This window comes from Schistocerca gregaria, chromosome 1 (genome assembly GCF_023897955.1).
Source record: "Schistocerca gregaria isolate iqSchGreg1 chromosome 1, iqSchGreg1.2, whole genome shotgun sequence".
In the NCBI taxonomy this organism is placed as follows: domain Eukaryota; kingdom Metazoa; phylum Arthropoda; class Insecta; order Orthoptera; family Acrididae; genus Schistocerca; species Schistocerca gregaria.
Genome location: NC_064920.1, coordinates 1,107,991,760 through 1,108,135,938, shown reverse-complemented (window position 1 = coordinate 1,108,135,938; position 144,179 = coordinate 1,107,991,760). Strand labels below are relative to the sequence as shown.

At 43.6% G+C, this 144,179-nt stretch overlaps 1 protein-coding gene across 2 annotated transcripts; it reads left to right on the top strand.

The window, feature by feature from the left end:
- The first annotated feature begins 58,900 nt into the window (after window positions 1-58,900).
- Window positions 58,901-142,706, top strand: LOC126283226 (uncharacterized). Of its 2 annotated transcripts, none has more exons than XM_049982256.1 (10): window positions 58,901-58,937; window positions 97,587-97,994; window positions 104,039-104,587; window positions 111,182-111,397; window positions 116,785-116,979; window positions 119,222-119,482; window positions 125,541-125,909; window positions 132,274-132,531; window positions 135,631-135,890; window positions 142,520-142,706. In XM_049982256.1, exons 1-10 carry the CDS (start codon window positions 58,908-58,910, stop codon window positions 142,557-142,559), a joined length of 2,586 nt encoding a protein of 861 aa, XP_049838213.1. In that variant the 5' UTR covers window positions 58,901-58,907; the 3' UTR covers window positions 142,560-142,706. The 2 variants fall into 2 exon arrangements, with proteins under 2 accessions (XP_049838213.1, XP_049838212.1); XM_049982255.1 differs by having other exon boundaries at window positions 58,906-58,937; window positions 140,437-142,706.
- Window positions 142,707-144,179: the final 1,473 nt, after the last annotated feature.

The window sequence follows — 144,179 nt, the reverse complement described above, 5'->3', positions numbered from 1 at the left end:
CTATTTATCGAGTAATCGAATTCCAACGGATTTCTTTTGGAACTCATGTGGATCATCCCACACTTTTCATTATTTAGCGTCAACTGCCACCTGACACACCATACAGCAATCTTTTCTAAATCGCTTTGCAGCTGATACTGGTCTTCGGATGACCTTACTAGACGGTGAATTACAGCACTATCTGCGAACAATCTAAGAGAACTGCTCAGTTTGTCACCCAGGTCATTTATATAGATCAGGAACAGCAGAGGTCCCAGGACGATTTCCTGGGGAACACCTGATATCACTTCAGTTTTACTCGATGATTTTCCGTCTATTACTACGAACTGCGACCTTCCTGACAGGAAATCACGAATCCAGTCGCACAACTGAGACGATACCCCATAGCTCTGCAGCTTGATTAGAAGTCGCTTGTGAGGAACGGTGTCAAAAGCTTTCCGGAAATCTAGAAATACGGAATCAACTTGAGATCCCCTGTCGATAGCGGCCATTACTTCGTGCGAATAAAGAGCTAGCTGTGTTGCACAAAAGCGATGTTTTCTGAAGCCATGTTGATTACGTGTCAATAGATCGTTCCCTTTGAGGTGATTCATAATGTTTGAATACAGTATATGCTCCAAAACCCTACTGCAAACCGACGTCAATGATATAGGTCTGTAGTTAAATGGATTACTCCTACTACCCTTCTTGAACACTGGTGCGACCTGCGCAATTTTCCAATCTGTAGGTACAGATCTATCGGTGAGCGAGCGGTTGTATATGAGTGCTAAGTAGGGAGCTATTCGGAGGAGAAAGTTAGTGATTGGAATTTCTTGAGAAGATTCCGTCCCAACGAAAAACGCCTTTCTTTTAATGATGTCCAGCCCAAATCCTGTATCATTTCTGTGACACTATCTCCCATATTTCGCGATAATACAAAACGTTCTAACCTTCTTTGAACTTCTTCGATGTTCTCCGTCAGTCCCATCTGGTAAGAATCCCACACCGCGCAACAGTATTCTAAAAGAGGACGTACAAACGTAGTGTAGGGAGTCTCCTTAGTAGGTCTGTTATATTTTCTAAGTGTCCTGAGAATAGAACGCAGACTTTGGTTAGCCTTCCCCACAACATTTTCTATGTGTTCCTTCCAGTTTAAGTTGTTCGTAATTGTGATACCTAGGTATTTAGTTGAATTTACAGCTTTTAGCTTAGACTGAAGTTTAACGAGTTCCTTTTAGAACTCATATGGATGACCTCACACTATTCGTTATTTATGATCAACTGCCGCTCTTCGCACCATTCAGATATTTCTTTCTAAATCGTTTTGCAGTTTTTTTCATCTTCTGATGATTTTATTATTCGATAAACGACAGCTTCAGGTGCAAACAACTGAGAAGGCTGCTCAGATTGTCTCCAAAATCGTTTATATAGATAAGAAACAGCACGGTGGCCTATAACGCTACCTTGGGGAACGCCAGAAATCACTTCTGTTTTATTCGAAGACTTTCCGTCAATTAATACGAACTGTGACATCTCTGACAGGAAATCACAAATCCAGTCACGTAACTGAGAAGATATTCCATAAGTACGCAATTTCACTACGAGCCGCTTGTGTGATACCATGCCAAAAGCCTTCCGGAAATCCAGAAATACGGAAACGTTCTGAAATCCCTTGTGAATAGCACTCAACACTTGATGTGAATAAAGAGCTAGTTGTGTTTCACCCATGTTAACTGTGTGTCAGAAGACCGTTTTCTTCCAGGTAATTCATAATGTTCGAACACAATATATGTTCCATAATCCTCCTGCATATCGACGTTAACGATATGGGCCTGTAATTTAGTGGATTACTCCTTTTCTTGAATGTTTGTGTGACCTATGCAACTTTCCAGTCTTTGGGTATGGATCTCTCGTCGAGCGAACGGTTGTATATGATTGTTATGTATGGAGTTAATGCATCTGCATACCCCGAAAGGAACCTACCAGTATAAACAAAGATCACAGTCACAACAGCAGCTACAAACCTCTCTGGACAGGTCACAAACTCAACTTGTAGAGTATTTGCAGATTACGTTTTCCACATTTACATTTTATGTCGCGTCTGCAGATTTCAGCAGCATTCAGCAAGCTTGGCAGCACTGTAGAACTCATAGCAGGGAGTAAAATTTCAGTTCCCACGCCAGCGGTTAGACCCTTTGGCGTTGCCGTTAGACGCTGAGGAGAGGTGCTGTGGCTGGCTGTAAGAAAGACAGTTACGTCAGCGCACAGTGTTTAGAGAAACCGCAGCCATTCTGGCGTGAAGCAGAGATTTTGTTTAATAAATATTTCCTAATAAAAGCCACTTTTCCACTACAGATTTTAGGAGAATCATACTGGTCATGGCGCAGGAAATCAGTCATTTCAATAAACAAATGAATAATGTTTAAGATAACGAAACTCTACGAACAACTACGATTTTCCACGATTGTAAGAGGTCCAGACTGCGTGTCACAGTTGCCGGTCCACGAATGAATGCTTTTCATTCTAGTTCTGTCGTAAGACCCTACTGTCAAGCAATTAGTAGGTTTGACTTAATAAATGACATATTGTTTCGTTTATTGTCAGATTACGATGTTTTCATAAATAAACACAGTTTAAGAGAGTCCACGAACATTAAATAATATAGCTTCCAATTACATCATTTAGAAATTACAGGATGTATAGGGTGTTTCCGTAACAGCGTGCAAAAATGTAAGAGGACATAGAGGATGCTTCACTGAACAATTTGTAATAGGCAACCTGGGGTCGGAGAGTTCAGCTTAAGAAGGTAATAAGAATAAAATCACAATACTGTGTACTTTTTTACTTTTATTAGTTAACTGCAAATACCATCACTGACACAATGAATATACCATTTTTACTGTATCTTACCAAATGTGCTGAACCTTACGGCCATCAACCTCAATGCAGGCATGACATCGGCGAACAAGATTCTGATGCACCCTGACAAATATCGCTGGTGAGTTTTGAATCACATCACATGCACCTACAATTCCGGCAACTAATTCCATCTCCGTATCCACTGGAGTCTCATACACAATTGACTTCAGATATCACCATAGGAAATAATCAACAGGATCCATGTCAGATGAGCTCGCAGGCCATGGAATAGGAACTCCCCCTCCAATCCAGTGACCAGGAAATACCGTACGAGTACTGCTCCATCGTATTGTACTGCGCGTCTCTGAATAGCACTGAGTAACGAATGGGTCTGTCGTTGATTCGTAGCATGTTCTGTCACGGGACAATTTAAATACAGTACAGCAGAGCCGCCTTTTGGACAAGTAAAGCAAACAAAACGTATATCATGATTTCGTGGTAACTAGGCTCGTCCTCCTTGTTTTCTTGCCGTAAATAAAGAATGCACATGTAAGTAAACAGCACAGTCCGTGTAAACTTGTACGCACGATAGTTGTAAACAAGTCGGAAAACAGTAGCGATAGAGAAAGCGGTAGAGCAGTTTACTTCCATATCTCCTTAAGCTGGCTTCTCCGACCCCAGGTCCTCTATCTCAAATAATTCAGTTAAGCGTTTTCTATGTCCTGTTACATTTTTGCAAGGTCTTACGGAAATCCGGCCACGGTGGTCTCGCCGTTCTAGGCGCGCAGTCCGGAACCGTGCGAGTGCTACGGTCGCAGGTTCGAATCATGCCTCGGGCATGGATGTGTGTGATGTCCTTAGGTTAGTTAGGTTTAAGTAGTTCTAAGTTCTAGGGGACTAATGACCACAGCAGTTGAGTCCCATAGTGCTCAGAGCCATTTGAACCATTTTTTTTTCTTACGGAAACATCCAGTAGAGTTGCACTTCGCAGGGATTCCAATGGCGCTAATACTGTTCCACCGAGGAACAGTAACTGCGAGATCTCTGCGGCAAAACAGGTAGGAAGAAATCCTACGCGATGACTCACAAAGATAATTCAAAGACGGACTCTCTTAATCTGTGCAAATCTCGGATAAAAAAGTGCGGCCAGTCATATCGTATGCCTCTTCCGCGACCTTCTACGGACTCCCTAACTGAGACACTTGTGGAGTTTTGGTAAGAAAGGGAGGGGGAAATGTTACAAACTGAATGGTACGGAAACAAAACCTGTAGCGGGCATGACACATCAGGTGATCAGTTGACAACGTACGTAATAACCTATTCAGCGGCGCCGCAAGTGCGGGAGATTTGAACGTGTGTTGTGGTAGTTTGCGTGCAGCGGGAAAACGGTACCTTTCCTGATATCAGTACCTACCCTAAACTTAACCGTCTTGGTCCCCACTATATGTCCTCTACGTCTGTTAAGGAGATTCAGTTACCCCCTGTATTTGTGGCACTGTAGACAGAATTTTGAAGAGTATCACGTGGAAATGAATTAAAACTAAATTTTGTAAAACTGCGTTAGTTACTGAGTTCCTTATGCAAGGCAAACCTGGAGACTTACCAAACCACAGATACATAAAATTCAATCTACATCTACGTCTACATAGATACTCCGCAAGCGTCCGTACGGTGCGTAGTGGAAGGTACCCTGTACCACCATTAATCACTTCCTTTCCCATTCCACTCGCAAACAGAGCGAGAGGAAAACGTCAGTCTATATGGATACGTATAAGCCCCAATTTCTCGTATCTTTGTGGTAATATATATGTTGGAGGCAGTAGACTCGTTCCACAGTGAGCTTCAAATGCCAAATCTCTAAATTTCCTCAGTATCGTTTCTCGAAAAGAACGTCACCTTCCCTCTAGGGATTCCCATTTGAGTTCCTGAAGCATCTCCACAACACTTACGTGTTGATCGAATCTACCGGTGACAAATCTAGCTGTCGTACTCTGAATTGCTTCGATGTCTTCCTTCAGTACGACCTGATATGGATCCCAAGCACTTCAGCAGTACTCAAGAATAGGTCGCACCAGCGTCCTATATACGGGGTCCTTTACAGGTGAACCACTCTTTCCTAAAATTGTCCAAGTAAACCGAAGTCTATCATTCGCTTTCCCTACCACAGTTCTTACATGCTCGTTCCACCTCACATCGCTTGGGAACATCAAGCCCAGATATTTAAACGACTTGACTGTGTCAAATGGTTAAAATGGCTCTGACCACTATGGGACTAAACTTCTGAGGTCATCAGTCCCCTAGAACTTACAGCTACTTAAACCTAACTAACCTAAGGACATCACACACATCCATGCCCGAGGCAGGATTCGAACCTGCGACCGTAGAAGTAGCGCGATTCCTGACTGAAGCGCCTAGAACCGCTCGGCCACCACGACCGGCTTTGTGTCAAACTGGACACTGGTGATAGTGTATACGAGCATAGCAGGCTTTATCTTCTTACTCATCCGCATTAACTTACATTTTTCCACATTTAGAGCCAGGTACCATTCATCACACCAACTGGAAATTTTGTCTAAGTCGTGTTGTATCTTCCTACAGTCACTCAACGTCGTCGTTTTACCGAGCACCGCGGCATCATTAGCAAACAACCGTAGACTGCTGCCCACCCTATCGACCAAAGTGTTTATATGTATATGTGTGTGTCTAAAATGAGGGTCTTAAAAGCTATGAATGGATGAACAACAAATGAAGATATTGCAAATGAGTTTAAAACTGAACCAATATTCGATATAAAGAATAAATATTAAACTATATGTATGTATTGCGGGGAAGAACGTCATGAGGCGTAGCACCGCATAACGATCCTGCCTTGGAGGCGGTTAAGTGGGAGGTGTGCCTCAGAGCTTAATAGTGACAGATGGTGATGCGAGACTGGACGCGCACGCAGTTTATGTATCAGCCGATAGAGGACAATATTGGATAGGGGGACCGTGATTGTAGTTTCCATCGAGCCCTCTAGAGTGCACTAAAGTAACAGAATGTTTTTCATAAACTGTTCTATTATTTTCATAAAGTGTTATTATGTCTTTTTGTGTATGTAAAATGTTATACACGTGTTTTATCCGTATGGATGATGCGTGACTGTAGTTTAAGGTTAATATGAAGATAATTGTTTAACGAGTTATGTAGTAGGATATGGACAAAGGGGATTTTTGTAGAATAGATTTGTAAAGTAAGTTTATGGTAAAGGGAAAGTTAATTCATGTATAAATAACAATAGTAAATAACTTTATGCATAAGCAAACTTCAGCATATTAGATAATTACATTCGTAAAATGTGCAGTCGTTAGGTTTACTATTTTGCGATTGGTTATTGATGAAAAGCGCGGATTGACATGGGAGAATGTTGTTTTGCTATTGGCTGTTGAGTGAACTGACCAACGGTAAAGCAATATTCTTCGCGCGCCTTTCTCTGCTGGTAGAGAAGACTGAGAATATTCTAGAGAAGAGTGGAAGCCTAGACATGAAACAGTTCGGACGTGTGAAGTAGTAGTACTTCCGATGGAAACGATAAGTTGCCAGATCTAGCAGTGTTTCTTAGATCAAAAGTGTTGTAAAGTGACGGCATAATTATTCCGATGGGCGTGTAGAAAATTCGGAATTTTTAAGTGAATTTTGTGATGGGAAAAGACATACATTCCGCGTGGCGTATAGAGAAGGTCGGTGGCTAAAAACTGTGACTGCATTTGGTACCGACATACTTAATATTTGGCGAGCATTCTTAATAAAAGACAATCAGTATTTTTGTAGGTATTACGTTTTCGAGAAACGCAACAGAATAAACTTGCTGACGTGAGTGAAAGGGATTATGAGTGACTGTGTTAAGACTAGCACGGGCTTGGCGGTGATATTTGTTCATCTAAGTTTCAGAATATATTAATTGAGGACAAAATTTCAAACCTTTCATTTGTATGAAATCTTTCTCCCGAAACGTAGATAAGTGACTTAAATTGCAGCCTGGTTTACGTCGAAGTACAGTAGGTTTCACTCAGCTTTCCTACTGACGATTTGCTGAGACAATGTTCACAGGTAGGTACAGGCTCGTCGTTAAGGTACGGAAAGAACCGCGCCGCTGCAGTCAGAGTGGCCGTTACCATTACAAGCCACGAAATATGTGTCACATGAAAAAAGACTAATCGGAAGACCGAAGAAGAGACGGCACTAGTAAGGCTGACCACCAATACAGGCACTGAGAGCCGTGTCTAATCTCTGAAAGTGAACGTGATGATGAGTTATCGTTTCCTCCTTTGTGCAGGCGCATTCCGGCTCCTTTCAAACGTTTACAATGTCAACAACCAGGCCGCGCTCCGCTAGCGCGCTGGTGGCGGCCCGTCCCCCTCTGCACCGTGTTTTGTTTTTGCGGCAGGTAGGCGCGTTCCCCGCGCGCCTCAACGCCCCTGCCTGTACCGCAGGAAAGTCTGCCGGCAGCAGAGGATCGGCGCTGCGCAGCGCCTCGCGTTTTTCACGGCTGCGGAGAGGAGAGAGCGTCCCGGAACACCGCTCCGGGACCCGACTCGCTTCCGACACTTTCGCCGCCGCCATTGTGGGCTCCGGTGTGCTGCGCTGTTCTGTAGGCGCCGGCGCCGGCGCGGTGGGGTGGTTGTCGCCAGCGGCGGCATTGTGAACTGAGGTTCGTTACCCAAGCAGTCCGGAGCTCCTGGCGCAGCCGGGTAGCTCTGACGAACACGAAAGTCAATACTACTTCATTACAAATATAAACGTTGTGGTGTACGGGAAGGTGTCGTCGTTCAGTGACTGTAGGATGATACAAGACGACTTGCACAGGATTTGTGATTGGTGTAAAGCATGGCAGCTAACTCTAAATGTAGATAAATGTAAATTAATGCAGATGAATAGGAAAAAGAATCCTGTAATGTTTGAATACTCCATTAGTAGTGTAGCGCTTGAGACAGTCACGCCGATTAAATATTTGAGCGTAACATTGCAGAGCGATATGAAGTGGGACAAGCATGTAACGGCAGTTGTGGGGAAGGCGGATAGTCGTCTTCGGTTCATTGGTGGAATTTTGGGAAGATGTGGTTCATCTGTGAAGGAGGCCCCTTATAAAACACTAATACGACCTTTTCTTGAGTACTGCTCGAGCGTTTGGGATCCCTAGCAGGTCCGATTGAGGGAGGACATAGAAGCAACTCAGAGGCGGGCTGCTAGATTTGTTACTGGTAGGTTTGATCATCACGCGAGTGTTACGGAAATGCTTTATGAACTCGGGTGGGAGTCTCTAGAGGAAAGGATGCTTTCTTTTCGTGGATCGCTACTGAGGAAATTTAAAGATCCAGCCTTTGAGGCTGACTGCAGTACAATTTTACTGCCACCAACTTACATTTCGCTGAAAGACCACAAAGATAAGATAAGAGAGATTAGCGCTCTTACAGAGGCATATAGGCGGTAATTTTTCCCTCGTTCTGTTTGGGAGTGGAACAGGGAGAGAAGATGCTAGTTGTGGTACGAGGTACCCTCCGCCATGCACTGTATGGTGGATTGCGGAGTATGTATGTAAATGTAGATAAAACGTAGGCAAAGCCTCAGAGACAGGCAAAAGCCACAATTAGTTATAGGAGAACCATGCGTGAGGCTTTGAAAGCATTCGAAAGCGACTCAACAGAAAGTCCTAAAAAATTCAGTAAATGGTCGAAGTCATCTGTTCAGACATTACGTGACGAGAATGGCGCTGAGACAGAGGAAGACACTAAAAGGCCGAAATACTAAACATCTTTTCCCAAAAATGTTTAGCAGTAGAAGGTTGCTTGGTTGGATATTCGGGGGAGGGGACCAAACAGCGACGTTCAAAAAATGGTTCAAATGGCTCTGAGCACTGTGGGACTTAACTTCTGAGGTCATCAGTCCCCTAAAACTTAGAACCGGCCGTAGTGGCCGAGCGGTTCTAGGCGCTACAGTCTGGAGCTGCGCGACTGCTACGGTCTCAGGTTCGAATCCTCCTCGGGAATGGATGTGTATGATGTCCTTAGGTTAGTTAGGTTTAAGTAGCTCTAGGTTCTAGGGGACTGATGACCTCGGAAGTTAAGTCCCATAGTGCACAGAGCCATTTGAACCATTTTTAGAACTTAAAGCTAACTAACCTAAGGACATCACACACATCCATGCCCGAGGCAGGATTCGAACCTGCGACCGTAGCGGACGCGGGGTTCCAAACTGTAGCGCCACGGCAGGCAGACAGCGAGGTCATCAGTCCCATTGGGTTGTGGAAGGATGGGGAAGGAAGTCGGCAGTGCCCTTCCACAGGAGCCATGCCGGCATTTGCCTCAATCAATTTAGGGAAATCATGGAAAACCTTAAACAGCATAGCCGGACGCGAGTTTGAACCGTCGTCCTCATGAATACAAGTCCAGTTTGCTAACCGCTGCGCCACCTTGCTCGGTCAGAAGAAGATCGGACTGCTATACCTCACTTAGCTCCTCGCACGAACGGCAAAAAAGGCAGACATCGAAATAAGTGAATTTGGGATAGAAAAGCAACTGGAAGCGCTCATTAGAGGGATACCAATACGATTGTGCATTAAGACGACGAAAGTCCTGGGGTACATCCTAATATCATGTCGGACCTCCCTTTTGACCGGCGTAGTGCAGCAAATCGACGTGGCATGGACTCAACAAATCGTTGGAAGTCTCCTGCAGAAATATTGAGCCCTGCTGGCACTAAAGCCGTTCATAATTCTGTGCTCGAAATAACGTCTCGCTTACGTCCCTTAAATCTACGATGGGATGGGCGCCCTGGGTGGCCAAATATTCGCTCGAGTTGTCCAGAATGTTTTTCAAACCAGTAGCGAGCTGTGACCCGGTGACATGGCGCATTGTCATCTGCAAAAATTCCAACGTTGTTTGGGAACATGAAGTCAAGGAATAGCTGCAAATGTTCTCCAAGTAGCCGAACATAACCATTTCCACTCAATGATTGGACCATGGTGTCCAGGGCAGCCACCACCATCTTCCACAGTGCCTTGTTGGCAGCATGGATCCATGACTTCAAGGGGTCTGTCCCACTCTCAACTGTACCATCAGTTCTTACCAGCTAACATCCGGTCTCATGTCACTCGACTATTACCCAGTCATCTAGGGTCCAACATATATGGTCACGAACCCACAAAAGCCGCTGCACGAGATATCGCGCTGTTAGCAAAGGCACTCGCGTCGCTCGTCTGCTGCCATAGAACGTAAACGCCAAATACCGCGGCGCTGTCCTAACGGATACTTGCGCGTAGGTGCCACATTGATTTCTGCGGTCATTTCGCGCAGTGTCGCTTGTTTTTTAGCACTGACAACTCTACACAAACACCGTTGCTCTCTGCGTTAAGTGAAGGCCGTGGGCCACTACGTTATCCGTGGTGAGAGGTAATGCCTGAAATTTGGTATTGTCGGCACGCTCTTGACACTGTGGATCTCAGAACACTGAATTCCCTAACGATTTCCAAAACGGAGTGTCCTATGCGTCTAGGTCCTAGTACAATTCCGCGTTTAAAGTATGTTAATTTCCAATGTGCGAATGTAATCACGTCGCCAACGTTTTTACAAGAATCACATAAGTACAAATGAGAGCTCCGCTAATGTACTACCGCCAGCTGTATATGAGCATATCGCTACTCCATGACTTTTTGTCAGCTCAGAGTAGTTGTAGGAAACGCTGTGTTAAAATAATAAATACACACATCAAAATAATTTTTCATCACCTCGGTTCCGAGAGTTCCGGAACCTGTACAGAAAATTGGAATAGAGATCAACATAAACATCATTTCCGCCCTTTTTATTGCTCATGAAAACTGCACATTGAATTTGTACCTTCAGAGGTGTTGGTCCAGATTGCTGTACACACCGGTACCTATAATACCCAGTAGCACGTCCTCTTGCGTTGATGCATGCCTGTATTCGTCGTGGCATACTATCCACAAGTTCATCAAGGCACTGTTGGTCCAGATTGTCCCACTCCTCAACGGCTATTCGGCGTAGATCCCTCAGCGCGGTTGTTGCGTCATGTCGTCCATAAACAGCCCTTTTCAGTCCGTCCCAGGCATGTTCGATAGGGTTCAAGTCTGGAGAACATGCTGGCGACTCTAGTCGAGCGATGTCGTTGTCCTGAAGGAAGTCATTCACAAGATGCGCACGATGGGGGCGCGAATTGTCGTCCATGAAGACGAATGCCTCGCCAATATGCTGACGATATGGTTGCACTATCGGTCTGAGGATGGCATTCACGTATCGTACAGACGTTACGGCGCCTTCCATGACCACCAGCGGCGTATGTCGTCTCCACATAATGCCACCCCAAAACAGCAGGGGACCACCTAACTGCACTCGCTGGACAGAGTATCTAAGGCATTCCGTCTGATCGGGTTGCCTCCAATCACGCATCCGACGATTGTCTGGCTGAGGACATATGCGGCACTCATCGGTGAAGAGAACGTTATACCAATCCTGAGCGGTCCATACGGCATGTTGTTGGAACCATCTGTACCGCCCTGCATGGTGTCGTGGTTGCAAGATAGACCTCGTCATGGAATCACCTTATAGTGCACAGTTTGTGTCGTAACATGACGTCCTGTGGATGCACGAAAGGCATTATTCAACATGGCGGCGTTGGTGTCAGGGCTCCTCGTTGGTGTCAGGGCTCCTCCGAGCCATAATCCGTAGGTAGCGGTCATCCACTGCAGTAGTAGCCCTAGGGGCGGCCTGAGCGAGGCATGTCATCAACAGTTCCTGTGTCTCTGTATCTCCTCCACGCCCGAATAACATCTCTTTCGTTCACTCCGGGACGCCTGGACACTTCCCTTGTTAAGAGTCCTTCCTGGCACAAAGTAAAAATACGGACGCGATTTAACAGCGGAATTGACAGTGGTTGAACTACAGGCAACACGAACCGTGTACCTCCTTCCTGAATGACTGGAACTGATAGGATGTTGGACCCCTCCGTCTAATAGGCGTTGCTCATGCATAGTTGTTTACATCTTTGGGCGGGTTTAGTGACATCTCTGAACAGTCAAAGTGACTGTGTCTTTGCTACAATATCGACAGTCAACGTCTATCTTCAGGAGTTCTGGGAACCGGGGTGATGCAAAACTTTTTTTGATCTGTGTATCAGTTGCGGTACCCAGCTTCGCTCAAGGAGTGTTCTTTGTACTATCCAGTCACAAGTTCGGCTTCGATGATGTTATTGGATAGGTGTTTGACGATCATCCTTGAACATTTGAATCAGTTCATTGTATTGGTCTAAGAACCTCTGTAGATCTTGGAGTACTTCTCGTCTCAGTGCATCGTTGATCCATTTCAGTTTCTTCATTTCCGATGAAATGTACTTGCAGAAATGTATGGTTCAAATGGCTCTGAGCACTATGGGACTTAACTTCTGAGGTCATTAGTCCCCTAGAACTTAGAACTACTTAAACCTAACTAATGTAAGGATATCACACACATCCAGGCCCGAAGCAGGATTCGAACCTGCGACCGTAGCGGTCGCACGTTTCCAGACTGTACCGGCTTGAGCCGCTCGGCCACTTCGGCCGGCCGAAATTTATGGCCTTCCTTGGGTAATGGTAGTAATGAACCCATGTTGTGACAGATTTGTCCTTGTGTGGAAAAAACATAATCGAGTTTATATCTCTAAGTGTTGATTCAAGTGACACCGAAAGTCGTCATTTGAAAGTAGTCGCTGTACACTTTTATACTTTGAAGAAAGTTTCAGAAAGTTTTCTTGAGTTTCCTCAGTGATGGAACGTAAAAACTCGGGCGGATGTGCTTTCAGTGATGGTAATCGAATTGTTCGTTTCATGCAACAGAATCATGGTGTTTCTCTACTGAATTTTTTTCACACTGCTAAATTGGCAGATGTTATTCCTTTTTCCGATTACGACGTATGTGTGTTTCTTATATTCTTTCGTCGGGTCGTAGTATAGTGGAATGCTTCATTTGTTAGGTTGTAGTGTTTACTCGTCCTCGTCCGCGCTTCAAGTGGGGTGACATTTTCGTGGCTGGATTGAGTTCACAATCTTTTATTATAATATTGTGTCATAATTACTGATTCTTCAATCGGTTCAGTTTGTTGCTCTTCGGTCGCTCTGCTTCTCACGGTGCTCAGTGTCCAACGTCGTTCGTTGGGGACTTAAGCGTGCTTTGCGTTTTTCGTCTGTTTCGTTTTTCCGCTGTTCTTTATGTTTTCGTCGTTTTGCTTCAGAACTGGCAAGATCTCCTCGTCTTTAACGTTTGAGCATGGTCTAAAAAATAAATCAAATGAACTTTTTACTAACAAATACACTAAGTACACTTTACAGACTTTTCACGCCTTATTTTCGATTTATATTCAGTCAATGTATCACTTCCCTGTTCCCTTCGTCACTGATATGAAACTGACGTTCGAGCCCACGACTGGTCTTGCTTTATGTACAAGTGGATAGCCCCACCAGTGGAGAATTCCAGAATGTAACAAAAAAACTTCTAATGGTCCATAATGTCCTAGAACATTCCACAACTTCGAAAGTGTTCTGGAATTATTCACAGTGATCGGAGACGTTCCGGAATGTTCCCGAAAGTTCCAGAACATCCAGGATCATTGTGGAATCTTATGGAACATTCTGGAATATTGTGGAATGCTCTCGAATACTATCGAATATTCTGGAATGTTCTCCAATACTCTCGAATATTCTGGAATGATTAGAAATTTCCAGAGGGTGAAACTTCCCAGCCCATGTATCTTCAAAAGCTCCGCCTTCAGGTAAAAACGGGAACCTTCTTCATGGATGGAGGATAGAGGGCTAACTCTTTTGATAGTACCTGGATCCGTTTCTGAGATTTAGCAGCACATACGTTGTGTACTTAACTTTTTAATATATATATTGATTAGTAATTTAAAAGAAAATAATAGAAGGAGAGGTAAGGGATGATTTGCAAATTCACTTTTGGTATTAACACTTGGCACTCTAAGACCCACGCGCTTCAAATGTGCTGAGTACGGGCCTTGGCCGGTCAAAACATGGAACATGCAGCGGCTTGGATCCGCATGCTTAATCTTCAGCCGTTTCCGTGCATTGGGGAAGGAAGGAGAAAACGCGGCGGCCTTTGTCGGTCGCTCCCCACTCCCGTGGCCGTGTGTCAAGGCGCCGGCCGTTTAATTGACGCTTGTGTACAGTGTTTTCCTCCGTCGTTTCTCGAATCTTGTCGTGACTGCCGCTCTTTAGGCTGCATTCCGCCGCTCTGTGTGGGTTAGTGACATCGATGGCGCAAGTCCCCAGAACAATATACATGGCTTCTATTGGCGTGATGCCAAAACCAGGACACCCCCCCCCCCTAGGATCTCATGGAAGTGCAGGTTAATATCCTAGTAACATAATACACTACTGGCCATTAAAATTGCTACACCAAGAAGAAATGCGGATGATAAACGAGTATTCATTGGAAAAATATATTATACTAGAACTGACATGTGATTACATTTTCACGCAATTTGGGTGCATAGATCCTGAGAAATCAGTACCCAGAACAATCACCTCTGGCCGTATTAACAGCCTTGATACGCCTGGGCATTGAGTCAAACAGAGCTTGGATGGCGTGTACAGGTACACTGCCCATCAACACGATACCACAGTTCATCAAGAGTAGTGACTGGCGTATTGTGACGAGCCAGTTGCTCGGCCACCATTGACAAGACGTTTTCAGTTGGTGAGAGATGTGGAGAATGTGCTGGCCAGGGCAGCAGTCGAACATTTTCTGTATCCAGATATGCCCGTACAGGACCTGCAACGTGCTGTCGGGCATTATCCTGCTGAAATGTAGGGTTTCGCAGGGATCGAATGAAGGGTAGAGCCACGATTCGTAACACATCTGAAACGTAACGTCCAGTGTTCAAAGTGCCGTCAATGCGAATAAGAGGTGACCGAGACGTGTTACCAGTGGCACCCCATACCATCACGCCGGGTGATACGCCAGTACGGCGATGACGAATACACCCTTCCAATGTGCGTTCACTGCGATGTCGCCTAACACGGATGCGACCATCATGATGCTGTAAACAGAACTTCGTTCACCGCCACTACCCACAACCATGGTATGAGGTCTGAAGGTGTTCTAAAACAGACCGAAACCATTAACCGCGATAAAAAAAGAAAAAAAATGTTTTGCTGTCGTGACTATTCATGTTCATTTTAAAGTAATAAAAAACCGCTTTTCTGCAAGAGGAATGTTCCCAGAAATTACTGGTACGTATTACTTTTCCACAAATTCACTATGGTTGTTAAATTGTTCCTCCATCGAGAAACCAGTCAGTGGAAACCGGCACAAATATCATCAGAGCCCAGTCAAGCCAGGGCCAGACCGAGAACATTTTTCTCACAATATCGACTTATAATTTGGCGCCTCCGTCCCCCTCTACCCACCTACAATTTCGCTCAGTTTTCGCTACTCCCTCGAATACTCACTGTTCACGCCATGCTACACCTGAGCGTCCCTGGCTCCCCTTCCAGCTTGGCTCCCCGAGTAGCTAATTGTGTCGCTTGGACCTTTAACCGCCCCTCGGTCAAAGAGCCACTTACCAAATGCCTTATCTCAATCTACATATACTCATACGTACTCCTCAAGCCACCTTGCGTTGTGTGGCGGAGGGTACTGTTAGTCCCACTGTTATTTTCCCCTTCCCCCTCCCTTCTTTCTTGCTCCAATTGCCAACAGTGCGCAGAAAGATCGATTGGTCTCAAGTTTTCGTGTGAGCTCGGATTTCGCGAGATATACGAACGAAGTAGCAGTATATTGGCTGAGTCATCAAGGATAGTAGGCTGACAGAATTTCAACAGGATACTTCTCCGTGAAGCACAGTACTTCGCTTGTAATGAATGTCACTGATGCTAACAACTACCGCCCAAGCTCACTTCTGACAGTTTTTCCAAAATGCTTAAAAAAAGTAATGTATTCAACAGTAGCATCACATATTTGCGAAAATGAAGCACTAAGAAAATGTAAATTTGGCTTTCAGAAAGGTTTCTCAACAAACAATGCTGTATATGCTTTACCTGATCAAATATTAAATGCTTTGAATAACCGAACATCATCCAATGGGTTACTGTGTGATCTCTCAAAGGCTTTTGACTGTGTGAATCTTGAAATTCTTTTAGATAAGCTTAAGTGTTGTGGTATAACTGGGACAGAGCACAAATTGCTGGTGACACAATTATAGTAATGACACCCGACAAACAAGAATCAGCTGAGGAAATTGTAAATAATGTCTTTCAGAAAGTTGTTAAGTGGTTCTCTGCAAATGGACTCTCACTCAATTTTGAAAAAAAAGTAACATATAGAATTCTCTACAGTAAATGGCTTAACACAAGTGATTAATATAGACTTTCAACAGAAGTCTGTTGTTAAGGCAGAATATTCAAAATTTCTGGGTGTGTGCATTGATGAGAAATTGAATTGGAAGAAACACATTGATGATCTGCTAAAATTGTCAGGTTCAGCTACTTATGCTATTAGGGTTATTGCAGATTTTGGTGGCAAATATATCACTAAATTAGCCTAGTAGGCCTATTTGCATTCACTTCTTTCATATGGCATCATATTTTGGGCGAATTAATCATTAAGAAAGTATTAATTGCACTAAAGCACATATATTCACTTATGAAATTTGTTATTAACAACATGGGTTGTTTACAAATGATAGCGACGTCCATAGCTACAATACTAGAAGAAATGATGATCTTCGTTATTTTAGGTTAAATCTGACTTTTCCAGAAAGGTGTAAATTATGCTGCCACAAAAATCTTCCGTCATTTGCCACATAGCATTACTCTGACTGATAGCCAACCAACATATAAAACTAATTAAAAGAATTTCTGAATTACAGCACCTTTTACTCTACAGATGAATTTTTATATATGAAGTAGCAACTGTAAAAAAAAAAAGAAATTAGTTAAACCGCGTAACTGAGTAAAGAAAACTTACGTTAAACTGACACGTTCCATATCACTACGAAATGTCGTATTTCATGATCTATGGAACAAGTATTAATATACATAAAGTAATGTAAAGTAATGGATGAATATCTATGTGCCGCTTTGGCGCTTATTTACCTAATCTATGATGAAACTCTCTGCTCTACTTTGGAACTCCTCTCTACTTCGTCTACGAGTCCTTTCTGGTAGGGCTCCAAGGCTGCCAAGTAATATTCAAGTATATAACAACGGGTCTTTCTTTTTGACAACACGTTATATTTGTTGAACGTCAGCTGCCAATTCCTGCAGCAAGTGTCTATCCTTTACAGGTTTCTTACGTTTTGCTATCCGTACGCAACATCATAGAACTTCCGAGCCACCCAAATGGAGTTCAACAATGAGGCGCCTTTCAAGCTCTTTCAGGCGTTAATAACGCTGTCCTGAACGGGTAGCGACATCTACTCGTAGTTAACAGAGACCACTCAACATTTGACACTGTTCACGCCTCTCATTTAGCCTACGAAGCCTCGTAACAATATTAAACATGGATATCACTAATGCCCTGTGGTGGCTGGTGTACTAGTCAGTCTCCTTGTCTACGTAAATAAAAAAGCTTAATATTCGTTTCTGAGTATTAGTTCATTATTCCGAAGAACCCAAATTAATTCTTCTATAACTGCAATCCACATTGACTGTTGTTTGTCCGTGACTGTGACGTTATTGTAAAACTATACGAGGATCAGCCGTAAAGTCTTAATTCTCGCCTCAAAAAAGGTAATTAATTTTCTCTTTTTTTTCTTGCAGGTAGCCCTGGTACACGCTGAAATCTCGGTGTCCCACAAGGAAGCCTCCCCATGGCACCCCATCAGTTTTAATGGTAAGGTGGCCCAGTGGAAAGCCCGTTCAAAATTGAACAGTGGTCAAGTATGAAAACAGGGAAGAAGGTGTGCTGAACTATGAAAAAAATAGAAATAGTGAACGGTTCAGGCTAAACGGCAAGAGTGGCTACAGTATTACATCCGTGGTTAAGTGGTCACGACTTTGGACTGTGAAGCTGGAGAGCTGTGTTCTAAGCCTCCTCATAGCATTTTTTTTTTCACGACTTTATGAACTGTCCGTCCGGTTATTGAAGTGTTAGTTCTCTTTCTGTAGTCTTGACAGTCATATTATACATTGGCTATAGAATATAAGTCATGTGGTAAGAATACATTACTGTCACCAGTAAATGTGATGAATAGTGAGAGCAGACGAGATACCATATAAACGTCTCACAGAAATGAGAACAACAAACAAACGGATGTGAAGTCCGTTCCAACAAAGGAACTCAAGAGTCACAACGGAGGAATTTCCAAAACGGATCGCAACTTCAGAACGTTAAAATCATATGCTTTGACAGAGTACAGAGAAACTGTGTGATTGTGAAACTGCTGTGTTCAGTTGTTACAGCTTACGTGATAAACTATTGTGTCTTCATCATTTTGTTGAGAGTGGCCACCTTCAAATTCTTACGAACTCCTAAATCGGGCAAGGAGGCATATCTCACTCACTCACGAGGCGTACAAATTAGGTCCTATAATGTGACACACCTGATGTGTTTTCCGGTGCAGGATTCGGTTAACTTGTTGCCTTGTTATCAATGGTTTGCGGTTCCCATTCGAAATCCACCACCTGTAGGCTGCTTATAGAGTAGTTGTGCAGAATAAACTTTCAGTATAGGTCCCTTCCTTACACCTCGTTATGCAAACGGACGTTACACCACGACACAGAAACAAATTTGAACGGAGCGAACAGCGAAAAAAATAATAATAAAAAAAGAAAAGAACGTGGGTCGTCCGCTCTGCAGCCCGACACCGTCGCCACTTAACCACGACGCCGTAACTTCTTTTCGTCGCTCAGTGCTGCACTTGCTAAGCTTGGACCATTCACTGTTGCTATTTTGCTTTTTTCCACAGTTCAGTACACCTTCTTCCTGTTTTCATGCTTCATTTGTGCTCAGTTTTTGACAGGCTTTCCACTAAATCTGAGAGGGTTTCGATGGGGAGTTTTCCCTGTCGGTACCGTATCACGCCGCTAGAGTAGTCAAATCGAGGTGGCTCAGTTCGTTGACAAAGTGCAGGTGAGTCGTACCGTTTCGTTTCGACTGGTCTAGCGGCGAGCGAGGTACGTTAACACAGTGCCGTCCGGCGACACGACAGTGGTATATTGCGCGAAATAGCGGTCAACGGCCGGCGACACCACAGTGGTGTCGTGTGCGTAGTATTGCTCAGTGACCGGCGACGGCACGTTAGTATATTTTGCATTCTGTTGGTGTTTTGTTTAGGTATCTATAAGTTACACGTTAAAGAAGGCTGTATGGATGGAAGAAGCCTGGAGATACTGACAGGTTTCAGATAGATTATGTAATGGTAACACAAAGATTTAGGAACCAGGTTTTAAATTGTAAGACATTTCCAGGGGCAGATGTGGACTCTGACCACAATCTATTGGTTATGAACTGTAGATTATAGCTGAAGAAACTGCAAAAAGGTGGGAATGTAAGGAGATGGGACCTGGATAAACTGAAAGAACCAGAGGTTGTACAGGGTTTCAGGGAGAGAATAAGGGAACATTTGACAGGAATTGGGGAAAGAAATACAGCAGAAGAAGAATGGGTAGCTTTGAGGGATGAAGTAGTGAAGGCAGCAGAGGATGAAGTAGGTAAAAAGACGAGGGCTAGTAGAAATCCTTGGATAACAGGAAAAATATTGAATTTAATTGATGGAAGGAGAAAAAATAAAAATGCAGTAAATGAAGCAGGCAAAAAGGAATACAAACGTCTCAAAAATGAGATTGACAGGAAGGGCAAAATGGCTAAGCAAGGATGGCTAGAGGACAAATGTAAGGATGTAGAGGCTTATCTCACTAGGGGTAGGATAGATATTACCTGCAGGAAAATTAAAGAGACCTTTGGAGAAAAGAGAACCTTTTGTATGAATATCAAGAGCTGAGATGGAAACCCAGTTCTAAGCAAAGAAGGGAAAGCAGAAAGGTGGAAGGAGTATATAAAGGGTCAATACAAGGGTGATGTACTTGAGGACAATATTATCGAAATGGAAGAGGATGTAGATGAAGATGACATGGGAGATACAATACTGCGTGAAGAGTTTGATAGAGCACTGAAAGACCTAAGTCGAAACTAGGCCCCAGGAGTAGACAACATTCTATCAGAACTACTGACAGCCTTGGAAGAGCCAGTCCTGACAAAACTCTACCATCTGGTGAGCAAGATGTATGAGACAGGCGAAATACCCTCAGACTTCAGGAAGAATATAATAATTCCAATTCCAAGGAAAGCAGGTGCTGACAGATGTGAAAATTACCGAACAATCAGTTTAGTAAGTCACGGATGCAAAATACTAACGCGAATTCTTTACAGATGAATGGAAAAACTGGTAGAAGCCGACCTCGGGGAAGATCAGTTTGGATTTCGTAGAAATATTGGTACACGTGAGGCAATACTGATCCTACGGTTATCTTAGAAGCTAGATTAAGGATAGACAAACCTACGTTTCTATCATTTGTAGACTTAGAGAAAGCTTTTGACAATGTTGACTGGAATACTCTCTTCCGAATTCTGAAGGTGGCAGGGGTAAAACAGAGGGAGCGAAAGGCATTTTACAATTTGTACAAAAAGCAGATGGCAGTTATAAGAGTCGAGGGACATGAAAGGGAAGCAGTGGTTGGTAAGGGAGTGAGGCAGGATTGTAGCCTCTCCCCGATGTTATTCAATCTGGATATCGAGCAAGCAGTGAAGGAAACAAAAGAAAAATTCGTTGTAGGCATTAAAATCCATGGAGAAGAAATAAAAACTTTGAGGCTCGCCGATGACATTGTAATTCTGTCAGAGATAGCAAAGAACTTAGAGTAGCAGTTGAATGGAATGGATAGTGTCTTGAAAGGAGGATATAAGATGAACATCAACAAAAGCAAAACTACGATAATAGAATGTAGTCGATTTAAGTCGGGTGATGCTGATGGAATTAGATTAGGAACTGAGAGACAGTAGTAAAGGAGTTTTGCTATTTGGGGAGCAAAATAACTGATGATGGTCGAAGTAGAGAGGATACAAAATGTAGACTGGCAATGGCAAGGAAAGCGTTTCTGAAGAAGAGAAATTTGTTAACATCGAGTATAGATTTAAGTGTCGGGCAGTCGTTTCTGTAAGTATTAGTATGGAGTGTAGCCATGTATGGAAGTGAAACATGGACTATAACTAGTTTGGACAAGAAGAGAATAGAAGCTTTCGAAATGTGGTGTTACAGAAGAATGCTGAAGATTAGGTGGGTAGATCATATAACTAATGAGGAACTTGACTAGAAGAAGGATCGGTTGATAGGACATGTTCTGAGGCATCAAGGGATCTCCAATTTGGTATTGGAGGGCAGCGTGGAGGGTAAAAATCGTAGAGGGAGACCAAGAGATGAATACACTAAACATATACAGAAGGATGTAGGTTGCAGTAGGTACTGGGAGATGAAGAAGTTTGCACAGGATAGAGTAGCATGGAGAGCTGCATCAAAGAGCTGCATAAAACCAGTCTCAGGACTGAAGACCACCACCACAACAACAACAAGAGACAATAGGATTAAATACCATGAATGCGTGGACGTCTTGTCTGACGTTCCGGACGACTTGGCCGGTTGGGAAGAAGACATTGGATATCAAAAAAATGAAAGTGAAGCAGAATCGTAGGAAGATAGTGAAATACGTCCAAGGAGAATTCGGCGAACGCTAGTGTAGCCAACTGATTCGGCTGAATCAGACGAAAAAGGCAGTGCACAGTGGTCAGACTTTGATTTACCGAGGACCAATAACAAAACTGAAGGGCCCGGGTCTAAACATATTTCCCAGAGATACACAGAGCGTCGAGGATATCGTACTTTTATATATTGGGAACGATCTATTTGAATATATTACCAACGAAACCAAAAAGTACTACAGTCAAAATTGCAATAGAAGGAAACTGGATTTAAAAAATGCCAAATTTGTCAATGTAACTGGACCCTAACTTAAAAAATGGTTTGGGCTTGCTATCCTTATGGGAATTGTAAGAAAAGCAAGCATCAATGATTGTTGGTCAACGAATCCGTTCATAGACACACCGATATTTCGCAAAACGATGTCCCGCAACCGATTCAGACAAATATTATCATTTTCACATTTTTCCGACAGCAACAATAAACTGGATAATGCCGAACGGCTTGTCAAAGTGCAATTCGTAATTGATTATTTTTCCAAAAAGTTTAAAGGAACGTTTAATCCAAGTCAAAGTCTGAATTGATGAAGGAATGATAGCCGGCCGCGGTGGTCTCGCGGTTCTAGGCGCGCAGTCCGGAACCGTGCGACTGCTACGGTCGCAGATTCGAATCCTGCCTCGGGCATGGATGTGTGTGATGTCCTTAGGTTAGTTAGGTTTAAGTAGTTATAAGTTCTAGGGGACTAATGACCACAGCAGTTGAGTCCCATAGTGCTCAGAGCCATTTGAACCATTTCTTTTGAAGGAATGATACCGTGGCGTGGACGGTTAAATTTTAAAGTTTACAATCCGTCGAAAATTACGAAATACGGCATACTCATTCGGATGCTGTGTGATTCGAGTACGGGATACATTTCCTCATTCAGGATATATTCCAGCGCTGGACAGTGATGGAACTACTGACACCTTGTGATGGAAAGTGGCATCACCTCTGCATGGGTAATTATTATAACAGGTTAGAACTTGTAGATAAGTTACTTGAAAAGAAAATTCGAGTTTGTGGAACGATCCGGCAAAATAGAGGATTTTCGGAAAGTTAAAGCGTGCAAATGCCAATGTGTTTGATGCCTATCTTCAACGGAAAGGTGACAAGCGGCCGGCGACAGGCCAAGTAATCCGACTTAGCGCTGCCGGCGCCAAGCGAATATATTTGTACGAGCCAAAGTGTTAATGCTGTGAGCCCAGTGTGAACCAACTGTAAATATGTAGCTACAAAGAAACAAAAAGATTAATTACACAGTTTTATTTTTTCGAAGTTATCATTAAAACGTCACGAGTAACTACGGGATGTTCGTGGTCGCAGCTACACACAGAACATTATTACCTCACCTGTTTTTATTACCTATATGGGAATACCACTATGTATTTTGGTCTTTCGTCCATCACATGTTGCCTTATTGCTTAAGTCCAACATCAACCACATTTCTCTTGTTGCAGTTATTGTGGTTTTCAGTCAGAAGACTAATTTCATGTGGTGCTCTACGGAAGTCTCCTCTCTACAACCCTCTTTTTCGGTGCACAAGTACTGCGATCTACATCCATTATAATCTGTTTACTGTATTTGTTTATCGATTTCTTTGTACCATTTTTACTCTCTCTCCTACTCTTCCCTCCATTACTAGACTGACGACTCCTCGGTACCTCAGAATTTGTCCTATCAACAGATCTACTTTTTAGTCAAGTTCTGCCACATTTTTTTCCTCAGTTCGATTCAGTACTTCCTGATTAGTAATTCGACCCACACATTTCAATCTTTAAAATTCTTCTGTTGCACTATCTTTAAAAATCTTCTGTTCTGTTCGTGTCTGAACTGCTTATCGTCCACTTTTCATTTCTGTACAACACATTTTCTATCTCTGCCAATTTCGGTTGAGTATACGCGGAATTTATTGTGAGGCATCGCGAAATGTCCCACCGCAGCCCCTATACCTTCATGAAGTTCAGATGGTTGGCGGCGCTGAACGTAGCCTTCAAAATAGCGTCGGTAAAGGAGGTGTGTTCCAAGGAGAGCTGCCACTGGGTTTTGTGTGGCGGAAAAGTAGAGCACCGCGGATATTCATTGGTCATAGCAGAATGTCTAGGGAGACCTGGTAGTGAGCAAAAGCACGAGGAGTCGTTGGGCGTGGCGTCTTCATCATTGCAACGACATCGCTCAAACGCGTCCGATGTCCCGAGTGCCGGCCGGCCGCAAGCAGGAGGGAGTCCTGCAATTTTGGAACGTGCGGACACTCTCATTCGAGCTCATCGATAGATCACAACCAAACATCACGCTGTACATCTCTGTTGGCAGTGCTGACAAACGCGTCCACCATTTGGGGTACTCAGAGCCGTGTATCCGTTGGCTTCCTCGCCGCCCCACAGAAAACCATAAAGAGCAACAAAGAACAATTTTTGTTGCATATCGTCGTAGGTGAGACGTTTGCTCCGGCGTCCATCAGTAGAGTAATACCGTGTGGGCATACAGTCCATCCCCCAGTAAGGTGGGCACATTACGTTGAAAAGTAAGGTTATGTAGCCAGAAGAGTATGGAATAGTATAGTGAATTTGAATCCTAAATAAAATCAACCAACTTTCAGAACAAAAAATGTGTTGCAGAACTTACTGAAAGGCTCTCGTATTTTTAAGAAATGTTTCTCCGTTGTTTCCAGAACGCATCTACATGTAATAAAATAACATTGAATGTAACGTATCCTCTTAACCTATTGCAACAACCTGTTTAATGTTGCTTACGCCAGTTCTTTGTTTAGCAGCAGTTGGGTGATTCAGCTTATATTGTAACTTCGATGCCATGACGCTGAAGCTATGTTTGACAGCTATGTCTAAAGAGACGTCGTCAGAAAACGTGCACACATCACAGATCATGACCAAGCACAGCCTCACTTCTTGTGGCGTGGCGCCATAGCATAACACACACTTTCTTGCAGCATTTACATTTTTTTTCATAGTCTTACACAACACAGCTCATGAATTTGAAGCATAAGGTACATCTACTTAGCTAATGTTAAACCAAGAATATCAGCAAAAGCAAACAGCCTGCTACAGTAGGTCACAGAAAGATAAGTTGAATTTTATTTCATTTCTCTCATTTTGTAGCATGTAGATGTGTTTTGTGTTCGACATAAGCAAATATGGCACCAGACGATGGAAGAAAGTACAAAACGAGTATAGATCTATCTGATATACATAACAGAGTCCTCTGAATTAATATTGTTTTGTTCAACGAAATTAATACAACTATAAAATTCTAAAAACAAAAGCTCTTGTGAGATTGATAATATATCAAACACAATACTGAAAAGTTGTTCCGACTTAAAAAGTTATGTCCTTAGTGATATATGCAGTGCATCACTTGGAAAGGTAACTTTGCAGACACATTAAAATATGCAGCTATTAAACCGTTTCATAAGAAATGTGACAAGACAGACTTAACCAATTATCGTCCAGTTTCCGTACTGAGATTTTTTCCAAAACATTTGAAAAGTAATATACTCAAGAGTATCTGTCCATTTGTACGGAAACAGTTTACTTGACATATCACAGTTTGCATTCCAGGAAGGTTGCTCGACTGAGAATGCTATTTATACATTCACTCACCAAATAGTACAAGACATAAATAAAAATATATCGTCAGTTGGTGGTTATTGTGATATCTCTAAGGCTTTCTGTCGTGTATATCATGATACTCTCTTAAAAAATTTCACGTTTCGTGAAACTGAAGGTTTTTCTCACAGCTGATTTCAATCGTAATTGGGAACACAATAAAAAAGGCTGTGTTGAATAATTCAGATACCGTTGGAAAGGTACATAGAAAATTTTAGTCTCTGAGGTAAAAATCACAAAGTGAGTACCACAGGGTTCAATTTTGGGTCCACTCCTATCCCTTATACCCGTGAATGACCTTCCACTCAACATTCAACAAGAAAAAATTGCTACTTTTTGCTGACGACACAAGTGTTATGATAAATCCAATTAGAGGGACAGCGACAGGGGAGTTATCAAATGATATGTACCAAAGAATTTTTAAGTGAGTCTCAGAAAATGGACTCTCTCTAAATTAAAAAAAAAAACACTCTACATTCAGTTCTGTAGAACAAATAGAGTCACACCAGCAGTCGTCAGAGCATAAGAGCAGGAGGCATCCAAATTTTTCGATGTGTGTACTGATGAAAACTTGTACTGAAAGAAGCATATTACTCAGCTTCTCAAACAATAAACTTCGGCTACATTTACTAATCGTGTAATTACTAATCTTGGAAACAAATGTATCAACCTTTCCGTATATTTTGCATATTTCCACTCAATAATGTCATACGCAACAATTTGCTGGCGTAACTGATCACTTAGAAAGTAAGTACTGACAGCACAAAAGCGAGCAATAAGACTAATATGTGATGTTCGGCCACAGGCATCATGTAGGTACTTCTTCAATGAGCTAGGCATTTTACCTGCTTCGTCACAATACGTATTTTGACTAAAGAAATTTGTCATAAATAATCAGTCACAATCTGAGAACAGTGAAGGACATGCCTGAAGCATGAAGAGTTATTGAAATATAAGTGTTATTGAAATATAAAAATAAGTCAAAGTGATTTTATTGAGTGAAATTTTTATGGAAATGTTTCATCTTTTCTGTAAAATATGTAATAAAACGTGTTTGAACTGAGAATTCAGATCAAAGATAGGAAGAAATCAGCCTTTCCATGAAATGAATCGAAGGTATGAAATATCATATGTTTATCTAAAACAGAATGTAATCGAGGAGCGTGATTCTCCTCAACAAACTGTATCTATTTTTATTTTTTTTACTTAGACGCAATGAATATCTCTCCCTGTACCTCAAAATAAGATTTTCACTTATAACCACATATGTTAAAATGGGTTATATTCATGTTTTTTAAAAGATACGTAATTCCCGCAGTTATGAAGCGGGACATTATTTATGATTTAGGACCTAGTGGCCCATGTGGTAGATGTAGCTGTCTGTGACTACGCAGCAGCTCCACCCACACTAAAAGCCGTACTTCTAGAAAAGAGTTTTCTGAAGCACCTGCAATCCAAGTATATAGTCTAAGAAGAAATTCCCACATCCAGTAATTTTTATTCGCAGTTTTAAAGGAATATTGTCTAAGATATGGAATGAAACCTCATACACGCAAGGCAAAACCTTGGTGTGGGCAGCTGCTACAATAGAAACCTTTTCAACGTTTGAAGAATTTGAACAGGCATTCTTGATTAGATATTGCTCGCCTCATATTCAGGCTCGTCTGCGGAGAGAAGTATTCAACCTTGAGGCTTATAATCCGAAACATGGGAGTCTCAGGAAATACTTTGAAAAATCTATAGGAAAAATACGCTATTAGGATAATGTCATAGGACGTAAAGATGTAATTGGAATACGAAAAAGTAAACTGGCGATCAGTATTCAAGACGAGCTCAACCAAGCACCGGAAAATACTGTAGAAAACTTTCTATTAGTTGTAGGCTCTCATGATTTAATTAAAAAAGACGCGAAACATTGAACGACAACGGTTATGGGGGTACACGGCGTTCCACAAATCAAAGCAAGAATGGACGGAATCACGCTGGTAACGTTTCTAAAATACTAGCTGCAAAATAAATGTAGTGAAACAAAACAAAGTGAATGTATACGGTAAAAGTTACTCATGTCTGCCCTGCTGCAGCAGGTAAAAACAATTATGAATTCATAAACACAGTACCCAGTGAATCGGCAGACGCTACAAACATGGACATAACTCGTAAAAGCTTCTCGCCAATGCACATGAAGAAAACCCGTGATGGATCTTCTGTGTAAATTACCGCCGACATAACCGGGCTCTGCTATGAGGACTGATTGTTACAGTGCCGCATTAAGCGTGTATTTGAATTTTAAAACACTTGTCTGTACTCGCACCATAATATATTTAGGACAAAGCGCCCGTGTGCACACAAAAATTAATTTACATTAAAGTAAAAACATTGAGTAATAAATTGCTGTAGCAGCGAAATGTACTGGATTAGCTGAACAGTGTGGTTAGTGACAACACGGACAGTAACCTACACCAACTTTGAAACTTTGTACAGCATCAGATCCTGCAGCTACAGATCGTGATCACATAAATTAGTAACAAACTCATTTTACGTGAGTAGTCAATTGGAAAGTGATACTTGTGGCAACTTAGCACTTTGCAGTCATTGTCATACAATTATTACTGGTGATTTATTTTTCGTAGTTAAACTCGTACGTAGATGGAGAGAGCTGGCAACACTATGGCAGAACGCCTGACTAGCCGCGATTGTCAGTTGTCAACGCAGACTGCGACAGCTGATCCGGTCAGGTGTGGCGTGTCCCAGTGGCAACTGCCTGACTGACGGGGTGGGAGGGGGGGGGGCGGGAGGGCGGGGGGGGGGGAGTGCGGCAACTCCCACCCCACCGCGCCACGCCCACACCGACCGTCGTCGAGCATCAAACAACAACAAACCCGCACGAAACCAAATTGTATCGCCAGTTTATTGTACACACGTCTGCTTCAATGAGTGTACAAAGCACTGTATAAATAAAATGCCATTCAAGTGTAAATTTCCATAAAGCAATCAAAATAGAGTGAATTACACTTCGTTTGTGAAGACGTCAATTGGAAAACTCTTAACGAAAAAGAAAAAAAAGAAAGATCTGTTTACTTGCCAAGCCAATGATTCTATATGTACCAAGTTATAAAATGAAACTGTATGTATGCTACGTAAATGAAATGATCGTATGGCATTTTTTGGCTGGGATATTCCTTCAGGGTTCGCCCGCCGTATTGCAAGTCTTTAGTTGACGCCACTTCGGCGACTTGTTTGTCAATGTAAATTACTATTTTCACATACTTTAAAGTGAACGTACCTGCTACAAACAATAATCAGACGTTGACATCAAAAGACATTTTAATCGACTGAACTCAATTTTATGGACATTTCGTAAAGTTTTATCGAAGCCTTGAAGGCAATGTGTATGCACAATAGCTTCAAGCCTTCGAGGGGGCGACGAAGTATTGCTTGAAGAAAGTGTCAATAGCTGTCGAAGTGTACTTGCTTCTTGACGAAAATTATCCAAGACAGTTATTATTGTGAGAATTTCTTACGTCCTATGACGAGCTTAAAAGAGCAAATTGCTTTTGTTTGGTATAAATTTCTTGTGTTTTATGCCAGTTAAGCTTAATAATGGGCATTGGCCGAAACTAGTAACGAATTGTGCAAAATAAACGACAGCTGGAGATCTCACCATTAATTTTAACAAATAATTCAAATTGATTTTCTTGGGCGAACGTGCGCTTTTTTTTAAGGAAATGTTTCATCTTGTCTGTGAAAAACATAATTAAACGTGTATGAATTGTGAATTGATATCAAAGAAACCAGAGAAATCAACCGGTGGGTGAAATGAATCAGAGATGAGATGAAAAAATGTAATCGAAGAGTGTGCCTTCTCTCAGCAAGCTGCATCCATTTTGTTTGTCTCCTTTGAACAAAGCAGATTTTATGTATTTAAGCCTCTGTGTCTTAGAATAAGCTTCTCACTTAGAATTAACTGTACATTAAAATGGGCTATATTCATGTTTTATTTTAAGAGATATGTAGTCCTCACAATTATATAGTGGTATAGGATTTTTGATTTTGTGATATTTGTTAAAGAAGTGGTACAGGATATATGATTTTTTAATATTTGTTAAGGAAAAACCAGTTGGAACCGGAAGCTCAGCTAATGATGGTAAAGAAACGCAATTTTCCGAACGCAGTTCGCTTCCTGCCTTTGAATTCATTCTCCTACAAGCAAAGCACGTCCCTGAGATTATTTGTGAATCATTTAACAGTGACTTGCGATCATTTTAAGCAAGGACAAAATACGCATAATCTGGCCATTGTCTCCGAACTGTGCCTCTGCTGCTCTCGCTTCTGTCAAATACTCGTCCCACAGAACCAATAGTGGTAGTAAATTAACACGGTTTGTAAATGATAAAGATTTTAATAGCCAATGCATGCTTTTTAGATGTGTGCCTGATGCAGTAGGAAGAATACGTGCCTCCATCAACAATGCCGTTGCTCCTTGCTGAAAAAAAGAAACTATCCTTATTTTTTAATCAATTTTTCACAGCTTGAGTCATTTTAATTTAACTGCCGGAGAAAAGTAACATTAGAGGACAACAAAGATCTTTACTGCCCACTGAAAGATGGCAGTAGGTCAGGAAGGTGTTCAATGTGCAGCAATAAAAATTTTTGATCATTTGTTCAGTAACATAAAATGTCTGACTGATAGCGGAGCAAGTTTTAAATCTAATTTAGAATCATTTCTGCTGGAAAGCTCATTCTACTGCATTGACGAATTTCTGCATAAAACTGGTAGGTAGTAAAAAAAAGTGTAGTTGCATGAGTCGGACTAAAAGTAATGTGATCATTCGCATTAACACTAATGACGTATACATACCCTGTAAACTGACTCGTTCCCCATCATTTCGATAAAAGAGTCGTTCAAATGATCTGTGCAAAGTATAATTACCTAATTAACTGAGCAAGTAACTAACTGTTTTCTACCATTAACACATACTATCCGTTCGACAGCATCGAGACACCTATTAGTAGATATTAATGTGTGGTGTGTCCATCCGCCTTTAAGACGGTTTAAATTTTGCTGAGGACGCTTACAGTGAGGTGTTTGAATGTCTGTGGAGCAACGGCTGCCCATTCTTACTCAAGAACGAAAGCAGAGAATGTAGTGATGTCGGACGAAGGGGTCTGGAGTGAAGTCAATACTATAACTCATCCCAGAGATTTTCCTTTGGGTTCAATTACGGACTCTGGACCAGTCGATTTCAGGATTGTTACTGTTTACGAACCATTGCCTGACAGATGCTGATACAATCATCGTGTACGAACTAGGACTGTTGATAGTTATACAAACAGATTTGTCTAGAATACTTCATGTCAACTTTCCTGTTTTTAATTTGTGCAAACGCCAGCGAACTAGCAGTTGTAATGCCAAAATTACATGGTGAAGTTATACCAATCTTTTCATATAGATTTTTGTTCACCATTTTCAGCACCTATTTTTGAAGATTGCTTATGTGAAGAAATAGGACACTGGTTGCGTTAAAGATTGTTCTTTAAAGCAAATGGTGTCCTATTTCTTCATATTGGAATACACCGAATTACGCAAGAGCCTGAAATGCAAAAATGGACGTAACGGGAACGATCGCAGCGGGAAAGCACTTCGCGTCCAATCGGTTATGTGAGGTCACACGGAGCGTGCGTCGGACCGTGGCTAGCCCCGCCACGTTGCTTCCGGTGCAGCCGTCAACTTCCGGGTGCGCTTTAGCCAGACCCTACTCACTGCAGAAGCGAACGGTACATGCGACCTGCCGGCGCTCAATTCGAGTACGGAGTACGCATTAGGAGTGATTTAAAATGGAATGATCATATAAAGCTGATCGTCGGTAAAGCAGATGCCAGACTGAGATTCATTGGAAGAATCCTAAGGAAATGCAATCCGACAACAAAGGAAGTAGGTTACAGTACGCTTGTTCGCCCACTGCTTGAATACTGCTCAGCAGTGTGGGATCCGCACCAGATAGGGTTGATAGAAGAGATAGAGAAGATCCAACGGAGAGCAGCGCGCTTCGTTACAGGATCATTTAGTAATCGCGAAAGCGTTACGGAGATGATAGATAAACTCCAGTGGAAGACTCTGCATGAGAGACGCTCAGTAGCTCGGTACGGGCTTTTGTTAAAGCTCCGAGAACATACCTTCACCGATGAGTCAAGCAGTATATTGCTCCCTCCTACGTATATCTCGCGAAGAGACCATGAGGATAAAGAGAGATTAGAGCCCACACAGAAGCATACCGACAATCCTTCTTTCCACGCACAATACTAGACTGGAATAGAAGGGAGAACCGATAGAGGTACTCAGGGTACCCTCCGTCACACACCGCCAGGTGGCTTGAGGAGTATGGATGTAGATGTAGATGTAGAAATACTCACAAAATCTCCTTCTTATGGACTTTCGGGCCCGTACGTGGTGTTGTCCATTGAATTTAAGTTAAATCAAGTTTCATCTGTGTAAAAACATGTAGCTGACTCGTAAACAGTGTAAACACCCACTGAAAAATTTGGAATGACAGTTTCCCGTATTCTGACAACACGGATTTCTCAACTAGTTTGAAGAACTTTGTTGTTGATCGTCACTATTCTCTTTCAATATACTGATAATACACCTATTTGTCTAAGTGTACTTCATTTTGGAGCTTACACTCACACATACTTTAACCAGTTCCTTTCATTCTGTTGTGCTTCATCTACTATCTGAACAAAGGAAACATCATCTCTACACTGACGGCAGTTCAGATGTGATTTGCTTTCACTAGAGTTGCGCTCTATCAAAGCCACGGTTCGGTAGTTTTGGTCCACTACATAAAAAAAAAAACGTGGTAAATGGTTATACCGGTATTGATAGCGGAAGAAACATAAATGAATGTGGAACAGAGAAACTAGGAGCCGACTCCTTCTTTTTGCTTTCGTGTTTGTTTAATTGTTTGTTTTGCACACAATTTGAACTTTACATCAAACCGTGTTCATTGTATGTTTTATATTCGTACAGATATAAATTGTATTTTATAAGTGCACTTCTGTGCATTTACGTAACCAAAGCTATCCACTTTTGATGTAAATACACTTTACAAGCATAAACACAAAAAATTAATAGTTGTTATTTTGTTCTCAACAGGACATTCTTCATCATGATCCAAGGCAGGGATCTCCTGTTATCATTGATGCATGCGAAAGCTGTTTATGAATAACAGAAATAGGAGTAAGTTTTATGTAAGTTCAACGAAGTACTGAAGCGTTGTTTGATATATTTTTGTTTTGCGGGTTTTTTTATGTTACCTTTTTCTTGAGGAAATCGCATTTACTAGCGCTATGTGATAAATATGCATTATTTTCTCTATTTTTACTACAACATCCCTCCATTTCATGTTACAAATCAACAACTTTGGAATAAAACCTGAGTTAAACATTAAAAATTTCAGTTTTGCTATAATACTGTTTAATTTTCAGTAACAGACGGGAGAATAACTGTATAGAACAGAGTGTGTTCGGTAGGTTACTGATTTTATAGACGCTTCACCTTCTCCGGTTTTTAGTGAAATGTAGTAAGATGCTGACTGCATGAGCTAAGAAAGCGATCGTTAAGATAGACATGTAACACACCTAATGTACAGGTAATGCAGGTAATCCCTTAACTGATCGAAGCTACTAGGAAACCTACCGTAGTCATCGCTTATTTACGATACGATAGTCTATGGTAGCCTATGGTAGTTTTACAACTCTAGTCCTCAATTAGTTTAACGATCTCCTTCAGTGGAACTTATAAACAAAACTTGCTCTCTAGTTTACATCACAGTCAGGTTGAATGACAACATTTTGTCCAAGTTACTGTAACAACAAACCACAGATGTAGTGACATGTACCATCCTTGTCTAGTTTCCTATTTGGCTGAAAATATTTCAGTTTTGTAATGTAATTCATGGTTTGTTTGTCATCAGACTTCTGAGTGGCTGGATGACCAACTCCTAACCCAACGTTGTGGGTTAAGTTCCCAACGGAAGCTACGGCGGAGAAGAAGGGCTTTGGTACGGCGTATGTTCTTCTCGGAAGGGGCTATGGATCCGGAGTACCACAGGCGACAGTAGGGTTCAGCCTGAACATGTCGGCAGTTCCTGCAACCCACTCAACTCCACACGTAGTGACCCGTCACTCTTGTGGAGGCCGGCCTCTGCGGCCGAGCGGTTCTAGGCGCTTCAGTCCGGAACCGCGTTGTTGCTACGGTCGCAGGTTCGAATACTGCCTCAGGCATGGATGTGTGTGATGTCCTTAAGTTAGTTAGGCTTAAGTAGTTCGAGGTCTAGGGGACTGATGACCTCAGATGTTAAATCCCATAGTGCTTAGAGTCATTTGAGCCATTTTGAACTCTTGTGGAAACAGTTGTTTGGGTCTAGAGAAAGCCATGAATGCTGGGAAAGTTCGTGGTTTTTAAATACGTCCCAGGCAATGCAGCAAATATGCTCTTGCCATATACCAAGACTATGAATCACTGCAAGGAATTTATACCTTTATTATCAGTAAATTAAACATAATGATGTTACTACGAAGATGCCTTAGAGGAAGCAGACACTGTAAGATTATGCCTTGCAGGAATCAGACACTGTAACATTATATTACACATGTAAATAACGCAGGAAATCAGGATAGGGACGTTTCTACAAAGAAGACTGAAAACAGCTTCCTGCACTTCAGCTGCTACCGGCACCATTGGGGATAACGTCAGAATGGTAGAAGTATTTACTTTATTTAAAACAAGCACAGAAAAAATATTATCTGTGATCAGCTCCTTCTGCGCGCAGTGCCTCAGTGCTGCCCAACCACACCGGACTGCATCACACTCCAGACTGCCCATGTCATAGTCGTCAGTACAGCGAGCGAGACGTCCCCTCCCCTCAGACAAGGTAACCGTGTTCTGCACAAACGGCAGCCACCCAGAAGGCCACGCATCCCACTGGTAACTGCATGTAGCAGCTACATCTATCTACATCTACATCTACGTGATTACGGTGCTATTCACAAGAAAGTGCCTGGCAAAGTATTCAGTGAACGACTTTCAAGCTGTCTCTCTACCGTTCCACCCTCAAACGACACGCGGGAAAAACAAGCAATTACATTTTTCTGCGTGAGCCCTGATTTCTCTTATTTCATTGTGATGATCATTTCTCCCTATTTATGTGGGAGCTAACGGAATGTTTTCCCAATCAGAGGAGAAGACTGGTGATTGAAATTTCATGAGAAGATCCCGTCCCAAAGAAAACCGCCTTTGTTTTAATGATTGCCACTCCAATTCACGTATCATGTCTGTGGACTATCTCCCCTATTGCACGATAATACAAAACGAGCTGCCGTGTTTTGGACTTTTTCGATGTCATCTGTAAGTCCCACCTGATGTGTATCCCACACCGCACATCAATACTCCAGAATATGGTGGACAAGCGTGGTGTAAGCAGTCTCTTTAGTAGACCTGTTGCACCGTCTAAGTGTTCTGCCAATGAATAGCTTTATTTGGTTAGCTCTACGCACAACATTATCTATGTGCTCGTTCCAATTTAGGTTATTTGTAATTGGAATCCCTAAGTATTTAGTTGAATTTACAGCCTTCATATTTGTGTGATTTATTGCGTAATCGAAAATTAGCGGATTTCTTTTAGTACTCATGTGAATAACTTGACACTTTTCTTTATTCAGGGTCAATTGCCACTTTTCGCACCACACAGATGTCATATCTAAATCATATTGCAATTTGTTTTGCTTTTCTTATGACTTTACAAGGCGGTAAATGACACATTCATCTGCAAACAATCTAAGACTGTAAGGGGCTGGAGCAGGGTACATATTTCAATGGATTCTCATTTCTTGCAAGAACAATTAACTAAATGGCTGGTTCGCTTCTCCACAGCTGGAGCTCAACGACGCTGCAGCTAATGTCTAGCTGAATGTCAGCTACAGTGAACGCAGTGTTCACACAAATTTCTGCTCTGAATCGTACACAGCGTTACGTGCCCTGTCCTGCACTTGACGCCAGTTCAGAGGAGAGTGACCTAAAATTTCGGTCTTCTCTTCCTCGTACCAAAGCTGTCCCCCACCTGGATCCTTTTGTGCTCCATGTTACGGCTTTTTCAGACCAATAGGAGTGTCCCTTTCATTTTGTGGAAACTCTCTCTACCAATCACATAGGCCCTACCATTAAACTGCATCGAAATCTCGGCACTTCACTCCTTCCTAGCTAGTTTCCGCCAGTCGGACATTTTGTGTCCACTCCAGGTACTTAAAAGCTACATGCGTTCGGCATGAGGATACCACGTGCTATTCACATGATCAACTGCATCACCGGTTTATTCATATCCATTCGCAAGTTCCGAAATACAGTTTTCTAAAGCTTCTTTCCATCCCACTCCAGTGGCCTACTACTTACTCTCCTGCATGAGTCTCCAGCTGCCCATTCGTTGATTCTCACTGTGGGACGCCCCCTAAAAACTTTCCGTTATACTGCCATGGTGTGCCCTTCGCGCCTTCTCATGCCTGTTTCCAAACAAAACGTTTCCTCTAGCTGCTTGTTCCATATCTTGCTCACTGACATGCAGTATATAGGATCGGTGTGTTAATACCATCGATTGAATGTCATCCCTTTGCATTACATACTTACAGGCAAAGCTGCTCGTTTCCCTCCGAAATAAGTTAGGTGTCATATTCACCTCCCGTTAAGATATATAAAAACTCTCATGTAAGATGCGAAATTGACCTTAATTTAATCTGCCACCTTACAAGACGGCTACTCAGATTGTCTCCTATGTCATTAATATAGATCAGGAACAATAGAGGGCCTATAACACTTCCTTGGGGAACGCCGGATATTACCTCTGCTTTACTCAATGACTTTCCATCTATTACTGTGACCTTTCTGACAGGAAATCACGAATCCAGTCACATGACTGAGGCGATATTCCATAGGCACTCAGTTTGGTTAAAAGACGCTTATGAGGAACAGTGATGACAGGCTTCTGGAAATCTAAAAATATGGAATTAATCTGACATCCATTGTCGATAGCACTCATTACTTCGTAAGTATAAAGAGCTGGTTGTTTTCTCACAAGAATGATATTTTTGAATCCGTGCGGACTATGTGTCAATAAACGGTTTTCTTCAAGGTACTTCATAATGTTCCAAAACCCTACTGCAATTCGACTTTAGTGATATGGGCCTGTAATTCAGCGGATTACTCGTACGTCCCTTTTTGGCTATTGGTGTGACTTGAGCAATTTTCCAGTCTTTAGGTGTGGATCGTACTGTGAGCGAGTGGTTGTATATAATTGCTAAATATGGAGCTATTTTATCAGCATACTCTTAGAGCAGCCTTCTTGGTATACAATCTCATCCTGAGGCTTTGTCTTTATTAAGTGATTTCAGCGGATTTGTTACACCGAGGATATCTGTTTCTATGTTTCTCATCTTGGCAGTTGTTCTTGATTGGAACTCAGAAATATTTACTTCATCTTCTTTAATGATGGGGTTTCGGAAAACCCTGTTTAATAACTCAGCTTTAGTGCACTGACATCAGTGACTTCACTCTTGTTATCGCGCAGTGAAGGCATTGATTGCGTCTTGCCACTGGCGTGCTTCATGTGTCACCGGAGTCTCTTTGGGTTTGCTGCCAGAGTTCTAGACAGAATTTCGTCGTGGAAATTATTAAAAGCATCTCACATTGAAGTACGCACCATATTTCGAACTTCTGCAAAACTTTGCCAGTCTTGGGAATTTTCTGTTCTTTTAAATTTGACACGCTTTTTTCGCTGCTTGTGCAACAGCGATCTGACTATTTTGTGTACCATGGGGGATCAGTACCATCACTTATTAATTTATGTGGTATATCTCTATCAATTGCTGTCGGTACTACCTCTTTGAAATCATTCCACAACTTTTCTACGCATTCATGAACGGAACGGAAGGATTGAAGACTGTCTCTTAAAAAGGCGTTAAGCGCATTTTCATCAGCTTTTTTAAATAGATATATTTTGCGTTTGTTTTTGATGGTTGTAGGTGTTACAGTATCCAGCCTAGTAGCAACTGCCTTTTGATCGCTAATCCCTGTATTCGTCACGATACTTGCTATTTGTCCAGCATTATTTGTTGCTAAGAGGTCAAGCACGTCTTTCAACCATTTACGCTTCGAGTGGGCTCATGAACTAATTGTTCAAAATAATTTTCTGAGAAAGCATTCAGTACAATTTGGGATGGCGCTTTATGCCTGCCGCCGGCTTTAAACGTGTAACTTTTCCAGTATATCGAGGGTAGATTGACGTCACCACCGACTATAATTGTATGAGTAGGGTACCAATTTAAATGAGACTCAAAGTTTCTATGAACTGTTCAGCAATAATATATTCTGAGTCGGAGGGGGTGGGGGGGTTGGTAAAACGATCGAATTAGTAGTTTCGTCCAATTGTCAGGACTAACCTCTACCGATACTATTTCTCTGGAACTATCTACTTCAATTTCACTACAAGAAGCAGATAGTGACTGCAGGTCTTATGTGATACGTTTCCAGCAATGAGACATTATTTTACAACAAAGTTGTAATTAATGGCAGAGGACCACACTTGAAGTCCTACAACAAATGCTTTATGGCAGTTAGGGTGTTAACAAATGCGTATATTATTTGATTGTAAAATACCATGCCGCTCTACCAGACAATTCTATGCTTATGCAAAGACTGTATCGAATAATTTGTTGCACAACACAGATTTTATACTTTTCATTAATACACTCCTGGAAACTGAAATAAGAACACCGTGAATTCATTGTCCCAGGAAGGGGAAACTTTATTGACACATTCCTGGGGTCAGATACATCACATGATCACATTGACAGAATCACAGGCACATAGACACAGGCAACAGAGCATGCACAATGTCGGCACTAGTACAGTGTATATCCACCTTTCGCAGCAATGCAGGCTGCTATTCTCCCATGGAGACGATCGTAGAGATGCTGGATGTAGTCCTGTGGAACGGCTTGCCATGCCATTTCCACCTGGCGCCTCAGTTGGACCAGCGTTCGTGCTGGACGTGCAGACCGCGGGAGACGACGCTTCATCCAGTCCCAAACATGTTCAATGGGGGACAGATCCGGAGATCTTGCTGGCCAGGGTAGTTGACTTACACCTTCTAGAGCACGTTGGGTGGCACGGGATACATGCGGACGTGCATTGTCCTGTTGGAACAGCAAGTTCCCTTGCCGGTCTAGGAATGGTAGAACGAAGCGTTCGATGAAGGTTTGGATGTACCGTGCACTATTCAGTGTCCCCTCGACGATCACCACAGGTGTACGGCCAGTGTAGGAGATCGCTCCCCACACAATGATGCCGGGTGTTGGCCCTGTGTGCCTCGGTCGTATGCAGTCCTGATTGTGGCGCTCACCTGCACGGCGCCAAACACGCATACGACCATCATTGGCACCAAGGCAGAAGCGACTGTCATCGCTGAAGACGACACGTCTCCATTCGTCCCTCCATTCACGCCTGTCGCGACACCACTGGAGGCGGGCTGCACGATGTTGGGGCGTGAGCGGAAGACGGCCTAACGGTGTGCGGGACCGTAGCCCAGCTTCATGGAGACGGTTGCGAATGGTCCTCGCCTATACCCCAGGAGCAACAGTGTCCCTAATTTGCTGGGAAGTGGCGGTGCGGTCCCCTACGGCACTGTGTAGGATCCTACGGTCTTGGCGTGCATCCGTGCGTCGCTGCGGTCCGGTCCCAGGTCGACGGGCACGTGCACCTTCCGCCGACCACTGGCGACAACATCGATGTACTGTGGAGACCTCACGCCCCACGTGTTGAGCAATTCGGCGGTACGTCCACCTGGCCTCCCGCAAGCCTACTATACGCCCTCGCTCAAAGTCCGTCAAATGCACATACGGTTCAGGTCCACATTGTTGCGGCATGCTACCAGTGTTAAAGACTGCGATGGAGCTCCGTATGCCACGGCAAACTGGCTGACACTGACGGCGGCGGTGCACAAATGCTGCGCAGCTAGCGCCATTCGATGGCCAACACCGCGGTTCCTGGTGTATCCGCTGTGCCGTGCGTGTGATCATTGCTTGTACAGCCCTCTCGCAGTGTCCGGAGCAAGTATGGTGGGTCTGACACACCGGTGTCAATGTGTTCTTTTTTCCATTTCCAGGAGTGTAGTATATCTCCTTGTCAGTATAGCATTTTTTGTAATAACCTACCCTGTTACAATAATATTACTCTGCTTAGGGTGTTCCACATAGCAAATGATATCTATATCTACACAGAAATACTTTCTGTACAACAGTCATGTGGAAGGGGGAGTCAGTGACAATACGTTCCCCATGACAGTTTTTTAAAATGTTACAGTCTTGGAATGCTACACCATATTTACATTTACATATGATATTACACCCCACACAAATGACTGTATCAATAAATCAGCTGTATATCAAAAATTTTATATGTTTGATTAATGGTATAACCTTTTGACAATCTTCTTGTTTTCTTTATACCTTTGTCCCAAATGACACAGGGCCAGCATAATTATGATCGGATTTTGCTTGCATAATTGAAGGGATGGCCAGATCCCCTTTCAATACTTCGTCACCCCCCCCAGGGCGGTTCGTATTCGAAATAACACATTGTATATACGCATAAAAACTGTGATTTCCCTGTACAACGGTCTTATAGAAGGTGGAGTGAAAACAATATATTTCCGATGACAGTTTTCTTCGGACATCTTTCGTCTCTACTTACAATCCGATTCGTAACATCCACATCCCACCTTACGATATGAGGAGGACAGTATTTGTATCATTTAACCCATGTTCTTAGTAATTGAGAGAGTGGGAAGAATGATTGTCGGTATGCCCCCATATTTACTATATTTTCCTCTTGCGGTCATTTTGTGAGATGTGTGGGAGGATATAATATAAAAGTTATTTATGAATAAGTCAGTTACTTACTTTTGTGGACTGAGGAAAATTTATTTCTCCAGCCTTAATATAGCAGTTATACGTAACACATATATCATCTATGTTGAAGTCTGTATTAACAAAGATCGTCTAAACTAGTCTTACAATCCCCTCTTTTAGTGGAATACTGCTGTTTGGTGTTTCCAACCTTCCCCAACTTCCATCCTCCTGATTTTAAACGTAGTTTGTTTGCGAGGAACAGCCGGTACTCTGCAGCAGAGCAATGGAAACTGATGTGTAACATATATTTCCACATAGTTAACAGGCAAATAATTAAAAGCACAGACAGGCATTTCATAGTTTATAATAGTTACTCAGCTCAAATTGCTGGAAAGTGTACTTCTACAAAGGTAATCATTTCTAGATAAATTTCTGGTCGACAGTATGTGTAGCTCTATCTATAAGAAGATATAGATAGAGGTCAATCTTTCGAGATAAATTTATGGTCAACAATAAGTGTAGCTCTAGCTATATGAAATCTTTAATAGGGAACGGTTTAAGTTGGATGGTTAAGTTTTCTTAATATCTGTTTGTAGGAACCAGTCCAAACTTGTAATTTCTATATTTGACAGTACTGTGGAGAACAACATCATGGGTTGACAGAAATATATTTTTCCAGCTTAATATGAGATTTATGTATAATAAAAGTGTCATCTTCGCTGGAGTCTGCATATAATTTGAACCACCACACGGTGAGGGTGGTGTGGCGAGATGATAGGGTATAGAGTGCACCGCGCATATTTAAAAAAAAATATTTTGTTGTTGTCATTTTATACTTTCAGACAGGCTTCCACAGAGTCAGTCACATAGTCCATTCCTTAGGTAGAAACTGTAGGTTCTGATATGGTAGTACCACGATGATGAGCCAAGGAAGGTGTAACAACTTCCCACATAGTCTTCCTCTTGCGCGCAGTAGTCGTGGTTTTATGTCAGGTAGTCACGCATCTCCATTTTGTAATAAATCCCATCAAAGCCTTGTGTTATATTCACATCCATAACGTGATAATCGTCTATTCAAAGCTGATGCTATACTCCAGGCACCTGAGCTATTACAACATGAAGTTTAACGTCTGCCAACTCCACTTTGTATGACGAACACATTGGCTTTTTATAATCCCTCAAAATGGTTTCCAATGCTTTCTTGTTATGTTTTTCCTGACATCCCTATTGCTAATGAAGTATTGCCTACACATAAGGAATCTGGTAGTTTTGTCTTGACACAATGTGCAGGGGGGCGATTCTTCTGAGAAACCTGGAATTCTCTGGGAATTCTATTATACTTGGAAAAATCGGGGAAATCACGGAGAATTTCAGGAATTTCATGAAATCTCAGGGAAGTCTGTGTTTTTAACCTAGCACTGAAGTTGGATTTTAGTGAGATTTTAAATGCCAAATTTTAAAATACTTAATAATGTTAATTATATGAAAATTAGTACACATAAATACCAGCTTTTAAATGCTGCAGGTAAACTACTGCTTACGAGTTGTATATAGCTCAGCTGAGAGGAAAGTAAAATCGTTATAGTGGTATGCTGTTCTCCTCCCTGCCCCCCCCCCCCCTCCCGTTACTGCCACTCACCACTAATTTATCAAGAGCTTCTTGACACCATCTTTCTCCTCACACTTGGAATTCTGAGAGATGTTTTTCCAGTTTTAAGTAGCCACTCTGCGTCTAGAATGTCCCATCTTTCCACTATTGATACATACAAACATGATGTTATCCTCTTGCTGTTTTTAATGCTCATTTTAATACCCTACAGCTTCTGCCATAAGTTTCGTTTCTCTCTCCTCTCTCTCTCTCTCTCTCTCTCTCCCTCTCTCCTCTCTCTGCCCACACACATCTCAGAAGGCCCAACTGTACCAACGAACCGCTGTGTCATCCTCATCTGAAGGTATCATTGGGTGCTGATATGGAGGGGCATGTGGTTAGTACACCACTCTCCCAGCTGTTGTCAGCTTTCGTAATCGAAGCCACTACTTCTCGATCAAGCAGCTCCTGAGTTGGCCTCATAAGGGCTGTAGGCATCCCGCTTGCTAACAGCGCTTAGCAGACTTGAAGAGTAACCAATCCAAGTGCTAGCCAAGCCCAACAGCACTTGACTCCCGAGATCTGATGTGAATCAGTGTTACCACTGTGACAACGCATAGCCATAAATTACGATTACTCCTTCTATATGATGCTTTCTTTCTAGATGTATATGTTGTGTCATCTCTCTCCTATATTTAGTGCTTATATTAAAATTCTATGCTTACGCCGAAAATTACGATCGCTTCCTGTGTACAGTTCTTTTCTTTTCCTAAATATTACCGTAAATCAGTGTACCTAAGAAATTATGATTGGTGTGTTACAGATGTTTCATGTGGGAACAGAATCAGATATTTCTCTATGCAGTGCATCTCAGTGCAGCATCAAGTCGTTACTAGCTCAGCAGGGTGTGACATAGAAGCTGCCTCTGCAATACTATTCCCATATCACAAAGCACTCGTTAACAGATGAGGCAGACCTAAATGTTTTACCAATAGCTCTCAGAGAGGAATAAAATGGCATCTTTTTAATCCTGCAGAAGGCTATCCATTTGACAAATGGTACTATTGTCTGTCAGTACAACGTTTTAGCATTAAAACCCCGATTCCCTAACGTTGAAAACAGTTTTTGAAGAGGTGTTGAGATTATGATGTAATCATCTTAAGAATTGATATATCTAAATATTAACAGTCTCTATACTGAATGCCAAACGTGTGGTGACTCACTTTAACAAAGTAAAGAGCCAGATTTTTTGGGTGAAAATAAAATTATAGTTCATTTTTGCTAACCGCACCAGAGAATCTTTAATGCAATGCAAACTACACAGAATATAAAAGACACCTACTTATCTTCTACATCCAAAGTATTATGTAAACTAATATGCATGCAGTAAACACCCTTGAAACCATGTTTTTCTACAAATATAGCAATGTATACCCACTCTTCCTTAATATTTGCAATAAGTATAGACGTCCTGTATTCTTATTTTGTATGTGGGGTTTTACCATGTTTTTCCTAGTTTTCCCACATTTTCCATATTTTTCCATGTTCCTATACTTTCTGTGTTTGTTCATATTTGTCCATATTCTATGTAAAACTGTATAAGAATATTTGTGCTCTTATACTTTTCCCTATGAGATGTTTTGCTCATCCAACATCCCAACAAGCCAGAGGGAATCTACAAAATGTCTGGAATACCACTTTTCCTCTTCTTCCAAATGTCAACCCAGAAATATTCCCGTCAACACAGAATAATAAACTGCCAAAGCCAGCTCTTACATACTTCAGACACAGAAGATAGTAGGTGGTTTGGATATTCTGTATTGTTTTCGTTGTCTTAGAGATCCTATTGTGGATTTAGCAAAAATGAAGGATATAGCTCTTTTTTTACTACAGTGAGACACTAAACAACTGACACTCTACATAGAGACTGATAATATCAATATAAGTCATTCCTTAATATGATTACATCATGATCGTAATATTTACTTTGAAAAAAAAACGCTCACCATAAAGGAAACAGGATTTTAGCGCTAAACCGTTGTATTTAGAGACAGTAGCACTGTTTGTGGGATGGACGGTCTTTCACAGGGCCATTTAAATCCTGTCAGAGTGATGTTGATAAAATATTCGGGTCAATATCATCTGTTAACAAGTTCTGCGCAAGGTGGGAATAGCACGTCAAAGACAGTCAAAATCAGGAGCATAGAAGTTGAGACTGTATATTCCATAGAAGATAGTAGTTTTAATGGAACATTTGTTAGTGGCGAGAGGCACTACCACACCGTAATACTCTATTAAAATAGTGGGTATAGCGAAGATAATCTTTGTTAACACAGACTTCAGCACAGACCGACATAAATATTATATTTGAGTGCTACGTTAAACTTGAGTCTTGTTTAAGTGGTATACAATGCATCAAAATTCTATATCGTAATAGATAATACGTAAAGGAACCAATGTGTCTAGCGAACATTAACCATTTCCTATTAAAGACATTGTTCTGCAGTTTGGCTATTGGCGGTAATAAGGTTACACAAAAGTTGACTGCAGTAGAATTACACGTTCCAGACAATGAAGACGTTTAAACTATATGTAGATGGTTAACACAGACTGGAACAAAAGAGATACAAGTATAACAGAGAACTATTGTTACGTATTTTTCAAATTAGCAAGTAGTGTTTACAATATACCTCCTGCTGTATGCGACTGTTGTGGTATAAACTGGTAAGCAATCATTGATTTGTTTGCTAAAGTGCTGGAAACTCTAGTTCTATGCACATAAATGTAGGGAAAAAAGGATTCTGGCATTCAGGCAAGGAGATAAATTTTCTGTCACCCGATGGTTTTAATCATTTAACGTGGAAATCGATTACACAAATTTATAAACTTGGTGTACGCTCCTAAAATGGTGTAAGCCACTATCGTATATCCAGCTTAGTTATCATAAGAGACATGCAGTCTATCATTTTTTCCACCATCAGCATGTGAAATTGGTATAGTAAAGAAAATCGATAACACTGCTGTAATGTATCCTCCACCATGCACTGCAAAGCCACTTGATGAGTATGTGTTTCGATCCAAATGTAGATGATGCTACAGGACCAACTCGACCATTAATGTAGGGATTGCCTGTAAACATATTTGACATGTTGTGTATATAAAGAGGCAGAGAGGTCCATTACTGTTCGATTGCTAGTAGGCCATTGGATCAGTAATAAAGATGTAATACCTTAATGCAGAATAATTACGCATAACAACTTGTAGGAGAATCAGATACCATGCTGAGGTTCGTTGGCATAATGTTAAGAAAATGCGATTCATCATCCACGGAATAAGTGGCTTACAACACACCTTTTACGACAAACATCTGGTAAAAGTATAGTTAATGTGATGACTCAGACTGAGGATTCCTTGCACACATCCCTCAGCCTAGTGAGTCTTCATTTTTCTTTTTTAAGGTTCGATACAAAAAATACATATACAATATTAATGTCCACTAGTGGCTTCCTAGAATCTTTTAATCATATATCGCTGTATCGCTGAATCCTACATTCTGATGTAAAATATTATTGTCCACATTGTGGCATTAGGTTTATAAACCAGTAACAGGACACTCTGCTCGCAAAAACAGCGTCCTTGAGACTAAATGAGAATGTAGTTTCCCCCTCACACATTTCGCGAAATAATAAATATTGAGGTTAATCGACAAACATTCTTCTAACTCTGTCGGACGACAAGGACTTGGGTAAAATGGTGTAAGTACTGTTCACCACATATTGTAATGTAGCATGTGGTTGTTTCGAATCTGATGTTTGATGTAAGGAAACACTGTCGCCTACTTAAAAAAAAATCCCGATATGGAATGGGAAACACTGTCAGCAATGCTTTAATGGAATATATTACACCTGTACTGCGTGACTGATTTTTCGATACAGTCATTGTATGGAACATAGAATCTTTTCGGAAAACTGTGCGGAGTTTGATAGTTCTACAACATACAAATATTTTTCAAGTTCCTAACTGCCATAAGGTATCTGTTATAGGACCTTACATGTAGTCCTGTGGTATCAATGACACCTATATTGTAAAATAATGTGTCGTTGCTGGAAAATATCACATAAGCCACTGGGGCCACTAAATACTACATGCAGTTGTCAAAGCTATGTGCGGACTCCTGGCTGGCTTGCATGTGTCATTGAAAATACTTACCTTATCTGGGGGGGGGGGGGGGGGGGGGCAGGAATAGGCCCCATATTATGTGCGCTGACGCTGACGACACGGGCAGTCTGGCATGCAGAGCTATTAGCACGGAGCATATGGAGCCAGTCACATATTTTTAGTTTGTTTTAAACAAAGTGCCTACCTGTACCACTCTGATCCTATCCCCACTGGTACTGGTAGTAGCACAAGTGAAGGACATTGTTTACAGTGTAATTTTTAATTATGCCATGTCTGTAGCAACGTTTCTACTCCCGCATGTAGGGAACGCAAAGATCAAAGGTTATCTAGAATGCCTACTCAGGTGGGATAATTTTGTCATGGCTGGTTCTCCCAAAGTAGTTAATACACCAGGTACCATGTTTCGACTTGCAAGAGGACACTCAATACTGTAAATCACGGATTTCGATGCGCTTCGGGAAGTATGTTGTAGAGGCACTTACCCTGAGTACCTGGCTATCCGTTTTTTTTTTTAGCGACGAGCCTTGGTTTTTGAGAAAAACCGATTTTGAATTTTATTACATGCTCTGTATACCCGTAACTTTACGTGTATTCCGAGCAAGTCAGCGTAGCGCTACCACGCTGGAGGTACCGTGTTCGAAATCTGCTCGTGTACTTTTCTTTTTTTTTCAAAATCGACCGAATTTTCCAATTCTATTTCAAAGAATGTCAACAAACAGTGTAAGGTGCGCGAAATTATAAAGATATATTGAGTTATTAATTCTTTCTCTCATACAATGTTACAAAATCTTATTTTTCATCGTCCACATTGCTTGACGTGCCAGAAAAATATTGTGGGTGATACTTATCACAGAAACAACCGAAGCACAAATTTTCACAGCACCACGCGCATTTTATGAAAGCAACCGTCTTGCAGGCGCACGGTTTCTTCATGAGCGAACCGGGAAACGCAGTTCTTTTGCACACAAAAAAATTTCTCTTTCATCCGCTAACTTCGATGCGAACCATGCGTATCTAATCATGCTTTCAAATTAGGCGCATTCAATTGATGTAGGATTAGCGAATGTAATTTTATCGAATCTTCCCTAGAAGAGATCTCTCTATTGCCTATCATTAAGTCGGGCGCATTCTGAATAATTTTCGTGAAGATTTTCACCTATCGGTAAAAATAAACATCTCAGGGCTGGCAGTAAGGAGTGCACTTTGGTGGGACCACTTTTAGGGAGCAGTTGCTGGCTTTCCTTTCATCAGTGAATAGATGATCGCTTAAAGCCCTCCCCACGAATCGAAAATGTACAAAAAAATTTCTGTCCCACGTACGGAAGAATTACAGAACGCAAAAATTCTTCGTACACCAATTTCGTGAACTTTCCGGATTTCGTGCAGGACACGATTACATTTCTGTATTTCCCAGTTAATTCATCTACTAGTTTTTGAATGTTAGGAGCAAATTTTCCGGACGGTTCTTGCATACATAAAAAAAATATGTGGGAACGGGATTGGAACACGGTACTTTCAGCACGGATGCCGTGAACCTGGACTGCTGCGCTACGCTGACTTGCTCGGAATATGTGAAATGTTTCTGGTATACAAAGCGCGTAATGAACATCAAAATCGATTTGCTCAAAAACCAAGGCCCGTCGCTGCAACCCGTATAGCCAGGTACTCAGGGTGAGTGCCTCTACAACATATTTGAAGAGAATCAAAATTCGTGATTTACAGTATGGAGGGTCCCCTTGTTAGATTTTTCAGGACTCTGTAAAATTCTCCTTACTCTCTTTGACTACGCATATTTGATATTACGAAAATTATAAGCTTATCGCTAACGACGTAATGGATTTCACTGGGAATTTCCTTTCGGCCTTTTTACACTATATGGCAGTTAAGGGGCCCCAGAAAGCCCTATCTTCTCAATGTTAAAGTAGCGCTTATGAATTACATGTTTTCTCAGAAAGTATTTGAGCTAGGAAATTGAAGTTCTTACAGGTTACTATTTGGAGTATTGACTACAATTTATCACAGGGATTATTTAAAATTTTGAGCTCAGTTGTTAGAGATGAATTTTTTTCTATTGTAATGAAAATTCACTACTTTTTTGTGGCATTTTTTGTTTATAAATTCAACAATGTACAGGTTTTTGGAAAAAGGCTGTGTTAAATTACGCAGAAGGGACTTTGTAACATTAGCGAAAAATTTGAAACAAATTGGTTTGGTGGACTCTGAGAAAACATATTGTTTGTATGGAAAAATAAAACTTTTGGGAATCGAGCAATAAAGTTTGGATTACCTTTTTAATGCATTCCATGGGATAGGTTGTGTTCATCTTCTGCAACCTCCTCCTCCTCCACATTCCTCTTTGTCCTTCTCCTGTTAACTCTGGCTTGTACTTCTAGGCTGTTTACAGCCCTGTCAACAGTCCGAAGATGTTCCTTGTACAAAGCAACATCGTTCGCACCATGCTGAAACTTATCTTCATTCCCGTATTTCATAATGCTTTACGCTTTAATTGAAAGTAGCAACAGCATCATACACACCACAAGGAAATGTTTCTATTCCAACAAACACAATCTTGGGGAGTTTTGATCATATAACACTATTTACACTTTCATTGGGCTTTTGAGTTTTTCCCAGAACACACTTTTCCAGGTGCCGCTACGTCTCTGAAAATAGGTTTTATCACCTCCATTAACGCATCAGGCAGACTATGTTTATGAGTGTACACTTCACAAGATAGCGATCCGTTATTGCACCTATATCAACTGTTTTCTCCTTTGGGACACAGGTAATGATGGGAACTTTCATTGGTTGAAAAATTATAAAGAAACTAGAGCCCAGTCTTCCTCACTTCATCGACACTGTGAAATATACTAGCAACACCAGCCGCTTCCAATCCACTACTGCTACTATAGTTAGCTGTGCAGTTATTTTCGTGTTTACCTTTATTTTTTGTGGACGCAATAGTTAAATACTACAGCCACATCTAAAATTTTCCCTCTACACATGCTTGGGGCACATGCTACACCATGAAGAGGCGTTTGTCCCCGTTTATGTCAGGTACCATCGAATGCTGCAGTCAAGTCTCTGTTACCACTGTTTTCTATTACTGCCTCTTCCACAGCTTTCTTCATACATTTTATACAGACATCTTCTCCTTAGGATCTTACAAATCTATTATAGTTCGTAAACTTGGTTCGGGGAATTGGAACATTCATCATGCCAAAGAAAACCGCACCTGCAGTAGCACCCTTACCAAATGTACACAAGGCGTAAGAAATTCTAATGATGCGTTTATAGATTTTGCTACTATTTTCTTCATTTAGAGTTACTGCAGAACTGTTCCAAAAGGTGGTCATGAACGAACACTTACCACATCTCAGTTCCATTTCACTGGTATTGTATACGTGATTTTTTATATAGAGTTGCAGACCGACTTCACTACACTGAATACATCTTACACGGTTGGAAAATGTTCCGTTGAAAACTGGCATATCAAGTATTTCACTCACATCTGATTCGCTCATAAGACATTCATACTTTTCACTAACTGAACCAAGCTTCTTCTGCGAAGTACTTCTTTGACTGCAATGGGCAGGAGTAGCGGGAAGAGCTTCACACACTTGGTTATCGTCTTTATTGTTTACAGTAATGACATTTACCTTCGGCTTTCCAACATTTCTCCATTTCTTAAAAGCCTTCAGACGATTTCTAGTCACTTCACTTTTAACCATGATTATCCTTCAATAAATCAGAGACTTCAATTAACAGAATTCACCACGAATATTCCCAGGGTTTCGAAAGAGAAAATAAACATGAAATACATGTCAATCGATAGAACGCTATATATCGAACAATCACACGTTAGCCACAACACCCGTTTTGTAACATATTCACTAAAATGTCCACGATCAGCAGGTAGATTCATGAGTACAACATTTGACTGCAGTTTAACAGCGCCACAGTGGGTCACGACCATGCGGAATATATTTAAAATGTATTTTAAAAATATTTGTTGTCCTCCGAAGTAAATAAATTTTGTATCAATTGAAAGAGGAAATTCTGTAGATTTTTAAAAAGCACAAATATAAAAATTGAAAAAAAATGGCTGGTTCAAATGGCTCTGAACACTATGCGACTTCACTTCTGAGGCCATCAGCCGCCTAGAACTTAGAACTAATTAGACCTAACTAACCTAAGAACATCACACGCATCCATGCTCAAGGCAGGATTCGAACCTGCGACCGTAGCGGATGCTCGGCTGCAGACTGTAGAGCCTAGAACCGCACGGCCACTCCGGCCGGCATATAAAAATTGAACATTTTATCATTTGGAACATTTCCGAAACTCCTTAACCGCGTTTAAGGTTTTCTTCAGGAGCTGGACGTTTCATTCTTATCGCTATATACAATTCATACAGTTAGTCAGTTGTCATAACGCTATTTGGAGACAAGCCTTGTAAACGAACAGTCTGTAAATGCTGTTTTTTGTCGCATTAAGAGCAGAGTCATAATACTGCTGCGTCGTAACCAGAGTAGAGTCCAAATCATAATGCAGTGTCGACAATGAAGTATGAGACATAGAACTGAAAGCACGTTAATTGCGAGCACCAGTGCAGAACCACAGCAGAACAGAACTAAATTCGTGGACGAAGAGTCCTGCTACTTATACGGACAAAGAATATTTAGGAATATACAAACATTACAAATATAAGAACTTTATAGAAGCTTCCAGAAATATTCAGTATAAAATAATTGTTGGTGGGCGGCTTTCAGTGCATCTGCAGCAAAAATTTCAGCACCTGTTACAGACTGGTTACTTCAAGGATATCTCCGAGCCAGACGTCCTGTAGCGTGCACTCCACGGGCCCCAAACCAACACCATTTGCGACTTCAGTGGTGTCAAGCGAGAACTCATTGGAGGGCAGAGTGGAAGGCTGTTGTGTTTTCTGGTGAAAACTGTCTGTGCTTCGGGAACAAGTGGCCTGCGACAAAAAGTGCCATGATGATCTCAGCAGTGGCAAAAGATTCCAGGTTAGTCTCCCATCTGAGATCCGAGAGGGGACTTCCAAGGGGGAGGTGAGAAGGACAAAGACTGGAAATGCGTCATTACATCAAACTTTCACTTGTGGCTTCGTGAGATACCATGACCAGAGTTTTAATACTCCGAATCATTCTTCTTTAAATAAAATATGACCCATAAGTGAAAAACAACAAGAAGTTTTATCTTATATGCTACAGTCACCAGGAACTTTCTCACAGGGCAACGGAAAGACGAATGGGGGATTTAACTCAAGCTAAAACAAAATAATTTGAAACCATAACCTTTGGAACAAATCTCATGTGGCTACCCCACATGTGTGTAGATTTAATTCGTGTAATGCAAATATACTTTCACGTTATATCTTACAACACCTAATGAATTGAAATGAGCTACTATAGTAGCTAAATATCAGCGTTTCCGTCACTATGAGGTTAACTCACCTTCTTAGCTGAAAATTTCATTTAAAAACAAAATATTCTCTTTGCTGAAGGTGGATATTTCTCTTCCCTATTGAAATTTAATGAAACCGAATGTAATTCTCCGCCGAACGAAGTTCTTAAGTGTGGACATGTGGGGATTTAAACAAAGACCAGAGAAAGGGCTACAAAATGAATACAAAGTCTCATGACGTACTTTGGTGTAGAAAATTAAAGCAACAGACAGGAATTTTGCAAGGTTGCGTTTATTTTGTGACAAAATAGTATAAACAGGTGATAGTAAAGTAAAAAAAGAACCTAAACAACTGCAAGATGTATAACGGTAGACAAAAATTGTCTTTGTTTTCCCAACTTAATGTAATTGCACACATTCCGACAACTGGTTAATGTTCTCACGGTGGGATGGGACCACCATGGCAGCAATACAGGCCCGACAACGACGTGGCATGCTGTGAATGATGTCACAAATCTCATGTTGAGGCAATAACGCCCATTCTTCCTGCAGAGCTCCTTGCAAGTCCTGGAAAGTGGTTGGTGGAAGATGACGTGATGCAACGACTGTTATCGTTGATCAGCTCGAAGTCTGGGCTCAGAGCACCTCCCAACAACTGCACATGAGATCCCAAGATCCCGCTACGATAACTGACAGTAGTTAAACCTTACCGATTCACTCATATAATTTCCTGGTGTTCTAGTAGTGAACATAATCCCTGCCAACACTGTTAGGATTTTCCTCGATATCGGTCTCTTTCCATAGTGTTTGGGTCCCGAAGTCGTGTTCCATGTTCACATGCGAATCCGTAGAGTATCAGTCTCCCGACTAAATCGGGACTCACCACTGAGAAGAACATTGGCCCACTGTTGGATCGTCCGAGTGGCATGTTGACGGTCTACTCAAGATGTTCTATTCTATGAAGACGCGTCAGAGATAGACATACAGGATCTCTCTGACAAGAAAGGCCACTCTGCGGAAGTCTTCTGTACAAAAAAAAAAAAAAAAAAAAAAAAAAAAAAAAAAAAAAAAAAAAAAAAAAAGTTCAAATGTGTGTGAAATCTTATGGGACTTACATGACCAGACATTTACAAAAGACAGAAAAAATCTTATATTCATACTAACGCCATAATACTATTTAATTAGTGGAAAAGTAATGGGACAGACAGCTTGCAGACGTGGATGGATAAAGAGAAAGTGGGTGTTGATTGCCACATACTCCAACCACATTGTAAAACCGAAAGAAGAAGCTAACACTGCTGCGGATAAAGGCTGCACACGCAATCATCGCCCTCACCATATATCCCGAGTGTCTAAGTAGTGGGCGAAGACGGGTTTCGGGACAATCCTCCGATCTCTTAACTAAACAAACCATCCAGTTGCCCTAGCCCCCTCATGTAGACAAACCATTCACCTAAGCACATGTCTTGTTTATTTAGGACGTAATTAATGGGCAATATGGCTCTGAGCACTATGGGACTTAACTTCTGAGGTCATCAGTCCCTTAGAACTTAAAACTACTTAAACCTAACTAACCTAAGGACATCACACACAACCATGTCCGAGGCAGGATTCGAACCTGCGACCGTAGCGGTCGCGCAGTTCCAGACTGTAGCGCCTAGAACCGCTCGGCCACTCCGTTCGGCTAATGGGCAATAACCTTAATGATAATTGCAAGTAATTGGTAGTAACTGTCGTGTTAACGACCGTAATTTATGGAGAAGATGGCGGCCGAGTAAGGCGTTTGCGTTCGTGTTTACCCAGGTGTTAGTTAAAGGTGAAATGCTTTCAGCGTAAAGTGATAACTATCATTTAACTAATGGGGATTTAACAACCAGGAAACGGCATCCACCTTCCCCAGCACTACTGTGCTCCTTTTAGTCCTTCCCCCACCAGAGCCCCCTCTGACCCTTAATGTCCCCAGCATCATCAGAGTGCCATTCTTTATCTGTACCCCGGTCGAGCAAAACCATGAAGCATCAGTGATCATCCACTTCCTCTGACGAGAGTAAAAAGAAAAAAACTGTCTCATTCTCATGTAAGTGTTATTAACTCCTCCATCTCTTTTTCTTTATTGTTACTATTATTTTGTCATTTAGTAATATTTCCCTTCTGCCACAGTACAGTCAACCAGCCTGATTTTTGTGAGCCATTCGATTTCCCACTGCACTTGTCTGATTTGGCAGAGTTCATATTTCCACCGCCTGCTTCATCCAACTCTGACTCCTTGACGCAGCAGAAAGAGTGGTGTGTTGACGACATATCATTGGACGATGCAGTGGAACTGTTCTATGAGTTACTGCTATCACCTACGTCAGCGTCACGTTTCGTGTCGTTGCAATGGCATAGCACACACATTAATGCGTTTCTGTTCACAGTTACGAACAGTCTACATGTGATAGGTAACATAGGTGAATGCCCTCACACCATGAGTTCAGGGCTCCAGTAATATTTGACAACTCTCAGTTTAACAGTGAGAGTGTTATGCTTTGATCATACAAGTGACAGTTACATGAGAGTCTCTCAAAGGTAGCTTCTGTTCAACAATCAACCTGCACATCCTGTGCTAGTGGGTTGTCACTCAGTGTGTATCACTGATCACCCGAAAACTGTTAAAAGTATCAGTGATGAGAATAGGTTGGAGTACAATCTTTTATAGGAGGTGACATTTGCCGGCCACGGTGCCCGAACGGTTCTCGGCGTTTCAGTCCGGAACCACGCGACTGCTACTGCCTCAGGTTCGAATGCTGCCTCAGGCATGCGTGTGCGTGATGTCCTTAGGTTAGTGAGGTTTGAGTAGTCTAAGTTGTGGGGGACTGATGAGATCAGATGTTAAGTCCCATAGTGCTCAGTGGCATTTGAACCATTTAGGCGACATTCAGAAACTAGGCGTGCGCCAGTTCAGCAATTTAGTGGGCAGTGAAAGACTATGCTGGCTGATGGGATTATGTTTGCGATTTTTTTCCACTGTTCGGTACGCTCTGTCAAAGCTGACCAATGAGAATACTTCTGAGGACGTATACACAAAAAATTGATATGTGTTGTAAGATGTACGGAGTATGTATGCCGTGTCCCGGCAACATGATGTAGGCAAATAAATACGCGCATGCTTGTCTTCCACACAACCTGATCCGAAATTAAAAGAGAAAATAAGTAACCTATATAATAATTCTTTGTACTTTATTCACCTAAAGATGCAGTGCCGCTATATCTCGGTCAGTAATGAGTACTGCAAAAAAGAGAAAAAGTGAGCGTGCGTCCATTAAAACTGACTCCAAGCTATCTGCATCATCATCAAACTCCGCAAGCAACCTAGCGGTGTATGACGGAGTGTACTTCTGGTACTACTAATTGATTCTCCCCTCCCCAGTTCCACTCGCAAATAGCGGGTGGGAAAAATGATTGTCCGTAAGCCTCTGTATTGGTTCTAATTTCTCGGATTTTTTCTCGTCTCGGTCATTTCGTGTGATGTATGTGGAAGAGAGTAATATGTTGTGTCCGACACTTCCTGGAAAGTGTTCTCCTGAAATTTCAATAGTATACTTCTCCGTGGTGCGCAACACCTCTCTTGTAACATGTGCCACTGCAGTTTGTTGAGCATTTCTGTAAATCTCTCTCTATGATAAACGATCCCGTGAAAACACGCTCCGCTCTTCGTTGGATCTTCGCTATCTCCTCTATCAGTGCTGCCTGGTAAGCATCCCATACAAATGAATAAACTAAAGAATCGATCGAAGAGCCGTCTTGTATGCCACTGCTCGTGGTTGAGCTACATTTCCTTAAGATTCTACCTATAAATCTCAGTCTGGCCCCTGTTTTTCCTGCTATTTACTTTATGGCGTCATTCCAGTAAGGTCGCTCTGGATAATAATTCCTAGATATTTTATATTAACACTGTTTCTAGCAATTTGTCATAAATAGTGTAGTTGTGCAGTAGTGGATCTCTTTTACTGTGTGTATGCAATATGTTACATTTATTTACGTTCAGAGTCAGCTGCCATGGATTGTAATATTCATCGCCGGCCGCGGTGGTCTCGCGGTTCTAGGCGCGCAGTCCGGAGCCGTGCGACTGCTACGGTCGCAGGTTCGAATCCTGCCTCGGGCATGGATGTGTGTGATTGTCCTTAGGTTAGTTAGGTTTAAGTAGTTCTAAGTTCTAGGGGACTGATGACCACAGCAGTTGAGTCCCATAGTGCTCAGAGCCATTTGAACCATTTTTGTAATATTCATCAACCCGTTGCAGGTCATTCTGTAAATCCATGCTTACTGGTGTTGCTAATTCCTTATCGCCAAACATATCGTCTGTGAACAGTCTTAAAGAGCTTCAGACACCTTCTACTGGACCGTTTATCCAGGGTGGTCCATTGATCATGACCGGGCCAAATATCTCAAGAAATAAGCGTAAAAAAAACTACAAAGAACGAAACTTGTCTAGCTTGAAGGGGGAAACCAGATGGCGCTATGGTTGGCCCGCTAGATGGCGCTGCCATAGGTCAAACGGATCTCATCTGCGTTTTTTTTAAACAGGAACCTCCATTTTTATTACATATTCGTATAGTACGTAAAGAAATATGAATGTTTTAGTTGGACCACTTTTTTCGCTTTATGTTAGATGGTGCTGTAATAGTCACAAACATACGGCTCACAATTTTAGACGAACATTTGGTAACAGGTAGGTTTTTTAAATTAAAATACAGAACGTAGGTACGTTTGAACATTTTATTTCGGTTGCTCCAACGTGATACATGTACCTTTGTGAACTTATCATTTCTGAGAACGCATGCTGTTACAGCCTGATTACCTGTAAATACCACATTAAAGTAATAAATGCTCAAAATGATGTCCGTCAACCTCAATGCATTTGGCAATACCTGTAACGACATTCCTCTGAACAGCGAGTATTTCGCCTTCCGTAATGTTTGCACATGCATTGACAATCCGCTGACGCATTTTGTCAGGCGGTGTCGGTGGATCACGATAGCAAATATCCTTCAACTTTCCCCACAGAAAGAAATCCGGGGACATCAGATCTGGTTAACGTGCGGGCCATGGTATGGTGCTTCGACGACCAATCCACCTACCATGAAATATGCTGTTCAATACCGCTTCAACCGCATGTGAGCTATGTGGCGGACATCCATCATGTTGGAAGTACATCGCTATTCTGTCATTCAGTGAAACACCTTGTAATAACATCGGTAGAACATTACATAGGAAATCAGCATACATTGCACCATTTAGATTGCCATAGATAAAATGGGGGCCAATTATCCTTCCTCCCATAATGCCGCACCATACATTAACACGCCAAGGTCGCTTATGTTCCACTTGTTGCAGCCATCGTGGATTTTGCGTTGCCCAATAGTGCATATTATGTCGCTTTACGTTACCGCTGTTGGTGAATGACACTTCGTCGCTAAATAGAATGCGTGCAAAAAATCTGTCATCGTCCCGTAATTTCTCTTGTGCCCAGTGGCACAACTGTATACGAAGTTCAAATTCGTCGCCATGCAATTCCTGGTTCATAGAAATATGGTACGGGTGCAATCGACGTTGATGTAGCATTTTCAAGACCGACGTTTTTGAGATTCCCGATTCTCGCGCAGCTTGTCTGCTACTGATGTGAGGATTAGCCACGACAGCAGCTAAAACACCTACTTGCGCAACATCATTTGTTGCAGGTCGTGCTTGAAGGTCGTGGTTGACGTTTCACATGTGGCTGAACACTTCCTGTTTCCTTAAATAACGTAACTATCCGGCGAACGGTCCGAACTCTTGGATAATGTGGTCCAGGATACCGAGCAGCCTACATAGCACACGCTCGTTGGGCATTTTGATCACAATAGCCATACATCAACACGATATCGACGTTTTCCGAAATTGGTCCATATTAACACGGGTAAGGTATCACGAAGCAAATTACCGTCCGCACTGGTGGAATGTTACGTGATACCACGTACTTATACGCCATCTATCACAAAGCGAAAAAAGTGGTCCAACTATATAATTTATGTTTCTTTACGTACAATACGAATATGTAATAAAAATGGAGGTTCCTGTTTAAAAAAAACGCAGTTGATATCCGTTTGACCTATGGCAGCGCCATCTAGCGGGCCAACCGTAGCGCCATCTGGTTTCCTCCTTCTAGCTAGACGAGTTTCGTTCTTTGTAGTTTTTTTGTTTGATGCTTATTTCGGGAGATATTTGTCCCGGTCACTAACAATGAACCGCCCCGTATACACTGTAAACAGTATCGTTCCAATCACACTTCCTTGGAGCACGCGGAAAATTAAATTTACATCTGTCGATTTTGTTTCGTCTGCAAGAAAGCCTTGAACCCACTCGCAAATCAGGACCAATACTCGCAAGCTCGTTGTTTTCATTACCCGGCAGTGCGGGACGGTGTCAACTACCTTCCTGAAGTCAACGAACAAGGCATCAACTTGAGCGCCGTTGCCTACAGGACTATGGATCCCATGGAGGGGCAGAGCGAGCTGAGTTTCTTCGGATTCCTCGTTAATTTTTATAGAGCGGATTTGCCACAGTTGCACAGTTCACAAACGTATCTAAAATGTTTTCAAATTTTCACATGGATAACACCAGGAAGATGAGGGGCCGGCAGGAGTCGCCGAGCGGTTCTAGGCGCTACAGTTTGGAACCGCGCGACAGCTACGGTCGCAGGCTCGAATCCTGCCTCGGACATGAATGTGTGTGATGTCCTTAGGTTAGTTAGGTTTAAGTAGTTTTATGTTCTAGGGGACTGCTGACCTCAGCAGTTAAGTCTCATAGTGCTCAGAGCCATTTGAACCTTTTTTTGTTTGGGGAAGAGACCAAACATCGAGGTGATGGGATCAGATCAGGGAAGGAAGGCGGCCGTGTCCTTTCAAAGGAACCATCCCGGCATTTGCCTGGAGCGATTTAGGGAAATCACGGAAAACCTAAATTAGGATGGCCGGACGCGGGATTGAACCTTCGTCCTCCCGAATAGGAAGATGAGTAGACAAATTCCGCACCGTATGTGTGTGTAGAGGGTGCCGGTAGAAAGGGTGGCGTGGACATCCCGCCACCCTCTACCACTAACACTATTTCCAAATCCAGCTTACCAGGGCATAAGGCCAGCAAGAAGGAGGAGAAGAAAGATCAAGGGCACTGGAACCTCAAAGTATGGGGTGAAAATGCTTCCTGTTGACGTCCAGGATTCCTTGAGTCGGTACGTCGCAGTTTGGGATCTGCTGGTGATGCTGATCGGGTCCGTGTCGAGCACCACGCACTGTGTTTGCCAGCGAAGTGGTGCCATAAGCTCCCTACAGCAGCAGGAGTACACTCCTCTGTTAGACTTTTGACGTGTGTCACACAAACGGCCGCGGCAGCCACGCGCCGCTGGCGGGAAAGCGCCAGCGCTCTGCTGTTTTTGCAGCCGCCCCCCGCCCCCACCCGCCCGCGCTATAAAGCGGCGCTGCCGCCGCCCGCCGCCACTCTGCTCCGAGATGCGCGCCACGCCCATCGCAGCTGCTCTCGTGAGTACCACCACACGTCACATCACCTCACCTCTCTACTGGTCCTGCGTTTCGTCTCTCTGCACGAGCAAATGCTCTCTCTCTCTCTCTCTGATACCTTCATCAGTAGCTACTGTTATGGTTCGGTTCAGAAAGGAATCTGGGTGATATAATGTGCCTTTCCTCAAGAACAAATGTCGCTTACAACTGACGGAGTAGAAATGACGCCTTGTATTGGCACGGTCACGGGAACAGTAATAAAGCTGTGTTTGAAGTTTGCAGCATTCTTCAGACAAATTGAGCTCTGACAGGACAGAATGGTTAGAGTTTAAGCTACCGTCGAAATTGTACTCTTTAGAGACGCCTCATAAGCTGGTGTTCACGTGTTGTAGGAAAATCGTGCAAAATCCAGTTTCGTTGTCGGCCCAGGAATTGGAATTTGAAAGCGGTACATGTAGCATTGCGCTCATGGTTAGACTTAAGGGTGTTTACACAATCTTTGAGAGTTGCAAGCAAGGGAGTTCCTCTGTCACTTCGATTTGCATCAATAGTCTGCAAGCTACCTTACGGTGTGTGGTGGAGAGTATTTATGGTATTACTGTATTTTCCCCCTTCCTTGATCCACTCGTGAATGGTCCGTGAGAAGAATGTTTGCCGATAAAGTTCCGTATGAGCTCTAATTTCTTCGATTTTCTAGTCGTGGTCATTTCACGAGAGTTATATGGGGGGGGGTGAGGGGGGATACTATGTTGCCCGGCTCTTCTTGAAAATACGCACTCGGAACTCAACGGGAAGCCACTACGTCATGCGCAATGCTTCACTCGTAGCGCAGGCCACTAGAGTTTTTTCAGCATATCCGTGAACCGGCTGCACAGATTGAAAGATCCCACGATGAAAAGAGTCGCTTCTCGTTGTATCGTGAGCTCTTATGTCAACGCTTCTATTGACTGGGCTGTTACCAGTTGTGCGAAATCTGCAGTTTGTGTCCGGCCGCGGTGGACGAGCGGTTCTCGACGCTTCAGTCCGGAACCGCGCGACTGCTACGGTCGCAGGTTCGAATGGATATGTGTTTTGTTATAAGGTTAGTTAGGATTGAGGAGCTGTAAGTTCTAGGGGACTGATGACCTCAACTGTTAAGTCCCATAGTGCTCAGAGCCATTTTCACTATTTTTTTTTTTTTTTTTTTGCAGTTAGTGGAGCAGATTAGAAATTCGCTGTAGCGTTGCTTTTTAGTATAGACAGTAAACAGTATACTACCTCCGTAACCAAAGAAGTGACCAGATTGTTGGTACATCTCTTAAGTTAAGCACAACCTAGAAACTATTTATAGCGTTTGTGCCATACCGCTATATCATCTCTAAATAGTATGAGTAAATTCTGCAGTCATTTTAATTCCGTCCAGTCTAGTTTATAACACTCTCTGTGCTTCGTGAGAACGCACCCAGAAGTAAACTATGTTAGTGGTAAGGAAACTCAATTAAATCAACAGTTTCCTGTCGCTTTCAATGCTTTCGTATTAAAATGGCTGAATTACCCTACTTAACAGGGGAAAAGTCATATTCAGAAGCTTGAGACAGAAGTAGTTACAATTTTCCCATTCCCACCACAAGTAACGAAATTACACAAGAGTTTCATCATGTAAGTATGCAACCGAAATGTCTCGTGACCTAGGAAAATGTAGGACAAACACTGTCAAAACTGGGTCCTTGCACAGTGGATATACTATACCACCATTTTGCAACAGTTAACGAAGTTACTTTTCTTGTTTATTGAGCCTCTGTCTTTTCTTCCGCTGCCCACTACATCAGTGAACATAAATGTCCTCTCAAAAACAGCAATAATCACTCCAAGAACTTTTTAAAATCGTAGTGTACGCACGCACTATCACGTTCATCCAGTTACAAGTGCCAAAGAGCTGCAGTTTCGTACAGTTGCATCAGACATCGTCGCTATGGTCCTGACATCAGCTAACAGTGTGAGTAGTGCTACGTTATGAAACAAGTGTGAATTGTGTCAAGCATGTATGCATCGCCGGAGGTGAGAAACGAATGAACAGTGTAGAACTGGCTTTAGACGTTATTAAATAACTTCTTTGTAGAACAGTGTAGCAGACTAGTGATAAACCGATCGAGGCAGCACTGTTTTAATCATAGCGGCCTCGTATTCGAGAGTATGGAGGCTCCGATTTTCATCCGGGCGTCTTCATTCAGTATTTCCGTGGTTTCCCTACATTACTTCAGGCCCTCTACCTGTCCCACCCTTGTCAAACTAGACCCGTAAGTATGTAAATGTCTTTGTACGTGAATTGCATATTTTTATTGTTCTTAAATTGTAACACCGACATATATCCAAGATCTCTGTTAAAGTGATCTGCGGTGAATAAAACTACTACTACTACTACTACTACTACTACTACTTCTGTTACTGATACGCCTTCCAAGTGAACAGGAAACATCAGATCCTTAACAAGATTTGCACTGATTTTCTATACTTAAGGTGTGTCTCATGAAAGTGTAATTGGACAGCTACTACTGACGGTACGTTTTATCAACTACGCAGTGTCGATAACACCCCTTAGTTCCATAGATGTTGACTGTGTGTTAGCTAGAGTATATACACATTAACGGAGATAGGATTTGACAACATGCAGAAATTAGAAACAAAGTTGTATTCATCTATCCTTCGCTAAAGTGAAAAAACTTAGTCGTACCTGGTTTTAGGATTAGCGAATCATAAATGGAGCCTCATTTCCCAGCAAATATCTGTGACTGTCGATGTGCTGATAGGCAATAATCGCCTAAGTCAGCAGCAGATGAGTAACGGGTAAAGTTGGATGGGCTCTGAGGAGCTGCTGTGCGGTAGCGGGAAAGAGAGCTTAAAATCAACCGTTTGACTTCATCACTAGTTTAGTTTAAATTTACGTTGCCCGTTTCATATTGGAAGGACTATCGAGCAGTGACTGCCAGAGGCTTAATCGGGGCGTGCAACGTATAAATTCAGAAAACTGTGGCGGGGCATACGTTCGAACAAGTGCATACTATTGTCCGAAACCAGTTTCCGTACCCGAGATAACGCACTCTTGTAAATTGATGCAAAAGTAGATGATATCTCGTTCAAACCCTGTTGTTGTGGTCTTCAGTCCAGAGACTGGTTTGATGCAGCTCTCCGTGTTACTCACCTGCGCAAGCTTCTTCATCTCCGAGTAAATACTGCAACCTACATCCTTCTGATGCTGTTTACCCTCCGCGCTGCCCTTCATTACTAAATTAGTGGTTCCTTGATGCCTCAGAACATGTCCTACCAAACGATCGCTTCGTTTAGTCAACTTGTGCCACAAATTTCTCTTCTCCCCAATTCTATTCAGTACCTTCTCATTAGTTACGCGATCTACCCATCTAAACTTCAGAATTCTTCTGTAGCACAACATTTTGAAAGCTTCTATTCTCTTATTGTCTAAACCAGTTATCATCCATGTTTCACTTTCATACATGGCTAAACTCCATACAAATACTTTCAGAAAAGGCTTCCTGACACTTTAACCTATACTCAATGTTGACAAATTTCTCTTCTTCAGGAACGCTTTCCTTGTCATTGCCAGTCTACAGTTTTTATCCTCCCTACTTTGATGATCATCAATTATTTTGCTCCCCAAATAGCAAAACTCATCTACTACTTTTAGTGTCTCATTTCCTAATCTAATTCCATCAGCATCTCCTGATTTAATTCGACTACATTCCATTATCTTTTTTTTGCTTTTGTTGATGTTCATCTTATATCCTCCTTTCAAGACACTGTCCGTTCCATTCAACTGCAACCAGTAAATCAAATAGACATATGTGCTCGCACTGCTTATCAGCGTTACGAATGCATGTAACAGCAAATGACAACCACATATAAATGTGTCAGATTGTATAAAGTAGACACGGCTTAAAGACAAAACATCTGCACTTGATAATGGCCTAAGGTCGAAATTGCAATAGTGGAAATAAAAAGTTTAACAGTCACTGGGGTAAACATGATGTCTTTCAAGAAATTTCAGTTGACTGTGAATCCCAGTTATGAAAAGTTAATTACCTTTTGGTGTATTTTCCAAGATAGAAACTACTTGTGGACTTTCAAGAAGTCGTATATGAAAAGAGCAATCTGTGGATCACGCATATGTGTTTTACGGAACCCGTGCTAATTCTTTCTGTGACCCTTGTTTTCCATAGAAAATGTCTCAATTTGTAAGCATAGAATATGCTTTGGCATCCAGTAAGAGACGGACTTCAGCAGTATTCGTCTGAAATTCTGTGCATCTGGTCTTGCACACCTTTTTTTGTGAACAGGAATGATTTGTGTAGGGAGCGTTCAAGGTTGTTCAATAACGGGACAAGATTCTCCGGCATACAGTCGAGCCCTACTGTCAACATTTCAGCATGTTATCTGTACTGGGACAGCAATTAATTTCAGATTGTGTTGAAGAAAGAGGCAGTCAGAGTTGCAACTAAAATGCATGTTTATTTAGTCGTTAACGAACATTAGTTGGGACCATGCACAAATATGCACACTTTATTTTCCGCTGTTTTGGACGGCCTTTTTACTTGTGCCAGCATTGGTTGGTTTGAGAATGTACATGGCCCGAAACCGGTCACCGACTAAATAAACTTCCATTTTACTTGCATCTCTGGCTGTCTCTTTTTGTGTCAACATTTCCAAGATGGTTTCGCTTTTGAAGACCATAATGCACAGGAAGACCACCCTCATCTCGGGTAATTCTATGATGGGAATCAAGCTATGATGAGAATCAAATGAATGTTTTTCCCTGCAGTGACAGGAGAAATGAACGAGACGGGTGTTCTTGAGATCAATAGCAACTTGTTGTGTGTCGTAGCAGGAACTTTTCCCACACACTGGATGATCATAGGAAGACCAGAGTAGCACAAGTGCGGGCGGCGTCTTGTCGGACACCTTGTGAACAGAACGAGGAGGAAAAGCATGATACAGTCCACGGGGTCGAGAAAAATGGAGCCAGCAGATATTAGGTTCACAGACGTGGCTTTATTTTGTTCATTAACTTGCTTTGATTTTAAGGCATTTGTTCATCACATGCTTCCCGCGAATCTAAGGCGCCACATGTTCCCAGATATACAAAAGGAGCAAAACTGTATTGAGCACTTTATACATCAATGAGATGGTAGATGTCCGTAGCTCCAGGCCTCTATCAAGCCGTTAGCAGACGCAGTTGTGAACATGGAAGTGGCGTCATTAGTAACCATTTACGATATGTGGAGTAACTTGCAGATGATCCTAACTTCCTCCAACACGATATCTCATCCTCAAGAAATGAATTTAATGTAATGCGTGGCATTAGGTAAATAAGTCCAGCATCATTTGATTACGTGGTCGCCAACCATCCTCTGGAATCAGCGGTATAGTACCAGACTTTGTAGCTGCCGAGGAAGTTCTTCGCAGCCTTATACGTCTCTTCAGTGTAGCCTCTTGGAAATACGTAAGACTCTCCGCACTACAGAACGACTTTTAGGTCATTCATGTGTGCAACACTTTGCTTCGTCCTCGTCCGGCCCACCACTTACAATCAGTGCCGTAGCTCGATTTGCCCACGGTATGGAGGACCCACGTATGTGCAGTGAACGTGATTTGAAATAGTCGGCATCACCGCGTGTACGAGTGAGAAACTGAACAGAGCCAGACTTCGACAGAGCCCTCTCAGCAATCATTCTCAAATTCACGGTATTACAGAACATCGATTCTTGCGCCGGGGCCAAAACGTGTTTTGGAAATGGACGCGAAAGAAACTGGCCCTCATCACCAGTACAGCGCCTGGCAAAATCACGACATCACATTTATTACAACTGGACTGGGAATCTTTCCAGCCCGCCAAACATTACAGTTATGTTTGGCTGGCTGCGCGCTTTGTGTACTATGCTCTGTAGACTGCACATCCCGATCCTGGAGACTGCGGGACCCACCTTGAAGATCATCAGTGGTATCTAACGAAGCGCCTCCCAACAGGACAGAAAAGTAGTTTCGTAAATTAACGCGCATTATACTGTACATTCCACAACCGAAGGCCAAACTCGTCCCATCACAGTCTCCTTAAAAAAAAAAAAAAAAAAAAAAAAAAAAAAAAAAAAAAAAAAAAAAAAAAAAAACGCCCAATTCCCCCACCCCATTTTGTAAAAACCACAGAATAGAATCAGTGACTTCAACATTCTGTGTTATTATTAGTTCCCCTTACATTATGCATTTGGTCTATGAGACAGGGTAGTGACTCAAGCAGCAATACAAGTCTCAGGCGGATTCAAGAATTCAGCTTATTACGCTATGTAAGCGTTATTTTGTTTAATTTCAACAAAAGATTCCATTAACTTCAACACCTTCAAATCGCGTCAACTAGTGCTCTTGTCGGCGTTGATGAAAACCGTTCCGTGCAGATGACGGATTTACTTTTCAACAACATATATGGTTTAACAATTAAAAAATTAAAAAAATTCAAAAACCAGAAAAAGTAGCCGAGGTCGCTAAAGCGAATCTGTGCGGTGGCTCTGGAGTCGGAGATAGGCCGGTTCGACTCCTGATGGCCGATGTAATTCTCGCTGCCAATATTTGACCGGCAACGGGAGGAGGGGTGGTGACTTAAAGTTACTGATCGCCAGTCTTCGCGACTCTCTCCAGGATGAAATTCCTTACATGTTCGCAGTGTGTCACGGAGTGTTAGCATGTGATACTGTTGGCGGTGATCCGTCTGTTGGAGGCCTCGTTGGTGCTGTTTTAGAGAATTTTAGGAAAATGTGATTCGTCTGTAAAGGAGACAGCATATAGGTCCCTAGTGCGACCTATTCTTGAGTACTGCTCGAGTGTTTGGGATCCGTACCAGGCCGGACTGAAGGGAGACATCGAAGCAAATCAGAGATGGGTTGCTAGAATTGTTACCGGCAGGTTCGAACAACAAGTAAGTGATACTGAGATACGTCGATAACTCAAATGGAAATCACTGGAGGGAATGCGACGTTCTTCTCAAGAAACACTGTTAAGAAAGTTTAGAGAACAGACATTTGAAGCTGACTGCCGAACGATTCTACTGCTGCCAACATACATTGTGCGTAAGGATCACGAAGATAAGATACGGGAAATTCGGGCTCATACGGAGGCACATACACAGTCGTTTTTCCGTCACTCTATTTGCGAGTGGAATAGGAATCGAAATGACTAGTAATGGTGCAGGGTACCCTCCGCCACGCACCGTACGGTGGCTTGTAGAGTATCTACGTAGATGTAGATGAGACCAGTAGGCTATGTGGCGGCATTGCGCTCCACGCCCTGCCTTCTCGCGTTATCATACAATACAAACATAAAACTACACTATTCGCATACATCTATTACACCCACCTACACTGCAGAAATACACATCAGACATAAATGATGCATATCCTCAAGAAAAGGAACAACTGCGTATGGAGGAAGAAACCCCTTATGACTAGGCGGCATTACCCACCCCTTTCGGTCTCTCACCTACGACGTTATTTACTTTGTAGTCGAACAGTGGAACAGTGGAACAATCATGTAAATTAATTCCTAACCGTACAATGCCACTTAGACGTACTGGGAGAACCCTTAGAAAGTACAATTCACGCATGAAAGGGATGGCTTAAGAAACCTTGTTTCAGCCGAATTCTTAGTCTTGTCTTGAATACATACGAAGCTGTGTTAACTGAACCGACAGAGAAGATTCGAAGGGGAGTTGCGCAGTTCGTAAATGGTGCGTTTACTCAAGATGATAATATTGTAGAAATTCTGGACTACTTAAAAGGCGTTCTGTAGTGCGGAGAGTCTTACGTATTTCCAAGAAGCTACACTAAAGAGACGAAAAATATTTTACTCTTGTTTGAAAAGAATCGTTTGAGAAGGTCACTTCCGAACTCCTGCCGTTCTACATCTATTCGAGCTTGTTCTTCGTCTTGTCATGACGGATTGTGAAGCCCTACTCTCCTTCCTTTTGTTAGCGAGCAATTACCTGTGGGTCGTGATAAATCCAGACGTGTCTATTCCAACTCTGAACTTAAGCGGCACTACGAAAGTAGACAGCTGAAGAACACATGTATGTAGTGGGCATCATCATTAGCATTTTTTTTATAAGCTTCGCAAATGTATAGGTGTGTGACAACAGCTGATCCCGATATCTGAACCTATGGGCACTTGTAGATTGTACTCCAGCGATACCCTACATACGATTACGTCTCGTTTATATATAGAGCGTACCACAGCATGCATGTTGGTTGAAGGTAGGTGACTAAACTGTTTTAAGGAAAAGCATCCTCAAAATACGATGGTCTCAAACTCTATGGTACCTGTCCACGAGCCTCTGGCACAAGAGGATGATACCCTGTTCCTCGATATAGTATTAACGAAATGCAACAAAGATAGGTCGATGTGAATGTCTGCAGTTAGAAACCCAACAAGTAAATCTCACATCTCTAATTCTTTAAACAGTCGAACTCTCATGTATAAGAAGCGTCCGTTTTAAGAAAAGCTGGTTGCTCACGTATCTCAAATTTTATGGCGTCATATATCCTGGAAGTCCGTTCAGTGATATACACTGTGTGATCAAAAGTATCTGGACACTTGGCTGAAAATGACTTTCAAGTTCGTAGCGCCCTCCATCGGTAATGCTGGAATTCAATATGATGTTAGCCCGCCTTCACCCTTGATGACAGATTCCACTCTCAGACGCATACGTTCAATAAGGTGCTGGAAGGTTCCTTTGGGAATGGCAGCCCATTCTTCACGGAGTGCTGCACTGAGGAGAGGTATCGATGTCGCTCGGTGAGGACTGGGACGAAGTCGGCGTTCCAAAACATCCCAAAGGCGTTCTGTAGGATTCAGGTCAGGATTCTGTGCAGGCCGGTCCATTACAAGGACGTTAATGTTGTGTAACCACCCCGCCACAGTCCGTGCATTATGAACAGGTAGTCGATCGTGTTGAAAGATGCGATCGCCATCCCCGAAATGCTCTTCAACAGTGGGAAGCAAGAAGGTGCTTAAAACATCATTATAGGCCTGTGCTGCGATAGTGCCACGCAAAACAACAACGGGTTGAAAAACACGACCACACCACAATACAACCGCCTCCGTGGTGCTCGATCGTGTTGAAAGATTCAGTCGCCATCTCCGAATTGCTCTTCAACAGTGGGAAACAAGAAGGTGCTTAGAGCATCAATGTAGGCCTGCGCTGCCATAGTGAGATGCAAACCAACAAGAGGTGCTACCCCCTTCATGAAAAATACCACACCATATCACCACCGCCTCAGAATTTTACTGTTTGCACTAAACACGCTGGCAGATGGCGTTCACCCTGCATTCGCTATCCCCACACCCTACCTTCTAATCGCCTTATTGTGTACAGTGATTTGCCACTCCACACAACATTTTCTACTGTTCAGTCGTCCAATGTTTACGCTCCTTACACCAAGCGAAGTGTCGTTTGGCATTTACCGACGTGATGTGTGGCTTATGAGCAGCAGCTCGACCATGGAATTCGTTTTCTCACCTCCCGCCTAACTCTCATAGTACTTACAGTTGATCCTGATGCACTTCGGAATTCCTGTGTGATGGTCTGGATAGATGTCTGCCTATTACACATTACGACCCTCTTCAACTGTCGGCGGACTCTGCCAGTCAACAGACGAGGTCGGCCTGGATGCTTTTGTGCTGTACGTTTCCCTTCACGTTTCCACTTCACTATCACATTGGAAACAGAGGACCTAGGGGTGTTTAGGAGTGTGGAAATCTCGGGCACAGACTTAAGACACAAGTGACACCTGGTCACGTTCGAAGTCTGTGAGTTCCGCGGAGCGCCCCATTCTGCTCTCTCACGATGTCTAATGAATGGAGTTGAAATGGAGTACATGGCAGTAGGTGGCAGCACAATGCACCTAATATGAAAAACGTATGTTTTTGGGGGTGTCTGGATACTTTTGATCACATATTGTATGTGGACATTGTCTGCAAAATGTGTTGCCAATATAGTTAGTAGTGAAGGAGTGATATATTAAAACCTCATACCTGTTGGAAATCGTTAAGTGCTCTCAGTCATAAATACTGTGTAAATATGATCTGGGTAATTTAGTACGCGCCTCAAAACATATACGTAGTTTTTAATTTTACCATTTGACTTACTGTGCTAAACCTTTCACTTTAGATTATACCTGTTAATGACTGGATTACTAAACGATTTTTAATTTTTAAAATCTTCCATTGGACGGCCACAGAGCAGGGCGTGATTCATCACTGTACATCGCTCGTTTCCAGTCATCCACTGCCCAGTGCCGTCTTTCTTTACACCACATCGAGCGTGGCGAACTATCGACTATGGAAATGTGTGGCTTAGGAGTAGGTGGTCGCGATTGTACGCCATTCTTTTCAACTTCCTAGGAACAATCATTGTGCTAGGTGGAAGAAAAGAGCATTAGAGTTTAACGTCCTGTCGACATGGAGATCGTTAGAGACGGAGAACAAGCTCGGACGGTTTCAAGGACGTGGAAGGAAACCGGCCGTGCCGTTTCAGGGGTACCATCCCAGAATTTGCCTGGAGTGATTTAGGGAAATCATAAAAAACGAAATTGTGGGTGGCTGGATGCGGATTTGAGCTGTCGTCCCCTCTAATGCGAGTTCTCTTTAGCAGCCACAGCGCCACCTCGCTCTACATCTACATCTACATGGGTGCTCTTCCAATCACACTTAAATGCCTGACAGAGGTTCATCGAACCACCTTTACAATAATTCTCTAGTATTTCAAACTGGAACAGCGCGCGGAACACCTGTATCTTTCCCCGCGAGTGCTGATTTTCCTTATTTTTTTATGATGATCGTTTCAGATCCGCCAGGTTAGCCGAGATCGCTAATGCGCTACTTTCTAGACTCGGGTAGGCGCGCCAGCCCCGGATCGAATCCGCCCGGCGGATTATCGACGAAGGCCGGTATGCCAGCCAACCTGGATGTGGTTTTTAGGCAGTTTTCCACATTCCAATAGGTGAATACCAGTCTGGTCCATACGTCCCGCCTCAGTTACCCGACTTGCAGACATCTGAACACGTTCTCGCTATTTCATGGATTACACTAGACACAGACAGCTTGGGTACAATAATTCCGTCCTGGCGGGAACGAGATGGCGCAATCCGTGACATGGCGCCTCAAACCGTGCGGCCACTACGCGCGGCTCCTGTCAGCTACCTCACACTCGACCACCACTGTTGTAACGTACCTTCATTAAAACTGATTGTGTTTTAGTGCTTCAAATGCTTTCTCAGAAGGTTCAATCGACTCTGGTATTTCACGATTTTGTAAGATCTCAGGTGCTGTACTCTGTAATAGGCTTTGCAGAAAACGTGTGTACCGAAAATACATTTCTTTTGCTAGATTTACCGCATGATGCCTGTCGGATACGTAATTGGTTTTCCTGCTTAGACCTCTAAGTGACTGCAACTTCAGTTTAAAACTTACTCCTCTAAAAACAACACCAATCTGGACGGAGTCGAAAGGTTTACTATTAAAAATTGTAATTAATATTAGCCTGGTGAAAGACGCCCGGAAATGTGTAAACGTCTATCTCTGACAATATTATTGTTACCTAAACTTTTTCTCTAAAATAACAAGGCAATCTTGTATTCCTTATTATCGTTATCACAAAATCTGATACGTAGTCACACAACTTCTATTATGGAATCCCTTCTTCCGACATGACACTATACTGACAGCGAACAAAAAGATAAATTAGCTACTCTTCCCATAATTTATGAAAAATCAGTTCTCTATTATCTGCCTGGGAGTTTTTCAAAAATATTCTCCAACGGCTCCTAACTATTGACTGAAATGCTCCTGCGCGCAGCAGATGACTTTCCTCGTCTTTATGCTGCAATTGCATATATATATGTTGTATACAAGCACGAGCTAAAATAATTCAGAATACATACTATGATCCACGCAGAGAGCAATGCATTGTCAGAACTACTGATTCAACTATTCCTTTGTTCATTTTTATAGAAATTAAACAATCAGGAGAGGTATACTCAACAAGCCTTAAACAGTGTAGAAAAATGAAAGGAATCAATACGCCCGTTTAATTTACTGTATTCTGAAAAATAAAGATTCATGCACTGACAAACTTTACTCAAAGCTTTCTTTTCCTTGGACAGTTTGCTTAGCAAGAACTTAGATTATTTCACAATGTCCTTAATCAATAATCACGTATCCGATCACAACAGAGATATGAATATTGCTTTCAATGTATGCTTACACAAACCTGAGAAAATACGTCCATTGCGCAAGCAAGCAAATCCTACTTGCAGCAAAAAAAAAAAGACAAATTACCATAAATCCTCGTTTAATGCCAAAATCTCCTGCGAGGCTACTATCACAGTCAGGAAAGGACGCGACCTCTCCTGATACTGCTTCTCTCCATGCCACACTGCGTTCAACTACCAGCAACCACTGTCCACTCGCTATCACTCGCGATAATAATAGCTCAGACTCAGAGTTTGTGTATGTGCGCAACACCAGAGTCAGTAGCCAACTTTCCAAAGAAACTGAGCGTCCAACTTTCAGACTACAAGAACGGGAAAAGATCAATGCGCCCAGGAAGATGCCTCAAACTACTCACCGAATAACGGCACCAAACGAAATGCATATTTAAAAACTTTAAAAATGTTTCACAGCAGGGGAAAAGGGACTAATGTGTTGCACACTCGAAGCGAAGTCAATGGCCGCATGTATGAGGCAATTAGCAGTGTGCTGTAGTCGGAATTATGTTCACAGTTGAAATGCTCAAAAAAGAAAAATGCCCTTGTTAATAGGTGTTACCTTTCTACCGAAATTATCGGTTGCTTGGAATTCGTTCATCTGTAACTGTGGCCGCTGGGACGTTTGGGAGAACTGTGGTGAAGGTTCGCCAATTGCCTTCCGGTTCTGGGCGTGACTTAGGGGTTCGCTGCCGCCGCACTTGGGCACGCCTGAGGAGTGCGGTCTATAGCGCTTCTTGTCGCACCGGCCACTTTCTGCCCTGCCGTAGCTTCTGCTTTCATTTCCCGTCGTTTTGTCGTCCACCCCGCCTAGCGCTCTCTCCTGTCACCGAGCCAAAGAAAAGCTGCTCCTTTCTCCGAGCAGAACTTCAGTTCCTAATACCTCACTTAATAGAGTTTCTGGCTTTTTTCGTACGTCCACAGTTCCAGGCTAAAAGCTAAGATTCTTCCTCGGTTCTGTTTCTGACGTAACATAACTCAAAAAAGTACCTGACAAGAACGGTCATATGGGGCTATAAATCTCTCCTGAAAACTACACTCCTGGAAATGGAAAAAAGAACACATTGACACCGGTGTGTCAGACCCACCATACTTGCTCCGGACACTGCGTGAGGGCTGTACAAGCAATGATCACACTCACGGCACAGCGGACACACCAGGAACCGCGGTGTTGGGCGTCGAATGGCGCAAGCTCCGCAGCATTTGTGCACCGCCGCCGTCAGTGTCAGCCAGTTTGCCGTGGCATACGGAGCTCCATCGCAGTCTTTAACACTGGTAGCAGGCCGCGACAGCGTGGACGTGAACCATATGTGCAGTTGACGGACTTTGAGCGAGCGCGTATAATGGGCATGCGGGAGGCCGGGTGGACGTACCGCCGAATTGCTCAACACGTGGGGCGTGAGGTCTCCACAGTACATCGATGTTGTCGCCAGTGGTCGGCGTAAGGTGCACGTGCCCGTCGACCTGGGACGCAGCGACGCACGGATGCACGCCAAGACCGTAGGATCCTACGCAGTGCCGTAGGGGACCGCACCGCCACTTCCCAGCAAATTAGGGACACTGTTGCTCCTGGGGTATCGGCGAGGACCATTCGCAACCGTCTCCATGAAGCTGGGCTACAGTCCCGCACACCGTTAGGCCGTCTTCCGCTCACGCCCCAACATCGTGCAGCCCGCCTCCGGTGGTGACGCGACAGGCGTGAATGGAGAGACGAATGGAGACGTGTCGTCTTCAGTGATGAGAGTCGCTTCTGCCTTGGTGCCAATGATGGTCGTATGCGTGTTTGGCGCCGTGCAGGTGAGCGCCACAATCAGGACTGCATACGACCGAGGCACACAGGGCCAACACCCAGCATCATGGTGTGGGGAGCGATCTCCTACACTGGCCGTACACCTCTGATGATCGTCGAAGGGACACTGAATAGTGCACGGTACATCCAAACCGTCATCGAAGCCATCGTTCTACCATTCCTAGACCGGCAAGGGAACTTGCTGTTCCAACAGGACAACGCACGTCCGCATGTATCCCGTGCCACCCAACGTGCTCTAGAAGGTGTAAGTCAACTACTGTGGCCAGCAAGATCTCCGGATCTGTCCCCCATTGAGCATGTTTGGGACTGGATGAAGCGTAGTTTCACGCGGTCTGCACGTCCAGCACGAACGCTGGTCCAACTGAGGCGCCAGGTGGAAATGGCATGGGAAGCCGTTCCGCAGGACTACATGCAGCATCTCTACGATCGTCTCCATGGGAGAATAGCAGCCTGCATTGATGCGAAAGGTGGATATACACTGTACTAGTGCCGACATTGTGCATGCTCTGTTGCCTGTGTCTATGTGCCTGTGGTTCTGTCATTGTGATCATGTGATGTATCTGACCCCAGGAATGTGTCAATAAAGTTTCCCCTTCCTGGGACAATGAATTCACAGTGTTCTTATTTTAATTTCCAGCAGTGTATTATTTAGCGTATACCGGAAACTTTTTTTCTACGTCCAGGAATCAAAATGCAGGTGGGACAAAGATAGCAAAAGTTGCATCACCCTATCGACATTGTCTCAGAAACAAATTATTACTAGCTCCAATCACCCGGCACCGAACAAGGACTTCGGTGGGTTTCCTGTGGTTGCCACTCGAATACCAGAAATGGGAATGCCCTCCCAAATATTCTCACTTGATTTGTTTGAAACGAAACCCAGTCCTACAACAGTCCATCCCCTATAATCATGGGTGGAAAAAGAAAAAAAAGAACAAAAATAAGGAAAAGGAGCTTAGATGCCAAGCGAAGAAGGACAGCGAAGGAAATCGACAGTGTTCTTGTTTCAGAATCTGAATTAATAATTACCAAGATGTACCCTTACTGAATGTGCAGTCTTATTGTAGGTGACCCTAAATAATTTGAAGTAAGTACATGTATACCTTTATTATCGCCTCTTGTTCGTACAAAATTTATCAGAAAGTAGTAACAAACTTTCACGAAATCTAATTCCAGGTAATTCTGTACCTAATTCTTATCGCCGTTGATTTTTATGCAGTCATTTTTACACGATCGAAGAGATTCACCCTGCTCCTCACAAATTAATGTTTGGAGAAAAAAACATTTAGATCGTACTGGAGACGTGAGCGATATTTTTGAAATAGGTTTCTGTCCGATATAATTTAAGTAAGAAAATACTGGTTCACATCCACAAGGTGGGCAATAATGAAAATAAGTTGAAAAGCTGTACAGATTACGTCAGAATTAAAGCGTATAAGATACACTGCTGTCATACCATATGAAAGGAGGAGCAGTTCACGTCCAACTAATCTGAGAAAAGCACTTTGTCAATGGATGTGACTGAGGAGCGTCATGCGTATAATTGCTATTCTCGTGGTGGGTAAGAATTATTTATATGCTGTTCGTTGACATCCATAAACACAATTAAAATGGGCAGTTTTAAATTTTCTTTGAATATGTCAATGTAGCATGAAAGTGACATGAATATATAGTTTGAGAGGAACAGTACATTTTGCACCAAAGTCATCACCACGGATGACACACGGATCCATGGCAGCCCGTGCTGCTAACAAAACGTCCGGCCACGTGTTTCCGGGGTTTCTCCGAGCACACTGCAGAAGTTTCGCTGAAAAGACTGTACACGTCCTCCATATTGTAGTAACCACTCCTCATGCGATTTTCAAACTTTTGGAACCTTCAAGGAAGGCATTGGTGGCTGTCGATTTTTTTTTCGGACGAACAGAGCACGGCTGGGTACAGTCGTGTTTCTGCAGGCAGACGCAGACTTTTTCGAGGAAGGTAGTGACCGCCTTGTCCCACAGTAGTGGAATAAATGTATTAACAGCTATGTGAATTACTTTTGAAATTATAAACAGTTTTGTTACTTTTTCCCATATGTCTCGGTTTTATTTGACTGCTCCTCGCTGTACATCTACATCCACATGGGTACTCTGCAAATCACGCTTAAGTGTCTGGCAGAGGATCATCGAACCACATTTTCAATAATTCTCTATTATTTCAAACTCGAACAGCGCGCGGAGGAAACAAACACTTGTATCTTACCGTTCGAGCTTCGATTTCCCTTTTTTTTATTATGATGATCGTTTCAGACCCGCCAGGTTAGCCGAGAGCGCTAATGCGCTGCTTTCTGGACTCGGGTAGGCGCGCCGGCCCCGGAACGAATCCGTCCGGCGGATTACCGACGAGGGCCAGTTTGCCGGCCAGCCTTGATGTGGTTTTTGGGCGGTTTTCCACATCCCGCGGGGTGAATACGAGGCTGGTCCCACCTCAGTTATCTGACTCGCAGACATCTGAACACGTTGGCACTCTTGCATGGGTTACACTAGACGCAGACAGCTTGGGGCACACTAATTCCGTCCCGGGGGGTACGGGATGGCGGCAGGAAGGGCATCGGGACACCTCTTAACATTAACCTTGCCAAATCCGTTCCTAACCATGCCGACACTGCGGAACCGCGGGAAAGGCACAAACGAAAGAAAGAAGATTATCATGATCGTTTCTCCCTATGTAGGTCGGCCTCAACAAAATATTTTCGCATTTGGAAGAGGAAGTTGGTGATTGAAATTTCGCAACAAAAAACCGCCTTTGTTCTAATGACGTCCACCCGAAATCCTGTATCGTGTCAGTGACACTGTATCCCTGTATACGGACAGAGCGTAGAGAATTGCGGAGGTTGGATGTAAAACATCAGATGAAACCAGCGGAAGGACTCACTCGTGAGTTTCAAAGTGCTACCAGTAGTCCAGCTGCGCGTAGGCAGCTGAAAATGATGTCGTCGAATGGCAGGCAGTTCATAAGCCAGACATTTATGTAATCAATACAAAGCTACTCTCGAGGTTGTGAAAAGACCAACGCTCCACTACTGGGAACAAGTGATTTGGTGTGATGAATGACGGTATACCAGGTGGCAAGGTTGTGGAACGATTTGGGTTTGACGAATATGTGGAGAACTTTACCTGCCATCATGTCTAATGCCAACAGTATATGGATTTGATGGTTCTAACGTTAGTTCGTCCACCAGTCGCAACAAACTGAAGAAGGCGTAGCTGAATTAATTTGTACTTAGCTCTTTGGTGTTGTTGAAGTTTTGGTCGACGTCTCCAAGGCTGCTGCTGCTTCTTGTGCCAGTTTATAAAAATGGGTTCTGGTCAGATGTAGCTCTTTGGTGTTGTTGAAGTTTTGGTCGACGTCTCCAAGGCTGCTGCTGCTTCTTGTGCCAGTTTATAAAAATGGGTTCTGGTAAGATGTTTGACATTTGCCTTTAAATAAAAAGTCTTGGCCATGATGTCATTTTCCACCAGACGGTTTACTTCCAATTTCTGATTACACTTTCACTACTGGTTGTAACAGTCACATGTATTAGTGATGACAACAGTTTTTACAGGAACGTGCAAAACACGTGCACTTCCTGTCATCCCTGACAACCAAGGGCGTCGTCTGCCTCAAGATGTCAAAGACCTGGCAAACCTCCAGGTTCAGGCTGTAGTTGTTGTTCTGGATTTTGTTAGCAACCTTTTGACACAGGTTAATACTGTTGCAAAAACTTACAGGTTGAGAATAATGCTTACAGGAACCATTGGTAATTATTTACGGGAAGATGATGTTATAGCCGCGTGGTGTGGCCTCACGGTTTGAGGCGCCATATCACTAATCGTACGGCCTCTAACGCCGGAGGTTCGTGTCGTCCGTCGGGCATGGGTGTCTGGGGCATAGGTTTGAGTCTTAAGCCTTAAGTTAGTTTAAGTAGTGTGTAAGACTACGGACCTATGACCTCAGCAGTTTCGTCCCTAAGGAATTCACATACATTTGAACACTTTGATGTTAATATTGTGTTGAAAGTAGCATGCAGTACCTAATTTCAAATCCGCGTGTTTTCCGTTCTGATTGTCAACAGGTGTTTTCCCGTTTTGTGTTTTTCTACAAATACGTTACATCTGTTTTATGTTCCATACCAGGTTTTACAAATAATAAAAGTGAAAAGTGAAATTGAAATAAGAACACCGTGAATTCATTGTCCCAGGAAGGGGAAACTTTATTGACACATTCCTGGGGTCAGATACATCACATGATCACACTGACAGAACCACAGGCTCATAGACACAGGCAACAGAGCATCCACAATGTCGGCACTAGTACAGTGTATATCCACCTTTCGCAGCAATGCAGGCTGCTATTCTCCCATGGAGACGATCGTAGAGATGCTGGATGTAGTCGTGTGGAACGGCTTCCCATGCCATTTCCACCTGGCGCCTCAGTTGGACCAGCGTTCGTGCTGGACGTGCAGACCGCGTGAGACGACGCTTCATCCAGTCCCAAACATGCTCAATGGGGGACAGATCTGGTGATCTTGCTGGCCAGGGTAGTTGACTTACACCTTCTAGAGCACGTTGGGTGGCACGGGATACATGCGGACGTGCATTGTCCTGTTGGAACAGCAAGTTCCCTTGCCGGTCTAGGAATGGTAGAACGATGGGTTCGATGACGGTTTGGATGTACCGTGCACTATTCAGTGTCCCCTCGACGATCACCAGAGGTGTACGGCCAGTGTAGGAGATCGCTCCCCACACCATGATGCCGGGTGTTGGCCCTGTGTGCCTCGGTCGTATGCAGTCCTGATTGTGGCGCTCACCTGCACGGCGCCAAACACGCATACGACCATCATTGGCACCAAGGCAGAAGCGACTCTCATCGTTGAAGACGACACGTCTCCATTCGTCCCTCCATTCACGCCTGTCGCGACACCACTGGAGGTGGGCTGCACGATGTTGGGGCGTGAGCGGAAGACGGCCTAACGGTGTGCGGGACCGTAGCCCAGCTTCATGGAGACGGTTGCGAATGGTCCTCGCCGATACCCCAGGAGCAACAGTGTCCCTAATTTGCTGGGAAGTGGCGGTGCGGTCCCCTATGGCACTGCGTAGGATCCTACGGTCTTGGCGTGCATCCGTGCGTCGCTGCGGTCCGGTCCCAGTTCGGGCACGTGCACCTTCCGCCGACCACTGGCGACAACATCGATGTACTGTGGAGATCTCACGCCCCACGTGTTGAGCAATTCGGCGGCACGTCCACCCGGCCTCCCGCATGCCCACTATACGCCCTCGCTCAAAGTCCGTCAACTGCACATACGGTTCACGTCCACGCTGTCGCGGCATGCTACCAGTGTTAAAGACTGCGATGGAGCTGGCTGACAACTGACGGCGGCGGTGCACAAATGCTGCGCAGCTAGCGCCATTCGACGGCCAACACCACGATTCCTGGTGTGTCCGCTGTGCCGTGAGTGTGATCATTGCTTGTACAGCCCTCTCGCACTGTCCGGAGCAAGTATGGTGGGTCTGACACACCGGTGTCAATGTGTTCTTTTTTCCATTTCCAGGAGTGTAAATTCAAAATTACGTTGCAGTTTTCATATTTGAAATTTAGCTATTTTCTATTTTGGATTAGAGTGACAAAAGCTTGGAAGCATTTCAGGGTCTCTAAGTCTTCATATGAGACATAGAGGTCCAAAAGTTAATTTAACTAATTATCTAACATTATTCCACTCTTTGTAATTTTCATCTTTTGGTTCGTTACTGAAAATGACTTGGATATTTCTATAATGTCAACGTTCAGAGGTTTGTTGGCATCTAATATGCATTTTGTCGGTTTCGAGATTTATGTTTTCTCGATAATTGTGTCGTGGCAAATTTGGTTGTAAGTCTATATTGAAGATAATTCTACATAAGGTGTAAAATCCAAGTTACATTTCTCAGCTATAGAACTTACAGGATGTCAACATGTGTTACCTGTCGAAATGTCTTGTGAACAGGTTGTAAAGATGAACTAGAAAGTTTTACTGAATCTACTGATACAATCTCGATAATGTTACTGTGGTTTTTCGTAGTTATGATGAGGTGAACTGATTACACTTAAGGAAATGCTAAACGTGGAAGAATAAGGACAAATTTTACGGCATTGTGTACTGTGTACAACAAACGAATAGTTCGAAAATAGTGTATCCTGACATAAAACAGCATGTGTGAAGCAATGGCGTGCGGTAGATAACATTCCTGAAATACACTCGCATGTCAAGAGTCCCGAACTGAACCCAGTGGAACGCCTTTGGAATGAGTTAGAACGTCGATTTCGCTTCAAACTCCAGCGTTAAACTTCACTACTTTCTCTGGTCTTGCTCTTGAGGAATAACGGGCTGCCATTCGTCCACAGATATTTAGGCACGGTATTGGAAGTGTCCCCAGCACTGAAGGCGAAGGTGAAGCGTAGACCCACCCAACATCAATGTCCGCAATAGGTGTCGAATTCTTTGGTCAATTAGAGTACATCTGTCGGTTGAGGACGTAAAACCCGGGAACCCTTTTGATGTAGTTTGAAGGGAGCAAGCAACGTCCCGCTACGAGTTTTTACCCTCTTGTCTTTCCCACTGGCAACGACAACATAAACACAACACTGCTCTCAACACTCTTCAGTGATGATGATTAACTTCCGAGATATAAAAAAAATATTGTCTGTATCAGTTATTGTGTTTAACGGGCGTAGATACACAGTTCATTACATGATTAATACTTCGTCAAGCTCATTGTCCTTAGAAGTTCACATTTTTTTGGCGGTCATCAGTCATCTGATTGGTTTCATGCGGCCCGCCACAAATTCCTCTTCTGTGCCAACCTCTTCGTCACAGAGTAGCACTTGCAAACCACGTCTTCCATTACTTGCTGGATGTATTCCAGTCTCTGTGTTCCTCTACAGTTTTTGCCCTCTACAGCTCCCTAGTACCATGGAAGTCATTCCCTCATGTCTTAGCAGATGTCCTATCATCCTGTCCCTTCTCCTTATCAGTGTTTTCCACATATTCCTTTCCTCCGATTCTGCGTAGACCTCCTCATTCTTTGCCTTGTCAGTCCATCTAATTTTCAACATTCGTCTGTAGCACCACATCTCAATTCCTTAGATTCTCTTCTGTTCCGGCTCTCCCACAGAAAATGTTTCGCTACCATACAGTGCTGTACTCTTCCTCGAATTAAGGCCTATGTTTGATACTAGTTGACTTCTCTTTTTGCCATTGCTAGTCTGCTTTTGATGTCCTCCTTGCTCTGTTCGTCATTGGTTACCTTACTGCCTAGGTAGCTGAATTCCTTAACTGCATCTACTTCGTGACCATCAGTTCTGATATTAAGTTTCTCGCTGTTCTCATTTCTACTTCTTCTCATTACGTCTGACTTTCTGCGATTTACTCTCAGTCCATATTCTGTACTCATTAGATTGTTCATTCCGTTCAGCAGATCATGTAATTCTTCTTCACGTTCACTCGGCATAGAAATATCATCAACGAATCGTATCATTGATATCCTTTCACCTTGAATTGTAATTCCACTACCGAACCTTTCTTTTATTTCTATCATTGCTTCTTCGATGTACAGATTGAACAGTAGGGGGGAAAGACTACATCCCTGTCTTATACTCTTTTTAATCCGAGTCCTTCGATCTTGGTCGTCCATTCTTACTATTCCCTTTTGGGTCATGTACATATTGTGTATTACCCGTCTCTCCCTACAGCTAACCCCTATTTTTCTCAGAATTTCGACCACCTTGAACCATTTTACATCGTCGAACGCTTTTTCCAGGTCGACAAATCCTATGAACGTGTCTTGATTTTTGTAGTCTTGCTTCCATTATCAAGTTCACGCTGCCATAATAGTGAAATCTGACCTTGAAAGTCAAGTTATAACAAATTACTTTCAATAAAACTTAATATGTTTAACGGCACATTACAAGTAGATTTTTTCCTTTTATTTCATACGCACATTCGCTGCTAATAACATCGCGATTCAGTTTCTTTCCGCTACTGAATACTTTTTTTTAACTCACCGTTAAAGATTTTTAAGTGATATGTTCGTCTATTTAAACAAGAATGCGCTGGCGTTTAGTAGGCGATCTCTGGTGACGAGTATAGAAAATTCAAATACTGACAGGAAGCGACAACGCTCGTCATCAGTTCTGACCTTAAGGATGTTGATAACAATGTAGTACAAATACTAAACTGAAATGCTAATGTTCTTCGACCTGAATTGGCAATAACCGGAATAGTGGGGGATTTCTCAACAAGATCACGAACAAACATGAGTCGTTTGATATTACACAAACATTTAACATTAAGCAAGAACTGGTCAAACGCTATATTTGTGGGCCGTGAATTACGAGAAGTGGTATTTCCACTTCATTGACAGCGGGTTCCGCCGTGTCAGTAAACCGCGACTGCACGCTTACGGCTGACAGATTTGCACGTATTGGAACCGAGGCGAGAGGAAAGCGAAGCCGATCAGCCAGCGAGAATTGTCCCAAGGCAGATATTGCGCCGCTGACGGTATTTCCTGGCTAAGACCGTATTGGCGTGACATTGGCTTCTTTTTAGAAATGAGATTGGCGATAAGCTTAACGCCAAAATTGGGGAACACGAAGTAGAAAAAAGTGAAGGATCATCTACCTTGGAAACAAAATTAGCCTGTGACGGACGCCAGCAAGGAAGTCATAAAAACAGACTAGCACTGTCAAAGAGATCATTTCTGTCCAAAAGGAGTCCACAAGTATCAAACGTCAGCCTTCAATTGAAGAAGAAATTTCTGAGAGGATACGTTCGGAGCACAGTGTCGTATGGTAATGAAGTGTGGAATGTGGCGAAATCGGAAAACGATGGAAGTGGTTCAGATGCGGTGGTATACAAGGATGCTGAAAGTTACGTGAACTGTTAAGATATGAGGAATTTCTCCTCAGAATCGACGAGGAGAGAAACAAGTGCAAAACGTTGATAAGAAGAGGAATCACTATAATTGGACATGTTTCAAGACATCACGATGTAACTTCCTTGATGCCTGAGGCATTTGTACGCGGTAAAAATTTGAGGGGAACGCAAGATTGGACTAAATCCAACGAATCTACATCTACATGACTACTCTGCAATTCACATTGAAGTGCTTGGCAGAGGGTTCATCGAACCACAATCATACTATCTCTCTACTATTCCACTCCCGAACAGCGAGCGGGAAAAACGAACACCTAAACCTTTCTGTTCGACCTCTGATTTCTCTTATTTTATTTTGATGATCATTCCTACCTATGTAGGTTGGGCTCAACAAAATATTTTCGCATTCGGAAGAGAAAGTTGGTGACTGAAATTTCGTAAAAAGGTCTCGCCGCGACGAAAAACGTCTATGCTGTAATGACTTCCATCCCAACTAGTGTATCATATCTGCCACACTCTCTCCCCTATAACGCGATAATACAAAACGAGCTGCCCTTTTTTGCACCCTTTCGATGTCCTCCGTCAATCCCACCTGGTAAGGATCCCACACCGCGCAGCAATATTCTAACAGAGGACGAACGAGTGTAGTGTAATCTGTCTCTTTAGTGGACTTGTTGCATCTTCTAAGTGTCCTGCCAATGAAACGCAACCTTTGGCTCACCTTCCCGACAATATTATCTATGTGGTCCTTCCAACTGAAGTTGTTCGTAATTTTAACACCCAGGTACTTAGTTGAATTGACAGCCTTGAGAATTGTACTATTTATCGAGTAATCGAATTCCAACGGATTTCTTTTGGAACTCATGTGGATCATCTCACACTTTTCGTTATTTAGCGTCAACTGCCACCTGACACACCATACAGCAATCTTTTCTAAATCGCTTTGCAGCTGATACTGGTCTTCGGATGACCTTACTAGACGGTAAATTACAGCATCATATGCGAACAGTCTAAGAGAACTGCTCAGATTGTCACCCAGGTCATTTATATAGATCAGGAACAGTAGAGGTCCCAGGACGCTTCCCTGGGGAACACCTGATATCACTTCAGTTGAGGATGTAGTATTATTCTGAGATAAAGAGGTTGGCACAGGAGAGGAAGTAGTGGCGTGCCGCGTCAGATTAGTCTTAAGACTGGTAGAAAAAGAACTTTTTCGTTTTACGAATTTTGGGACTAATGACGGCCATCACTATGTTTCTGTAATTATTTGTTATGGTTGATTCCATACTCTGCTTAAGATTAAATCAGTGTAAAATTAAATCTATGAGTTACCCTTTTTATAGTTCCATTATACTTACACATTCTTATTTCATGTTTCAAATGTTTATCAGTTTCATCCTTTAACGTGAATTGTCAAGTGTACTTTGTTTCTCAAAAACGCCGAAAAGTTATTGAAACAAACCGAGGCGCTAAAGAAGGGTTCGGAACACGTCGGTTTTTATATAGTGTCCTTCACAAAAAGCTGATAGTCAAGGCATATTTTCTTGCTGAGATGTGTTATGTCTTGCGTCGCTCTAAGGATATTTTCCAGTTGTAATCAAGCGTACCTTTAATATTGTCTGCCCCGGTGCTCGGTGCTCAGCACAGTTGACTGTTATGCAGGTCACCCGGGTTCGATTTTACCTTTGGTGGGAGGTCTACTCAGCCTCGTGAAGGCAACTGAGAAACTACGCAACGGATTAATAGCGGTCCCGAGATCAAGAAACTCAACAACGACCATGAGAGCGATGTGCTGACCACGTGACCTTCCACAGCGGATCCGATGACGCCATTGGCAGAGGATGATAGGGCGGCCGGTCGGAAGCGTTTGGCCCATCTATGTTCGGAACGCAGAACTTTGCTTACTTCTGACGTTGAAAATAAATCTTGTTATTGTATTACCATTGGCAATCACAGAATTACCAAATTTTAATGCAGATTACGACAATCATACAATTAGATAATTATATGAATGTCTTTGGCATATACTAAGAAAGCGTTGTATACAACGTGTTTCAGGAGGAATAATAGACGTGTTAGAGGATTGTACTACAGACTAATCCCAATGAAACGTTTCATATGACAGGTATCCAAATTTTATTCGTTCAGAGAGATAAGTTTTCATTTCACGTATTGCTGCTCTAGTTTTTCTTTGTCGACTGTCAGTTTAGTTTTCAAGCCGAAGTCGTGTTTGAGTATGTTTAACTGAGTTTTTTGACAACGATTGTGATTTTGATAGCGTTGCAAGTCATTGATTCTATCTTAAAATCTGTACGTGCAGCGTGTTAGATGGGACATTGTAGAATAAACAGTGTATAAGAAGACGTTATTGTGTCGCTCTGTGCATAAATTTTTTTTTATATGAAACACGTTAATTCTGACTGCAAACGATTAACGGAACACAGAACACTGACTTAATCTTCTTGATATCAGTCGGTAAGGACAGAAAAGATGCTACTTTGTTGTTTGGGAGGTGCTCTTCAAGAAGTACATTATTTAGCACTCAAGAAATACTAAATTGTAGATGTGGTGCTCTACAGCTGCAAATATTGAATTGTGAAATTTACGATTTTCCCGGCGAATTAAATGTTGGAAGAGATCTAGGGATTGCAGTCGATCGTCGTAAACTTCACTCCACGATATTTAGACGGGACTCTTCAAAGGCTCACCTGAAGATGACTGGCAGGTGCCCAGTCGAAATATCGTTGAGCTAAGTTGAAGGTGACCAGCTGCATTCCCTAAATCTCTTCGAACAAATATTGAACTATTCACGTAAAGTGTGTTGACAATAGTCATGGGATAGCGATACGCACGCCTACAGACGGCGGTAGTATTGCGTACCCAAAGTATAAAAGGATAGCCCATTGGTGGAACTACCGATTGTACGCACGCGATTGATGTGGCACGGTTTCCTACGTGTTTGTGGCCACACGTTTGGAATTAACAGACTCTGAACGCGGACCGGTTCTTGGAGCTAGACGCATGCCACGTCTCATTTCGGAAATCGATAGGGAATTCAGTGTTCTGAGATCGACAGTGTGATTTCAGTAATTATATTGTATATCGTTTAAGCATGCCGCATTTATTTACAAATAACTGATGTGCCTGTATGGTATTTTTGTACGGCTTTTGTGAGGGACTCGCTGCTGCTGATTGTATAGTGTACGATTTCCTAAATGCAGAGTGCCTGATTCAAGACCGTTTACTCATGTGTTCACTATACTGCGTGTGAGTGTTGAATTTGCCGGCAGTCATGTTTGATCTGAACGAGCAAATGAAGAGGGTGTGGACGAAGTTGAAAAAATTATTCTGTTGACAGAAAGTAGTCCTTCGAGAAGCACACGCAGAATTTCTCCACGTATCGGTGTTCTACAAACAAGGATAAGGCGGAACACGGCTCTTTCCTTATCATTTACAGCGAATTCAACACCCTTTATAAGGTGATGAAGTTATAACACACGAATTCTGTCATTTGCTAATTGGAAATCCCTGAGTCATCCCCTTTATGCTGCTTACAGAAGAAAGCGCTTTCACTCGTGGCGGTATCAGTGACACTCGAAACTCACATCGGCGGTCAGACGAGAACACACATGCCTTTGTAGAGACAAGTTTTCGACGTCGCTCCTTTGTAAATGCGTGGTGTGTGATGACATCCAATCAGTTGATTCGGCCTCTTGTGTTACCACATCGTCCTATACGGTCCCGTTACATCGAATATCTTGAAAACGAACTTCCAGTATTACTGGAAAAGGTTCCTCTGGCTGCAAGGACGTTCTTCCAACATGACGGGGCTCCTGCACGTTGGCTACCAATGACGCCTGACCTTGCGGCTTTGGATTTTTACCTGTGGGAACGGCTAAAAAGTAAAGTCCACAAACCAAAAGTAAAAGCAAGAGACGAAAAATTCTTCTCTTATTATTGATAGTTCGATTTGTATATAGTGCTTTCCTCGTAAAAGAACGACCACAGAAGGGCTACACGATATGTTGTCAAGAGGTTTTCAAAGCATTTACGTAAACCTACTTTCAACGTTATCATTTGCCAGAACTTAAAATCTTCTGTGATTATTTGTTACATTCTAAGAGCACTACCTCTGTGACCAATAAAAATTTGAAACAAGTTATATGGAATATTATATCCGAATTACTCTACATTTTCACGTTTTAAAACATTTAGTACTCGTCTTGAAACGCCTTGTGTTAAATGCCGGTTATGGTCATGAGCTCAAAAATCAAATGGTTCAAATGGATCTAAGCACTATGGGACTGAACATCTGAAGTCATCAGTCCAAATCTAACTAACCTAGGGACATCACACACATGCATGCCCCAGGCAGAATTCGAACCTGCAACGGCAGCAACAGCGTGATTCCATACTGAAGAGTCTAGAACCGCTCGACCACAGCGGCCGGCTGGGCATGAGCGCTGGCAACAAATAAATGAAAATTTCATTCTATTGGGCATCTTACACAATGATGACGAAACTCATGGGACACCTCCTAATATCGCGTCGGACCTCCTTTTGACCAGCGCAGTTCAGTAACTCGACGTGCCATGGACTCAACAAGTCGCTGGAGGTCCCCTGCAGAAATATTGAGCCACGCTGCCTCTGTAGCCATCCATAATGGCGAAAGCGCTGCCGGTGCAGGATTTTCTGCACGGACTTACCTCTGCATTAAGTCCTAAAAATGTTCGATGTGATTCATGTCGCACGATCTGCATGGCCAAACCATTCGTCCAGAATGTTCTTCAAACCAGTCGCGTACAATTGTGGCCGGGTGACTTGGCGCATTGTCATCCATAAAAATTCCATCGTTGTTCGGCAACATGATGTCCATGAATGGCTGCAAATGATCTCCAGGCAGCGGAAGATAATCATTTACCGTTAATTATCTGTTCAGATGGACCAGAGATGCCAGTGAATTCCATGTAAGCAGAGCCCACGCCACTTTGGGGCTACCACCAGCTTGCACAGTGCGTTGTTGAGTGCTTGGGTCGATGGCTTCGTGGGGTCTGTACCACACTCGATGGATACCATCAGCTCTTACCAGTGAAATCGGGACTCATCTGACTAGGTCACGGTATTGTAGTCGTCTAGGGTGTAACAGACCTTGTCACGAGCCCAGGAGAAGCACTGCATGTCGCGCTTTTAGCAAAGGCACTCTCATCGATCGTCTGTTGCCGTAGCTCATTAACGCCAAATTTCACCGCACCGTCCTAACGGATACGTTTGTCGTATATCCCACGTTGATTTCTACGGTTATTCCACCCAGTGATCCTAGTCTGTCAGCACTGACGACTATACCAAAACGTCGTTGCTCTTGGTCGTTCAGTGAAAGTAGTCAGCCACTGCGTTGTTCGTGGTGAGAAGTAATGCCTGGAATGTGGTATCCTTGGCACACTCGTAACACCGTGGATCTCAGGATATTGAATTCCCTGACAGTTTCCAAAATGGAACGTCCGATGCGTCTAGCTCCAACCACCATTCCAAAGTTCGAAGTCTGTTTATTCCAGTCGTGCGGCTACAGTCACTTCGGAAACCTTTTCACATGAATCGTCTGAGTATAATCGCAGCTTCACCAATGGACAACACTTTTATATCTTGTGTACGGAATGATACTGTACATGTACATATCGCTATCCAATAACTTTCGTCAACTCACTGTACGTTATTGTACGTATTTGTTCGAAGAAATTGCACGATTGCAGCCGGTCGTCGTAAACTTCACGTTATTTCGACTGGACACCTGCCGCTCATCTTCAGGTGAGTCATCGAAGAGTCCTGTCGAAGTATCGTGCAGTGTAGTTTACGACGACCGGCTACAATCCCGAAATCTCCTCGAATCCAGTTGTAGAGCACCCCATCCACAATGTAGTTTCTTCTGAGAGTAAAATAGTGTACTTCTTGAAGAGGCACATTCTACACAACGTAACAGCATTTTCTCTGTCCACTTGGGTTTGAATTTTGTATTCCAATAATAGTTTGAACAGCCATAATTAACTTGTTACAAACGGATACTTTTTTATGCATAGAACAACAAAATTACGATTTCTTATACATTGTGTACTCTACATTTTCCCATTTGACGTGACGCAAGTACAGGTTCTTACAACACTAACAAAACGAAGAATATACTGAGTCTTTGAGACTGCAGAAATCTTAAACTGAAATTTCCATTTTCTTTGCGGTTTTCGTACTTGCATCCTTTTGCCAGAGCTTTTGCGTAATATAATTCCCTCTCATCCCTCCACTTAGTGGGGTCCTTTTTAAATACCTATATTTTTAATCAGCATAAATGTATCTAGTAATTGATTTGAAAAGTACATTTCACAGCAGAATTAAGGGATTACTCTTTCGAATCAGTTTAATTGTCTCCCACTGCGACACAGAAGTATGAAATTTGGCTCAAAAGGACCAACGAGCTTCCTGTGTAATGGTGCTCAAGCTTTGCGCTCTGTGACGTCATCCTCGGGCTCGGCGACACTTCAGACAGTAAGCTGTCAATACGAGCGGAAAACCGGTCCGAGCTCAAAAGTCCATGTGACGTGTAAAGTGGGTTATAATCATGTCACATCGGCACTGAATTTCGCCAGAACTCCGAACAATGCGACCGTGAGCTTGACACACAGTGGAAAATGTCGTCACACCCTCTCTTACCCATATTTCACCCCTTCTTTCACACATCTGTAATGGAGCTCGGTATTGTTATGCCCACTGTTGAAATTACACGGTTTTCTGATGGGTGGCCGAGGACAGTGTATAATACACACTGCCATACAGATTCAACATGAAACCACCCCTTCCCTTTGGGTGTTGATTCACACACATTCCGCTGCTGAAAACGACAGGGTGCGGAATAGAAGGGCTGGAAAAGCGTAAACACTTTTTGCTGGTTTGGATCGGGTCCAGATTTCATCGGATGGTTTTGAACGGCCCCTAATGGTTCTTCCGTGTACGCCAGATCAAAAATTGTGGTCGCACTTGACTCCTACATCTACGTCTACATCTACATCCATACTCCGTAAGCCACCTGACGGTGTGTTACCTTGAGTACCTCTATCGGTTCTCCCTTCTATTCCAGTCTCGTATTGTTCGTGGAAAGAAGGTTGTCGATATGCCTCTGAGTGGGCTCTAATCTCTCTGATTTTATCCTCATGGTCTCTTCGCGAGATATACGTAGGAGGGAGCAATATACTGCTTGACTCCTCGGTGAAGGTATGTTCTCGAAACTTCAGCAAAAGGCCGTACCGAGCTACTGAGCGTTTCTCTCGCTGTATGTATACTACATGTATACGATTAATTTTATATGGTCATTCCATTTTAAATCACTCCTAATGCCTACTCCAAGTTAATTAATGGAATTAATGTCTTCCAGTTGCTGACCTGCTATGTTGTAGCTAAATGATAAAGGATCTTTCTTTTTATGTATTCGCAGCACATTACACTTGTCTACACTGAGATTCAATTGCCATTCCCTGCACCATGCGTCAATTCGTTGCACACCTTCCTGCATTTCAGTACAATTTTCCATTGTTACAACCTCTCGATATGCTACAGCATCATCTGCAAAAAGCCTCAGTGAACTTCCGATGTCATCCACAAGGTCGTTTATGTATATTGTGAATAGAAACGGTCCTACGACACTCCAATGCGACACACCTGAAATCACTCTTACTTCGGAAGACTTCTCTCCATTGAGAATGACATGCTGTGTTCTGTTATCTAGGAACTCTTCAATCCAACCACACAATTGGTCTGATAGTCCACATGCTCTTACTTTGTTCATTAAACGACTGTGGGGAACAGTATCGAACGCCTTGCGGAAGTCAAGAAACACGGCATCTACTGGGAACCCGTGTCTATGGCCCTCCGAGTGTCGTGGACGAATAGCTCGAGCTGGGTTTCACACGACCGTCTTTTGCGAAACCCGTGCTGATACCCAAAGAGTAGATTTCTAGTCTCCAGAAAAGTCGTTATACTCGAACATAATACGTGTTACAAAATTCTACAACTGATCGACGTTAGAGCTATAGGTCTATAGTTCTGCACATCTGTTCGACGTCACTTCTTGAAGATGGGGATGACCTGTGCCCTTTTCCAATCTTTTGGAACGCTACGCTCTTCTAGAGACCTACGGTACACCGCTGCAAGAAGGGGGGCAAGTTCCTTCGCGTACTCTGTGTAAAATAGAACTGGTATCCCATCAGATCCAGCGGCCTTTCCTCTTTTGTGCGATTTTAATTGTTTCTCTATCCCTCTGTCGTCTATTTCGATATCTCCAATGGGATCGATGGCCTGCTATTTCCTTTGAGAAACGTTCAATCGTCCACAGGATGTCAGAAGTATCAAATGTTGTCAAGAACGTTGATCCCTTGTCCTCACACTGCAAACTGTTATTTACAACCGTGAAATGTGTTAAATCAATTCTCCAAGGGAAGGAGAGGTTTCATTGACGTTCTTTATCTCACCCTCTAAACAGTATTCGTGTTGATTCTGATCAAATCACTGTTCACTAAATTCCGAAATACGATCTTCACCGAGGATGTAGAGCAACTTTCAAATCGCTCAATGATCACCATTGAAAGATAAGGGAAATAAGAGAGTTCGTACTGAGGCGTTCAGAGAGTCGCTTTTTCCCTCGCGCCATCCGCGAGTGGAACAGAGGGGGGTAAATATGACTTTGGCGCGAATTGTGCCCTCCGCCACACATCTCTTGGCGGCTAGCGAAGTATATATGTAGATGTAGATGTAGATGATGTAGATGTAGATGTAGATGTAGAGTTCTGGCCTTTTTGTGGCATGTGTCACTACCGAGGGTGGCGTCACAAGGCGCCACGTTTTTGCACCATAACAGAGGTAGATTGTAGGCACCTTTGAACCAATTTAATACTTCTGCGTAGCAGTGGGAAGCGATTGCAGGGTTTCTAACACGTGACCATTTAATGTGTAGCACAGCGTAGATTAGATTTTAGGAGATTCTTCGAACAATCACTTTATCTATTGCTGAAGAGGGCTAACAGTGTTTTTCTCTTAGAGCATGCTAATTTCAAACTGCTTTATCTTTTAATACAATTGTACTTTCTTTGATATTAAATCTTTTCCATCCTCTGTCTTATTTGCATTCACAAACGAATAAGAGATAAGTAGGATCAAAACATAAATTCATTTACAGCCGCCTCCAGTGCCCCAGTATTTTTTTTACAACAAAAAAATAAAAACGAGTATTTCCTTCATTTAGCACTCCGTTAGAGCCATTGAGAAGCCCCAGTAAAGACGACTGCAATAGCAGCCACAATAGCGTATTGCCCTCAGGTTAGAGTTTTCTGACATACAGAACCGACCTCTGAAGGCGCTTAAATTGTTTGTGAAGAACATCCTATCATCTTTGGTGTAGGTGGAATTCAAAGAAATTAAAGAATTATATTTTCTGAATGAAGTAGAGTACAGACTACCCAGGTGTTAAGCGAGGAAAAGTCAACTGTCCACTCTGTTTCACCAACAAGACCTTGTGCTGTCTTCAGGTCTATATTAATTAGCGTGCTTTGAAGTACTGACCTCCCGGATGAGAGTCCAGTCTGTTAACTACTGGGCCATTTTGCTCGGTTCAATGAATGCGGTTACACGTCTAAAACATTTTGATATTTTAGAAGAAAAGTCTATTCAGGCAGCTGAAATTCACGAGATACTCATGATTTTTAGCTTGGACATTTGGTTCCAGCCGAAAATGGTCCTTTGCAAGACTGCATCGCGACGGAGCCCAAATAACCCCGTGTGCAACATTTCAATGTGGCACCTGGACATCTAGTTAGGAAATATAGTGGCTGGTCTGAATATTTTGCACGAAACTGCGAGAAGTGGACGTGACGCAACCAATGTCGCCCGAGAATTGTGGCGACCGCAACAGAAACGGAGAAACGCGACGAAATGCGGCGGGGGGCGCCAGCAGACCGCGGCAGCTGCAACAAAAACTGGCGCCAGAGAGAGTGGCGGCCAACAGGCAGAGAAACCCCACCGCGGAGGAGAGGCTGCGCTGCTTCTGTTCTTTGTTCTCAGTCATGCCATTCGTGTTCCGGTGAATGCCAACGGTTCAGCACCCGTTCGAATGTGGAAGTATGTTTTACTAATTGATCACGTTGAAAGTTGAGGTTATGTTCCAAACTGTTTGTAAATGCACTGAATGGTTGAAATCCGCAGGCAGGCACTGAATGTGACGCCGGTTGTCAGCTTCTGAGGAGTACGCGGAGCATTCATCTCAGTGCAGTCCTTGCAGAAATTGTTTCCTTAGGCCTCACACTGAAATCGACGGCGATCTGACTGCGTTTATAAAAATTATAACCAATGCTCATAGGTCGCTGATAACAGCCACAAGATGCTAACTGAACTTCTTCGTTATATTACGCATTTCGTTCATAGCCCATCATCAGACGATCAAAATACAAAGTTGATGACGCAAACGATGTCAAACATAAAAATCCACAATGATAAGATGATTCTGCCAAGTGATCAAGATCAACGACAATACACAATTGAACTGTGTAATCTCTGATACGCTGTGTGTCTTGCACTGGTTATCAGCTCAACTTCAGAGTCGGTTAACTCGCGATGTGCTACTCGCCTCTCTTGTAACACACTGCTTGGCTATCCTGTCTATTCTCGCGTCATAAGATGCGGCTAGCCGCAGCATTCAGGGGTATGACGTATCTATGAGACCGGTAAAATACACACAGACTTAAAGAAGAATGTAAAAATATCACCGAACTATCAGTTTTATAAGCCATGATTGCAAAATAATAATTACAATTATTTTCAGACGAATGGATCAGCTTAGATTCCGAAGAAATGCGAGCACACGCAAGACAGTACTGTCCCTACGATCTATCTTTGAAGATAGATTAAGGGAACGCAAACCTACGGTTACAGCACATGTAGACTAACATAAAGCTTTTGACAATGACAACTGGTATACTCTCTTTGAAATTCTGAAGGTAGCAGGGGTGAAATACAAAGAGTGAAAATATATATACGACTTGTACAGAAACCAGACGGCTGTTATAAGTTGAAAAGGAGGTGAGACAGGATTGTTGCAGATCCCAAATGTTATTCAGTCTGTACCTGAGAAAGCAGAAAATGAAACAAAAGAGAAATTTGGAGTAGGAATTAAAGTACAGGGAGAAAAAATTAGAACGCCGATGCCAGTGTAATTCTATCAGATACAGCAAAGAACTAGGAAGAGCGGCTCAGCGGAATGGAAACAGAAACCGAACGTAGGAGGTGAGTTCCACTATTTGGGCGCAAAACAACTGTGATGACCAAAGTAGGGAGGATATAAAATGTTGACTGGCAATAGCAAGAAAAGCGTTTCTGAATAAGAGAAAATTGTTGACACTGAATATCAGTTGAAGTGTACTAAGATGGTATCTGTTCTTTTGGACATGTCCGAAAGAACAGATACCATCGGTGACCATGCAGCTCGTTAGAATGAAATTACAATGAAATGAACACCCTTAGCTGCTTACAGGCGTTGACATACGTCAATGGGGACAGATGGAAATGTGTGCCCCGACCGGGAATCGTACCCGGGAACCCGGCTGCTCATTTCATTGTAATCAATTTATGTGTTAGGAAGTCTTTTCTGAAGGTATTTGTCTTGAATGTAACGTGAAACGTGGGTTCAGACAGCAAGAGAGTAGAAGCTTTTGAAATGTGGTGCTAGACAGGAATGTTGAGGATTAGATGGGTAGATCACCTAAACAATAACGAGGTACTGAAGAGAACTGAGGAGAAAAGAAACTCGAGGCTTCACTTGACTAAAAGAAGAGGTCGGTTGATTGGCCACAGTCTGAGACATCAGGGGATCACGAATTTAATACTGGAAGGAAATGTGGGGAATAAAAATTGTAGAGGGAAATCAAGAGATGAAAACAGTAAGCAGGTTCAAAAGGATGTATGTTGCAGTAGTTATTTGGAGATGAAGAGCCTAGCATGTGATAGAGTACCACGGAGAGCTGCATCAAATCAGTCTTCGGACTTACGACCACAACAACAACAACAACACGACACATCTACAAGAGAGATAAACCTCCCGGACGGATGAATACTGCAGACAGTCGTGAAGCAACGGTAACAATACTACGCGGGTGGATATGCCGTAGACACAAGATTAAAAACAAATTCAAAGATTAAAAAAAAGATGGAGTGTCAAGGAACTTAAGCGACCTTTGTTTAGATTCCACCATACCAAGGTTTTCAACAAAGTGAGTCCGTTGTTCTTTTCGCAAAGTGGAGTTACTAAACGCTTTCGTCCGAAATTTACTCACCAAAAGAGATGTAATAAATATTCCAGATATGAGCAATTTAGAAGTAGGTACCCTTCTTGCAGTGGAGCAACTTAAGCCACTTAATAAAGGCAAGTCTTCTCAACCAGACTGTATACCAATTGTATTCCTTTCGGAGTACGCTGCCGTAATGGCTCCATATTTAGCAATCACATACAACCACTCGCTCGAATAAAGATCCGTACCTAAGGACTGGAAAACAGCAAAACACAAATACACAAGGAAGAAAAAAAAAGTAAACCGCTGGATTATTGGCCCATATCACTGACAGCAATTTTCAGTAAGATTTTGAAACATATGCTGTGCTCGAACACTGCGGAATACCTCGAAGGCAACGATCTATTGACACACAGTCAACAGGAATTCTGAAATGTCGTTCTTGTGCAGCACAACTGCCTCATTATTCATACAAAGTAATGAGTGCAATTGACAGCGAATCTCAAGTTTATACCGTTCTTCAGAAGAGACTTCTAATGAAATAGTACGCCTAAGGAGTATCGTTCGACTTGTGCGACTGGAATCCTAATTTCCTGTCAGAAAGGTGAAATGGTATCTAGCACTCTACAAGGAAGTGTTACAGGCCGTCTGCTGTTCCTGATTTACATAAACGATTTGTGAGACAATATTAACAGCCGTCTTGGGTTGTTTTTAGCGACGCCGTCGTTTACCGCCTAGTAAAGTCATGACATGATCAAAACCAATTGTAAAATCATTTACACGATACTTTCTGGCAGATTGAAACTGCGTGCCGTATCGAGATTCGAACTCGGGACTGTTTCGTAAAAGACAAAGCTCCTGAGTTCGATTCTCGGCTCGGCACACAGTTTTAATCTGACAGGAAGTTTCATCGCACACTCCGCTGGCAAGTGAAAATGTCATACAGACATCTCGTCTAAACGGTATGTCTGTATGGCGCGAAAAGTGGCAGGTGTCTGTAAATAATGGAAATCGTGAAGTTATCCTCATGAGTGCTAAAAAGTAATCCACTAAAGTGAGCTTACACGAAAAATTACGCACAGTTAAATGTTATCGATTCAACTAAATACCTAGGGATTGCAATTAGCAACAGCTTAAACTGGAAACATCAAACAGAAAATGTTGCATTGGGAAGGAGTGCCGGAGGCTGCCCTTTATTGACAGGGCCCTTAGAAGATGCGACAGATCTGCCATGGAGACTGTCTTCACCCCGATGTACTGGAGTACTGCTGCGTGGTATGGGATTCCCACCGGATACGATTGAAGGAGAGCATCGAAAAGTTCAAAGACGGGCGTCTCGTTTTGTAGTGTCGCGAAATAGGGGAGAGAGTGATACGGACATGATATGCGAGTTCGGGGTGGCAATCGTTAAAACAAAGGAGTTTTTCTATTCGGCGAGATTTGATGGAGGAGAAACCATTCATCTTTATACTCAGTGCTAAAATAGCATACCTGTGACAAGTACCACATCTTTGTGTGCACTGATTACCTAATTACTCCATCCGAACAGGCATCGAAAGGCCCACCCATACCGACCAATCGCCGTGTCATCCTCAGACGATAGGTGTCATTAGATGCTGGCGTAGAGGGCCTCGAGATTAGCACACCGCTCTTCCGACCATTGTAAGTTCTCGTGACTAGAGAAGCTACTTCTCAGCCAAGTAGCTTCTCGATTGGATTTACAAGAATTGAGCGCACTCCCCTTGCCAACAGCGCTAGGCAGACCCGGATGGGCACCAGCCAAGTGTTAGCCAAGCCCGACAGCGCTTAGCTTCGGTAATCTGACAGGGCCTGGTGTTACCACTGCGGTAAGATCGTTGGCTGTGTGAAATGTACCTACGAACGCTGTGCACCAGGCCTCGCTTTCCGCATCCGCTTTCGAATGGGTTCAAATGGCTCTGAGCACTATGGGACTCAACATATGTGGTCATCAGTCCCCTAGAACGTAGAACTACTTAAACCTAACTAACCTAAGGACATCACACACATCCATGCCCGAGGCAGGATTCGAACCTGCGACCGTAGCAGTCGCGAGGTTCCGGACTGCGCGCCTAGAACCGCTAGACCACCGCGGCCGGCGCATCCGCTTTCCTTCCCCCATATGGACCCTCTGCTATCGTATCAAATTCCCACCCCTCTTCACCCACATCGAGCACCTCAACATGCCCTGCATTTTCCATAAACTAGTTTCCGGTAACCCCATTGTCTCGCCTCTGAGCAACAAACCTGGTATGCTCCTGTGCCTTCGCAAACACGCCCCTCCATCCCTGCACCTACATACATTACATATCCTATGTCAATGACACGTCAACAAGCTTCCTCTCCCATACAAGGAGATCTGCCCCGATATTTATTTCTCCTACCAACTTTGACCCTTTCGTACCTATTTCACTCCATATCAGGACTCTTCTCTCCTTTTCCCTCCACACACAACTCTATACCTTTCTTCTTCTACCACTAGGCTACTCACCCCACACACCGTTAATCCTCCTCACCCTCTATTCTTCCCACCGTCGTTATTCCCACTATTCACTTCACTTCCTATCTGTCATCTCCATAGTTTCCCCACCTAACAGACCCCTGTCTCTTTAAGAGACCCCTCGACCTCTATGGAACACATCCTCTCCTTCCACAATACTTGTTACCGAGTGTAGGTCCATCAGATGTTAAGTGCAAGTGCAGTGCTTTGGTGTCTTTTTAATAGAAGAAAGCCACCTCACTGTAAATGTGTTTTTTAAATTGTGTATACTTTTGGTCCTTTTAGCTGCCTGTCATTAATCTTTCTAATTTAAAACGTAAACGGTCCTCATATCTTTTGTTTTCTATAATCTTTGTTACCTCTTAATGAACGTTATTCACTGAAGAGTGTAGTACTGAGCTGCTGACAACCCCGCCCCCCTCATATGGGGCGTGGAGGATGAAGTAACAATGAAGAAAGAAAGACTGGTCTTCTGAGGACGCGGAAGAATTGTCACACCTCAATATTACTGAGCGTTTGTGGTCTACTTTGGAGAGAAGTGTGCGTCATCGCTATCCACCTCTATCATTGTTACCTGGAGTTGTCATTATTTTCCGGAAAGAATGGTACACTATTCCCCGGAAAAGCACGTAGGACCTGTATCTACTTATTCCGAGAGGACTGGAAGCTGTTTGGGGAGCCAACGGCTTTCGTCCACCGCATTAGGCATGACAATGTGCTTGTGGTGTTTCCATACTTTTATCCACCCCTCTGTAGGCGTCATCTTTGACCCTGCTGACAGACCGCCCTCTCTGGCCTTGCAGGCGGTGCTGGCGCTGTGTCTGCCGGCGGCGCCCGCTCGCCAGTACGCGGTCAGCGACGACGCGTCCGCCTCGCAGGACGACGGCGCTCCGCCACCTGCTGCGGCGCGCCCCGACTACTCTCACTACTTCGCTTCCGCCGCGGCGCCGGCCCCTGGCCTGGCCGTGCTCGCGCCAGCCGACCCCCAGCAAAAGGACGCCGCCGCCGACTCTGCGGGCTTCGTGCGGCCGCTGGACTTCTCGGCGCTGTTTGCCGCCGCCTCCGACGCCGCCCCCGGCTCTGCCGCGCTGCTGCAGCTGCAGCCGCGGGGACTGGGACTTGCCAGCCCCGGCGCCCACATCTTCGGCCTCCAGGATGCCACCGGCGCCGCCTCCAACAGCAACGGCACCGCCGGCTTCACTAGCGACCAGGTGCGCCACACTTCGTCCTTTATCACTTTGTCTTTCACTCTGTAATACAGGCCGAGCAAAATAAACTGCCAAGGAATATATTTCGTGAGCCTTAAGACAGGTAAACAGCTCTACTCCATCCGTACGTAGGCCAGATAACGTAATTACGTTGCTTGAAAACCGGAACAGAAGAAAACCGAAGCATTTGAGATGTGGTGCCACAGACTAATGTTGAAAATTAGGTGGGATAAGGATAGGAATGAGGAGGTTCTGACAGAATCGGAGAGGAAAGGAATATGTCTAAAACACTGAGAAGTATGATAGCACATCTGTTAAGACATCAGGGAATGACTTACATGGTACTAGAGGGAGCTGTAGAGAGCAAAAACTGAAATGGAAGACTTAGGTTGGAATAAAGGAACAATTGACAGGAATGGGGGAAAGAAATGCAGTAGAAGAAGAATGGGTAGCTTTCAAGAATGAAATAGTGAAGGCAGCAGAGGATCAAGTATGGAAAAAGACGAGCGCTAGTAGAAATCCTTGGGTAACAGAAGAGATACTGAATTTAATTGATGAAAGGGGAAAATACAAAAATGCAGTAAGTGAAGCAGGCAAAAAGGAATACACACGTCTCAAAAATGATATCGACAGGAAATGCAAAATGGCTAAGCAGGGATGGCTAGAGGACAAATGTAAGGATGTAGAGGCTTATCTCACGAGGGGTAAGATAGATACAGCTTACAGGAAAATTAAAGAGACCTTTGGAGAAAAAGGAACCACTCGCATGAATATCAAGAGCTCAGATAGAAACCCAGTTCTAAGCAAAGAAGGGGAAGCAGAAAGGTGGAAGGAGTATATAGAGGGACTATACAGGGGCGATGTTCTTGAGGACAATTTTTAGGAAATGTAAGATGAGGTAGATGAAGATGAAATGGGAGATATGATACTGCGTGGAGAGTTTGACAGAGCACTGAAAGACCTAAGTCGAAACGAGGCCCCGGGAGTAGACAACATTCCATTAGAACTACTAACGGCCTTGGGAGAGCCAGTCCTGACAAAACTCTACCATCTGGTGAGCAAGATGTATGAGACAGGCGAAATACCCTCAGACCTCAAGAAGAATGTAATAATTCCAATTCCAAAGAAAGCAAGTGTTGACAGATGTGAAAATTACCGCACTGTCTTTTAATAAGTCACAGCTGCAAAATACTAACGCGAATTCTTTACAGACGAATGGAAAAACTGGTAGAAGCCGACCTCGGGGAAGATCAGCTTGCATTCCGTAGAAATGATGGAACACGTGAGGTAATTCTGATCATACGACTTATCTTAGAAGAAACATTAAGGAAAGGCAAAAATACGTTTCTAGCATTTGTAGACTTAGAGAAAGCTTTTGACAATGTTGACTGGAATACTCTCTTTCAAATTCTGAAGATGCCAGGGGTAAAATGCAGGGAGCGAAAGGCTATTTACAGTTTGTACAGAAAGCAGATGGCAGTTATAAGAGTCGAGGGACATGAAAGGGAAGCAGTGGTTTCGAAGGGAGTGAGACAGGGCTGGAGCCTCTCCCCCATGCTATTCAATCTGTATATTGAGCAAGGAGTAAAGGAAACGAAAAGTTCGGAGTAGGTATTAAAATCCATGGAGAAGAAATAAAAGAGACAGCAAAGGACTTGGAAGAGCAGTTGAACGGAATGGACAGTGTCTTGAAAGGAGGGTATAAGATAAACATCAACAAAAGCAAACCGAGGATAATGGAATGTAGTCGAATTAAGTCGGGTGATGCTGAGGGAATTAAATTAGGAAATGAGACACTTAAAGCAGTAAAGGAGTTTAGCTATTTGGGGAACAAAATGACTGATGATGGTCGTAGTAGAGAGGATATAAAATGTAGACTGGCAATGCCAAGGAAAGTGTTCTGAAAAAGAGAAATTTGTTAACATCGAATATAGATTTAAGTATCAGGAAGTCGTTTCTGAAAGTATTTGCATGGAGTGTAACCATGTATGGAAGTGAAGCATGGACGATAAATAGTTTGGACAAGAAGAGAATAGAAGCTTTCGAAATGTGGTGCTACAGAGGAATTGCTGAAGATTAGATGGGTAGATCACATAACTAATGAGGAGGTATTGAATAGCATAGGAGAGAAGAGAATTTGTAGCACAACTTGACTAGAAGAAGGGATCGCTTGATAGGACATATTCTGAGTCATGAAGGGATCACCAATTTAGTATTGGAGGGCAGCGTGGAGGGGGAGACCAAGAGATGAATACACTAAACAGATTCAGAAGGATATAGGTTGCAGTAGGTACTGGGAGATGAAGAAGATTGTAGAGGATAGAGTAGCATGAAGAGCTGCATCAAACCAGTTGAAGGTGCTACTCTGATATGAATAGTTGGAACAAGAGAGGAATTCCTGGCGGGTGGCATTAAACTAGTCAGAAGACTGATGACTCCAAAAAAAATCTTAATTCTTACTAAATATTTTCTGAAACAGTTTAACACTGAGGAAAAGGAGTAATTCGTAACTTTTTTGAAAGCGTCATTGTCCCCCATTGAGACGCAGAAGCCTGAAATTTGGCTTTAAGTTGCCTAAAACCTTTCTTTGTAACGGTGTAAAAGCGTGGAACCCTGTAACGTCATCCCTGTGCTTAGTAATGATCCATACAGCGAAATGTCAACTGAGCCAGCTGAACATGGTTTGATTTTGTTAGACCCTACAGTTGAGTACTTTGATAGTGATAATTTAAACCAACAGCTGTACTGCAATCCAACGTCGTTTATTCACAACATGCTACCAGTTTCGACACCAAAAAGCGTCATCTTCAAGCCCTTGTATATGGAAATATGCGTAGCGTAATAGTGAAGTACGAGAGTACAGGCAACAAAAATGATGGTTTGTGAATAAAACGGTGATAAACCACGTTATGAAATGACGTAATAAGAATGTACTACCGTTATCTATACAAAACAAAATTCAGAATCTGATTTATATCGCTTAATTTTTGTCAATCCAACAATCACATATTCCAGTGACATAATGTAACCTAGCGAAGTCCACTCGTACAACCAATTCCACCAGAAGATAATGTTGCCAACATCAGTAGTTTTATGTCCAGTACACTTCCTGGAACTAGTAGAAACATTTGTGACTTATCCCGTTGTTATTTTGGAGATATTGCACAAAGGGTCTTTTATTTAAACAAGTTACACTTCTGCTACGCTAGTGTGGTCGTGAATCTGAGGGATGTGACTGGGTTGCTGAACAGTAATCTCAGTATAGCATGTGTTTATAGTTATTTGTGACTTCAACGCTATTTGTATACTACGTTTTAACAATGTTTTATATAGTTTATGTTAGATGTCATTCAAACACTTGTAGTTATTTCGGTGGGTTTGCATTATCTAATGGACGTTTGTTCATTAGCTGTTTGTTACACTTGTTTACTCCAGCCATTTGGTATTATATTAATAGTTTTTCTCTTTTTTCTTCATTATTGACGCATCCCATATTTGTAGTTATTCCAGTTAGGGACATTTCAGACTTCGATTGCTTTGCTGGTGTAATTTTTTGTATGTGTGGGTTCCCCTCAGATCATTGGAGTATGTGATTATTGGATTTTTTTTAAAAAAAGCAACATGTAGTAGATGCCAAATTTTGTTTTGTATGGAAAACCATAGTATATTTTTATTATGTAATTTTGTGATGTGATTTATCCTCATTGTAATATCAAACTGTGATTTTTTTGTCTGTACTATCATCCTGTGTAAGTTTCCATATACAGGATCCTGAAGTTGGCGGTTTTTGGAGTCGAAAGTGGTAGCATGTTTTGAACAAACGATGTTTGATTACAACACAGCTGTTGTTTTCAGTACTTAATGTCCAGCTGCTGTCCCTCTGTCCTCAATGGATTACCGGATTTGTGCGAATAATTAGCATAAGATTTAAAGAGAAGTTCTGAAAAACTGATTAAAGTTTATTGTCAGTGGGGTGTGATAATTGTAATAAATAACAGTCTTACCTAGACTTAACATTTTTTTATTCCGGTTTGCGAGCCAGGCGTCATGGGACAGCGAAATGCATATACAGGGTGTATCATAATTAATGGCGTAAACGCGTACAGTTGAAAGTACACGATACTAGAAGCATAAAGGTCTCAGTAAACATAGGGTCGAAAATGCATACCTTAAGATCTACGAGCAATTTTTCATCTTCGATACCGTAAAACAAATCTCTTCTACTGCAAGTTCTTTGCTTTCCATATTTTGGGAAATGGTATTATGGACCAAAGTAAGAAAACAAAGTCCAGTATGCATGTGCTCTAAAATGCGTTCCTTCAGAGCTATAAGCACTTGTTCATCTTTGTTACTTTGAAACGCAAGTCTTCTAATGATCAAGTGCTCGTAACTTTTAAGGTATGCGTTTTAGAGCACATGTTTGCTGGACATTTTTTTTTATTTGGATCCATACTACCGCTTCCCAAAATATGGGAAGCAAAGAACTTGCAGTAGAAGAGATTTGTTCCACAGTACCGAAGGTGAAAAATTGCTCGTAGCTCTTAAGGTATGCATTTTCTACCCTATTTTTACTGAGACTTTTTGCTCTAGTATCGTGTACTTTCAACTGTATACTTTAGACTCTCCATGTCCTATCGTGCGTCATAGAGTGCAGGGGCTGTCTCACAACCGTAGTATTTGATGCAGATAATTCGTCACGTGTGTACCAAGTTTTTCACAGACACTGCAGAGCTCTGCTGGAACGTACCCGCCCACAGAATCATACAACTATATTTATACATGTAGATGTGGGCGTTCTAAAATGTAAGATACACATGTCACTCCACGCTAATAAGAGTGGCGATTTGTCAGAATAGAGTACACGTTCAGGTTTTGCAGAGGACGCAGTTCTGCTGCGGCACGGAAAACAGGTGCATCATAGTGTAGGAGTGAAATGGTGCAGCAACTAGAAACGTAGCCAGAATGAGATTTTAACTCCGAAGGGGAGTGTGCGCTGATATGAAACTTCCTGGCAGATTAAAACTGTGTGCCGGACCGAGACTCGAATTCGGGACCTTTGCCTTTCGCGGGCAAGTACCCTACCAACTTAGCTACCCAAGCACGACTCACGACCCGTCCTCAGAGCTACAAATCTGCCAGTACCTCGTCTCGTACTTTCCAAACTTCACAGAAGCTCTCCTGCGAGCACTTTCCCGCGAAAGGCAAAGGTCCCGAGTTTTTTAATCTACCAGGAAGTTTCAACTAGAAACGGACTCCAGAATTGAACTAGGCGGAACAAGTCCATTCTTGAGGGCAAAACGTCTAAACTCCCCGCTGACTGTCGGTGAAATTCTGATGGTTTATGAATCACATGCTGTGTCGCATCCAGCTGTAGTGGAATGGTGCCAACAACAGACTCGGGTGATGCTGATCGAGAAGGAATGCCATCGGCAGCGACCGCAGACGATACTGTCCGGGAGATCGGCAATCGCGACGATGAGGATGTTCAGACTACAGTTCTCGAATGGCCCCGCTGCCAAGGAGCAGATTTCTGTCGTCGAGTAAATGAACATGTGGTAGAATTTTCCAACTCTTGTTTACAGAAACTTGACGACTTTGTTGAAAAATAATGTCATGTACATGGGTTCCTTTCAAGTGTAGTGCAGCATTCAATAAAAGCTGCTTGACCTACTGGAGTAATCTGTAACTGATGGGAACATTGGGACTGAACGACCACGTGTCACCCTCCGCTAATGGTGTCATTGGATGTGGTATTGAGGAGGGTCGGGCCAGACACAGCTCTCAGGGATGTTGTCACTTTTCTTGATCTTGGAGTCGTTACTTCTCACGCAAGTAGCTCCCCAGTTGGCATCGCAATGTTGAGGGCACCCCCGTTCCAGTCCTTCCACCTAGCAGAAGTCCGCGGCAGTACTGGGAATCGAATAGGCGTCCTCCGTATACCAGTCAGATAGGCTGACCGCTGAGCTTCGGAGTGCTGTTTATATTTTGGTGTACAGCGTGACCGACAACTGAAGAGGTAAGAGGTGTGTTGTTGGTGCGGTGTGCAGGTCCGCTTCCCGTCGCTGTTCGACGCTGCGGGCTCCGCGTCGGAGGCGGGCTTCCGCCCTCAGGACTTCCTAGCGCCAGCAGCCGCCCCCGGGGGAGGCGCGCAGCCTCTGGCCGCCGCCTCGCCCTCGCAGGACGCGTACTCGCCGTCGCTGGCTAAGCTGCAGCGCGACTACAGCCTGCGGCCCACGCACTACGACGCCGCCATCCGCGCCGCCGCAGCCGCCTCCGCCCCCGCCTCGGCCCCCGCCGCCGCCCCCGCCACGGGCTCTGTGCAGCGGCCGGCGGCGCTGCTGCTGGAAGAGCGGCCCAAGCCGTACACCGGCTACCGAGCCGCCCCCGCCGCCACCGGCGCGGCAGCCGCCGCCTCCGGTGACGCGGCTGGAACGGGCCTGCGCGCCGCCGCCGTGGAGCTGCTGCCCGGAGCTCCGGTCGCCTTAGCGCAAACCCGCCCCAGGCCGTACGTGGGATACCGCGCCGCCCCCGAGGTGGAAGGCATCGTCGCTGCAGCCCCGTCTGGCAACTACTACAGACCCGCCCAAGCCACCAAGGTGAGGCTAATTCTACATCCGCAACTACACACGGTGATTCAGCTGCTCATACCGATCCGTTTTATGCACCCTTCAACGCCTCCAAGAGCAACGCGTGATATTTTCATATTCCCTGGGCCTTTTTTGTAGATGATGATGATGATGATGATGATGATGATGATGATTAGTGTTTTAGGGCACACAACAACGAGGTTATCACCGCCCGTTCCCACAAAAAATGTTGACGAGTGCAGCCAAGATCTGTTAAACAAAGATCATTTCAAAGCCGATCTTTGCGAGAATTGTAAATCTTCAAATTTCAAGATTGAACACAGCACATCAAAACGGGTAGATAAAACTAAAAATAAAATAGCAGTACAAAACAAGTAAAAACAATCTGAGCAGTCTCTTAGGTTGTTCGCAGATGATGCTGTAATTTACCGTCTAGTAAGGTCATCCGAAGCCCAGTATCAGTTACAAAGCGATTTAGAAAAGACTGCTGTATGGTGTGGCAGGTGGCAGTTGACGCTAACTAACGAAAAGTGTGAGGTGATCCACATGAGTTCCAAAAGAAATCCGTTGGAATACGATTTCTCGATAAACAGTACAATTCTCAAGGCTGTCAATTCAACTAAGTACCTGGCTGTAAAAATTACGAACAACTTCAGTTGGAAAGATCACATAGATAACATTGTAGGGAAGGCGAGTCAAAGGTTGCGTTTCATTGGCAGGACACTTAGAAGATGCAACAAGTCCACTAAAGAGAGAGCTTACACTACACTCGTTCGTCCTCTGTTAGAATATTGCTGCGCGGTGTGGGATCCTTACCAGGTGGGATTGACGGAGGACATCGAAAGGGTGCAAAAAAGGGCAGCTCGTTTTGTATTATCACGTAATAGGGGAGACAGTGTGGCAGATATGATACGCGAGTTAGGATGGAAGTCATTAAAGCAAAGACGTTTTTCGTCGCGGCGAGATCTATTTACGAAATTTCAGTTACCAACTTTCTCTTCCGAATGCGAAAATATTTTGTTGAGCCCAACCTACATAGGTAGGAATGATCATCAAAATAAAATAAGAGAAATCAGAGCTCGAACAGAAAGGTTTAGGTGTTCGTTTTTCCTGCGCGCTGTTCGGGAGTGGAATGGTAGGGAGATAGTATGACTGTGGTTCGATGAACCCTCTGCCAAGCACTTAAATGTGAATTGCAGAGTAATCATGTAGATGTAGATGTAGATAATTAACGGTGGCTGAGTGACCACTTACAAATAATGGTGACCAAACCACTTTACAGCACATTATGATCTCAATCCCAATATTTTGGGAAGAAGTCCGGACATTACACAAAAACGTAAAACTCTAGGGACACTCACCTCATTATTAGTTAAAATAGAGGGCAGGTCTGGTGGGAAACTGAAATCATCCCTCAAACCCGCATATAAAACACACTCAGTTAAAATCGACAGCTGTGTCCCACATGTCTCACACGCTGGTGGCTCCTCAGAACGTAACAAGAAACCATGTGTCAACGGACAATGTCCTATTATAAGCCGTGTAAGGGCTACTTCCTCAGCTCGTCGTTGTCGGAAGGAGGTGAGCCACTGTCGGACAGATCCTTCACCGCTCGCAACTTATTATCCCTCATTTCCAGCCACTGAGCCTTCCACTAACGCATGACCTTCCGAGTCACGAATGACGTTATTGCCTGCAGGGGGACGGAACAGCGAGCAGGAGGTGGGATGATGCAAGCCTCTTTGGCAGCCGCGTCTGCAAGTTCATTTCCAGGAATCCCTATGTGCCCTGGAGCCCAGCAGAAAATTAATCCTTACCCTGCTTTTACAAGAGCAGGAGTGCGTCCTGCACTTCTTCCACCATCCGATCTGCTGGGTACATCTGTTCAAGAGCGTGTAGAGCACTTTGGGAATCGGAGCAGACGATGAATTTCGTGCCATGATGTCGTCGCATATTCTCTAATGCTTGCAGAATGGCAAACAGTTCTGGATAGTAAACTGAGAACTGCTCCGGGAGCCCTATCCTACGGACAGTATCGGGAAATACAGCGAACTTAATGCATTAAAATTTTTTACTGGAGGCCATGGTTTTCGTGTTAAAAAGAAATAAGCCTTTGAGGGTAACTTTTGTAGGTTTTTCTTAAATTATTCTAAAATATGTCCCCTACCGGAAACGTGTGCCAGTACAATATTTGACTACATTAGATTTACTACAAAAAGGTCCTGTTTATATTTTTCTGTAGGAGTAACAGTTTGGGCGTAGCGAGCGACAGAGCATGAAAATATTGCCCCTGGTGTTTGCAGGCGTGTCTGGTTGCATAAATCCCATGGATAGGGGCAACTCAATGAACCTACCGGGTGATCAAAAAGGCAGTATAAATTTGAAAACTGAATAAATCACGGAATAATGTAGATAGTGAGGTACAAAATGACACACATGCTTGGAATAACATAGGGTTTAATTAGAATAAAAAAATACAAAAGTTCAAAAAATGTCCGACAGATGGCGTTTCATCTGATCAGAATAGCAATAATTAGCATAACAAAGTAAGACAAAGCAAAGATGATGTTCTTTACAGGAAATGCTCAATATGTCCACCATCATTCCTCAACAATAGCTGTAGTTGAGGAATAATGTTGTGAACAGCACTGTGAAGCATGTCCGGACTTATGGTGAGGCATTGGCGTCGGGTGTTGTCTTTCAGCATCCCTAGAGATGTCGGTCGATCACGATACACTTGCGACTTTAGGTAACCCCAAAGCCAATAATCGCACGGACTGAGGTTTGGGGACCTGGGAGGCCAAGCATGACGAAAGTGGCGGCTGAGCACACGATCATCACCAAACGACGCGCGTAAGAGATCTTTCACGCGTCTAGCAATACTTTTTTTTGTTCTAATAAAACCCCATGTCATTCCAAACATGTGTGTCAATTTTTACCTCTCTATCTACATTATTCCGTGGTTTATTAAGTTTTCAAATTTATACTGACTGTTTGATCACCCGGTATATGTAGAAGGTGAATTAGCAAGTCAAGGTTTCAAAATACTAACCCGAACCATGTTCAGAAGAACGGAAAAACTGGTAGAAAAGTCTTCAGGGAAGATCAGTTTAGGTTTCAGAGAAATGTAGAGACATGCGAGGTAATACTCACCCTTTGATCTAGGAAGATAGGTTAAAGAAAGGCAGAGCTATTTCCGTAAGCATTTCTAACTTTAAGAGTCCTTTTGACAATGATGACTGGGCTATTCGAATTTCTGAAAATTTCGGAGATAAAATACAAGCAGCGAAACGTCATTTACGACTTGTACGGAAACCAAGTTGCACTTACAAGAATCGAAGGACTTGAAAGAGAAGCTGTAGTTCAGAAAGGAGTGATTCAGGGTTATAGCCTATCCCTGATGTTATTCAGTCTCAGCATTGAGCAAGCAGTATAGGGAATGGAAGTAGAAATGTGGGAAGGAAATTAACGTTCAGGGAGAAGAAATAAAAATTTCGACGAAATGGTTATCATCTTGAAAAGAGGTATAAGATGAATATCAACAATAGTAAAATCTATTTAATATTAATATTTATCTTTTATGTAATTTTATTTAATTTATTATATGAGTATTTAATATCTACAGCTCATGAACTGTTGATGTTGCAGTGTTAACTCTCTGTGAACGTCTGGTTGGGTGTAAAGAGATGGTCGGAGAGCTCTTATCTTGCTAGGTAAAGTAAATGCGTAAATAAATGTACAGGGAGAGTCAGAATTCTACAGACAAGCTGTCACTGGTTGTTCAGGAATTCTTCCTAAGAATTTTTGTATCAGGGACCCATGGTCTCTGTCGACTCTTTACTGAGTAATAAAGTAATTATAATTCATTTAGTGTGTTACCCAAATTCCTTTGTTACAGTGAAGATATTTTCAGAACAGCAAAACGCCTCTAATATATAAAGGCCAGAACGTAAAACTGAATGGAAAGCTGAACTTAACGAATTAACTCTTTGGGCCACAGTGGTTTCTGCCGCAAACCAACTTTTTATTCATTTTGCTCAGAAGTACCAAAGTCTCTAGGATGAAACAGTAACTTCGGTGTTTTCAAGCTAAAGGCTCTGGTACTTCAAAACAAAATGAATAGAATGATGGATTGGGGCAGAAACCACGGGGGCTGGAAGAGCTACCGAGGACATTAGTGTTGTCCATAACATGTGGCCTGAGCGAATGGAAAAAAAGACACAGCGCACGCCGCTAACATTTGCACTGTTGTGCACTACTTTTACTGCAATGTAGATAGAAAACTAACTGGGGCACAAAATCAAACGAAACGCAGTAAGTCTGTATCGTGCAACAAGATACAGAGGGTCCCTTATGAAACGTCCCCTTTGAACAATTAGACAAGACTGTGCTTAAACTGACACACAATATTTTTAGCGCAATGCAATCTGACTTTCAAAAATCCCTACAAAAGAGTGGCCCTGACTAACATTAACCTATACGTTTCACATATCACTTACCTCACAAAAATCTTGGTTACTCGAACTACTGCAATACAGCGAGCGCCACTACTGCCAGCTAAATAAAAGATTCAATCTACAGAAGGCACTAACTACTGATAGGTATAGTTAGCAAATGAAAGATTTTAATACAGAACTAACAATCTATTTACCTTAATAGTCATAATATATATAGCAGTTCATTACAGCCATTCTTACAAATTTCAAAATTCCGCCATCTCTCTCTCCACATCCACCACTGCTGGCGGCTCACCTCCAACTGCGCAACGCTACGCGCTGTTAACATCCAGCTGCCCAACACTACAATGGCGAGTATTACAACAATGCCAACCAGCCACAGACTGCGCACAGCACAGCCAGTGATTTTCATACAGAGCGCTACGTGGCGTTACCAATATAAAAACCTAAACAGCCTACTTACACCCTTTTACCAAAAGTACTCAGAAAGTATCCGTTAGTGATCTCTGAAAGAGTTTTTCGTTGGAGTTCTGGTTCACCCTGTGTAAATGTTCTTCTCCTGGAGGGTTCACATTCTCCTTCTCAATGCCTTCGATGATTCTTCTAGCATGCCTATGAAGTCAGGAAGCCTTACGTCTTGTAAATAGAACAGCTGATTGAAAAAATACACTATCGTATTACATTTCAGCTTTTGTGCTGCCAGTGATTAAGATCTCCCTGGCACAAGGCAGGGGTCAGTTTGTTAGGCAAGGCCTCCAAGGTTTAGTCCTCCCCATAGGACGAAAGTGATCCGAACCCTGCATAGTGAACAACTGTGCTCTTGAGACCAGCTATCACATAGGCGACTTCTGGGAAAAGTCATGCTTTAAGAAAGTTGTAGACAGTGTGTTTGGAGGGTCCTTGCTGTTTTTTTCATGGAGGTAAAAATAAGAGGAGTTGTCATGACGTCACAAACTTGAAGCCGACCCAAGTGAAGATCCGCGATTTCAGCTGCGCCAAGACATTCTGGTGGTTTGATTCCGTGTAGTCGTGAAGTGTTTTGATATAAAATGCCGGGTTGAGTCTCTTACAGGTGTACTAATCTTTCTGATTGTAATTTATAGTTTAAACAAATCACATTTCATTCGTAGGGGGACTTATTTAAGCGCTATTTTCTTATATATACTTGAAATTCTGATGCACTGTAAAGTTTTACAGTATGGTTTTATTTCTGTGATTTGACTTTAGATTTCCCACCAATCCAACGCAAGAGCTCTGTGGAGGTGAGCAATGCACTTGGTTTTCGGTTGTTTGGTTATTCCAAAGTAACTGGAAAGTCCTGGCAAGAAATATCCTGGACCTGGGGACTAAAGTTTTAAAATGCGATATTTTGAAATAATAGCAATGTAATTACAAGTAGTTAATTAAATCTTCAGTAAAATGTGTGGAGCACCTGTTACAGTGGTTAAATTATATGTACGTAGAGGGTTCGATATTTGTTAAAGCAAAGTTCCCTATCTAAGTCCAGGCTATTTAGATCATTACATTAATCACGGTGTTGTCATGTTACCCTGTAAATTGGTGTTATTTACGACACAGAATGTCACTTGGTAGCTACAGTTTAAGAACAAAGGAGATGTGTAAACTACAATGGGCCTGACAGTCTTAAACGCCGTTCTTTTCCTTCGTAATTTAACGAATCTTTATATCGTCCCTGCGTACATCTATGGGACACCAAAGGAAATAAGCTAAGTTTCTTGCAAACTTGAACATTTAAAATTTGCATTTGACTTGAAAATGCAACTAATACAAATTGGTGCCTCTAAACTATCAATCATTGCTTTTGGAGTTCTGGCCTAATCAATTATCGACACAAACACAATGAAAGTGCGTATCGAATACGCATTTAAGACTAGAAAAACGTTTGAAGTTGCGTTCCTTATGCTGTGTTGTTCAGTAAAATAGTATAACATTTACTATATAAAATAAATATCGTGTCCACAAGACAGAAATAACGAACAAGAAGCAATTGTAAACACTCGTTTGCTAATGTTTTGGGGGAACCAAGATGGCGGCAGGCCACGCCCACTGGCTTCAAAACAACTTACAGGGTAAGTCTGTAGCGCCAGCTCAAATTTTTTCTACCTCCATGGTTTTTTTTCTGCAGCGGGAGCAGCCGCAGTACTACAGCGGCAGCAGCTACGAGGCTGCGCGCGCCCCTGGCGGCGACCCGGCGGACTACGAGGGCCTGGCCAGCTTCAAGGCGTCCATCGTGCCCTACCAGAAGCCGTCCAAGGCGGAGGCGGAGGCCAGCGAGCCGCGCCCCGGCAAGTCCTCCTACCCCGGCACGCCCACCGCCGGCTACAACGGAAAGTACCTCAAGGTGCGTCCCCCACAACCCTCTTAAAGTACGAAACATTCATGTGAGAAATGGCTCCTCACCCGCTCTTTCAAACTCTTGATCCAAACAGGATGTAAATCCCTCGGACGCCTGACGTCGGAAAATTCACCTTCTTTCCTCCATTCTATTTACACGATACGTGGTCAGCAATCCCTTCTCTACTCCCTCTGGACATTTACATACACTACAGGCCATTGGACAAATATACTAGAACTGACATGTGATAATTTTTCATGCAATTTGGTGCATAGATCCTCAGAAATCAGTACCCAGAACAACCACCTCTGGCCGTAATAACGGCCTTGATACGCATGGGCATTGAGTCAAACAGAGCCTTGATGGCGTGTACAGGTACAGCTGACCATGCAGCTTCAACTCGATACCACAGTTCATCAAGAGTAGTGACTGGCGTGTTGTGACGAGCCAGTTGCTCGGCCGCCATTGACCAGACGTTTTCAAAAAAATGGTTCAAATGGCTCTGAGCACTATGGGACTCAACTGCTGTGGTCATCAGTCCCCTAGAACTTAGAACTACTTAAACCTAACTAACCTAAGGACATCACACACATCCATGCCCGAGGCAGGATTCGAACCTGCGACCGTAGCAGTCGCACGGTTCCGGACTGCGCGCCTAGAACCGCGAGACCACCGCGGCCGGCTGACCAGACGTTTTCAATTGCTGAGAGATCTGGAGAATGTGCTGGCCAGGGCAGGGATCGAATATTTTCTGTATTCAGAGAGGTCCGTACACACCTGCAACATGCGGTCCTGCATTATCCTGCTGAAATGTAGGGATTCGCAGGTATCGAATGAAGGGTAGAGCCACGGGTCGTAACACATCTGAAATATAACGTCCACTGTTCAAAGGGCCGTCAATGCGAACAAGAAGTGACCGAGACGTGTAAGCAATGGCCCCCTATTCCATCACGCCGGGTGACACACCAGTATGGCGATGACGAGTACACGCTTCCAATGTGCGTTCACTGCGATGTCGCCAAACACGGATGCGACCATCATGATGCTGTAAACAGAACCTGGATTCATCCGAAAAAATGACGTTTTGCCATTGGTGCACCCAGTTTCGTCGTTGAGTACACCATCGCAGGCGCTCCTGTCTGTGATGCAGCGTCAAGGGTAACCGCAGCCATGGTCTCCGAGCTGATAGTCCATGCTGCTGCAAACGTCGTCGAACTGTTCGTATAGATGGTTGTTGTCTTGCAAACGTCCCCATCTGCTGACTCAGGGATCGAGACGTGGCTGCACGATCCGTAACAATCATGCGGATAAGATGCCTGTCATCTCGACTGCTAGTGGTACGAGGCCGCTGGGATCCAGCACAGCGTTCCGTATTACCCTCCTGAACCCACCGATTCCATATTCTGCTAATAGTCATTGGATCTCGACCAACGCGAAGCAATGTCGCGATACGATAAACCGCAATCGCGATAGGCTACAATCCGACCTTTATCAAAATCGGAAACGTGAGGGTACGCATTTCTCCTCCTTACACGAAGCATCACAACAACGTTTCACCAGGCAACCCCGGTCAACGGCTGTTTGTGTATGAGAAATCGGTTGGAAGCTTTCGTGATGTCAGCACGTGGTAGGTGTCGCCACCGGCGCCAACCTTGTGTGAATGCTCTGAAAAGCTAACAATTTGCGTAACACAACATCTTCTTCCTGTCGGTTAAATTTCGCGTCTGTAGCACGCCGTCTTCGTGGTGTAGCAATGTTAATGGCCAGTAGTGTATATCTGTGAAGCCTTGACGAACGTGATTTCGAACTCCCCATCGTTTAATTCTCAATCTCCAAATCTGAAGTTCCATCGTGACTATGCCGACCCTCCCTTCAACTCCCCCTGTACACGATCGGCACTATTTCTTCCAGTGAAAGCTCTATTTCCGAGCGAATGCAGGTGTGTGCGCTTATCCTTGGCAGATTAAAACTCTGTTCCGAACTGCGACTAAAATATCGGACGTTTCCCTTTCGCGTCCTATCCAGACACAAGTCACCACCTGTCCAATTCAAAGGTCCTAGGTCCAATTCCCAATCCATCACACAGTTTTAATCTGCCAGGATGTTTTTTTTATCAGTTAAGAATCTGATAAGTTAAGTATCTGATGCTGGGGAAGGTTTTGATAGGTATGGCATAAGAATCTGTCATAGCAAGTGCTTTATTCATTGGCTGGACCACTGTTGATCGTCGTGGAGTGAAGTTTTGAATTACTTCGGACGTACACAGTTTTCCTCTGTTGGTGGTCACTAGTAAATGCTGGATTTCCTTAACACGAGAACAATCTACATCTGCATACATGAACCACAAGCGCCCATATGGTGTTTCGTCCAGCCTCGTCGTCAGTCTTGTTGTGTCTAGGAAGCCTGCATAGTTGGTTCGCTAGAAAAACAATCAAACAAGTCGTATTAATAAGTTTTATTACAATTAATCAAGTATAATACTTAACTCTGACAATTACACAGATGTGTCGCAAGCAAAGGGCGACATACGAAATAATGTCTTTGCAGTGACTTCTGATCTCTAACTGACGAAAATCTTTCCTAAACTGCTATCGAAGTGCCTAACGTTGACACTGCTGTCCAAATCGCTAATGTTGAAGCTGCTGTCGAACTGGGCGCTTATGTCCACACAGGGGCTGCTGCTGTCACGTTGTCGTCTTGGAAGGAGGTACGATCAGCGTGCGATTGGCTGACTTCTTCTCATAGCTATCTCTTCCCTTCCCTTCCCGAATGGTGAGCCGGCGCTTGACTTTACGCCGTAACATATGGTGTGTGGCGGAGCGTACCTTGTACCACTACTAGCCATTTTCTTTCTTGTTCCACACCCAGTTGGCATTCAGAAGTGTTCCAGAGCTCACAAATGGCTATTGCGGAGATCAAGTACAGTCTAATCATCAGAGTCTTCTGCATGAGGTGGATAAAAACTTTTCAAGATATGGTGTTTCGTCCAGCCTCGTCGTCAATCTAGGAAGCCTGCATACTCAGTTCGGTAGACAAACAATCAAACAAGTGGAATTAATGAGTTTTATTACATTTAATCAAATACTATACTTAACTCTGGCAATATATCTGGAAATAGTGATGTCGAGTAGGATTGTCATAAGCAGTACTACGCAGATGAGCTTCAACAGTGTCAGGAAAGAGCGGCGCCAAACCTGAAACTCCTTGGCTGAAAAGCACAGAGCTCACGAAATCTAGGATCCTCGCTTTCCAATTACGGAAGTGTTCACTCGAGAGTCAGATATAAGATTTATCCAAGCAATGAGCTCTAAGAAGTATTAAAATCAGCGATATTGCATGAAGAGTGAATCTGTCGCTCTGGCGCGAAGTGTGGGTTATCTTGAAACTTCCTGGCAGATTAAAATTGTGTGCCAGACTGGGAACTAACACAGAACCTTCCAATTCGAGTAAAGAAAATCGCTACAAACGTCAGGGTTATGCTACACTATGTGATCAAAAGTATTCAGACGCCTGGCTAGAAATTACTTACAAGATCGTGGCGCCCTCCATCGGTAATGCTGGAATTCAGTACCGTGTTGGCCTACCCTTAGCCTTGATGACAGCTTCCACTCTCGCAGGTATACGTTCAATAAGGTGCCGGAAGGTTTATTGGAGAATAGCAGCCCATTCTTCACGGAGTGCTGCACTGAGGAGGGGTGTCGATGTCGGTCGGTGAGGCCTGGCACGAAGTCAGGGTTCCAAAACATCCCAAAGGTGTTCTATAGGATTCAGATCAGGATTCTGTGCAGGCCAGTCCATTACAGGGATGTTATTGTCGTTAACCACTCCGCCAGAGGCCGTGCATTTTGAAAAGGTGATCGATCGTGCTGAAAGATGCAATCGACATCCCCGAATTGCTCTTCAAGGGGTGCAAGGCCCCCCCCCCCCCCCCCCCCTGAAAAACACGACCACACCTGAACACCACCGCTTCCGAATTTTGGTGTTGGCACTACACACGCTGGCAGTTGACGTTCACTTAACATTCGCCATACCCACACATTGCCAACGGAACTTCAAATTGTGCACCGTGATTCGTCACGCAACACAACAATTTCTTACTGTTCAATCGTCCAATGTTTACGCTCCTTACACCAAGCGAGGTGTCGTTTGGAATTTTTCGGCGTGATATATGGCTTATGAATAGCCGATGGTCCATGAAATCAAAGTTTTCTTACCTCTTGCTTAACTGTCGCTATATTTGCAGTAGATCCTGCTACAGTTTGGAATTCCTGTGTGGTGGTCTGGATAGATGACTGCCTATTACACATTATGACCCTCTCCAACTGTGGGTGACCTCTGTCAGTCAACAGACGAGGTCGGGCTGTACGCTTTTTTGCTGTACGTGTCCCTTCACGTTACCACTTCACTATCACATTGGAAACAGTGGACCGCCGGCCGTGTGGCCGAGCGGTTCTAGGCGCTTCAGTCTGGAACTGCGAAACCGCTACGGTCGCAGGTTCGTGTCCTGCCTCGGGCATGGATGTGTGTGCTGTCCTTAGGTTAGTTAGGTTTAAGTAGTTCTAAGTTCTAGGGGACTGATGGCCTCAGATGTTGAGTCCCATAGTGCTCAGAGCCATTTGAACCATTTGATAGGTCGTAGTAAACAATGAAAAAATACATGGCGGACAAAATTAGATCTCCTAGGAAAAATATTTCATGCACCTTAAGATAGGCAACTTAACTAACACGTACTCTGGATGCACATGTAAGTCGGCTTTCCTGTCTTAAGGCAACTGAGATATTTTCCAGGCCACTTTAATTTGGCTCACTATATATTATGCTATTTACGCCACTTCATTAGCAAAACTTCATAATAATTATAGACTAATTTAGGTAACTTATTTGCTAAGACAGTCTTTCTTGTTAGACACCACTCGCAAATGTAAGATGGATGGGTAGGGTTGGCGGTGAGGAGGGGATGATAGTGATACCAGTAGCATCCTCCAACAAACATCAAAAGGTAGCTCGTGGAGTACAGATGTAAATGTTGAGGAGTATTTAAATGTAGGCATTCAGGTGGTCATTACATGAAACGCAATTTCAATGGTGCTAGGGTGGATAGTAGGCTTCAATTGTTGGATTTTACGATATGAGGAATGTATAGGTGGTTGACTGAAAGAAGGGGGAACAGAATTTCGATTGAGATAAGGGAGAGTCAGTTTGGGTTAGAAAAGCACCCATAGGTGTTAGTCCCGTGGAGTTTACTTAGCAGTGCTCCGAACTGATCTCTGTCTCAGTCCCTTTACTCACAGCGATGGTTTTGCTGGGTGTCTAGCAGGTAGAAGCCATTTATGCTGGGTATCTGAAGAGACTTTTAGAAGAAACAGCTTTATAAATATTGTTCTCTTTTACAGCCTGAGAAAGCAGACGCGGGACGCTACCACGACGACGGCTACGAGACGGCGGCCGCAGCGGCTGACAAGGCCGTCGGAGGCTACAAGGGCAGCGACTACAAGGAGACTGCGTACGAAGAGGTGGCGGCTGTGGCCAAGGAGGGGAAAGCGGCCGCCGGCGGCGGCTCCGGAGAGGGCGGCAAGAAGTGCAAGAAGGTACGTGGAGTACTGAGGTCCGTACCAGATAGGATTCACGGATACATCGAGATAGTTCGTAGAAGAGCAGCACGTGTTATATAACTCAGAAATAGGGGAGAGAGTGTCACGGACATACAGTGAAGAGCGAAAACAACTGGTACACCTGGGGAGTTTGGTGGCCAGCGGAAGACCATCTGTGTTATTGGATTGAAGAGTTCCTACATAACAGAACGCAGCATGTCATTCTCAATGGAGAGAAGTCTTCCGAAGTATAAGTGAGTTCGGGTTTGCCGCAGGGGAGTGTCGTAGGACCGTTGCTATTCACAATATATATAAATGACCTTGTGGATAACATCGGAAGTTCACTGAGGCTTTTTGCGGATGATGCTATAGTACATCGAGAGGTTGTAACAATGGAAAATTGTACTGAAATGCAGGAGGATCTGCTACGAATTGACGCATGCTGCAGGGAATGGCAATTCAATCTCAATGTAGACAAGTGTAATGTGCTGCGAATACATAGAAAGATAGATCCTTTATCATTTAGCTACAATATAGCAGGTCAGGAACTGGAAGCAGTTAATTCCATAAATTATGTGGGAGTACGCATTAGGAGTGATTTAAATTGGAATGATCATATAAAGTTGATCGTCGGTATAGAACATGCCACACTGAGATTCATTGGAAGAATCCTAAGGAAATGCAATCCGAAAACAAAGGATGTAGGTTACAGTACACTTGTTCGCCCACTGCTTCAATACTGCTCACCAGTGTGGGATCCGTAGCAGATAGGGCTGATACAAGAGATAGAGAAGATCCAACGGAGAGCAGCGCGCTTCGTTACAGGATCATTTAGTAATCGCGAAAGCGTTACGGAGATGATAGATAAACTACAGTGGAAGACTCTGCAAGACAGACGCTCAGTAGCTCGATACGGGCTTTTGTTGAAGTTTCGAGAACATACCTTCACCGAGGAGTCAAGCAGTATATTGCTCCCTCCTACGTATATCTCGCGAAGGGACCACAAGGATAAAATCAGAGAGATTAGAGCCCACACAGAGGCATACCTACAATCTTTCTTTCCACGAACAATACGAGACTGGAATAGAAGGTAGAACCGATAGAGGTAGTCAAAGTACCCCCGCCACACACCGCCGTGTGGCTTGCGGAGTATGGATGTAGATGTTGATGTAGATGTAGAAGTGTTTAAACTCAGAAAAGTGTTCCTGGAGCCACTACCTGTTCTGGGTGTGTGGGGAGGAACTCCCCAAGTCCGTCGGAATGCACAATGGATATGAATGGTTCTAGGCGATCAGACAGGACGCTTACGTACGTGTCACCTGTCAGAGTCTTATCTAAACATATCAGGGATCCCATATCACACCAACTGCACGCACCGCATACCATTACAGAGCTTCCACCAGCTTGAAAGTCTCCTGCTGACATGCAGGGTCCATTGATTGCTGAGGCTGTCTCCATAAATGTACAAGCCCGTCCAGTCGAAACAATTTGAAACGAGACTCGTCCGACCAGGCGACATGTGTCCAGACATCAACAGTCCAATGTCGGTGTTGACGGACCCGGGCGAGGCGTAAAGCTTTGTGTTGTGCAGTCATTACGGATACAAAAGTGGGCTCTAAAAGCCCATGTCGATGATGTTTCGTTGAATGGTTGGCACGCTGACACTTGTTGATGGCCCAGTATTGAAATCTGCAGTAATTTGCGGTAGGGTTGCACTTATATCACGTTGAACGATTCTTTTCAGTCGTCGCTGGCCCCGTTCTTACAGGATCTTTTTCCGGCTGCAGCGATGTCGGAGATTTTATGTTTTTCCTGGATTCCTGATATTCACGGTATACTCGTGAACTGGTCGTACGGAAAAATCCCCGCTTCATAGCTGCCTCGGAGATTCTGTGTTCCATCACTCATGCGCCAACTATAACACCATGTTCAAACTCTGTTAAATCTTGATAACTTGCCATTGTAGCACCAGTAACCGATTTAAAAATTGCACCAGACACTTTTGTCTTATATATGTGTACCCTGTTTGTATACCTCTGTATTTGAATACGCATGCCTATAACAGTTTTTCTGGCGCTTCAGTGTATGTATCTAGCACAGTTGCTCTGAAATAAGTTTTTCTAATCGGTGAAATACTATATACTTAGTCTGTACTGTTATTTGCCAAATGTGTGGAATGTATAGAGGCTACTGTGTGACGGTAAGTGCCACAAACTGAAGTACTGTTCTGTGCCGGCAGGTGGAGAAGAAGGTGACGGCGGACGACGTGGCGAGCGGCCGCTTCCGGCGGCAGGCGATGACGTGCTTCGTGTGCGAGGACCCGGCCACCGGCGGCAACTACGAGGAGTGTTCGTACGGCGCGGAGCCCAAGCAGGAGGCCTACTTCGTGGGCAGCTCGCGCTCCTTCAAGGCTAAGCCCACCGAGACGTCGCTGCGCTACCGCCGCGATCTCGACCCGGAGCTCGCCGCCATGGAGACCGAGGCGCGCGTCTACCGGCAGGTACGGCCAGTGGTCGGCTTTGAACCTTCCATTAGATCCGTCTAGAGTCGAACTAAAGACATCAAACAGAGTGCAGCAGTATTAAATTCCTCATTTAAATATGTATTTACACATGAGGTTACCAAAACTTTTTATTATTGTGTATATAGGATGTAACTAAACTGGTTTTGCAGACATTGAGGGCCTCTAGTGGGGACCAACACAGTTAAGTTTAGCGTAGGAACTCATGACCAGAAAAGTACCGTTTCCTCACTACACGCATACTACCACAACACACTCTGCCCTCTGATCTGACTCCTCATCTAGCGATCTGGGTCCACTTAGAACTGGGGCTCCATTTGATGATTACCAGCGCAGATACGATACCTTTGTACCATTTTCCGGTTAACGCGATCACCAATCCCCGCTCCTTCAGCAACAGCCACAGTCATAACCCGCGCCATTAGTTCTTCCTGGGATGCCACAGGGGACCCGTAAATCAATGATTTTATGTGACCCCACATTTATTGGTCTGGTGGGATCAAATCGAAAGAACCACGGCCTATCCACTGTTGCCAAAATCGTTGGTCCGGGTGACCTCAGAAGGCACGCGAAAAACTCTCTGGGCAGATGACAAACTCAACGGCATGTAAACAAACCTGCAGTGGGCTTGGGATATCAGGCTGATCGGTGAATGACCAGCATAATACCCTAGTTGCCGGCCGTGGTGGCCGAGCGGTTCTAGGCGCTACAGTCCGGAACGGTGATACTGTTACGGTCGCAGGTTCGAATCCTGCCTCGGGCATGGATGTGTGTGATGCCCTCAGGTTAGTTAGGTTTAAGCAGTTCTAAGTTCTAGGGTTCAGATGGTTCAAATGTCTCTGAGCACTATGGGACTTAACATCTATGGTCATCAGTCCCCTTGAACTTAGAACTACTGAAACCTAACTAACCGGACATCACACACACCCAGTCATCACGAGGCAGAGAAAATCCCTGACCCCCCGAGAATCGAACCCAGGAACCCGGGCGTGGGAAGCGAGAACGCTACCGCACGACTACGAGCTGCGAACTAAGTTCTAGGGGACTGATGGCCTTAGAAGTTAAGTCCCATAGTGCTCAGAGCAATTTGAACCATAATGTGGCGCCGAAAACGGGAGTGATCTGAATGGGTATTGTGGTTTTTTGCGTGTAGCGGGAAAACGGCATATTTCCGTACATGAGGTGCTTTGCTAAGCTTTAACGTGTTGGTCACAATTACGACTCCTTAAAGACTGAAGGAAATTCAGTTACACCTTATACCTTGAGCGGAAAATAACTTCCTATTTTTAATATTTTTCCCTCCTAAAATGTTGTAGGTATAAAGTTTTTTGACACAAATGTAATTTGTTAGATACCTTTATCTCTCTAAAAGTTACAGCTCACTGTGTGATCCATTATGTACGAGATACTGTCTTCAACGAACAGGTACGTTTATTACAACTTTCCTCAAGAACTCAGCGGGAACGTCGCTTACGAACTCACGGATCTTATTTTGAAGTTCACTAAGAGTTTGTGGTTTGGTGCGATACACTTCTTCCTTTGCACTGCCCCATAAAAAAGAAATTGCATTAGCTGACGTCTGGGACTCTCGCTGGCCATTTTGTAGGACATCAGCAACCGATCCAGTGTCCTGCGAAGCTTTCATCAAATAGGTCGTAATGATGGGGAGCTCCATTCTGCTTAAATAAAGCTTCATGTGACTCGTTACATTCGAAAATTGTAGGTCATACAAAGTTTTCTGACATTTCCAGGTGTCTTTCAGAGCTCATAGCGTCTCTCAAGAGATAGGCTTCAATAACGAGGGCATGAGTTAACCCGCACCACACTGTCACTTTCGGCTTGCCTGCATTTTTTTCAGCGGTCTCTTTGTAGGCACCTTCTGCCCAATAATGGCTGTCATGAAGATTAGTGGACCTTCGCTACATGAAACACAGCTTCATCACTCCACAGAACTTTTTCATACAGATGTGTATGAACTTCATGCAATGCGTGCAACACTTCACAAAATTCGAAACGCCTATCGCATTCATCTGGATAAAACATTTGAACATAATGACGCTTCGACGATCTTACATGTAGCTCTTTGAAGACAATTACACGCACAGAATTACAAGTGTAATGCCACTCTGTTTTGCAGCCGGCATTGTTGATTTTAAAGGGCTTCGCTCTCACATTTCCCTTACTGTGGCCATATATCGTCTGGTCTCCATTATCTCTTAATGACCACACTTCCGGTACTCATTAATTTCCTGCGATAAGTTATAATTATTCAAATCTCGCTGAAAGTTTGGCTCATTGATCCATGGTTAATCGTCCTGGCATCTCTGTTTCTTCAAAGGGACATCAAACGCTTCACAGGATGTGAAAAAAGTGAAACAAAACGACATACTTTAGTCTATAAAACAAGGTACCTTTCAGTGCTATCTACACATACATCACTAGAAAAGTAAAATTCAAAATAGTGAGTTACTTTCTGGCCATTCTGTAGATCACTACACTTTGTTTATACAGGTGGATTCTAACAGTTCCGCACCAATTGCCGGAGCTGATAGTAAATCCCAAATACAACCACTTTGGAACAAGAACTTATGGTCTCGGAAGTAATCTCGAGCCAGTGAATGCTTCGGGATATCGGAAAGTGCACTAGTATATTGAAGCCTTGTCAATTTGGCACTGTTAATGCTTTCATATCTCCTTAGTTCAATAATGCAGCTTTCGTTTTACGTTAAACAGTAAGCTCCAGCATTATATTCGTTTAGATGAAACTGAAAGTAATCATCCGAAACCGGGAGAAAGCCGAAACCGGTTGAAGAAGAAAAAGTCCCCAAAAGAGATTGGTAACGCTTTTTATTCTAGATTATCCTTTAAAGGGCTTTGGAGTCCAACAGTATCCATTATGGATTAAATCAGTTTACATTTTTTACCCACTACGCGCTGCGGTTTCTTCCAGTAGCACTGAAGACAGGCTGATTGACTATTCGTATTACAGGCTTCTAGAAGTTGTAGAACGGATAAAGTTTTAATAATTGACCAATGTCCGGAAACGTACCGCACAGCACACAGGTCACTGACTCCTCTTTGTGCTTACCATAAAGTGAGAGACTTGTAAGTGATCCGATCTTCAATCATGTTTTACATTCAAACGGTACGTTTCCGGACATGGATTCTTTACCAAAATTTATCTAAGTCCCCTCTAAAACTCCTAGAAGTCTGTATCACGAAATGTTAAACATTCTGCGTATTTCCTGACATAGAAACATTTTTCTTGTCATTCTGTTTCTTCTTGTAGACCGTGTTTTCCACATGTGAGCGATTCTGCGGAACACCTCTTTTCTTTTCTCATGCGCCCACTCAGCTTTCAGTGTGCTGCAGCACCACAATGCTTCTTCAACTGTCTTCTTTTATGGTTTGCGTACAGTCTATGAGGCACTTCCATACTATGCTATGTCGCCTTTTCAAATGCACAACATGTCGGCCTGCGGAAAGACTGCTCCGCGACTAGTACTGTAATTACTTACAGGTTTGTTTGTAAATAACTTTTCTGCTACCAGTCACGATTTCCTTTTATTCATATTTCACCCGACGCGTTTCAGGAAATGATTCCCATTTTCAAGTATGTTTCCTCTTTGTACTATGCTCTTTTTACGTAATGTTTTAGATGTGTGAGGTTCTCCTATGTTTTTTGCCTTTACTTCAATGTATTAAAAATGCATAATTTTTAGTTAGTTACCGACTTTTATATGTAGTTAGCGGCAAAATTTGGAAGAACTTGTACTTACAGTTTTCTTATGGTCCATTTGTGTAGAATTTGTGCAGAGTCTCACACATGTCAAACATCACACACAATTTACAATGCACAGTATGCATCGAAAATAATTTATAGAAACAAACAGTTGGAAAGATGTTTTTAGATGTAGTTGGCAGAGATAATGTTACAAGTCTTCCATAGAGTACTGTACGTAACTGTTTGTTTATGTAAGTTATTCTGGATGCACTCTGTGCAATGAAAATTCTGTGTGATGTTTAATACGTGTGAGATTCTGCACAAATAGGCCATAAAAAAGTACAAGTTCTTCCAAATTTGGCCACTAACTACATACAAAAATCGATAACTAACCAAAAATGGGATAAAATGGCATAGTACAAAGAGAAAATGGAGTGTTTACTTAGTGGCTGACGGCAGCTGTATTTAGCTCGTGTGGAGATGTTTAGACTGCTTTCGCAACGTCTATTCTAGACCTATTACCCCATGCAGCTACATCTAACACCACCCCCTTATCACTCCCTTATTAGATTGGCGTAAACATTCAGCCTTGCAACTCTTGTGATTTACTCTGGTTCCAGCTAAGCTGTGCACTGTTCTTCTGCGGCATCGAACTTCTTTCTTCCGGGCAGATATCTATAAATGAATTGGATATAAAACAAAGTGTAGATTGGTTCCAATTAATTCCGTATATTGCCACGAACTTTCACAAAAGGTTACGCGTTACATTGGAACCAACTAACATTACAGTCTCAAAGACCTCTCATTAACATTCCGTCTGTGAATGGTAGCCGGCCGCTGTGCCCGAGCGGTTCTAGGCGCTTCAGTCCAGAACCGCGCTGCTGCTACGGTCGCAGATTAAAATTCTGCCTCTGGCATGGATGTGTGTGATATCCTTGGGTTAGTTAGGTTTAAGTAGTTCTAAGTCTAGGGGACTGATGACCTCAGATGTTAAGTCCCATAGTGCTTAGAGCCATTTGAACCATTTTTGTGAATCGTAAATATCAACAATCGCTTATACACATCATATTCGTTTTCCTTGCTGCCGGAAATTTTTCTTAGTACCAGAGTTCCTTCGCTCCTCCTTGCTGCAAGTACGTTACTAACGCTTTCCAGTAGGTAGGTTCCGCACCTGAATAATACTTCCCCACACTACGGTGCCCGATATTTACAAAGTAATTGCGATCGTGCACATCTTTACTCTGAGCTCTACATTTGACGTAGACATACCCTTCCATGAATGGCACAGATCGCTCCAAAAACATACCTGCCAATGGGAATCATTTCCCGAAACGCCTCGTGTAAAATATAAACAAAAAACCATTGTTTTAGCCCTTTCAGGCTTTCACAAAGCCATTTTTAATTGACGCAGTCAGATTATTATTACAGGGTGGCAATTATTGAACTATATGTAGAAAAATATAAATTAATTAGAAACTACGGCGTGCACACTCTTCATTCAACATGTAAACGTCAATACAAATTCAGGTTACGACATGTTCTATATGCTTGTCATCATTGGTGATTATGTGGCGCAGACGAATAGTGAAATTCTGTATGATCCGTTAAATTGTCGTCACGTCGATGCTGTTGATCGCCCCCTGAATGGCTGTTTTCAGCTCAGCAGTGGTTTTGGGGCTATTGCTGGACACCTTGTCTGTAATACAGCCCCAAAAAAGGGAGTCTCCTGTGTTCAGATCTGCAGAGTATGGCGGATAATCCAGGCCCATGCCAGTCGCCTCTCGGTAACCCAGAGCCAGAATGCGGTCCACAGTGCTCCTCCAGGGCAGGGCATCAAACACTCTCCTGCTTCGATGGGGTCGAGGTCCGTCTTGCATGAACCACATCTTGTCGAAATCAAGATCACTTTGAATAATGGGGATGAAATCATTCTCCAAAACCTTCACATACCGTTCAGTAGTCACCGTACCGTCAAGGAGTATCGCACCGATTATTTCGAGACTGAGCACTGGCAGTCACACAGTTGAGTGAGAAGAGACTTCTTGATCACGAAATGCGGAATCTCAGTCCACCTGATGCGCCAAATTTGCTTGTTGATGAACCCACCCAAATGAAAATGGGCTTCGTCGCTAGGTCAAACCGAGGTGCGTGCGCATGTGCACACTAATTTCCAAGATGCCCCGCGGCCGACCGTGCAGTTCGAACGTCCTAACGCAAACTGTTCAGAAGTTACGGCGATTTTATTTCGTGTAGTTGTCACCCTACAGTGCGGCTACTGTGCCCTTTGCTGACCGCACTCCCTCGCTTCCGCAGGCCCCGTCCGACTACGAGCGTGAGCTCGACGCGTTCCTCAAGTCCGACACGTCTTCGGGCTACGCCTTCCGTCCGAGCAGCAGCGGCTACGGCCCCTCGGAGCGGCTGTCGGCCGCCGCCGACAGCGCCAACTGCCAGAAGGTGGTGAAGGACTCGATGACGTGCCAGGTGTGCAAGGACCCCAAGACGGGCGGCTCGTCCGAGCAGTGCTCGTACTCGACCAAGCCGGAGGCGAACAACTACTTTGTGGAGAAGCAGTCGTCGTACAGCAGCGGCAGCAAGCAGCCCACGCGCTCCACCAGCTCCAGCTTCGACAGCCGCGGCGGAGCCAGCGAGCGCCGCGACACCAAGCTGCCCGGCAAGGACCTCGTGAGTACCCCGGCGCTCCTGCGGGCAGCGCGTCAGACAACTTGATACCTACCATTCCAGGCCACGCAGCGAAGTCGTTCTCTTGGCTGTTAGAGTCACAACAACAGGCATTAAGCATACGGTGGATTTGGTCTGTGTCCTGTCTGGAATTGACGAGTTGGGCTTTCCTCTCTGAACCGTGAATTTACCTTCAAATTTTTTTTAAAAAGATTTTATTTTATTTACTGGCGATTCATCAAGAACATTGACACATTTAATCACACTAGGTGAGCGTGGAAGTAGTTGCCAGGAAGTAACTGATGGAAAATTACTTTTAACAAATGTGAATTTATTCCTAAAAGCTTTTTCAAAACAGATTTAAAATTTTTACCAGAAACCACGCTCGAAATATCAAGTCACAATTTGACAAATGTGGATTTTATTCCTAAAATTCTTTGCAAAACAGATTAAAAATTATAAGCAGAAAAACTCCCTCGAATTATCAAGTTTTATTTAGAGACAAAGAACAATATTAACAGTAGGAGCCTTCGGGCTGAGAAGCTTGCCTGCTCCCTTTCAACACGGCCGTAGTCATAACCGCTCACAACAACCTCTGAAAGAGTACACTGGTGCAAATCTGCAACATACCAGATTACTTTAAACACAAAATTTTTAACAACTCACACAAACATGTAAACTGTGCTCCCCATAAGAGGAATGGAAATGGTACAACCTTCTAATTATTTGCCACCAAATGTGCATTTTTTTTCTTTAAAGGACTCTTACGGTGGAAGGGTGGTAACCTTATAACCTAAAATAACTATTTAAATAAAACCCACAAAATGCAGACTTACACAAAATGTGCAACATGCTCTACATTGCACATATCCCAACTGTCAAGATGATAAGCAAGATAGAAACATATTTCAAGAATTCGGCCTTTAAGCAATAAATTCGTCAACACCGAATCCGACAACCCTGACAGGGGCAGCTATTAACGTATGGCAGATTGACAGGGGAGGTTTACGAAACAACCCGAACCGCAGATTGCTTTAAGCCTCCCCAAAAAAGGCAAAAAACGGATCAGCCAATTCACAATAACCATCTTCCCGCGAGTGGGCCAACGGAGAAGAATGGTGGGACTACCCCAAAACCAAGCGGCTGGTGACCGCACCAAGAAAACAAATAGAATTTAACAAGTAAATGAAACAACATATCTCCAATGACTTAACTTCTAATAAACTGCGATTTCTGGCGAAGACCTGGCGCAGCACCCCCAACGCTCTCCCGAACAGTCCGCTGCCAGCCGCTTCAACGGACGCAGGTATGTTCTGCAGAAATTGTTAGCATTTCAGTCACTTCAGTTCAAGATGTGTCCTGTTGCCCTGTAGGCACAGGGTCTGCCGTGGGCCCTGATAACTTGTTCCGTGCGTGAAGCATCGTTGACGTTTATAAGGTGTGAATGGCGTCTATGGTATAGCCACACATGCTGCTTTCACATGGTTCCAAAGTTCATCTGGGTGACTGGCACTGGCTCAGAGCACTGCACCCGTCTCTTCACTGTATCCCACACATTTTCGAGTGGCGTCAAGTCTGGTGATCTGGCGGGCCAGGGAAATAGGCTAACATCCTGTGACACCAAGAAGGCACATGTTCGCGCAGTAACATGTGGTCGTGCATTGTCCTGCTGAAAAATGACGTCTGGGATGTTGGGCAGAAAGGGTATGGCTACGGGTCGCAGGATGTAATTCGCATAGGTCACACTAGTCAAGTGCGATGGCACCAGCTGTGATTTGTTGCTGCACACAGAAGCACCCCACAGCTTAAGGCCTTGAGTTGGTGTCGTAAGTCAGTGTGATGCCACTTCTTCTGTCTGTGGCGAACCACAATGCGGCCAACATTTTCAAAGAAACAGAGCACGGATTCGTTCCAAAATACTGTCTGATGCCATGCCTGTCCCAGTGACGTCGTTCCATACACCGTTGCCGTCTAGCATGTTTCTACACATTCGTCAAAGGTAGGCAGAGAAGTGGACGACGCGCACTTAACCCATGCCGCAATAAACAGCGATGGGCTGTCATCCCTGACAGTGTACTATGTGTTACACTGTTCCGCAGCTGCACCAGAGCCGAGGAGTACGCAGATCTGTCCTGCAAAGCCATTCGAATTAGGTGTCGGTCTTCTTGAGAGAGGGTGAGGGGGAAGGGTGTCAGGGTGATGTCACCTGACATGGTTCTTTCAACCACTCAGCACACAACCGTTGCACTGCCGAAAAATTCCCCCCACCACAAGATTTTCCCGGATGCATTCATCAGATTCTCTCATGTCAATCATGCACCCTCTTTCAAATCCACTGATTTGACGGTACGGTTCGCGCATACGTCTGAAAGGCATCCTGCACGTCTGCTCAAGTCACATCCATCCATTACCTCCACATTATAGCGACAACGAGAGCCGCAGGCACATTTTTCCGGCAGGTGGTTTTGCGCCGCGATATCGATGTTGACCAATGTGGTCCAAATGCTAATTATTTCAGCAGAACATACTAATTTACCTGTCCTGGGAATACGAACATTCTAATTCTAGTCGTTCAAGGTATTCTGTTTTTTGTGAACATGAGCGTATGTTAGTAACAGAACCCAGTAGGTTGTTCTCGATGGCGAGTGCTCGTCAGATACTTGAGTATCATCACAAGTTCCTTCTCTACATTGTCGCGCAGATGACAAAATGGTAGATATCGAAATAGACGATAGAAGGATAGAGAAACAATTAAAATCGCTCAAAAGTGGAAAGACCGCTGGACCTGATGGTATACCAGTTCGATTTTACACAGAGTACGCGAAGGAACTTGCCCCTCTTCTTGCAGCGGTGTACCGTAGGTCTCTAGAAGAGCGTAGCGTTAAAAACGATTGGAAAAAGGCACAGGTCATCCCCGTTTTCAAGAAGGGACGTCGAACAGATGTGTAGAACTATAGACCTATATCTCTAACGTCGATCAGTTGTAGAATTTTGGAACACGTATTATGTTCGACTATAATGACTTTTCGGGAGACTAGAAATCTAATCTGTAGGAATCAGCATGGGTTTCGAAAAAGACTGTCGTGTGAAACCCAGCTCACGCTATTCGTCCACGAGAGTCAGAGGGCCATAGACACGGGTTCACAGGTAGATGCCGTGTTTCTTGACTTCCGCAAGAACTCTAGGGTAGAGTATCGCATTTATAAAAGAGCCACGTATAGAACACTAGTTCTCGAGTGTTCGGGTTCCGAACCATGTCGAATTAAAGGAAGACATCAAAGCAGTGTAGAGACCATCTGCAAGATTTGTTAGCGGTAGGTTCGTTCGACAGCAGAGTGTTCCGGAAATGTTCCGAACTCAAATGGGAATCCTTGTAGGTAAGACGTTCTTTCCGCGAAACACTATTGAAAAAACTTAGAGAACCGGCAGCTGGCGCAATGGTAATGCAAGAGAGTTCTGTTTCTGCCCATGCCACACACAATTCAAATGAGGGCGGAAAAGCTGTCTCCCGCTGTAGATCAGTCTGAAACCACGAATTGCCGCTTAATGCCTGCTGTGCAGGCAACCCAAACCACATTGCTGTACCGCGTGGAGTCTGAGTGCTCCGTATGATACACCAAATGACACGGTGCAAAAACCTTAAAAACATACGGCTCTGGCGTGCAACGCTTAAGCAATATTCGCATGATGCGTGACTGCCAAGTAAAACAGTACGATGAAACTTGCACCATGCATAGAAACAACTGCTACAATATAGTACAGAAGTTAACAGAACTAAATGAGCGATGAGATGAACAGAAATGACACTTTTATAGCAAAACAACAATGATAGCAAAGTCACCACAGTTTGAGATGGGCACCTGGACGTTACAAAAGAAGGGAAGTGGTTCTTAGTGGTGAGCGATCACCACGTACAGCAATACATGCTCTGCAACTTGGTCCCATACTAGCCACGAGGTTGCTAAAGAGTTCTTGTGGTGGGGCGTTTCATTCCTCCACCAGGGCGGTTGAGAGCGCTAGATGGTCTTAGGTGCATGTGGACGTGCTGTAATACGTCTGCTGTAATCTCATCCCACACGTGCTCGATGGGAAGTAAGTCGGGGGACGGGCAGACCAGTTCATTCGCCGAATATCCTCTCGTTCCACGACCTCTTCCGCCTGCACAGTTCGATGCGGTCGCGCGTTGTCATCCATAAGAGTATAGTCAGGGTTGAATGCACCCCTTTAAAGACTACATGAGAGAAGAGTACATTGTCACCATAACACTAACTAGTGAGTGTACCGCGTTCAAAGACTTGGAGATCAGTATACCCGTGCAATATTATGCCTCCGCTCACCGTAACACCTGAACCAAAACGATCACGTCCCCACTGCCGTAGAGTAGAGTAGTGTAGAGTTTTATTGATCCTGGTAATCATATAGTACACAAATAGTACGTTCTGATGTAGGACAAGTCAATGTATAACAAAATATAATATTAAATTTGCATTAATGTCATTATTTCTTCATTAAATGATCACTGAGTTACAATATACAGAGCAAATATTGTACAAAGATAAAGAGTAGGTATTTTAAAGCAGAAAGAGCATATACTGTACAGGCTGACTAATATTTGTATTAAAGTAACATTTACATGGTAAATCACTATAGTTCTGGTAACATTTATATGATACATCATACATCACTAAGGCAAAGACACAAATCGTTAGTGAATTTTCTGAAGGAACTCGTGGAGGCTATAGTCAAATATGTCTTAGCAGTTGACCTGAAATTTGCCAGATCATTTATTGATTTAATTTGTGGAGCAAGTTTATTATAAATAACTTTCCCATAATACAGGGTTCCTTTTTTATTCAGGGTGGTGTTGGTGGGCTCTAGATGAAAGTCTCCTTTTTGACTGGTGTTATTGGAGTGGATATTTTCATTTTTCTGGAAGAGAGTGGGATTTTCCATTGAAAATTTTTTCACAAACACGGTTATCTCATACACATATATACATGGAAGTGGGAGGACTTATAGCTTTTTAAAGAGTGGTCTACAGGTTTTGTTCCATTAAACACCTTCCATTATTCTTATGATTCTTTTCTGTAGCCTAAAGAGCTTTTGGCTAAGAGAAGAGTTACCCCAGAAAATAATTCCGTACTTCAGTTGTGAGCATATATAGGCATAATACACAGCTTTCAGAGAATCTTTGTTGCAGCATCCCTCTACTATTCTCATTAAGTAGCATGTGGTGCTTAATTTGTTACAAACTTTTTCAATATGCGTCCCCCATTTAAGATTATCTTGCAGCCGTACAAGAACTTAATGTTGTCTACATTCTGAAGGTCTTTGTCAGATCCCTGAATCTGAACAGTCTGCTCATCTTTTTTCACATTATAGAAGTTTAGTGCCACTGTCTTACTTGCATTTATTACCAATTTATTGTGACTGAGCCAGTACAAATCCCCAAACGACGAGAGGTGGGAAAACATAACGCACGAAGGATCATTCTCGAGTATCATATTTTTGGTGGTCCAGGTGTTATGGTGTGGGGAGCCATAATGTTGCATGGGCATACTGACCTCCAAATCTTTGAACGCTGAACACTGACCCGTCATTGTTACAGAGACACTGTACTACTTCCCCAGGTGCGTTTTTTAGCAGGGTTGCATTCGGTCCTGACTTCAGTTTTACCGATGACAATTGGCGATCGCATCGAGTTTCACATGCGGTGTACCTCTTGAAATGAGAGAATATTCGGTGAATGGGCTGGTCTGCCCGTTCCTCCGAATTAAATCCCATTGGGCTCGCGTGGGTTGCATTGGGGAGACGTGTTATAGCACTTTGGGGTGCGCCAGTGACCACCCAACAGCTTTCAACGGCTCTGGTGGTGGAATGGAACGCTCTGCCACAAGGACTCTTTACCAATCATGTGGCCAACGTGGCATTTGAGTGTGCAAAACAGAGTTGTAGTACCCGACGCACAGTAAATCGATATTGTAGTATCCGATACACGGTCCAAACTAGGTCTGTAATTACCGATATACGCCGAAAACATCAAAGTCATTACTATCGTTACTGTCTACAGACGAACAGACGCCGTTAATTTCGTCACCAGAAATCATTTTGTAGCCAGTATCATTGTCATTTCACAGCTACTTTTCATCCGAGCATCTTGTCTCCATGAACACTGCCACCTTCGTCCTTCTTTGTATATCAAATTCTGTATTACTGCTACAATACAAAACAATAAAAACAAAAATGATTTGCATGAAGCAGACATTCACATTAGTGAGGGCAGGATAATCGATGTTCCACTCTGTGTATGGCCCTCTACTGCATCAATTTAGATCCAGAGCAAATAGGACCCTGGTGACTGTTACAGACACAGGCGGCGAGCGCCGACCAGCCCAGCTCGGGGCTGAACCTGCCGGAGGTGAAGGGCCTGGACCCGTTCCTGTACGGCCAGGCCGACTCGTACGACCCGCAGGCGTCGTCGGACACGTCGTCGCGCTACCAGACCGACTACTACGCGCCCTACAAGAGCTACGAGGAGTACTTCCGCCACCTGTTCCCCGACCTGGGCGCCGCCGGCTCCGCCGCGCAGCCCAGCGCCAGCCAAGCCTCCGGTGACTACAGCAAGGTAGGACCGCTGCACTCGTCCACAAGTCGTCATACCGTACTGGCTGGCGCAACTACCTTGCCCTGCCGCAGTCAGTGTTAACACCCCACGACTCAAGTGCTCACGCGCCTACCGCTACGTCGGAGATGCTGTGTCCCATCGCTCGTGCGCCGGCTATAACACCACATTCAGACTCCCTTAAATCTTGATAACCTGCCATTGTAGCAGCAGTAACCGATCTAACAACTGCCCCAGACACTTATACAGCGTGAAATGTACTTAAACCGACAAACTGTGGGAGGTTGTAGGGGACATAATAACAAATATTTTTCCCTAATTTTTTCCTACGAGGAGTATTTAAACCGGTGGAGGCCGTATTACGCTTTTTAGTTGTTAGAGGCCGTATTACGATCTTCAGGTGTGAGAGGGCGTATTATTCTCTTCAGTTGTAGGTAACTGCTGTCCACCAATGTAGTAGTGCATTGTCTCTGTTTAGTAATGGAGCGATACAGGTGGAGTGAGTACACTGATATGGTTGGTGCCTACTACGTAGCGCACCACAACGGACGAGCTGCACAGCGGGTTTATCAACAGCAATATCCTAATCGCCGTGCCCGCCTCCCCCCCCCCCCCCCCCTTCGTACGACCTTTGCTGCTGTGTACCAACGTCTGCGTGAGGCCGGGTCATTTAGGAGATTACCTGGACAGGGACCCCGTCGCACCGTAAGAACGCTGCAATTTGAGGAAGCTGTCTTGCAGCATGTGGAGCGGGATCCTTCAATCAGCACTCGTGCAATTGCACGGAACGTGGGGACGAATCAGACGAATGTAAGAACAGTCCTTTGAGAGCAGCTGTTACGTCCATTTCAGTTAGAGCGCGTCCACAACCTGGTACCAGTTGATTATCCACCCAGAGCACAGTTTTCGCAGTGGTACCTGGAACAGTGTGAAATGTATCCTACATTTCCATCCTCTGTGTTGTTTACCGATGAAGCAACGTTCGGACGTGATGGAGTTTTCAGCATGCACAATTCGCATGTTTGGAGTGAGGATAACCCACATGCCACAGTTACTAGCGCTCACCAAGTGCGGTTCTTCGTTAATGTGTGGGTGGGTGTTGTTGCGGAATTTTTAATTGGGCCGTATCTGCTACCTAGGCCATTAAACGGCAGGCACTATTACAATTTTCTCACCAGAGCATTGCCAGAATTGCTGTAAGACGTCCCGCTCCCTACAAGACAACGCATGTGGTTCCAACATGACGGGGCGCCGGCACATTTCAGTCGTCGTGTGCGTCTATTCCTGGACCGAGGGTTCCCAGAAAGGTGGATTGGCAGAGGTGGTCCTGTACTATGGCCTGCTCGATCCCCAGATATGTCCCATGTGGACTTTCGTGTGTGGGGAGAGGTGCGCAACCTTGTTTACACAACTCCTGATGCATCAAAGGAGGATCTGGTTGCCCGGATAGTAGCAGCAGCAGGAACAATTGAGCATACTCCTGGGGCTTTTTCCCGTGTCAGACAGAACATGATCCGCCGGTGTAACCTTTGTTTACATGTCAATGTAGGCATTTTTGAAAATCTACTGTAAGTGAAATTGGGTTGTGTTAATGTGTTGTCTCTTGGTCCTAAGAAAATGGAAAAATGTTTGTTGGTTTAATTAATTTGCCACTAGAGAAACTTTCCTCTACCGGTGTAAATACACCTCATAGGAAAAAATGACATTAGGGAAAAAAGACGGTCGTGTGAAACCCAGCTCGCGGTATTCGTCCACGAGACTCAGAGGACCATAGACACGGGTTCACAGGTAGATGCCGTGTTTCTTGACTTCCGCAAGGCGTTCGATACTGTTCCCCCCAGTCGTTTAATGAACAAATTAAGAGCATACGGACTATCAGATCAATTGTGTGATTGGATTGAGGAGTTCCTAGATAACAGAACGCAGCACGTCATTCTCAATGGAGAGAAGTCTTCCGAAGTAAGAGTGATTTCAGGTGTGCCGCAGGGGAGTGTCATAGGACCGTTGCTATTCACAATATACATAAATGACCTGGTGGATGACATCGGAAGTTCACTGAGGCTTTTTGCAGATGATGCTGTGGTGCATCGAGTGGTTGTAACAATGGAAAATTGGACTGAAATGCAGGAGGATCTGCAGTGTATTGACGCATGGTGCAGGGAATGGCAACTGAATCTCAATGCAGACAAGTGTAATGTGCTGCGAATACATAGAAAGAAAGATCAGCTATCATTTAGCTACAATATAGCAGGTCAGCAACTGGAAGCAGTTAATTCCATAAATTATCTGGGAGTACGCATTAGGAGTGATTTAAATTGGAATGATCATATAAAGTTGTTTGTCGGTAAAGCAGATGTCAGACTGAGATTCATTGGAAGAATCCTAAGGAAACGCAATCCGAAAACAACGGAAGTAGGTTACAGTACGCTTGTTCGCCCACTGCTTGAATAGTGCTCAGCAGTGTGGGATGGGTACCATATTGGGTTGATAGAAGAGATAGAGAAGATCCAACGGAGAGCAGTGCGCTTCATTACAGGATCATTTAGTGATCGCGAAAGCGTTACACAGATGATAGATAAACTCCAGTGGAAGACTCTGCAGGAGAGACGCTCAGTAGCTCGGTACGGGCTTTTATTAAAGTTTCGAGAACATTCCTTCATCAAAGAGTCAAGCATTATATTGCTCCCTCCTACGTATATCTCGCGAAGAGACCGCGAGGATAAAATCAGAAAGATTAGAGTCCACACAGATGCATACCGACAATCCTTCTTTCCAGGAATAATACGGGACTGGAATAGAAGGGAGAACCGATAGAGGTACTCAGGGTACCCTCCGCCACACACCGTCAAGTGGTTTGCGGAGTATGGAGGTAGATGTAGATAGATGTATTTGTCTTGATGTCCCCTACAACCTCCCAGAGTTTGTCGGTTTAAATACTTTTCACCCTGTATAGGCGATACCGGCCGCAGCGCCGTATTCTGCCTCTTTACATACCTCTGTATTTGGGTACGCATGCCTGAACCAGTGTCTTCGGCGCTTATTGTATTTCTTGTCTTGAGAGTGGTTAGCGTGCTGACGGGCGGACCCCTGTTTTGTTGACAGGGCGGCTCGCGGCCACAGTTCTACAGCGCGCCTTCGGCGGGAGCGGCGGTGGCGGCCGCGGCCGACCGCAAGGACCTGGACGCCGTGCTGGGCGAGTTCACACGCAAGGACCGCTCCGCCTGCAAGAAGGTGCAGCGCGACAAGATGACATGCTACCAGTGCGCCGACGCCACGGGCACCCAGCACGAGGAGTGCATGTTCGTGGCCGCCTCCGAGCCCAAGAGCAAGCACCTCGCCTACCACGAGCACAAGCAGTTCAAGTGAGTGTGGGCCGCAGTCCGACACGTACAGCCGCGACACCCTCTGCTGCGACAGGTGTTTACCCTCCGACAGGTGGAGCGGCACTAGCGCTCCAAGCGGTGAGAGAGCAAACTGTCACATGCGTCGCAAGGCTACTCTTTGTTTTTCATCCCTTTTCCATCTGATTCACGAAAGGTTTACTTCATTTAAACTATGTGTCCTCGGAGTCTTTCGCGACGGCAAACATGAATAAAACGTTCTCGGTTTTCCAGCCGCGTCACTTCAAATAAAATGCTCGAGCTTTCGATGGCCATCTCCGCCATCGTCGTCAGGAGTTCATTGAGTTCACTGAGTGAATTCCTGACGACGATGGCGGAGATGGCCATCGAAAGCTCGAGCATTTTATTTGAACTGACGCGGCTGGAAAACCGAGAACGTTTTATTCATTAAAACTGTTGGCTTGTGCCTCGTGTTTGTTTGATCAAACAAATTCGGCCGAAGAACCCGAGACAGAAGCGGACAGGCGAACAGGTAGTTTGTCATTTATTTTATTATTTTGCTTCCCAGAGTTTGTATAATATCAGAAGACGTGGAATACTCTAAAATAAGAGAAAATGCGGCTAAAAATCACGAATTCGGTGACAAGCTGAAAATATTCGTAAAGAACTACATGTGACGTCGACAGAACTGCAGCCTACCACGTTGATACTGAAATAATATGAACATACCGATGCAGACGTAAGCAGCACGGACGTCTACTTGCAAGTGCAACAGGGATCGACACCCTATTTGCGTTTCGTTTTGGGTTTCAGTCATTGGCGCCTATCGCCACATGTATACTATTCTATGCACGATAAGCAACTTCCAAACAATACTGATACCACAGTAACAAGCTCGTACTTTATAATCGAATCCTGACGATGCAGTCAGTAAAATGGTGTTTTGTACCTTTCAGAGTCGTTAGGGAACAGTAGCCGAGAGCGCTAATACGCTGCTTCCTGGACTCGGGTAGGGGCGCTGACCCCCGGATCGAACCCGCCCTGCGGATTACCGAGGAGGGCCGGCGTGCCAGCCAGCCTGGATGTGGTTTTTAGGCGGGTTTCCGCACCCGACTAGGTGAATATTGGGCTGGTACCCATGTCCCGCCTCAGTTACACGACTCGCAGACATCTGAAAACTTTCATACCATTCCATGGATTACACTACACACAGACAGCTAATTCCATCCCTGGGGGGTATGGGGTGACGGCAGGAAGGGGATCCGGTCACCCCTTAACATTAACCTTGACAAATCCGTTCCTAACCATGCCGACCCTGCGGAACCCCGGGATAAAGGAGCAAGCGAATGAAGAAAGAAGAAGAGTCCTTAGGGAACCAAGAAAAAGACAAATGTGGTGTGTTCTTCTACTTGTTGCTACAATTTATTGGCTGCAGACGATCCCATTTTTTAAAATCTGTTCTGCAAACCAGTATAAACAATTACGATTCGCTTTCGTTTCACAAGACATCGTCGATCTCAACAGTGCCACTTGCTGGCTCCTTGGGGCGCTGCTATCGCAGTGAGTAACAAAAACGGGATAGAGTGTAGCGACTGTTGTGTTACACTGTGGTTTAACTACAGATTTAACTTAAGACAATGAGTAATCTGCGAGCTGCATCTACATAGTCAAAATTACGATGATAGTCTGAAAGCAGCGCCTCCCACTCCTTTATATTTAAGTTACAGGAGAAGTAAACGCTATACAGGGTTTTCGGAAATTCCTTTTACAGATTTATATGACTGAGTATATTACAAGACACCAGCATGCTGTCAAGCTTAAAGTTGGCCATTAATTAAGTAAATATTCCCACGAAATGCTTGATTGTTTGAAATACGTTCTTTAATACAGCAGCTCTTTCTACATATGCATGACCTACGTTGCATGGCAGAGACACATCATGCGATTTTTTTTTCTTCATTCTTAAGTTTTGCACTCGCATGTATTTTGTGCGATGAGCTTACAATGCAGAGAGACAGATGGGGAAGACGGAAGTAAAACTCTTGACTAACTGACTGACGGAAAGGTGATGGCAGCTTTTCATTGTACCACTGCCGTGAATTTGTTAAGGAACATTGTCATGGTCCATCTCGAGTGTAGCTTAACAAACAAGTATTTACTTTATTATGTTTCGCACGATTTTACAGTTTCAGCCGTAATGGTCATTCTCAATTGCTACGTATACGGTGTGAATCACCTAAAACTTGCACTTCAATTAGCGAGGAAATGGAAGAGCTATTGATGTGTGGTTTTCACACATTGGATTGGTAATCAAGGGCATGTACTATTGGCCAATCAACGGATCATAATAATACTTAGAAAGTATTCCGCAACTATGGAATACTCGTAACACAATGCTTTCTCGTAGTTAATAATCCATGTAAAATTTGGTGCACTCTTTCTTTTCTTATGCACACGATGTCAAATATTTCGAATAGTCATAAGTACCAATCGTCCTGTGCATTGTTACTCAATTTATTGAGTTTCTCATCTACATTTGCACTCCTGCGACGTATTCAAACATACACTTTTTAAGCGGAATAATGCCTATCGACATTAATAAACTAAAAGCATGACAAATTAGAATGTCAATGATGTTTGTTGCAGGATTCTAGTGCGAGCTGTTTACGAGGTACCGTATTTTGAAAAGTTCCCAAACTGACACTTGTACAATATTTGTGGTAGCGTGCACTAAAGAACAACACAACTGCATACACTGATTGTGCGGATTCCGGGCAGGAAAGAGCCAAAGCATCAGTGGAATGCCAATAATCACTTCAAGACTAGTATTGAACGACGGCTGTACACGTTCTAACATTTCAGCGGAGATGTCCGAGCAAGCTGCAGTAATAAATCGTTGCATATTATCGGGTGTAGTTGGTATGTCCTTGTAGACAGCGTCTTTCATTTTTCCCACAGAAAATAATTCTACAGCGCCAAATCCGGGGAAGGGCTGGCCGAGTGGCAGGTCCTCTGCCTCCAGTCCAACGATTCGAAAATAATTCTTGAAGACATGCTGTGCACTATGGGCTGGACAGCCATCATTTTGGTATCACAGGTCCCTACTAGACTGCAGAGGAACATCTTGTAGCATCCGTGGAAGATGGTCTACTAGAAGGCTGCGATACTTGCACGCGTTCAGTGTTCCGTCCATGAAACACAGGACTATGAGCTCATGGTTCACTATTCTACACCACAGTTTATATTCCACGAACGCTGACGTTCCATCTTACGAAACCGACGGGGATTGTCAACAGACCAATAGCATATGTTTCAGCTGTTTAGCTGGTCGTGATTGGTACCTGAGGCTTCAACACTGAACAAAATAGACGATATATCTGGAGCATCCTTCCGTAACGCCCAAGTACAGAAGTTAACACGATTATCGCAATCGTTTCCATGCGTCTCTTGATGGAGAGAAATGTGATAGGGATGGAACCCCTATTTCGATGGAGAATGAATAGGACACATCCCTCACTCAGTCCACTTCCTCGTGCGATTGAAAGTGAGTTAACCTGCGGATCGGGTGCAACAGCAGCAAGAACATTAATTTCCCCCTCTACTATCGTCACTGGTTTCCTTCTGTTGCGTTGTCTAGGTGTTCCGCTACCATTTTCACGTAATTCGTTGAAGAGGTTGATAAATAACTACTGACATGAATGACGTCTGTTGGGATATCTTGCCGCATACACGGTACAAGAACGAACTGCATTCTTCCTCCACTCTTCCTACACTATAACCGAGTCGGCTTTTTGTGCACAGATAAATCCAGTCGATCATTCACCACCTGCTGCTTGGAATGTCACACACTATCTGACCAGCGAGTCGCAGTATAATAAAAGAAGCACACTGTATGTAAACGTAACAACTTCATACCTTGCACCTACCTAGGTTGAATGGCACAGACAAGAGTCAGGGTGGAAATTTTTCAAAATACGGCATCTCCTAAACGATTAGAGCTATAATCCTGCACCAAAGACCACTGACATCATAATTTACCCTAATTTTAGTTTCTTGATGTTAATAGGCATTGTTCCATTAAAAAAGTGTACGTTTGCAGAAAAAATACACTTTGTAAGTATTACTAGAGGCTTTTGACTGTCTAACGAATGGTTCAAATGGCTCTGAGCACTATGGGACTAGACATCTAAGATCATCAGTCCCCTAGAACTACTTAAACCTAACTAACCTAAGGATATCACACACATCCATGCCCGAGGCAGGATTCGAACCTGCGACCGTAGCAGCAGCGCGTTTCCGGACCGAAGCGCCCAGAACCGCTCGGCCACAACGGCCGGCGATTGGCTAACAATACGAGCCCCTGACTAACAATCCAATCAGTCCAAAATGCAATATTTGATGCGCAAACCTTAGGCAATTCAAAGGGTATATGTAGTCGGTACGTGTAGCAGTTGAGAGTGTTGTGGAGCATAATGAAGTAAGTACTAGCGAGTTGAGCGGCAGCTGTCCCTGGCAGCGCTGTGCGCCACGTGGACGCTGACACTGTGCTGGCTGCCTCTGGTCGCAGGCTGCCCCCGCCGCCGGGCGTCGCCGTCGCGGCCGCAGGGAAGGACTCGAGCGGCGCTGCCTCCGCCGTCGACCAGCAGACCGACTCGGGACGATCTAACGACACGACGACCGCCTCCCCGACCCCTGAGACCCCCACGACCTCGACCGAGGCTGCGGCCGCGGCCAAGAGCAAGCGCAAGACCTTCTTCAAGAAGGCGTCCTCCTCGTCGGTGGTCGCCAAGCCCACAGTGGCGGCCGAGCCGACCAAGGCCCGCAAGGTGCGCATCACGCGCCGCTCCTCCAAGTCGACGCTGACGACGCTGACGACGACGCGCCAGACGCTGACGGCGCCGTCGGCGCTCGCCGACGACGCGGTGGCGGCCGGCTCGGAGCGTCGCGAAGCCGTCGCGGAGGCGGGTGAGGCGTCGGCGGAGGAGGAGCAGGAGCAGCGCGGCTTGGCCGCCGCCGCCGCCACCCCCGCCGCCTCCAAGGCCGAGCCGCCGCCCCCGGAGCTGTCGGAGGCGGACCGCAGCCCGGACGGGCTGTACAGCAGCGAGACGCGGCTCGTCTTCGACCCCGTGCTCAAGGTGACGCTACCGCGCTACATGCTGACGCGCACCGAGCACGAGGACGTCTTCGACGAGGTGATGGCGTCGGGGCGCTGAGCGGCGCCGCCCCCGACACCGACTCTGTCCGACGACGACGTGACTGAGGACCTGACACCCCTCCTACAAAATGGGGCCAATCTTTGACACTTGCGACGTAACTCGTCGACAGTGACTCTAAACACCCAGTAATTCACAAATTCCTTACAGATCCAACACACTGATTTTCGTCACTTACTGTTAGCCTCTTTCAAGTGTACAATAAATTTCCCCTAATTGTCATGCATCAGTAGCTCTGTTAGGTGCAATCATGTCCTAGAATGGGATTTACAACACGAAACCTACCATAACCAGGTCTCTTGTTTTACAGTCACTACACACCAATTACATATGCACAAACACACACACCGAAAAGAACATATAGTCCATTTCGAAATTTCACAAGAAGTCTTTGGTGCACAAATCTGAAAACTATACTTAATTATTGGGGCCTCTCTCTGACTGTGGTTGTTGTAGAAGACTTATCTTTAAGCATCTCTCTCTTTTGGGGCCTGTTTTCCGTTGCCCGTTTCTCTCTCTCTTTCCTTCTCTCTCTCTCTCTCTCTCTCTCTCTCTCTCTCTCTCCCTCTCCCTCTCTCTCTCACTCACTCACTCACTCACTCTATCCTCTTGCTCCTTCTTCCACTTCTCTCTCAGCTTGTCAGTTTCACATCCTTCACCTCTGATTCCTTCCCAATGCCACTCTCATGCCTGTCTCAATTTCGTTGCACTCCCTCTAACTTTCTCTTTTAACTCTTCTCATTTTCCTATGTCTTTTCCCTGTTGCTAACTGCTTCTTCCCTCATTCTTTAAGTTTGTTTGTATTTTGGCATACCAAAGTTGTAAGTGCTACAGCACCACTCTGCTTAATTTGATAGAAAACACAAATGCAGACTGACATATGTGAATAATGTCCTTCATTCTCCTCGCTGTGTGCGTTTCTGCTTGGTCTGCAATCCCAAGAGTATACTGCAACACAGGGCATTCTGCGACAGTTTCATATATTACTGAAGGGAAACCTGTCATTAGCTCCTTCATTTCCCTTGCTTTGTCCATTTCTGTCCTGTCTCCAGAACCCAAAAACATACTACAACGAAAGACACTATATGACAATTATATAATGTACCTAAAGATTTTGTGGTATTTGGGGAATCAAAATAGGTCTTCGATAGATGGGGTGAAAGTCAACCAACAGTAACCCTGGAGCAACGAAAACGAAACGAAGTAGATCTCATACTAACACTCTACGTAATCTGGTGATCTTATTCTAACACACACACACACATATAATTATCAAGCAAACACTTACCCTGATTGCTCCACCTCGCACACGCGAGGCACTGATAGACTGGAAGAGAGCTCGACGCTGTGAAAACTTTCTATGCTGGTGTCGGAGTGCTGCCATTAAGAGGAGATGCGGCGTGGTTGACCGCTCACGTGCTTACAACCCTGTTTCAGAGCGCCTGCCCGGAGACCACACCGGTCGGTGGGTCACTGACCTAGGGACCAGCACAGCGCCGCGCCGCTTCTCCACTCGTGCACCACTGTACATCTCACTCGTCTCTTCATCAAACTTTCTTGTTATTTGTTGTTATTCTCTATTTACGAGAAATGTTACAAAAATAAAAATAACTGTAAAAACTAACACTGGCTTTGAAGTGATTTTTCTTGGCATTTGGTTAACCTGTCCTCACCGTAAGAGTTCATGAGACTGCTACAAAATACAAAAGGCACAGAGGACTTCCTCAAATCAGTTGAAAAACTTAAACATGCACTTTGCAGCCGGAGCTCATCACATTATTTGTCCAACGCCACCAAATTCCATTATTCTTATAAACGTGTTCTACAGAAACCTTACATCAGTGATAATTTAAATTTCTTACTTATTATGAGTCTGTTCATAATGTTTGATGCGTGAATCATTTGCCAGATATACAGCTATGATGTGGAGCCAACTTGTTTAGAGGTTATTAAACAGAAATGGTATTTAGATACTCTTGTTTATTGACCATTAAGAGAAGAGTAAATATTTATTTTAATGATTAGCATAATACGTGTACGACTTTGCTCTAATTATCTACAAGTAACCAAGTTAAATGGTTTCTGTGGGGTATAAGGAATTATCCAGAAGAATCTGTTTCGAGATTATTCAGCTATTTACCTTTAATTTTATAATGTTTGGTACCTGATCAAGGTTTTTAGTAGTACTAAGTTTATTAACTCCCTCTTATCTGATTAGTTTTACGAAATACATTCGTTTAGTTACGCATTATTTTAAAAACACCTGCGTTGGGTACAGTTACACTACCCACCGATGACATATTAATATTTCTGCCGGATAGGCACTCGATCCTCCTTCTACTGCTGATCGCTAGCGGTCGCCTTACCACTTAAGGCTGTCCGGCTATCTGAGTACGTTCCCTTGACCCACCCAGAGTACCATATGGCACGCTGTCTACATCCTTATGTCATAGTTTAACCTGCGCATTATTGCTACAACCAATACAGCTGATGCTACAAGAGTTCGTAATTTAGCCAATATATTTGGAAAAAATATTTCGACTGCTAACATGTAAAATATATTGTTAATTTTGATCAGAGTTGTTGTAGAACGTTTTTTCTTTTCTCCTTTTATACGTTAGGTCATTGTAACTCCTCCTGAAGAGCAAACTCGGTAGGGAATAAGCGCACTGTAAAGCTGTGGTTGAAATACGTAACTTGTTTAACATGCATGTACAAGATAATGGCGGGTAAGTTTCGCATACTCGTATTTTAAATGTAGAAATAAACAAAACGTCAGTTCTACTAAATATAATCTTTTCTATAGATCTGTATCAGCGCTAGCGTTAATATTTTACATCGTGAAGTACTGTTTTGTGTCACAGGTCAAGTACTGTGTAGGATGTATGGAAACAAAGAGGTTTTGAAATCTATTTTTCGCCTTAAAATACACTCGGGAGAGCCATAAATCGAACATAAGTTGAAGGAGTAATGTCCTAAGTTTGGTACGCGCTGTGAATTTATACACTGAAGCGCCATGTGCAGCGCTGCTGACATTTATACCACACTCAGCGTTCTTGGTCTTGTGTTCCCGATGGTGTGCCAAAACTACATCTCA

Excerpts from the sequence above, each read along its gene's own strand:
- LOC126283226 (XM_049982255.1), top strand. The coding sequence starts at position 58,908 with ATGCGCGCCACGCCCATCGCAGCTGCTCTC. Across the intron at positions 58,938-97,586 it reads CGCCCATCGCAGCTGCTCTC|GCGGTGCTGGCGCTGTGTCT; the intron begins GTGAGTACCACC and ends CTGGCCTTGCAG. Across the intron at positions 97,995-104,038 it reads CCGGCTTCACTAGCGACCAG|GTCCGCTTCCCGTCGCTGTT; the intron begins GTGCGCCACACT and ends TGCGGTGTGCAG.